Source organism: Mustela lutreola, chromosome 1, assembly GCF_030435805.1.
Source record: "Mustela lutreola isolate mMusLut2 chromosome 1, mMusLut2.pri, whole genome shotgun sequence".
Classification (NCBI taxonomy): Eukaryota; Metazoa; Chordata; class Mammalia; order Carnivora; family Mustelidae; genus Mustela; species Mustela lutreola.
Window position 1 is genome coordinate 151,519,372 of NC_081290.1, and position 121,761 is coordinate 151,641,132.

A 121,761-nucleotide genomic window follows, 5' to 3' on the forward strand; every position below is an offset into this window, starting at 1 on the left:
GAGGGAGAGATATGAGAAAGAAAAGAAAAAGAGAAAAAGAAACGAAAAGGGAAAAAGAAAGAGAGGGAGGAAGAACAGGAGGGAGGGAGAAAGAAAGAAATGGGCCTGTGTTCTGAGTTGCCCCTCTTGAGGCAGACTGCCTCCCAAGAATGTGAGAAGGGCCATTGTAGGTTTGACTCTGCCTAAGCAGCTGCAAATTCTGGCCCAGACAATAGCTTCTAGGGGAGTGCCACTCAAGGCACTTGGTTTTCTGTAAGAGCCAATTATGACTGTCATCTCCACATTTATCTTAATCTTTGAAATTACTTTGTCAGGCACTACCACCTCTTGGGATAATGGTTCCATAAGCTTCTTCCCTATGAAACTCTTCCAGAACTGGAAAACAAATGCATATTCAATTGATCTACCACTCCTACCATTTCAGAACTTAAAATCACATTCACTCTTTTTTTTTTAATTAAATTAATTTATTTATTTTCAGAAACACAGTATTCATTATTTTTTTTTACCACACCCAGTGCTCCATGCAATCTGTGCCCTCTATAATACCCACCACCTGGTCCCCCAACCTCCCACCCCCCTCCCCCCGCCACTTCAGACCCCTCAGTTGTTTTTCAGAGTCCATAGTCTCTCAGGATTCACCTCCCCTTCCAATTCACATTCACTCTTAAGCTTCACCTTTGCAAGTTAAAGAGTCTAGAATCTCTCATCACATCCCCTACTGGCAAAACAATTTGGCACCTGAAACATTCAAGGCCTGTGGAGTCCGTGCAAATTCCCAAAGAAATGGGGTATAACTTAGAAATGGATTTGTTAGTATGTGTATGGTTTTAAATGGCTTTGAAGACAGCATGTGGGTTTTTACTTTATTGAAAAGAATGAAATACAGGGACGTCTGGGTGGCTCAGTCATTAAGCCTTCAGCTCAGGTCATGATCCCAGGTGCTGGGATTGAGCCCCGCAACAGGCTCTGCTACCCACTCAATGGGGAGTCTGCTTTTCTGTCTCCCACTCTCCCTCCTACTCCCCCTGCTTGTGTTCCCTCTCTTGCTAACTCTCTGCCAAATAAATAAATAAAATCTTAAAAAAAAAAAAAGAATGAAACACATATTGAAGGACTAGAAAATAAATACATAATTCTCTGAACTCAATATTAAGATTCTTAGGTGCAATTTTTATTACATGTCAAAAACTAATTTTGTTCCTTGGGAATACAGCTTCACAATTATAATAGAAAGCACCCAGGGAGTGTTTGCACGCCATCATGCCACCCCTGCTCAAAACCTTTTGGAATTACTGTGTCATGACTTATAGGATAGAGCCCACATTACTCAAGTGGCTGGTAGCCATCATCAGCCCCCTATTTTCTAACAAAACGTCAGTTGTGATAAATCCGATCTACTCACCAACTCCCATTATGCAGCACTGTGTTGCCTTTCCCTGTTGTGTTTCCTAGTCCTGACCCACACAGCTGGAAATCCCCTTTCGTGTTTTTCTGAATTCTAACTATTTATGAGGATTGGTACTTTATGACTGCCTTCTTTCCTAGAGGTCTTCCAAAGATTAAAAATGGGATTTACATATTTTTTAATTACACAAAACTTATTCTAGCTTGCAATTACCATATGAAGTGTTTTATCCAAGAGCAATGTGTGTCAGATCAAATGTGGGATCTTAATGATCTTATTTTTTCCTGTATTTTTGAACACATTACTATTCCATTACCTGGAATTATTGTTACTCATCATCCCTCATCATTACTCATAACTGTTCCCAACTATACTAAAAATAATCATAATTTTTACATGGGCAAATGATGGAATTGTCAAGAAAGATGAACCAGTAGTGAGGAAATCACCATCCTTCAGTTTTTCTTACTGCTAAAAGAAATGTATTATCTTTCAAAGGGCATAAAAGTAGGCAGTACATACCATCTTTGTAGTCTGCATTGAGCCTTCACTGAAAACAAATGACAATTCAAATTTTTTCATTTTCTACTCTTAAAGGCAAAGAAAAGAAAATGCACAGGGGAAGACACTTCAAATAGACAACCAGAAGATGAAATGAAAAGAGACAGCAGCACTCTAGACTCTAATAATGATAGTAAAATTTATCCTTTAAGTGAAATCTCAGACAGCGAGTCCTCAGATGGCAGTATTCTAATTCTAATGATCTTTCTCAAATTTAAGAATCAACATATGAAAATGTATTTTTTTTAAGATTTCTTTATTTGAGATAGAAAGTGAGTGGAGGGAGGGGCAGAGGGGAGAGAAAGAATTTCCAGCAGATTCCCTGCTGAGCACAGAACCCAACATGCGTCTCCATCCTAGACCCCAAGATCATGACCCGAGCCAAAATCAAGAGTCCAATGCTTAACCAACTGAGCCACCCAGGTACCCCTGAATGATGTATTTTTAAAGACATGATGGGAATACAGTATTTTCATCCAATTAGTCAATCATAGGAAGGACTTCTTCATGCAATAATTTGTGACAAGAATCTGGCCTATCCCATTTTGCTAAAAGGATATGTAATAGCATTGTTTCATTTTCAATGACGTTTGTGCCTCAAAATTTACTTGCTATGAAGAGGTTTACCATGTTTTGATTCTTTTTAAAAATCTAATAAAGCTGTTTCTCACTATCCCTTTATTGTCACTTCTGTATTCACAGAATGACTTAAAAGATAAATAAGCCATCGAGCCTTCTTGATGATGACTATTTTTCCTTGTGTCTTGAGAGTTCAGGTCCTGCTAGAGCTCCACCTACCTTCTGAAACCTTCCCTTCTGTTCCAGCCCACCCTGAACTTTCCCTCTCCAGAATTAATGTTCCAAGAAGCTCCTCCATTGATCGAAGGAGAGTGCAGTGAAAAAAAGTCATAGCTTCAGGGTGCAACAGAATTGGATTTGAATTCTTGCTCTCACTACTTCCTATTTGTAGGAACTTAGGGAAGTTTCTTTGTGCCTCTGAACCTTGTTCTCTGAGTCTGAAAAGTAGAGGTTCTATTGCCTTCCTTAAATAGGTCTGCATTAGCTTGCTAGGGTTGCCGTAACAAAAATACCACAGACTGGCTACCTTAAAAAAGAGAAATTCATTGTCTCACAGTTCTGGAGGCTGAAAGTACAAGAGCAAGGTGGCAGCAAGGTTGGTTTCTCCTGAGGCCTCTCTCCTTGCCTTGTGTCTTCTCCCTGGGTCCTCACATGGCCTTTACTCCAAGGGCACGCAACTCCAATGTCTTTTCTTCTTCTTATGGGGACACCAGTCATGTTAGATCAAGGCTCCACCCTTACAACCTCATTTAACTTTAACTACCTCTTTAAAGGCCCTACCTCTAAATACGGTTACATTGTGGGTTAAGGTTTCGACATATAAACTCTGGAAAGATACACCCCATCCAGAGCAGGGTGCCATGAGAATTAGGGAATATGCCATATATTACATACCTGTTTGTAGTGTAAGCCCTGACCATTGGCTTTTCTTTTTTTGTAAGCTTTGACTTTGGAAGCATCTTCAGAAGATGGCTATCTCGAATAAACACATCACCAGCCGCATGAGTAGAGGAAGAGCCAGGCCACCTCCTGCAAATGAGGCTACTTTGTTTTAGATATCTAGGTTGCTTTCAATAACTGATCATTTAGGCCACTTGCTTTTTTCTCTTCTCTCACTTTAAATTCCCACTCATACTTTAAAATCACCAATAGACGTGAACCTGTAAAACCCTAGGCCCCCACCCTTTACCCCAATGAAAGCTGAACCCCAGGCCCCACTCTCTCTACCTATGACCTCATTTTGTGGCCCTGGGTATGCTATGAAATTTCCAGGTCCTATAAATAATAAACATCTGTTTTGGGTTTTTTTTTTTTTAATTTTCCTGATGGTTATTGCTAAAGGGCATCTTGCAATCATAATAAGAACCACAAGGGCTGGTCCAGCCACAACAGTGGTTATTGATAGGCTCAGATTAGCACACAACACTGGTACACAGAAGATGCTCGATTTAAAAGTATCTAAAAATAAATAAGTACGCAAATAAATAAATAAAGTATCTAATTTATATACAACATTTTCTTTACCCATTCTTCTAAGGATGGACATTTGGAGGGGTGTTATTTGCAATAGACAATATGGAAGTAACCTAAGTGTCCACCAATACATGAATGGGTTAAAAAAAAAAAGATGTTGTATATATAAAGCAGAATGTTACTTAGCCGTAAAAAAAAAAGAATGCCATTTGTGGCAATATGGAGGACCTATAAAGTATTAATCTAAGTGAAATAAGTCAAACAGAGAAAGACTAATACCATATGATTTCACTTATAAATGGGACCTTTAAAAAAAATCAAATGAATGAAAAAAACACAAACACACACACACAAAATTGAACAAACAACAAAAAATACAGAAAACAAATTGGAGGTTGTCGGAGAAATGATTGGGGGATGAGCAAAATAGATAAAGAGGGTTAAGAGGTATAAACTTTCACTTACAAAATAAGTAAGTCACAGAGATGAAAGATAGAGAAAGGAAATAGAGTCAATAATATTATAATAACATTGCATGGTGACTACACTTATCATGGTGAACAGTGAGTAGTATATAGAATTGCCAAACCAATATGGTGTGCACCTGAAGCTAGCATTACATGGTATGTTAATTATATTTCAATTAAAAAGAGGGGAGTATCTAATTATCATTAAAGTCTTCTGGCTCATAGGTCAATAAATTTTTTTCAAAATCTTCAAACAAGTTGAAGTTGTAATAACCATGGTTATTACAGAATCTATTTGTTAGACATTCTTGTGACACATTTTTCCCATTAACCTGCACTTGTTTCCTTATATGAATCTTTCCATGTTTGTCTCTCCTCACTCCCAGTGAGGAGAGTATAAAGTTCTGAATAGTGGGAATCATGCCTTCCACTCATTTGCTATATTAATGAATTTAACACTCTGCACACACTCAGTGCCTAATAAATGATATATCCTTGAACGTGCCTGATACATGGGTAAACACATAGTAGGTACTCAGAACATACTTGGTGATTGACTGTATCAGGGCATCAGGTTGTTTTCACATACAGGGTTCCAAGATACAGGAGACCCCCACATTTGGGGTCTGAAGAATGGGTTTAAGTCTGGACTTTGCTACTTACTAGCAAGTGACTTTAAGCATGTTACTTAACCTGACACTCCTTTGCTCACATGTAAAATGACAACAACAGTATGTATTTGGCATGGTTGCTTTCAAGTCTAAATGAGATAATGTCTATGAAATCACCCATCAAGGGATGCAGTGGGAGATCAGCAAATACTAGTCTAGTTTCTGAGAGCCTGTCTGAATGTGGATCCCTACGGAGGTGAGGGGCCCAAATAAATAAAACTATTGTGCTCCCATCAGCATTTTCAAACAGGTAAAACACAGTTCAGATGAAATTCAAAAATAGGTTTGACGTGGAAAGATGGGTTGGAGATGTCCCAAAAAGGTAACAAGAGGAACACTTGGGCTAGGCACTGGCCTCAATCTTGGTGTCCTGGAATGTTAAACCTTCAGATTTTTCCAGCACTCAAGGGTATCCCTATTCCCACCAGAGAGACCCACACACACCCATGCACACTTACATACACATACATATACACACTCAACACACTCATATACATATAGGCAGGAAGATTTGTTCTATGGGGCCCTTACTCCATTTCCCATGCCCTCCATAGCCACTGGGGCCAAAGATGAGGGGTAACAGATTCATGTAAAGTCATTTAGATTCTCTCTTTTGGTTGATTCCTGATCTGGGGCAAGGAACTGCAAATAGTTCTGGAACATTTTGTGCCAGACCACACAGTGTTCAAAGATTAACAGCATTGGCTCAGAACATGAAGGACTCTCACTGGCCAAATTTGGAAGCAATCTGAGTATCCAAAAAGAAAAATTAATGTGAGTGTTTACAATACTTTGAGGTTGGGTTTGTTTGTTTTTTTTAAGATATACATTCTAAAACACTCTTAAAGAAGAGGCGGGCGGTGTGTAAGAGAAGGAAAATAGCAGACAGCTCTTCAATAAGAATGCCATTTTAAAATAAAGAAGGAATGATAGACGGGCGCCTGGGTGGCTCAGTGGGTTAAGCCGCTGCCTTCGGCTCAGGTCATGATCTCAGAGTCCTGGGATCGAGTCCCACATCGGGCTCTCTGCTCAGTGGAGAGCCTGCTTCCCTCTCTCTCTCTCTCTGCCTGCCTCTCCATCTACTTGTGATTTCTCTCTGTCAAATAAATAAATAAATAAAAATCTTTTAAAAAAAAAAAAAGATTCTTTAAAAAAAAAAAAAAAGAAGGAATGATAGAAAATTATTATTTTGCAACCTCCAAAATAATAACTGATTCAGGCAAATATCATCAAAAAATATCTGCTAAAACTTGTAAGGACACAGTCTCAAAGTTATCACCCCACATATTTCTTATTGATTTGAAGGTCAAAATGTATCATTACAATGGAAAGGCTTCACCAAGCCTTATTACTTATATTACTTATTATTACTTAGTACTTATTACTTATATATTACTTATGTTACTTATTACTATATTAACCCTGTAATCAAACTTGGTATCACCAGAAGTTGCCTCCTGATGTGATAAAATAAGAAGTGCACAGTATCACCTAGATAGCTATTCTACCAAAAAAAATATGTTTAATCTGGATCTAATCATGAAGAAACACCAGTCAAAACCGGAATCCAGGATATTGTATATGACAACTGGACACAATGTTTCAAAGCAATCGATATCAAGAAACACAAGAAGGCAGGATGACTGTTCTAAATTTTTAAATGACCAAAATAAACAATATAAAAACTTTTATTGGATCCTTGATTTAAAAAAAAAAATTGTAGGGGCACCTGGATAGCTCAGTCAGTTAAGTATCCAACTCTCGATTTTGGCTCAGATCCTCATCTCAGGTCCTGGGATTGAGCCCCGTATCAGACTCTGTGCTTAGCATGGAGTCTGCTTCAGGATTCTCTCTACCTCTGCCCCTTCCCCTGCTCTCTCTTTCTCTATCTAAAATAAATAAATATTTTTTAAAATTACAAAGGAAAATGTTTGACTCTTGGGAAATTTTTAAATCTTTTTTTTTTTAATTTATTTATTTGACAGATAGATCACAAGTAGGCAGAGAGATAGGCAGAGAGAGGAAGGGAAGCAGGCTCCCTGCTGAACAGAGAGCCCAATGCGGGGCTCGATCCCAGGACGCCAGGACCATGACCCGAGCCGAAGGCAGAGGCCCCAACCCACTGAGCCACCCAGGCGCCCCGACTCTTGGGAAATTTTTAACATATGCCAGACTTCAAATGACGTTGTTTAATTACTGTTAATTTTCTTAGGTGCAATAAAGATATAGTTCAAAAGACCATCTCTCCCTTAGGAGATCATGCTGAAGGATTCAGGGGAGAAGTGTCATGGTATCTACAACATACTCTCAAATGGTTCAGCCAGCCACAGACCTCTCTGGCCAGACCACCTTGAATGTACCTGATTATAAATGTTTCACCCAAAAAGCAGTGTGTTTGTGTTTGGGGAAAGAGAAAGCACATGAACATGGAAAAATTCTAATAATTGATTAATTTGATAGAAGGCTTATTGTTCTGTTCTTTCCAATTTTCTATGGGTTTGAAATTTTTTTAAATAATAAACGAGATCAATAACCTCTTTCTTGGGTATTTGTAATTGGGATTTAGAAATGTTAAGTCATTCTAGGTTGGTCACTTAAACCTAAAAATTGAGTTGTTGTTGTTGTTGTTGTTGTTGTTTTTGTTTTTTTTTTTTTTAAAGATTTTATTTATTTATTTGACAGAGAGAGATCGCAAGCAGGCAGAGAGGCAGGCAGAGAGAGAGGAGGAAGCAGGCTCCCTGCTGAGCAGAGAGCCCGATGCGGGCCTCCATCTCAGGACCCTGAGATCATGACCTGAGCCGAAGGCAGCGGCTTAACCCACTGAGCCACCCAGGCGCCCTGTTGTTGTTGTTTTTAAGAAAAAAAAATTATAGGGGCAGCTGGGTGGCTCAGTGAGTAAAGCCTCTACCTTCATGGTCTCAGGGTACTGGGATTGAGCCCCGCATCAGGCTCTCTGCTCAGCTGGGAGCCTGCTTCTCCCTCTCTCTCTGCCTGCCTTTCTGCCTACTTGTGATCTCTCTCTCAAATAAATAAATAAAATCTTTTAAGAATAAAAAAAGAAAAAAGATTTAAAGGACAAGTCAACCCAGAAGCTGAGGGCAGCCACCTTCTACCACATGCTTGGAAAATCAGAGAAAACAAGCCACAATCAAAAGATGAAAGAAAGAGATACCCAGAATGATGCTGAAAAGAGAGAGACCATGTAATCCCAAATGTAGAAAAGACAAAGATCCCTAGAGAGTTGCTCCTTGTTTCTGAAGCTTTGGTTCTTGGTCTCTGTACCCTAGAAAGCTAGTGGCAGTCCTTCCATCAGGTTCTTGGAAGTGTTTCTGTATCCGAAGTCCTCCTCTTTGTTAAAACCAATTTGAGTGAGGTTTTCTGGCACTTGTAACCAAGGTGTGTGTGTGTGTGTGTGTGTGTGTGTGTGTGTGTGTGTGTGGTGGGGAGGATGTGGTACAGTTTTATTTTAATTGAACATATTTTTTTGTTGTGATGGTAAAATACACATAACATGAATTTTACCACATACATAGCCTCCCCCACTATCAACATCCCCTACCAGAGTGATACCTTTGGCATAATCAATGAACCTACTACTCTGACACATCATAATTGTCCAAATTCCACAGTTGACTTTGAAGTTCGCTCTTGGTGTTGTATATTCTATGGGGTTAGACACATGTAAATGCTGTGCATCTGTTATTTTAGTATCATACAGAGTATCTTCACTGTCCTGAAATCCTTTGTGCTCCACCTGTTCATGCCTCCTCCTCCATCCCAACCCCTAACAACCACTGATCTTTTCACAGTCCCCACAGTTTTGCCTTTTCCAAAATGTCTTGTAGTTGAACTCATAAAGTAAATAGCCTTTTCAGATTGGCTTCTTACACTTAGTATTAGGCATTTAAGCTTCCTCCGTATCTTTTCATGGCTTGAATGCTTTTTTATTTTTTTTTAAGCACTGAGTAATATTCTGTAATATTGTCTGGATATGCCACATCCATTCACCTACTGAAGGGCATCTTGGCTGCTTCAGGTTTTGGCAATTACAAATAAACTTGCTATAACCATCTGTATGCAGGTTTTTGTAAGGACAGGTGTTTCCTTTTTTTTTTTTTTTTAAGATTTTATTTATTTGACAGAGAGAGATCACAAGTAGGCAGAGGCAGGCAGAGAGAGAGGAAGTGAAGCAGGCTCCCCACCAAGGAGAGAGCCCGATGCGGGGCTCGATCCCAGGACTCTGGGATCATGACCTGAGCTGAAAGCAGAGGCTTTAACCCACTGAGCCACACAGGCGCCCCGGGACAGATGTTTTCAGTTGCTTTGGAGAAATACCAAAGAACACGACTGTTGCATCATATGGTAAAAGTATATCTAGTTTTGTAAGAAACCGCCAACCTGTCTTCCAAATTGGCTGTATCATTTTGCATTCCCACCAGCAATGAATGAGAGTTCCTGTTGCTCCATGTCCTCACCAGCATTTGGTGATGTCAGTGTTCTGGATTTTGACCATTCCAGGAAGAATGTAGTGGCATCTCATTGTTGTTTTAGTCTGCATTTCATTGATGACATATGGTGTGGAACATCTTTTCATGTGCTTGTTTGCCATCTATATATCTTGGTGAGGTATCTATTGAAGTCTTTGGCTCATATTGTAATCAGGTTGTTTGTTACCTTATTGTTGAGTTTTAAGAGTTCTTCGTATGTTACAGGTAGTAGTCCTTTATCAAATGTGTCTTTTGCAAATATTTTCTTCCAGTCTGTTGCTTTTTTTCTCATTCTTGACATTGTCTTTTGCAGAAAAGAAACTTTTAGTTGTAATGAAGTCCAGCTTGCCAGTTCTTTCTTTCATGGACTGTTCCTTTGTACCATAGCTAAAATGTCATCTACATATTGAAGGTCATCAAAGTTTTCTCCTTTGTTATTTTCTTGGAGTTTTATGGCTTTGTGTTTTACATTTAGGTCTACGATGGATTTTGAGTTAATTTTTGTGATGGGTGTAAGGTCTATGTCTGCATTTATTTTTTGCGTGCAAATGTCAAGTTATTCCAACACCGTTTGTTGAAAAGACTATCTTTGTTCCATTGTATTGCCTTTGCTTCCTTGTCAAAGATCAGTTGACTTATATCTATGTGGGTTTCCGGATGTATTTTTACTTTTGTTTTTATGCTTTTTTGGGGTATAGTCTATTTTTTTAGCATACTTTCCTTATGGAGTCAGAAAAATGACAGTGTTCATTTTGGGGGAAAATACCACTTTCTATTCCATAAGTTGTCTTTCCATCTCTGGAAATGATTGAGATAATTGTTTGTGTGATGAAACATTCATTTAGCAAATATTTCAGTATGAGAGGATACTATGTTGCTTGCAAAGACTCTGGATAGATCTTGAAGGTCTTCTCACCTAACCTTAAGTATTTTCTTCCCATTTTACTATGTAAATGTTACTGTAGCAGCATGAAACAAAATTGTAAAAGGAAGGAAAAATTACTATATCAATGATTTCCTTCTTCTTTCCTCCAATCGGTAACTATATCATTTATCCAGTTGTAATCATCTGGCCTTCCTTTGACTTCTCTCCTCAGAATATTGTTTATTAAGTTAAAACCCTCTGCAATCTATGAATATTTGGCACATATACTGCTTTGCATTAATCCTAAATGCCTTTTTCAAGCTTCAAGGGATCCTGCAGCCAGGATCCCATCTCAGTCTCCTCAGTGCCCAGCTCCTAGCATAGCGCCTGCCCCTGAGTCCATGCTTGTTGAATGAATGAACCAGAATATGTACAGTTATGTTGGCAGGGAGGGAATGGTCCATGTATGTTTAAACTGTGCATACACACAAAGCTATGGGATGCAAATAAGCATGTTTCCACCCCAACCCTGAGCCCTGACTCAGAGCCCTCTGGTGCCTTTTGTCTCCAAGCAGCAAGGAATCCAAGCAGAAAATTCACTATTAATGCCTCAATAAAACATTCAGGTCCTGGATGCAGCCCCATGGAGGCCGTGTGGCAGCCTGGAATACAGATGTGCTACCTCAGGGGGGAGTCCCATTCTCATTTAGTCTTATCTGTCATTAGGATAGGAGCCTGAACTCCTGGGGCCTTGGCCTGGATAACTCTCACATTGGTGGGCAACGTGACAAAAGAAGGCAGAGTCAAGGTTTGGCAAGCACCAGTTAGCTTCTGAAAAATTTCCTCTCCTGGCGATCTGCTCTCAGTTATGTTATTATGTGACACAAGAGGTTAATCACCTACCTTTCCCTCAGAGAAACAATTTCATTATCCTAAGCGACCAAGGGGCTTTGGATTTTTTTTAGGCACTGTGCTCTTGTGATTCAACAAGATATAATTTGCAAGCAATTCTAATGGCACCCGCTCATGTGAATGCTGGCAAAAGCTCTTTGATTGTAATGATGGCAGACAGAGATGGAAGTACCAGCTGTGTGTGTGTGTGTGAGTGTGTGGCCAGCAGAGACCCTGGGTGGGCAGAGGGCATGCAGGAGGGAGAGGTTACAACAAGGTTCTTAGGAAATGTCTTTTAACTGATGCAGAAAAATTGGACTTGGAGATCCATTATTTTATTTTACAAAGGACTAAAATAATTTTCTTTCTCAAAAAAAAAAAAAATCTATTTTGTGTTTTCCCCTTCCAGAGCCATGTAATGGCTTTGGAAAGATAGTCATCTTGCCTGAACAACAACACAATTTCATGAAATGGCATTCTACAATCCTTAAGCCAGGAACTGTTTGGAGAGAGGGAGGAAGAACGGGCCCTTCTCCAGTAGGCACAGGCTCAGACTGTGCCTGACTCTTAGGGCTCTGATAGTGGTGGTGAAGAGAGAGGTAAGTTGGTCTAGAAACTGGAAATGTCAAGAGATTAGGAGATTTTCATGTGGCATTATTTGCTTAAAAAAAAATAGAAAGCTTTCAGTGTGATTGCTTGACTATTTCAATGGGGATTCTGAGGCTGCAGTCATCCACACAGAACCAGCCACATGGAGATGGACGAACACCTACTCAGAAAGACATTCTCCTGCTTTCTCCGATCACAAAGTATTTAGTGCCAGCCCTAGCTTCATACTCCCAAAAGACTGCCCTGAGCATATCACCCCTTGTGCAAAAATCTTCAATCTTTTCTGATTGTCAAGGTACCAGTTATTGAGGCCACCATTCAAGGCCTTCTGCTGTCTCTCCCAGTCTGCATGTGCAGCCCCTTCCCCTGCTTCTACAAAGACTCCCCGGCTCAGTCCCCCCAGCCTGCCCACCGTCTCCTATATTCCCCCGTCTTCACCTATCCGGATGTCAGCCATCTTTCAAGGCGCAGCTCAAATCTTCCCTGGTGGCCAGAGCTCTTGTGCCATTCCAGCCAGCGGGGTGTTCATCACCCTTCAATGCCCACGTGGCTTTTGCCGACACTGTTACAGCCTTATACAGTTCACCCTGGAACAATACAGATTTGAACTGTTCAGGTCCACTCATACATAGGTCCACTTATATGCAGGGTTTTTTTTTACAGTACAGTACCATAAGTATATTTCTCTCTTCTTTATGATTTTCTTAAAAATAGTTCCTTTTCCTATAGCTTACTCTATTGAAAGGAATACCATATGTAATCCATATCACCCATAAAATATGAGCTGTTTATGCTATTAGTAAGGCTTCTGGTCAACAGGAGGCGATCAGTAGTTTTGAGAGAGTTGGAAGTTACACGTGGATTTTCAATTCCATGAAGGGGGACAGTTGGCATCCCCACCCCCCATGTTGTTCAACGGTCAACTCTATATCCTTTTTAGTTCTTGCAGCTCATCTTCCAAGCTGGACTGTGAGCTCTCTGAGTGCTGGGATTTTTACTCTCTGTCATTCAGTCTCTTGTCTAAGACCCTGTGCCTTGTGTGTATCAACAAGGAACTGGTGCTCAACCAATGGTGTGTGGGACGGGTTGAGCTCAGAGTGCTTGGCACTGTGCTCAATCGGAGAGAAATAGAAGAGAATATAACTTGCTTCCCTTGGGTGGTTTACAGTCCTCCTGGACAGGCAAGATGTGACCCACCACCCCCAACCCTCCAACCTCACCTCACCAGAGAACTGTGGTGGCAGGGGGAGTCACAACACAAACAGCAAATCTGAATATAAGCAACTGTCCAGAAAAACGTCATGGAAGTGAAGTTCAGGAAAGGAAAAGGCCAATTTTTTTTAAGATTTTATTTATTTATTTGACAGAGAGAGATCACAAGTAGGCAGAGAGGCAGGCAGAGAGAGAGGAGGAGGCAGGCTCCCTGCTGAGCAGAGAGCCCGATGCCAGGCTCCATCCCAGGACCCTGGGATCATGACCTGAGCCAAAGGCAGAGGCTTTAACCCACTGAGCCACCCAGGTGTCCCAAAAAGGCCAATTTTTAACTAGTTATAAAAGCTAGTGGTATTTGAGGGGTGCCTGGGTGGCTCATTGGTTGAGTGTCCAGTGGCTGGCTCTTGGTTTTGGCTCAGGTCACGAACTCAGTGTCCTAGGATTGAACTGGAGTTGGGGGGTTTGGCTCTGCACTCAGTGGGGACTCGGTTTGAGGATTCTCTCTCTGCTCCCTTCCCTGCTCACACACACCCTCTCTCTCTCTCTCTCTCAGATAAATTAACAAAACTTTTTTTTAAAAAAGAGGTAGTTGTACTTGAGACAGTCTGGAGGGGTAATCATTATATTTTGTATTTGTGAGGTAACTTAGAGTTTTCAAAGTCTCTTCATTTCAATTAACTGTATAAATTTCACAGCACTGTTGTTAGGTATCACTATGCCCATTTTAAACATCCCCCACCACCACCGTTAGAGGTTGAATCAGGCTCTCCCCACAAAAAAAAAAAAAAAAAAAAAAAAAAAAAAAAAAAAAAAATCATATGTTGAAATCCTAACCCCCAGTATTCAGAATGTGACCGTATTTGGAGATCAGGTTTTTCTAGGGGTGATTAAAGTTAAAGTCGCTAGGATGGGCCCTGATCCAATAGGGTTAGTGCCCTTGTAAGAAGAGGACATTAGGACACAGACACACACAGAGGGAAGACCATGGGGGACACAGGGAGAAAACAGCCACCTGCAAGCTGAAGAGAGAGGCCTCAGGAGGAACCAACCCTGCGGACACCTTGATTTTAGATTTCCAGCTTCCAGAACTGTGAAAAAATAAATGCCCCCACCCCCACTCCAGTCCGTAGCACTTTGCAGTGACAGCTCTAGGGACAGCTCTCCCCCCTAATGCTCATACTCAGTCTTATTGAAGCCCTGCTGTCACTTTCCTGCCCACTCAGATCCTACTAGGAACCCTTGACATCTTAATTAACATTTCCTTCAAAACAGAAGATAAACAACACGGGCATCTTCTCCTTTTCACTGAGCGTCTATTTAACTTCCAATCTAATCTACAATTAGTACCGTATTGTGTGCTTTCTAATTCCTAAATTGTCTGGATTACAATCGTAGATGCTGTCCAGGCCACCATTCATTAGCCTGTCTTGTCCTCCAGGACGCCTCTCCAGGGCAAGGACATCCAGGCCCTTCCCTCACTCTCACCTCACCTAGCACAGCACTCGGCTGGACATTCTGAGTAGTTCAACCTATGCCAGTGAAGTATAATTGGTTGTTTGCCTTGAAATTATATTTGATTAACTCTTCATTTAAAACTTATTTCTTACTGATCACTAAAATTCAACTTTCCCTCAATAGCTCAAAAGCCCATTCATGATTGGAAGCAAAGTTGTGGAGAAATAGGAGTGCTTCTTCATTTTAAAAATCCATTTGTCGGGCGCCTGGGTGGCTCAGTTGGTTGGACGACTGCCTTCGGCTCAGGTCATGATCCTGGAGTCCCGGGATCGAGTCCCACATCAGGCTCCCAGCTCCATGGGGAGTCTGCTTCTCCCTCTGACCTTCTCCTCGCTCATGTTCTCTCTCACTGTCTCTCTCTCAAATAAATAAATAAAATCTTTAAATAAATAAATAAATAAATAAAAATAAATAAAAATCCATTTGTCCAGGGGTACCTGGACACCTGGTGCAGTCGGTGAAGCATCCAACTCTGGTTTTGGCTCAGGTTGTGACCTCAGGGTCGTGAGACTGAGCCCCGTGTTGGGCTCCATGCTCAGCACGGAGTCTGCTTGAGTTTCTCTCTCCCTCTCCTTCTACTCCTCCCACCCCTCTCTCAAATAAATAAATTTTAAAAATCCATTTGTCCATTATGGACATTGGGGAGGGTATGTGCTATGAAGTGTGTAAACCTGGCGATTCAGAGACCTGTACCCCTGAGGCTAAAAATACATTATATGTTTATAAAAAATATATATATATTAATGAATCAAATCCAACTATGTATAAAATGCCCACTATGTATTAAATAAATACATAAACAAACAAAATCCATTTGTCCATAGCAACATTTTTCTAGATATGTCTCCAAAGAGAAAAGAAACAAAAGCAAATATAAACCACCCCCAAAAAATACACCAAAATACAAAGCTTTTGCACAACAGAGGAAATCATCAACAAATGAAAAGGCAACCTATTGAATGAATTGCTCAAGTATATTCAATAAGGGGTTAGTATCCAAAGTATATAAAGAACTTACACAACTCAACGCCAATAATAATAATAATAACAATCCAATTAAAAATAGAGAACCTGAATAGACAGTTTCCAAAGAAGGCTGATGGCCAACAGACACATGAAAAGACGCTCACTATCACTAATCATCAGGGAAATGCATTCAAAATCACAATGAGATAATACCTTACACTTATGAGAGTGTAAAAAGAGAATCAAAAAGAGAAATAACAAGGGTTAGTGAGGATGTGAAGAAAAAGGAACCCACATTGTTGGGAATGTAAACTGGTGTAGCCACTATGGAGAAGAGTACAGAGTTTCCTCAGAAAATTAAAGATAGAGTTACCCTATGATCCAGTAATTCCAGTACTGGGTATTTTACCCAAAAAAAAAACCAAAAACACTAATTAAAAATACATATACACCCTATGTTTGTTGCAGCATTATTTGCCATAGCCAAGATATGGAAGCAACCCAAGTGTCCATCCACAGATGAATGATTAAAGAAGATGTGGGATTTATATACAATAGAATATTACCCAGCCACAAAAAAACGATGAGATCTTGCCATTTGCAACAACGTGGCTGGAACTAGAGGGCATTATGCTAAGTGAAATAAGCCAGACAAAGACAAATACTATATGATTTCACTTATAAGTGGAATCTAAAAAAAACAAAGGAATAGACTTTAAAAAAGCAGAAACCTACCTATAAATACAGGGAACAAACTGGTGGTTGCCAGAGGGGTGTGGGGTTTATGGGGGATTGGCAAAATGGGTGAAGGGGAGTGGGAGGCACAAGCTTCCAGTTACACTATTGACTATTGTCAATGGTGTTGTAATAGCGCGGTGCGGTGACAGATGCCAGCGACACTTGTGAGCACAGCGTAACCTACAGAGCTGTCCAACCACATGTTGTACAGGTGAAACTAATGTAACATTGTGTGTCCACTGTCCTTTAGAAAAAAGAAAATGTAAATACTTGAAAGTTCTCTGTAGCAATGGGGACACTGTTTTTCTCTTTAGAAAAAAGTAATTAATTAACTAAAAGTCTGTTTGTGTTCAGATTGGCGGGGTTTTAAAATGTGAAGAGGGAAATAAGATGCCGGTTTCCCAGCTGGGACCCTGCTTGCGTGGTTACTAAGAAGACCAACTGGCTACAGGTACTATAATTAATCAGGGGATTCTGAACAGCCAAACACCTGATGGTGAGAGGCTCTTTACTTTGAGAGGGGAGACTTGCTGGGTGGGTGGAGGTTCCAGGAGTTCAGCTTGGGAGCCTAGCTACGACCGCCGTCTTGCCCTTATACTCCCTCTACTGAAATTTTCAGGTGGCTGTTTTAAAAGCCCCTAAAGCAGCCTCAAAACTTACCCATCTGAATGGAATGGAGTCTAATTCTTGCAGCCACCTTAGCTTGGGTGTCTCTCCTGCAAGAGGACAGCAAGCCAGCATGAGCAGAAGGGAATGACCGTGGCCTCCTGATCACTAGAGATAGGCTTACATCACCTTTCCTCTCCAACAATTTTAATGCATGTATACTGTCAGAAGAATAGAGGGCAGCTTGCTTCTCTAGGACCAGTTATCACACCCGAGGGAAGCCCATGGACGTGGAGGGGCCATGATCCGGGGGCAAAGTGCCCAGGCGAAAACCTTTACCTGACTGTGAGGACCATGTGGTTTGCACCCTTTCTACTTTGCTCTGGCTTTTCTGAGAGGCAAGGTTCTTATGCCCCCCACACAGCAATGGTTGTAAAGTCTCTTCCTAGACTCGTCCCTGCCCTTCCCCTGCATGCCTTATACAAGACAGCCTATCAGAATATGTGGCTTCATTTAACCCAAAGAGAACTCCCAAGTCATTTGGCAAATGACGAAAGAAAAGTTCAGAGAAGTGGTGGCTTTTAGCCCTTACTTTTCCTTTTCCTTAGCTGCACGGGGGAGAAAAGCACTTGGCTACCAAAACTGTGGGAATGACGAGGTGCTCAAAGGCAGGTATGTCATTTAAGATGATTTCCTTACTGGATGTAACAAAAAATCAAAATCAGTGGCTTAAACAAAAACATGGTAGATTAAAGATCAATGGCTCAGGGGCACCTGGGTGGCTCAATCATTTAAGCATCTGCCTGGCTCAGGTCTTGACCCCAGGGTCCTGGGATGGAGCCCCCGTGTCAGGCTCCCTGCTCAGCAGAGAGTCTGCTTCTCCCTCTCCCTCTGCCCCTCCCCCCAGCTCATGCCCGCTCTCTCTCACTCTCTCTCTCAAATAAATAAAATCTTGAAAACAATAGGAAAGTTATCAATTGCTCCAGCGAACAGCCCCTGTGTAGCCACCCCCTCGGTTCTGTAACTCTGTAGTCTCCACCCAGTTTGGGTCTGGACTGTCCTTGGGACCACCTTGAGCCAGTAAATGCAGCAAAAGCAATGGGGCGCCAGCTCTGAGCTTGAGTCTTAAGGGATACTACCTTGTCTCCTTGCCTGATTGTGCTTGCTTTGGTTTGCACCTCGGCCTGGCTATGAGACCATGCCAGACCAGCCTGTTGAAGAGATACGAGAGACACCTGAAGGTGAAGGATAAGACACATGGAGATCAAAGTGCCCCCAGCTGACTGCAGGTTCTCGGGGAAGCCAAATGGAGCCAAAAGAATCAGCCTGCTGACCCCGGCCTAAATTGCCAGTTTGCAATGTCACGAGCCAAATAAAGGATTTGCTGTTCAAGCCCCTGGCTTTGGTGTGACTTGTTAGGAAGCAAAGGTAACTGAACTCTGGCTGATATTTGAAATAGATACCTGAAGTTTCTCTCTTTAAAAAAAAAAAAAAGTTGGAGGTCAGAAATCCAGGGTTGGCGTGGCATCTGCAGACTTATGAGGGACCCAGAATCACCCTGTCTTTACTCTTCATCATCTTTCGTTCATGGCTTTCATCCTCAAAGTTGTCTCATGACCAAGAGAGCTACTAGAGCTCCAGCCATCACATTCTTAATCTCAGCAGGCAGGTCGGAGGACAAAGAAGGGGCCCCTTCTAATGGAATTGGCCCCCTTTAGAAGAGCTTTCCTGGAAGCCCCACCCAATGACTAGCAGCTTGATTCTCACTGGCTACCTTGAGCTGGGAGGAAGGCTGAGACATGGAGCCTTTTAGCAGAACACGTTGCCCCCTAGAATAAAATCAAGGGTGCTGTTTAGTAAGGAAGGATGGAGGAATGAGTACCAGGAAGGCAACCAGTAATATCTGCCCCAGTATGCGTGAAATCAAGCTCCAAGCCTCAGATCCCCCCCACCCATACACCAGGATGTAAAACTGACTACAAGTCATGCTAATTTCTGAGTTCATAGTGATGGCTTTGACCTGTAATAATAAAGTGTAAGCTTCAGGCAATCAAGGTCTAAGTGGAAAATCACGGGTGTGTTGGTCTCCCGGACCCTTTTGCTGTGAATCCAGATGGCAGAGAAATGTTATTCTTAGAACTTGTTGCTCTTCCCTTGAAGCAGGTGCTTTCTTACTTGCTTACTTTCTATTTTTTTCTTTTTTTTTGATCGAGATGTAATTTACATAGCATTAAATTCACTATTTTAAAGGCCATAATTCAGTAGTTTTTAGTACATCCCCTACATTGTGCAACTCTCAGCACTATCTAATTCCAGAGCATTTCCACCACCCCCCTCCTAGAAAAACAACAACAACAACAAAAATCAACCCAATTTTGGGTTAGCAGTCAAGCAGTCAAAGCAGATGAATTCTTTCATCCTTCCCCGCTGATCTCAGGTCCATGAAAGAGCCAGACTTGCGCCACAAGAGGGTACCTGAGCTCCTTGTACAACATGGGCTCAAATCTTGGGATTCTGTAATATTTTTGCATCTTTTTGGGAGGGCCGAGGAGAAAGTCATGTTGCAATTTTCCTGGGACAAAGAGAAGCACAGCATAACCTGGGGACGCTGGGGACCTAAGCATCGCCTTCCTGGGCTGACCGTGATCTACCTCCCCACGGGGAAGGGAAGGGGGATTGGTCCTGAGAGGTGCGGGCATCTTCAACAGCATCTGAGACTCCAAGGGAGATGACAGCAGCTTTTAAAGTACTCTGTTGTGACACTAGATGTTGACAGGGGATTTTTAGATTTGGTGGGTATTATTTAATGTGAAAAGGGTGAAGGGGGTGCAGAACTCATTTATTAAAGGTCTCATATGTTCCAAATACTAATAGAATCTCATTTTTCTCCCCACAATGGTCCTGGGAGGTATCACACCCATTTTACAGAAGGAGGACCCGAGGTTCCCCAAGAGAAGTAACTTGTTCTGACAGTAGAGACAGAATTTCAGACACTTCCTTCTGAGTGTAAAGGCTCAGAGTTTTACATTGTGTCATGCTGTGAGCACCTGTGAAAGTGCCTCCTGGCATGACCCATGGCAGGTAAGATCCTCTCCCCTGAGTGGCCTAGTTGCTGCCGCCTGGGTAGGGACAGTGGAAGGGGCTTGGCTTAGCTCAGTTCTGGGCTTCCCTGTGCCGGGGGGAGCTTGGCGTGAGATTCCTCTCCTTCTGCCCTGTCCCTCTTCTTTACTCCTCAGTCTAAAAGGTTGTTCAAGGAGACTCCAGGATTGGGGTCCACCTCGTCACTTTCACCAGGAGCCTTTTTTTCTGACTGACTTGCCAGAGCTCCCCATCAGTCCTCACCGTGCCTCTGGAAGCAAAGGGAAAGCAGCTGGGGGATCCTGGCAGAAGAGAGTCCAGGTAAAGCAGGCTTGAGAATGGATGGGGGGGGGGGGTCACAGGTCTGAGCACAGAGCCAGGGTTGGGGTGGGGGGAGCAGGGAGCAGCCAGGAAGGATTGTAGGTTCTGCTGCTCGCTTGATTAAGGGGGTCAGCGTGTGTATGTGTCATCGAGGTGGGCAGGGAAGGGGAGGGCTGTGCGTGGGGTGGGGGGAGGATATATATACGCTGGTGTGGCTGATACGGCAGAAACGAGCCTCCCAGCCGAAGGAGCCAGGCTACCCACAGCTCTCAGGTAGGCAGCTGCATGCGAACCCCAGCCCCAAGACAAACAGCTGGGAGCCCCGGGAAGGAGCACAGCAGCCAGGGGCTCTTTCCTCACCCTCTCTCCTTTGTCCAGGGTGGATGCTGCTGGCCTCCTGGAAAATTATTTCTCCATTCCTCTTACTTTCAGTGCTCAGCCAAGGGGTGGGAGGGGGTACGGCTGAGGTTTTTATCCTGAAGAGAGAGATGCAGAAGAGCTGAACTTGGAGATGAGAAAAAGTTTTGATTCCCCGGTTGTGGCCCTGACTATGTCGTTGTTATCTGCTGGGAAAAGGTGGATGCAGGAGTGAGATGAGGGGAGGAGCAGGCACTGGGGCAGGGGGCTTGTGCGTGATTCCTGTGCGTGGCTGACTTCCTTTCTTCCCTTGCCTCGGAGTGCAGAGTGCGTTCAGGCTGGTTTTCAGCATACCCCTGAACTTGATTTGGAATGGGATTTTTCCGTCCTGCGGGAACCCTTCTCCCTTACGCACTGAATAGAAATTGCTGGTAATGCTGTGGGGAAAGTGGGACCCGGGGCGTCACGCTCGACCGGTACAGCGCGGAACGCAGCCACTGTGTGTGAGACCCACGTAGATTTCCGCAGGGATGACCTTGGACGTCCAGACCCTGAATTATGTGGTGGTTTCTTCTTTTTCTTTGCATGTTTCTCCTCCTGCCCATCTCTCCCACTTAAAGGTCTCTGCTGAGTCCTGCTGAATATGACGTTCAGAAGTCATCCAAACTCTTGCTCTTTCTCAGCCTTCTTTTCTGTCTCCTTTGTGCGTCTCTCTCCCTCTCTCTCTCTCATACACACACACACACACACACAAATACTCTCTCACTCTCTCTCTCTATCTCTCTGCATATCTTGCTTCCCCTCCCTTCATTACCCATGCTTTCTTCCCCACATTTCACTCTGAACACGGGTAAGTTCTGGGGGAATTTCAAGTGAAGCAGGATGATTCGGGAGATGGACTATTTAAAGCAAGCTGCTTTGGACTTGAATACCCTGATCCTAGGCTTAAACATCTGTGTTTCGCTTCCTCGAGCAGCCCATAATTGCCCCAATTATAACCAATAACATTGTTCGGCAGACTAACAAAAGATGAGCTTTGCATGGCATTCGCCAGCAAGCCTAAACCGGAGTTTTCAACATAGATGGGGGGGGGGGGGGGGTAACTGCCTGGCTTCTTATCAAAACCTCCCAAAGAAATTGCTGCTCTTTCTCACTGCCTGTGGGTAGCTGCCGCACGCACACTCCTTTTTCCCATTTATAAAGTGAGGCAGGGAAATAGTCAATACACTTCCACTGATGCTGTGATACCTTGAACAGAAAGGATCAGTGTTCCTCTGGGCTTGCTGAGTCCTCTGCAGGCGAGGGTGCCTGGAGAGACCGTCCTCAACCACCATCTCAGTAAAAGGAGCAGCTTCCACCCGCCCATGTGTGCTGCCCCGTCGAGGGTCCTATGCTGCAGCCTGGGGTCTAGGGGTGCAGTTCTGTTCTCCGTGCCCCTGCTTCAGCAGCTGAAGGCTGAAGGTACTCAGGGATTCAGAGAATGCGGGAGATCTTGCATTGTCAATGAAGGGAGTCATTGCAGGATTAGGCTCAAACCTGTGCTCTCTGGAGCCGATGACAGGAGCTGTCACAAAGCCATTCTGCATTCAATCAATCCATTATTTATCATCCACACTCCACCAGGCAGGAGAGGCGGGTGGGGGGGGGGGGTGTTCTGGTGGATTCAACAGAGGTGATGATAACAACCCTTTATGCTCATGCAACGATTTACGTCTTCGCGCTTTTGCACCCATTATCCCTAGCAAACAGCCCGGTGAGCTGGTGTCATTGTCTCCGCGTTGCAGGTGGTGAAACTGAAGCTGAGAGCTCGGCTCCGCACCGTGTCTGGGAGTCTGAGCCCTGGGAGGACTGAGTCCAGCCTTCCTGGCTTCTGCACACCACCCCCTCTGGGCCAAGGGTGCTCACCAGTTAATGGGGGCGAGGGTCAGACAACACAAACACAGTGAAACAATTAGAGGACAACGCAAGGTTGGGTGTAATTAAGTCCTAAATTGCATGGTCCAGACAGCGAGTGCTGGGGGAATTTGGAAGAAGGGGCACTTGCTCCCGGATTCCGGAGATTCGAACTGGGCAGGCAAGGAGGGTTGAGGGCTTTGGGGAGGGAGGTGGCAGCCAGGACAAAGCCACAAAAGGAGGGCAAGGGAATCAGCCTTGATTGAAACCTACTGTGTGCCAGGAAGGGAACTAAACTTGTCCACATGTTTATTTTATGCTAACACCCCCTCCCCAATGCACACACATCCAGGCATGGTAGAGGTGTGAAGGTTACGGTGAGTGTTCTATGCTTTTATCAACAGGGTTCAATGAGCTCCACTCCATAGCCCCACGGCTCCTGAAGCCCAGGACAGAAATTTTGCAACTGCATCTGGGGGGAGCTACTCATCAGACATTGTAGGAAGGGAATGGGCCCTTCTCAGGAAACAGGAGTCCTTCCGACAGCATCTTGGAGCGGTTTCAATGGCTGAGAACTCATTAAGCAAATTGGATTTTCTCGACGCTTTTATTTCAATGCGCATAGGTGCTCCCACTCTCTATTCTGAGGGTTTCTTACTAACCACAGACCTTGAGATCTGGGGCACACCCATTTTGGGGGCAAGCCGATTTTCTGGGCATCTCCCTAGATAGGCTCCAATCACGTTTGGTCTTGACAGTCTGTGATCTTGTGGTTTTTCAACTGTTAGCTGCTCCCTCAGCATTGCAGAAACGAGGCCTGCCCAGCTCTGAAGGGCCTGATGTGGCAGATGAAGTGAAAGGTTTGCTCCCCAGGAGTCTAAGTCTGGGTGAAAATGTCAGTGAATCATAGAGCCAAGGCTCAGAGCCAAGCTCCGCTCTTCCCACACTCATCCTGTGCTTCCTCCTCACCCCCATCCTCATTCATCATTTCATTCGTTCAGCCAAGAAGCACATGTGATACTCATGATAGGAGGCTTGTAGTGCTAAGTGTCAGAATGTCCTCAGCTTCGTAGGAACTCACATCCCTGCAGCTGAGCGCTAACTGAACGAGTTTAGGCCCACGGTCTCCCAAAGGGGTGTGGATGCCCCCCGTGATCCACTGGGCTTTGGGAAACGGAAGCCTTGTTTTCTGTTATCTTTCCTAATTGGCACTTTAGTGGGTTTTAGAATGTATATAACTTACGAGTCAGTTGGGAATGTGTGCTCACAACTGTTTGATTGCTGGGGGCAGAAGGCTAAAGAAGTCTGGAGAGTGCTGTTCTGGATTCATGGCTCTTTGGCTTATGGGTATTTTCTAATCTTTATGAAAGAACATTCAGTGATTTTAATATAAAAGTAAATGAAAGCTTTTAAACATCCATTTAAATTATTTTGACCGGGGGCACCTGGGTGGCTCAGTGGGTTAAGCCGCTGCCTTCAGTTCAGGTCATGATCCCAGGGTCCTGGGATCGAGCCTCACATCGGGCTCTCTGCTCAGCAGGGAGCCTGTCTCCTCCTCCTCTCTCTCTCTGCCTGCCTCTCTGCCTATTTCTGATCTGTCTGTCAAATAAGTAAAAATCTTTAAAAAAAAAAGTTATTTTGACCGCCTATGTGGAACCATGGGCCAGAATCAGGAAGATCAAAGTTCAGAGGGACCCCTTTCCAGCTTTGAGGCAGCCCTGACAAGAAATATGTCTGTGGTGCCTCTCCAGGTCCTCACCGGAGCCCGGGCTGCTGCCCTGAGGCCACTTCCTCAGGAAACCCTCATCTTCCCTTCCTCTTCCCTCCCCCCTTCTTGCTTCCCCTTCCCAGGACAGCACACATATCCGGCCACTTAACAAATTAAAAATACTAACCATCTCACCCAACTGCCCCTTTCTGGAGAAGGGGAAGCTGAGGCCCGGAGAAAGAAAGGGCCTTGCTCCAGATCCCACAGGGAAACAGAGAGCAGAGGCTGGAGCCCAGGACTCTCTCGTTTCTAAGCCCAGGGCTCTGGCTCATTCATTGCTCACCAGCACCAACCCTATTTGGTCTGTTGTAGGGGGTGCAGGACACGCTTTGCCCTCCACCTCCTCTATGCTCGCTCCCTCTTTGCAGGTGGAAATTCAGAGCAGAAGGAGGACCTTTTTGAATGTAAGTGAAAGGAGAAAAGGCCACTAAAGAGGCCTCCCTCAGTAACAGCTGGTGAACTAGCAAAATCCCATGTAGGACTCCTGTCTAAGATGAGTCAAAGAAATGAGGCGTGTGGAAGACAACCCCTGTGCCTATGGGCAATAAGAAACTCCTTTGGGAAGGACAGGCAATAATAAGGACGTTGCAATAGGTGAGAGGGAGCCCAGAGCTCAGGATAAAGGGGGATCGTTAGGATGAACTCGCCTACCCAGAAACAGACAGCAGCAGAGATCCTGAGTGGCCTAGTGAGAGCAGGAGCTCGGGGATCAGATGGGCTTGAGGCTCCCCTCTGCCACTCTGAGTCATTACTCCTCTGTCTTCTCAACTGTAAAATGGGGATAATAGCACTTACCCCACAGGATGGAGCTTACAAAGCAATTAGCCCAGCACTGGCTCGTCATACTCTAAATATGAGAGTAAGGTGATGACGGTTGAAGACAGAGACTGGCCCAGGGAGATCCCTCCAGAACTGGCCAACCGTTCTGAAGCAGAAGCAGTATGTAGAGTTTATGGTTTTCCAGAACACGCCGTTTGACGTCAGCACGTCAGAGTTTGAGTTCTGGCTCTGCTATTTATAAGCTAGATGGTCTTAGCCCAGTTGCTTAACCCCTATGAACTTACGTTCCTCTCAAAAAGAAGTATGGTCTTAACCCTTGGTTCGAGGATTGTAGAAGAATATAAAAATCTTTTGTGACTTGTAAAGAATAATATCTACACACAAGGTTGCTGAAAAGAACAGAGACCACGTACATGCCTCTAGAAGGAAGGCTGTCCCTCCCCGCTTCTCCACTAAAAGCACCAAACTTAAACAGGCTTTCTCAGAGGCCATAAGATGAAACTCAATTAACTTCCAGCTTCATACGTAATCCTCCAAACAGATAAGCAACTAATTATATTGCCCTGGGAAGCAAGATTACATGCAAATAGATTAAGGCTAAAACACAGTGGTATTTTATCTCCATAAGCAACAAGGCACAATTAAATTTATGAGGTGTCGTTACCAAAATAAGAGGTAATTAAACATTTCTTTATTCAATAAGAGATGTCCAGATTATAGCAGCACCACATGAAAGTGTTAGCTGAGTGTATTTCGCTTGGTTCACCAAGTGAAATACAAGCCAGGTGAAATTCATACATATTCTGGGCAGTTCTATTTACTGATGGTCGTTTTCTTGCAATAAACCACCTCCACCGCCTGTCCTGATCCCCATTTTGCAGTTGAGAAGACAAACACTTGCAGGTAAAATAACTCACCCAGAATCACACCGAGGGTAAAGATTAAATGTATATTTATTTATATTTATGAATATATTAATCATGAATCAATATATTAATCATGAATCAATTAGCTACCCACCCCTCACCTTACTTGGCATTAACTGATACACAGAGCTACAAGAAAAAGCACATCGATTTCGTGGAGATTTCTTAAAAATGAAAAACTTCTACTGAGCTTCCAGAATTCAACCATTGTGTTCTAGGTACACAATGGTACTCGGTGTTGTGAGGAGTACCAAAAAAACAAAATACAGTCCGCTCTGTGAGGATAATTAGATTTATTTTGAGCTTTCACTTATATTGGCCTCACCAAAATATGACAGCCTTGGAGATAGACCTTGGAGATAGTCCCATTTTAAGGATTCTTGGAATTGCTGAGAATAAAGAGCTTTGTGTATGAATGGGTTTTAAACAAGAGATGGAGTCACTTGTTCAGAGTGAGGGGTGGGGGGACAGAGAGGGTAGGGAGGTTGGAGCCTGAAAGAGAGGTGTCCCATGAACCCGCCGGGAAGGCCAAACTAATGCCAAGTAGATTCAAGAAGGTTTGCCAAGTGCCAGACCAAGGACAGCTCATGTTTTATATGCGGGAAAGCTACCAGACGCATTTTACATGCTAAATGTCCCAGGAGCTCATCTTCTTTCTTCACCTCACCCTAAAAACCCATTTACCCAGAATATGAGATAACAAACATCAGTCAGTCCACTGGGCATTTCCTGAATGTGCAAGTAGCCGCGGTTAATGAGGTTCATGAAAAACCTCAACCGGAGAGCATTTCATTAACAGCTGTCACAACTTATCAGCTCAGCCTATGCAAACATTATGTATTGCAATTGTGTATGAGGAAGAAACCCGTCCCTCTTCTAGCCTTCCCTTTCCTCTGCGACATGCAGACACTGCCACCATGTGCCCAGAGAGGGCACAGCCATGCCATTCTGGACAAACGTTACAAAAATGTCTCCCAAAGAGAAGGATTGAAATTTAGTAGGATAAGAAATGGTAAGGCAAGTCTCAAATTAAACAAAAGACATAGGCAGTCCTCTGTTTAAGACTCGTGTTTATATGGCGGCTGTTTGAAATTCAAGACACATTTTCTCTTCAAAAGGACCTGTGTGATGAGGTTCTATAGCTTGTGTACCGACACCTATTTGACCTGCAAACTTCACATAGGACACTACTCCAACCATGCCTCACAGCCCTCTGTAACCAGGCTTCTGCTGGAGCGTGCGTGGGGCTCAGGATGAGAATGGCATCTTGCCTCACTCTGGAAGACCCTGTTCCCACCCCAACCCCCTCAAACTCAACACTCACCTAAGAGACATGCTGTCAGCCCCACAGATCCTGAAGCCCCACAGATCCTGTGCCATTAGATTCCTGGGCCCTGTGAGGCCGAGGCTCCTGGACACTCCTCAACTCTCCGTGAGCTAGGGAGAAAAAGAATGCTCCTGAGATACTTAGCAAACATTCTGAGCACATCTTAAGTGCCAGAAATACATGGAACTATAGAACATGGTCTCTGCCCTTCAGAAGTCACCATCCAGTGGGACAGACAGACACAGAAGTCCAAGCTTACAGTACAATGTCACAAGTGCCATGCAAGGGACGATGACAATATCATACAGTGAAGGCTATGCTTTGAGCTCTTCCTTTTATAACTTTTTATTCAGGACTGGTTATGTGCCAAGGGCTGGCACAAACAGCCTATAAACACCAACTGCCTACAAACACCAACACGTTCATGACCGTGTGAGACAAGTACTGTGATTGTGCAAGTTTTACGGATGAGAAGCTGAGGGGTTGAGTTACGATATGGGATCTGGACCCAGTCGGTCTGTAGTGAGGAGCAGATGAGAAAATGCGAATCACAGCTCAGGGACACAGGTCTGTTGTGCCTGGTTGACAGGTCCCTGAGGCTTTCTTCCTTCCCACTGTGATGTGTTGCTTCCCCATGCCTTGAAGCAGAGGAAATTCATTCAACTCCATCCAGGGGTCGGAGCTGGCTTCCCAGAGGGGATAATTCTTGAGGTGTGTACCAATATGAGTGGGAGACAGGTATTCTGGGCAGAAGGAAGAACATGTGCCAAGGTCCAAAGGCATTAAAAACAGGATAGAAATGGGAACTCTCCATGTTTCACTAGGACCAGAGGGGATGCCAGTGTGAACAACAGGAGACAAAGTTAGAAAATTGGGGCAGGAGCAGTACGCAGTCCCAGTGGGGTTTCAGTATGAAGTGACATCATCAGATCTGGAGATGTCTTGGTGGGAGGCCAGATCATTAGCTGGACTAATTAGAAGGTCATCACAATAACCAAGATAGGAAGTCTCAACTAAGGCACTGGCCCTTGGAATAGAGAAGAAAATGCATATGAGAGGTTTATTTGTATCAGGGTTTGTCTTCATTGTTCATTAGCCCTGGAGCCCCATTATCTGGAGGGTAGAGTCCAAATCCTTTGGATGGCAAACAAGGGCCAGTTCCATCTGAGCGAAACTTCTCTTTCCACAAGGAGCTTCCCTTAGGCCGTGAAGGCAGGTGGCCCTGGGACACCAGCGCACTCACCACCCCCTCACAGGCTGTGGTCCTAACACAGCCTTTCCAAAGGCTGTTTCCTGGTCCTCTCACATGCCCTCTTCTTTCTCCTCTTGGCAAACTGTTACTCATTCAAAACCCATCTCAAATGGCCCCTCATGGACTTAACAAACACGACTGAGTATCTTTTCAGTCGACAACCTCTTGTTATGAGCTACTTGGATGACACAGAACAAGGCCAGTGGTGAATTCAACTGCAAGACCCCCTTCCTTCTCTTGACATGCTCCATTCCACGCCCATCTTCCACCGGGGATTCTCAGACTTTAGCATGTATCTGGATGTCCTGAGGATCCTGCTAAAAAAGCAGCTCCAACTTTTCAGGAGTTAGGTCCAGGGTTAGGTTGAGGGTTAGGACCCTACATTCTGGTCCCTTGTGATGCTAAAGCTGGTCTGTAGGCTGCATTTAACAAACAAGGCTTATTTCTCAGTAGAGTCTGATGAAAAAGCAATAAGACAATAATTTTTATTTTTCTAGGCCGGGCTCTTTGTTGGAGGTCAAATTTATGCACAGTGAAATGCACAGGATTTAAATGTACAATTCCATGGGATTCAGCAAATGTACAGACCCCTGTGACCCATACCTCAGTCAAGAACATTCGCAACGTTCCCAGAAAGTTCCCTTGCTCCCCTTTCCACTTAATCCTCCAAGTAAAGCTGTTTCTACAGGGACACAAACCGATGCAGTCCAAGGAAATAGCTTTCTGATTCAGGAGGCTTGATCACAGAGTAAATTTAAAGAGAAGCAGGAAAAACTGTACATCTCTCAGGCAATCCCACATAAAGAATGTCAATGACTGATCTAACTAATGATGGTTGGAGCTATTATCTTCATGTCTTGGTTCATTTTTCAATAAAGAACCACACATACCCAGACCTGTGTTTTGCATGGACGAGTGTGGTGAGCACAGAGTCCCTGGGATCAGGAAGCTAGCTCACACCTCGCCCAGGAAACAGACAAAGGGCCCAGAGTGGGGAGGCTTCTGGGAAGAGCAAATTCTGGCACGCCGGTCATCCCTGGCTGAGACAGAAGGCTGGTGGGGGGAGAGACAAACAAAGTACACAAGTCATTCATAAATCTCACTCTCGCACGGCACTTTGCAAACCTTCCCTTACGGATCTCATGTCTTTGCAACCGCCCTGTGCCAAGACAGGTACCGCCATTCCCCTTTCATAGGTATGAAAACTGAAGCTTGGAGAGACCATCTAAGGTCCCACATTGGTAAGTGGCAAAGTGAGGCCTTTAGCTCCCTGGAAACGCTTACGCAGGTTGAAGCCAGCTATGTGGCAAGGATCACAAGGGTGCTCTCCTTAGGGGCCCAGACACTAGCCTCTGCCCCAAGGGGCAGGCTCCCTGTATCCTCCATGACCCATATCCTTCTGGGAGGGGAAACTTGGGCTCTGGTGCTATCTCCTCTGGTGCGTCCCCCCATGTGAGGCCCCCACAGAATAGCTCTTCTAATGGCCGCCCACCCTCCCTTGTGTTTTGGCATTTTAGCCCCCGGCTTCCTGCTCCTGCACCATGAAAATCCTGCTTTGTGACCTCCTGCTGCTCAGCCTCATCTCCAGTGTGTCCAGCAGCTGCCAGAAGGACTGTCTGACCTGCCGAGAGAAGCTCCGCCCGGCTCTCGACAGCTTCAGCCTTGAGGTAGGCCCTGGAGCATCCCCCTCTTCTCCTCTCTCCTTCCTCCAGACCCAGAATGAGAAGTTCCGGCCTTGCCCAGAGGTCACGTGACTCGCCTGGTGTCACGTGGTCAGCAGGCCCCAGAAGCCGGGCCTCCGCATCTTCTAAGTGCACACCCTGACATCTTTCCACTTCTCCACATTCAAATAAAGGCCTGCGTGTGCTGCTATTTTGTTCCCATTATTAAAATAATGCACACTCATGTTGGAGGTTTTGGCAAATTCAGAGAAGCCTATAAGAAAGAGAATTACCTTTAATCCCACCTGTCAGAGAAAGAACCCTAGTTTTTTCACTTGCTATATTATACCAGCATAATTTCCCCCACGTTATTTTACTTTAAGTTCTTTCTTACTATGAATACGGCTTAGTTTGTTTAACTCTTCCTCTCCCGTTGAACATGTACATTGACCTTCATTTTTGGTATTATAGGTAATTCTACAATGAATCCTAAATGTTTCCTCATACTTTAAGGTTTGAATTTGAGATGCTAATCTGGCATTAGATTTCTTTTCACTAAATAAATTGCTTTCTCAATGCTTTCATGTCAGTCTAAATAGTTATTCCTCTATGACATTCAGTATAACTCAATTATTTTTTTCTTGGTAGTCAGACTTCTTTTTTTTTTTTTTAAAGATTTTTTATTTGTTTATTTGACAGACAGAGATTACAAGTAGACAGAGAAGCAGGCAGAGAGAGAGAGAGGGAAGCAGGCTCCCTGCTGAGCAGAGAGCCCGATGCGGGACTCGATCCCAGGACCCTGGGATCATGACCTGAGCCGAAGGCAGCAGCTTAACCCACTGAGCCACCCAGGCACCCCAAGTCAGACTTCTTTCAAAAGATGTTGTATTTGGGGGCGCCTAGGTGGCTGAGTCTTTAAGCATCTGCGTTTGGCTCAGGTCATGATCCCAAGGTCCTGAGATCGAGCCCCGCATCAGGGTCCCTGGTCAGCGGGGTAGCCTGCTTCTCCCTCTCCCTCTCCCCTGCTTGTGTTCCCTCTCTTACTGTTTCTCTGTCAAATAAATAAATAAAATCTTTTTTAAAAAAGATGTCATATTTCAAACGTTTCAATCTTTTTTTACTTTGATTTCTTTATTCATTACTTTTTTAAATTTCTTTTTTATTTATTTTCAGCATAACAGTATTCATTATTTTTGCATCACACCCAGTGCTCCATGCAATCCGTGCCCTCTATAATACCCACCACCTGGTACCCCGACCTCCCACCCCCTGCCCCTTCAAAACCCTCAGATTGTTTTTCAGAGTTCATAGTCTCTCATGGTTCACCTCCCCTTCCAATTTCCCCCAACTCCCTTCTCCTCTCTATCTCCCCATGTCCTCCATGCTATTTGTTATGCTCCACAAATAAGTGAAACCATATGATAATTGACTCTCTCTGCTTGACTTATTTCACTCAGCATAATCTCTACCAGTCCCGTCCATGTTGCTACAAAAGTTGGGTATTCGTCCTTTCTGATGGAGGCATAATACTCCATAGTGTATATGGACCACATCTTCCTTATCCATTCGTCCGTTGAAGGGCATCTTGGTTCTTTCCACAGTTTGGCGACCGTAGCCATTGCTGCTATAAACATTGGGGTACAGATGGCCCTTCTTTTCACTACATCTGTATCTTTGGGGTAAATATCCAGTAGTGCAATTGCAGGATCATAGGGTAGCTCTATTTTTAATTTCTTAAGGAACCTACACACTGTTTTCCAAACTGGCTGCACCAACTTGCATTCCCACCAGCAGTGTAAGAGGGCTCCCCTATCTCCACATCCTCTCCAACACTTGCTCATTTTGGCCATTCTAACTGGTATAAGGTGGTATCTCAATGTGGTTTTAATTTGAATCTCCCTGAGGGCTAGTGATGATGAACATTTTTTCATGTGTCTGATAGCCATTTGTATGTCTTCATTGGAGAAATGTCTGTTCATATCTTCTGCCCATTTTTTGATATGATTGTCTGTTTTGTGTGTGTTGAGTTTGAGGAATTCTTTATAGATCCTGGATATCAACCTTTTGTCTGTACTGTCATTTGCAAATATCTTCTCTCATTCCGTGGGTTGCCTCTTTGTTTTCTTGACTGTTTGTTTTTTTTTTGTTTTTTTTTTTTTTTTGCTGTGCAGAAACTTTTGATTTTGATGAAGTCCCGAAAGTTAATCTTCACTTTTGTTTCCTTTGCCTTTGGAGACATATCTTGAAAGAAGTTGCTGTGGCTGATATCGAAGAGATTACTGCCTATGTTCTCCTCTAGGATTCTGATGGATTCCTATCTCACATTGAGGTCTTTTATCCATTTTGAGTTTATCTTTGTGTACAGTGTAAGAGAATGGTCGAGTTTCATTCTTCTACATATAGCTGCCCAGTTTTCCCAGCACCATTTATTGAAGAGACTGTCTTTTTTCCACTGTATATTTTTTCCTGTTTGGTCGAAGATTATTTGACCATAGAGTTGAGGGACCATTATCTGGGCTCTCTACTCTGTTCCACTGGTCTATGTGTCTGTTTTTATGCCAGTACCATGCTGTCTTGGTGATCACAGCTTTGTAGTAAAACTTGAAATCAGGTAACGTGATGCCCCCCATTTTATTTTTGTTTTTCAACATTTCCTTAGCGATTCAGGGTCTCTTCTGATTCCATACAAATTTTTGGATTCTTTGCTCCAGCTCTTTGAAGAATACCGGTGGAATTTTGATCGGAATGGCATTAAAAGTATAGATTGCTCTAGGCAGTATAGACATTTTAACAATGTTTATTCTTCCGATCCAAGAGCATGGAATGGTCTTCCAACTTTTTGTGTCTTCTTCAATTTCTTTCATGAGTGTTCTGTAGTTCCTCGAGTACAGATCCTTTACCTCTTTGGTTAGGTTTATTCCCAGGTATCTTATGGTTCTTGGTGCTATAGTAAATAGAATCAATTCTCTAATTTCCCTTTCTGTATTTTCATTATTAGTGTATAAGAAAGCCATTGATTTCTGTACATTGACTTTGTATCCTGTCACATTGCTGAATTGTATCTATGAAAGACCCACAGCAAATATCATCCTCAATGGGAAAAAACTTGCAGCCTTCCCATTGAGATCAGGAACACGACAAGGATGCCCACTCTCACCACTCTTGTTCAACATAGTATTAGAAGTCCTAGCAACAGCAATCAGACAACAAAGAGAAATAAAAGGTATCCAAATTGGTAATGAAGAAGTCAAACTCTCTCTCTTCACAGGTGACATAATTCTTTATATGGAAAACCCAAAAGACTCCACCCCCAAACTACTAGAACTCATACAACAATCTTTATTTTTTTAAGATTTATTTTTTAAAAGATGTTTTTATTTATTCATTTGAGAGGGAGAGCATGAGTGCAAGCAGGTAGAAGGTCAGAGGGAAAAGCAGAAGCAGACTCCCAGCTGAGCTGGGAGCCCCAGTGCACGGTTCAATCCCAGGACCCCGGGATCAACACCTGAGCCCAAGGCAGCCACTTAACTGATTGAGCCACCGAGGCGTCCCTCAAACTCCTCAGCCTTTAAAAACAACCAAAAGTAATGACAGTCCCTTAAGGCAAGTGTGCAAACATAGACCATACCTTCACATGGGCTAGCTCACCAACAATGAGCAGATGCAGCCCCTACAGACCCAAACACCAAGCTCTTCCCACACCTGCTCTGTGGTTTTTGAGCCTATTTTCTGAACAGTAATAACTACCATGTCATGAAGAGCATCCCCAGATAACCCATCCAAAGTTTATACCTCCTTCTCATTCATCTATTGTGGTTTTTCTGAGCATTTACTGTATGCCGAGACCAGAGCCAGGCCAAGGGATCCAAAGGTAAGCAGATGGGTGGAGTTTGCAAGCGGTGGGAAAGAAGATCCCACAATCCCTCCAAGAGGGATTAATTATTGGGTGCAGGGGAAGCACAGAGCAGTAGCCCCCATCCTAGACTTTTGGAACTTTTAGAGGAACAGACATGTCTAAGGAGACCTAAGGAGTGGGAGCAAAGAGGCAGGGGGAGTGCTCCAGGGGGAGGAGGGAGGCAGGGAGCACCCAAGCAAATGCATGCATAGCCCGGAAGCAAGTGGCATGTAAGGAACTGAGAAAACAGTTTGGGGGAACACAGAAGACCCACAGGCCTTTGCTTTGCAGCTCAGAGAGGTTTAAAAGTGCATCTACAAACCACTTTTCTCTGGTCTTAGTAAACAGAGCAGACAATTTACTTCACGTGTAAACCAGTGACCAGTTGATAATCTGATAATCACCACCCTGCTCAATTCTCAATTTGCCATCTAGACGAGACAGGAAGCTATGCACAATTCTGAGTCCTCTTTTTCTACTTCCTGTTGGGCTCCTGTTCTTCTCCCCACTCCGTAAACACAAGTGACCCCCAAGATTCTCTCTCTCCTCCCTCATCCAATACTCCTACTTCAAAACTCAGATTAAACTTCACTTGTGAGAATACTGTGCTGATTCTCCACCTGCCCCCAATACTGCCAGCCCCTTGCTCCTTTGAACCCTCACAGACACCTGTGTCTGCTAGTCTCTCACCAAAAGGTATGAACGTCCTTTTCTGATTGTGCTGGGGATCCACAGTGCGCGGCACAGAGCCTGACACAGAGCCATGGAAATTGTAAGACTACCAGACCCTTAGTCTCCTAATGGGTCAATACCTTGCAGACGCAAGAGAACCTGGAGTGTGTTTCCATCCTCCCTACCATCTTAAATCTCTGGGGTCCTGACAACACTGATAGATACTTCTTTGAAACAGGCCAGATAATGGCCAGTTAGAGCCTCACGGTGAGGGATAAATCCTTCAAAGTGCCTGCTGACCCTCAGAGGACCTGACTGCCTGATTGTTTTGTTTCTAGTTTGTATTCGCTTTTAACCTACTTTTAAAAGTTTGGTGAGATGCCTAGAATGTTGGCAACCACATCTCATTTCCAAATCTTGCAAGCCTTTTCCAACTCTGTGAATTATGGGGGCTGGGGGAACTTAGATGTTTCAGCAAGGATCACCTTCCCAATCCCTCCACTAAATTATGTAATACTGAGTGATTCCCAGGACCCCTGACATCCTTGGCTTTATCAAGAAGTTCCATGTTTCTCACTCCAGATCAATGGTCCAAGTATGGCTGGCTTTTTGTTAGACTATCATTCTGGTCAGTAAATGACTCATACACCCAAACCCATTGCAATGTCTTGGGCATCCTTCCTCCTCATTATAAATGGTGCTTACGCCATCAGCTTATGTTGAAACAATTAGACTCGGAGTTGTTTTAGAGACAAATGAGAAGGTAACCCTCAAGGTCTGGGAAATTAATTTACAACTTCCTGAAACTTGATTAATAGCAAAAGAAACAAACTTCTAGTGCTTTCTATCCTTCAATACCTGAAAACTCTTACTAGTTGATTTGCAGTGGGAGTTCATAATATGTTTTTCTCTTGCACTATTCATCTGCTTGCCTGCTAGTGTTAGCCCTCAGACATTTTAGCAGAACCTCCTACAGCAAGTGGCTCGCAAATATCTCTTGGTCAGAAGTGATTTGATTCTTTAGGGGCAGAAATTTGGCAATCTCGATGAGCCCCTTCTTTTCCTTCCAATGGGCTCACGTGCCTCTGTTTCCCTAATGTTCGATCCCAGACATCCAATGGCCCTTTGCTCAGTTTCCTCACAAACCCAGCTTTACAGATCAATTTGGCACCAATCTGAGACTTTCCAGATGCTCATCCACGCTCTGGCTTAATATAGCAATGTCATCCATGTGGGCTGGGAAATGTGTCCAGCTCACTTACTAGATCATTAACCAATCTTTGAAAAGAGGCTTGTGGGTCCCTTAGACCGGAGGGTTAGGCATTAAGCTCATTTGTCCATCTGCTGCTACAAATGCTGTTGTGAATTTGGCTTCCTCGCATTTGCCCAAAACCTTCTCCTAAATCAAGAGTTGAGATGATTTTGTTCGCATCTAATTCTTCTAACAGTATGTTGAGTCTCTGTATAGCCCATGCATCTGGTTTGATCATAGATTTGCATTTTCTCTGATTGACACCTAATCTAATTACCATCTGGGCTTAGCAACCCAGGGGCTCACAGAAGATCTAATAGCCTCTAGGCTTAGCAACCTCCAACTGTTCTTGTAAATGGACGGAGCAGAATCATTCCACAAGCATTTGGGGCTCCTATTTTGTGGGCAGTGGACCAAGTCTGCTCAAAGTCCATGTGAGCTCCAAAGTTTTACCCTTCTGCCGGCTTTCCCTGTGCTCCCCGTGCCTTCCTGCTCTCCCCTTGACCCTGTGGAGTAGGACTCCTCCCACTCACCACTGCGGACACTTTAGGCTGTGTAATTACAGGGGGCTGACCCGCACAGTGTAGACTGTTTGCCAGCATCCCCGGCCTCTGCTCGTTGGCTAACAGTAGCATATCCCTTCCCCCACCCACCGTATAACAACCATAAATGTCTCCAGACATTGCCAAATGTCCCCTGGGGACAAAATTGCCCCCACTAGACACCCAGGGCTTTAGAGTAATCAGTCAGTAGGACGATGATCTGAAAGCGTACAAGTTGGTTCTACCTGCTTTTCTTCAAAGTATTTCAGGAGCAAGCTAAATACAGACCCAAGCAACCCTCCCTCTGAAGGAGACTCCGACCACTGTATTGCGGGATGACCCCTTCCTCCTCAGGGCAAGTTCCAAAGTAGGATTTCTCAAAGTACAGTCCAGCCTCAGACTCACCTGGGTGTTTGCTAAAAATGCAGATTCCTGGGCCCCACCCTGGACTTACTAGATGAGCATCTCCAGGAGTATAGGTTAAGGATCTGCGATCTAACAAACCAGCAGCAAGTCTTGAAGAACCCCCAGGTTTGTAGCTACCTTTGTGTTCAGGTCTGCCCTCCCCACCTACGGAAGCTGCTTCCCATTCATTCTTTCGTACCCAGTGACACTGTGGGTGTGAAAAAGGGATTTCTCTACATAACTCTGCTGAGTTGGCACTGATACTAGTTCTGTCAGCACCTCTGAGGAAAGTCGAAATGGAAAAGGCATGCTCACGACTTGTGTCTCAGCAGAGACCACTGTCACTACCTCTGGCTAGCCGGGGGCGCTCCACAGGGCTGCACCTTAGAAATCTTATTGGAGAAGAAGAGTGGCACTCCCACTGGCTTCTCTTTCTCCTCTCTGGTCTGGCAGAAAACGAGCATTTTTCCCATCAGAGCTTTATGTTTTAGTCTCGCAAAAACGTTACTCTTATACTCATGTGCACTGATTTGCCTTGCAAGGGCACAGAGCTCATGGAATAGGAGGTGTCCTGGGTTGGAACTCAAGACATTTGGGTTCTTGTTCAGGTAATATCTTGTCTAACAGTGTAGTTTGGGACACATTACTGAACCTCATCATAACATGAGAACATGGACTATGTCAGTGGTTTCCAAACCTACACAGATAGCCCAGAATTACCTGAGCTTTGTAAAAATAAGTTTTAAACCCTTGTTCTAATTCCTCAGGAATTTAACTGGCTCTTGAATTGTCTTTTTTTTTTTTTAATTAACACATAATGCATTATTTGCTTCAGGGATACAGGTCTTTGAATCATCCGTCTTACACAATTCTCAGCACTCTCCCTAGCACATACTCTCCCCAACGTCCAAAACTCTGAGGGGCACCCTGGTGGCTCAGTTTGTTAAGCATCTGACTCTTGATTTCAGCTCAGGTCATGATCTCAGGGTCATGGGATCAAGCCCCACCTGACATCAGGCTCCACGCTCAGCAGGGAGTCTGCTAGTCTCCCTCTCCTTCTGCCCACCACCACTCCCACTCTCTCTCTCACTCTCAAATAAATAAATTCTGAGAGAATTTGAATTCACACCCAGACCAAGCAGAAGAGCAGACTTAAGGGGGAGACTGTATATCACATAATTAAATTTACCTGCTAGTAAGAAGGACCTAAAGTAACAGTGGCTTAAATAAGACGGAGATTTGGTTCCCCGTGAGGAAGTTGGGAGGTAGACAATTCAGGGCCAGTATGACAGCTCTGCCAAAATGTCCAGGTTCCTTCTCTTTCTACTTTACTTTATATGGGTGCCCCTGTCACAGGGCTTCCATCCCCTGAGTCACTTCATGACATCAAAACAGCCAATTGAGCACCAGCCAAAATGCCCACATTCTAAGCAGGAGCCTGGAGGAAGGGAAAAAAGAAGGAGAAAAGGATGCTCTCCCCAGGTAAGTCAGCCTTCTGCTTTCCCGGAAGCCATGCCTGGTCACTTCCAGGTATATGTCAGCGGTCGCCTCTGGCTACAAAGGTGTTTGAGAAACTTATGTGTGGTCTTCAGGAAGAAAGCAAGCATTCTGTTAAGAAGGAAGAGGGGAGATGGGTATGGAACAGACAACTGGCAGTCTCTGCCCCAGAAGGGAATTTTTTTAAATTTTTTATTTATTTATTTGACAGACAGAGATCACAAGTAGGCAGATAGGCAAGCAGAGAGAATAGGAAACAGGCTCCCCGCTGAACAGAGAGCCCAATTCGGGGCTCGATTCCAGGGATCTGGGATCATGACCTGAGCCGAAGGCAGAGGCTTAACCCACTGAGCCACTCAGGTGCCCCCAGAAGGGAATTCTTAACAAATTGCATTTAAAGTGCTAATCAGACACTTTGGTGGACGTACCAGACAGGGATCAGGGAAGTGTCTGGAGTTCAATAGATGTCAGGTGGGCACCTGGGTGGCTCCGTGGGTTAAGCCGTAGCCTTCGGCTCAGGTCATGATCTCAGGGTCCTGGGATCGAGTCCCACATTGGGCTCTCTGCTCAGCAGGGAGCCTGCTTCCCTCTCTCTCTCTGCCTGCCTCTCAGTCTACTTGTGATCTCTCTCTGTAAAATGAATAAATAGATGTCAGGTGCTGGACGTACAGACCTGGGATCCCCTGAAAGAAATGACCAAAATCACAGCAATGAACAGTCACCAAGGGGCAGATTGTAAAGAGAGATGAAAAGGATCTTAAAGATAGAGTCTTAGGAATACAGGAAGAAAGAGCACAAACAGTCTGAGAGGTGAATGCAGTGCAGAGAAATTTCAGCAGGGTATGGTCTGCATTGCCAAAGGCAGCACAGTCTGAGAATGAGGGCTAATTTTATCTGGTGACTGAATTCACTGGTGGTCTTGGAGAAGGAGGTTAGTGGAAGATGAGGGCGGGAGCAGATTGCAAGGAGATGAGGCAAAATGGAAGATGCTGAGAGGGAGGCATGAGTGCAGACCACATCTTGGAGAAGCTTGGCAGGGATGAAAGAGGGTCAGGGTCAGGGGCGGTAAAGAGTTGCAGGAGAAGTAGGACTGGAGGAGCCATTTTGAGGGGTTTGGTGGGACAGTTGTAAGGTGTATGATTTTGCTGCAGGCACATTGCACTCCTTGGTTAGGGATCAGGTTGGAAACTTGGCCCACATTGGCATCTATGCCACTCTGAACACCAGGGTTAGGGTTTCGCTCCCCAGATAGGGGGTACCAGCCACACACACCAGTCTCCTGATGTCCCACAGCTATCCAGACAGAGCAGTAACTCTTGATGCCCTGTAAGCCAGGTAAGAGCTCCAAGATTTGATGAAGAGCTCCATGGCTGTCCATGACAGCAAGGTCAAGTTGAAGTGGGATTTTTCATCTGGCTGAGAACAGAAACACAGAGAAGCATTTGGGGTGAAGCCAAAACAGCAATATTAAAAGAACTTGGAGGTTAGATGCTTCCAAAAGACCTAATCAGAGATAGGAATACGGGAGGCAGGGCCAAGGTCAAGACCATTCAGGAGGGGCATGGAAACATCATGGTCAGCCCCTTGGTCTAGACTAGAAGTGGGAGACACTTGCAGAGACAGAGCAGCACTAGAAGTTGCCAGGGGCCAGGCAGGTCCACTTAATAGCATCTGTTGGCCCCCCCTCCCCAGCTAAACCTTAATGCCAACCTGCCTACCTTCCAAAGTGTCTTGAGCCTCGTTTTCCATAACTGAAACCCAGGTAATGATAACTAGTGTATGTGGGCTGAAAAGTGAACAACACAGGGTTCACCTTAACGTGGTGATCTTAAAATAGCCATGCAGATTTAAGTACATGCTTTGACATCCGCACCTTCTTAAATCAACTGGCCTCTCTCAAGCCTGATAAGAGAACAAAATAAAATCCTTTTTTATGGGTGACCCTTGTGAGTTGTGCTTGGCTCCAAAAACTTAGCTAGGGCTCTAACTGGTGTAGCTGGGGGCACTCATTCTGCATTGACTTTCTGTGTCACCTGGGTAAATTAATCTCACCTCTCTGAGCCCTGAGTTTCTTCATTTGTGAAATGACAGAGCTGAGGCAGATAGTTTTCTGTATCTCTGCAACTCTGAAATTCTATGAACCTAAGTAACGCCATGTGAACGCGCTACACAGTCCTTAATAAAGAGATGCTTCAGAATCACTTGCATTGGTACTGGTGCGGATTTTGTACCCAAAGGAAGGGCTTTATCTCATTGCCTTGGACTAAGAGACATTCCCAATCCTTCTTTCTCCCACCTCTGTCTTTGCAGGTGTGCATCCTTGAGTGTGAAGGGAAGGTCTTCAGAAGCCCTCTCTGGACTCCATGCACCAAGGTCATGGCCAAGGGCTCTTGGCAGCTCAGCCCTGCTGACCCAGAGCACGTGGCAGCTGCCCTTTACCAGCCAAGCGCCTCCGAGATGGAGCTGAAGCGTATGCCTCGCATTAGGAGCCTCATCCCAGCCCAGAAAGAGACAGAGCCCGGCATGGATGAGGCTGGAGACATGGAGCAGAAGCAGCTGCAGAAGAGGTTTGGGGGTTTCACCGGGGCCCGGAAGTCGGCCCGGAAGTTGGCCAACCAGAAGCGGTTCAGTGAGTTTATGAGGCAGTACCTGGTCCTGAGCATGCAGTCCAGCCAGCGCCGGCGCACCCTGAATCAGAATGGTCATGTGTAGCCGGAAGGGGAGCCCCTCCCAGCTGCACCGCGTCCCCTTCAACCCATGAGTGAGTTGGGTGTGAATGAGCTGGGGGTAAAAAGAAACCTTATATACCCAACTGTCTTAGCCTTCCTCCCATGCCTGGAAGCAAGTTAGCCCCCAAATACGTACACACACTGCATACTGCCTCAAGGTGTTCGGCTCCTGGGAGGCGGGGGAGGTTTATATTCACCTCCCTCCCCACCCTCCCACCCGCCTCCTACCCACCCCTTCTCTAGGGAGTAAAGATTTCCTTAGCATTGTTCCTTAAGGCTGACCACTGCCATTTAGAGATTGGTTACCATGGGGATAATAGTAGCATGTTAAGATAACTAATTCCTCTATAGCTCTCCAGGAGCTCAGTTACTATGGGGACAGTTAAGTGGACTAATCTGCCTATCCAGTTGCCATAGCAACCATTCAGTTCACCTTTCTTCAGAGACCATCTCTAAGAACCTATCGCTGGACCTACCCCCAGCCATTTGTGGTCTGATTTCTGTGGCCGTGATGTTGCTATTTCACCTTCGAAGACAGATTAGCTTTCTTCTACCCTACCCCCTGTATCTCAAGGGGGCTGGATTCCACGGAAACCACTGCCCTTTCCCACTTTGCACCTGGAAAGGAGTTCTCGTTAGGACGAGGAGTTACACCTTCAGCTTTTCTCTCTTCCACTCCTCATTTGTCCATCCTGCCACCTTGCCAGTGTCCCTGAGGTCAGTGACAACATCACTGAGCAAGGTGTAGAGAATGTGGCCCACCTGACCAAGTAGTTTTAGAACAGAGACTAGGAGATCGTCATCTTTCTTCACTTCACTTCTTCCCCAGGGGCCATTTGTGTTTATTTTTGTTTGCTTCCTGGCTTGCTTTTACTCTTCTCTCCCTCCTGTCCTTCCCCCACCCCACCCCCGCCCCACACCATGGGAATGCTCATACACGCCCTGTATTACAAATCAGATAAAAAACATCAAAACTCCTAATTTATTGCCCAGTCTTACAAACTCCACTTTCCCCAGCCCATCAACCTGTACAGAATGTCAAGTGGCATAGGAAACTAGCTCAGTAGAATTTTCTGAAAAATCTAAGAAAATCCCACCCATCAAACATGTGTGCTTAATTCATATATGGGAATCTGATTATCTACAGAGCCTCATACCTCTTCTTTAACTGTCTAGAAATTACCCTAATGGAAAAAACTAATCAGTTGGCCAAACACATTCCCCAAACATTACCCAAGAGGGACTTTTCCCTGACTCCGGGCATTAAAAAAAATAAAAAAGCCTACATATGCTGTTTTATTTTGCTTCCCATATGTCAAAGGTAGCCAGATCAATAATACTCTTTAAAGCGTATTAATAAAAATGTTAATCTTTGGCACCCACAATTCAGCATAGGGACAGCCAACATAGCTCTTTGCAGGTAAGTTGGTTTGCAGAAGGCCCATTGCCAAATACAGACATCGGTATTAAGTTGTGAGGAGAAGGCGGCCATGTGTATTTTAGCAGAATGACTAATCTCCAAAGGCCCTGAATTAATCCGCACCGTTTTTGAAGTCATACTCTTGGATCCTTAACAAGCATCCTCTTTCTTCCTAAGCCATATTTGCACAGTACCTAACACAGTATATCCTTCAGAAGGGGCATGGATTGAATTCTATCAAAGCTAAGACATTCTTTCTTCTTAAAGTGGCTCTTAAGGAACACTGAGGCTCTTGTCTAATTCCGAACCACAATTATTTTCTTTACCTAAAGACAGTTTAAAACCAGTCACATTAACAGGAATCAATTTTTTTAAAAAGAGAGAGAGAGAGATTTCAGCTCCTATTCAGACAATTGATTTTGCTAGTTTTCTATTAAACTTACAGCTGAGAGGCAGTGAAACGTAACTGGTAACTAGCTTTTGTCTGCTGCTTTGCTAAAGATACAAAGTTCTTGACGGAACCATTGGAAACGTTAACCAGCTCGTCTGGGTCTATCATTGATTTCTCTCCTTCTTCTTTCTGCAACCGTCTCTCTGTTTCCTTTTTTTGCACACATTCATGGTGGCTGAGTTCCAATAGGAATATGTACTTACGAGTCCACACCAGGCAGCTTAAATCCTGTTTTCATTCACCTACACACACACCCCAACCAGCCCTACACATGCCCAAGATCACGCACACCCCAACCAGCCCTACACATGACCAAGATGTCTCCTTCGTGGGGGATCCTGATGCTGGGCTATTCTGGACTTCTGAGATAACCCAACACCAATCTATACTTGGAAGGCTGCAGGAAGTGGGGCCTCCTAACACCGAAATGGGATAAAGAACCCTACTCAGAGGGTGTAATGATGTGTTAGGAAGAAGGGACATTGACATGCAGGTCCAGTCCTAGACAGAACTGTGCAAGGGGGTGTCTAGTTCCTGTCCCTTTTCTACTCTATCCTCTGCCCCACACCGTGGCCCTTCCCGACAGTGGAAAGTGAGCAAATTCATTCACAGTGAGGAACTGGTGAAATCTGGTTTACAGAGACAGGTAAGAGCTATAAATGAGTACACTATTTAGCCTCAAGAAATGAAATTACTGCACATGGATTCCAAAAACCAGGGATCAGAGAGCTGTTTCTGGACATAGGGCCTCTGCTATGCCTTTCAAGTCCCAGCTCACAGAGCTTCTTTGTGAGTCCTGACTGTACACTTGAGGCCAGAAAAATCAGGTATATAGAGGAAGTTAGGGAACCCTACTTGCTGCTTTGAAAGCTCTTTATTTGGTTGATAAGCTTTTCATTGCCTCCTTGCTATTGCTCAGGCAAATAGTATTGAAAGGTCAGAGAAACTACTGGGTTTGTCATTTTAATCATTTCTGTCTCCCCAGGTGTCCAAGTGATCCCCAAAACAGCATGTCTCCAGCCCCAGACCTGCCAGTTGGGAATCAGGACTCCTTTCCCAAGGCACTGAGGCAGGCTTTGCCTCCTGGTCCCCATTCCCGCCCCCAGGGCGGAGAACCTCCACATCCAACCCCCTACTCCCCCGCCCCCGCCCATGGCATGTTTCATGACAACCTTGTTGTTACATCAGAGTGTATTTTTGTAATTCCTCCAGCTAACATATAAATGACCCCATCTTTCCTTCTCACTCCCCTTTCTTCTTCTAGGGGTGGGTCAAAGGAATAGGAAATCAAGCCTGGGGTTTTGACTTGTCACTGCCATAACTTGTTTGTAAAAGAGTTGTTCTTTTGGACGGTTTGTTTTAAACAGATATTTCTCCATTAAACTTCTACTGAGCAAATGGTTAATAAACTGGCTGGCTGTTTTTAAGTGAGGTAACTGAGAAGCCCAGACTCCAAACACGCCATCAGAGCTGCCTCTCTTGGGAAAGAGAGGCAAAAAGTACATGGCCCTGCTTGATATAAAGCATGATGGGGCAAGAACACAGGAGCCTAAACGCCCTGACTGCTCTGCGTCTCGGGATCCAAGTGCGGGATTGGCACCACTGATGGGGCAGCACCCCATTTCTGACTCAGGAGGGATTTGCATTTTTAACAAGTACCAGGTGATGCAGATCTTGCTGGTTTAGGGCCACTGGGTGGAGACACAAGGAAAGAGGCAGAGCTTAGAAGAGCTTGCTGGTATCATTTTTATCTCCCAACATGTTAAGGTATTGTCAGGCGAAGAAACACACACAGACAGGGTAAGCAAGGAGAGTCAAACGTCTACAGTGTAGACCAAGCGATGGGAAACCAGTAAGGGAGAGTAAGGAGCTCTTCCAGGAAGCTGGGGAGTCCTGATAAGGGGGGTTACTACTGGAACCGAGGGAGAACAGTAGCTCCATCCCCCCACACCGGGCCCTGTGGCCATTCAGACACTGTGTGCTGCAGGAATGGCCTGGAGATGCAATACCCCAACTTCTCTCTCCCCTGGCCCTTCAAACTCCAGTCTGGTCTCACCTGTTGGTCAAACCCAACTGGAAGCTGGCAAGTTTAGAGTGAGTGCATGCAGCCATCAAGGTGAGCCTGGGAGGTGCCAATGCAGCATGTGCAGCCGGAAGTCACCACCAATGTACAGGGGCTTGGGCAAACTGCAGCTCAGTAATGGATTCTACTGGGACTTTTCTGGGCAGTGGTAGGGCAAGGAAAAGGGGGCAGAAAGAAGCCCTCTGCTCTACCACAAGGTAAGGGGGAAAAGGCCAGAAGAGCACCCCCATACCAGGTTTACCAGCTGCTGGGGCTTGAGTGACATAATCCAGCGCTAGGGTCCGGGGGCACATCACTCTCACCGTCAGGCCCTGTTAAGGGTCCCTAGGTCCCACTCCCAGAAACGCTTGGGTCCTGGAAGCTACATACAGCCGTCCCCGTACAGCAAGAATGGGATGTTACTTTCTGCTTCCCACCCAGACCAGCTTTATTTAGCCCTTTGGGCCATCACTGGACACGGGATCGATGAACTTAGGGAGTGCCCCGTGTTGCTCCCTGTGGTTAGAACCCATCCCATAAGCAGAATATGACTTTTTCCAAAGTCATCAACAAGCTCAGGAACACAACACAGCCAAGAACATATTCTCCACTGTCCTGTAGTACAAGCAGTACAGAAAAAGGACTACTGCCTGAGCTTCCAATCTTAGTGCCTTTATTTCCCAGTCTATGACCTTGGGTAAGTTCTTTAGCCTCTGTGCCTTCCTCTTCTCATCTGTAAAATGGAAATAATGGAAGCACCTCTTTCATTGGGCTATTCAGGTAAGCACTTGGTTATTCACACAAGCACTTGGCCTGGTCCCCTCCCTGGTAATGGTCCCTGTTATTGTGAGCTAATGAATGTGTACGCTTGGTCCAAATGCCATCATTTGTTTAACACCAACAGAATTCTTATCCTTTATAGAGGGAGGGGGCAGAGGGACAGGCACACATTAAATCAGACAATGTACCATTTTATTCCTTATAAAATATATTTCATATTGTTGCTGTAAAAACATTACATTTCACATTTTTTAAAAAAATTTTTTTAACAGTAAAAATAATACTTGGAAGACAGCTGGGGGAAAAGGCGCCAATAAGACAAATTCACAGATGGGATTTATCTCCCTCTTCTTTTTTTTTTTCTCTTTTGGCCCCTGGTAAGGTCAGAACCTGGGAGGACCCGAAGGTAACAGGACAGATTTCTTCAAACAAATGAAAGTTTTCCAAATCGAAATTAATAATGTCCTCCAAGGCGTCACGCTACAGGCCTACTACCACAATGTGGATATAGCACAAGAACGCACTCTGAAATTACAAAACTGCTTTCACAGCCAGCTTAAAAGCCACGTAATTAAATCCAAGCTATTTTCCTCACCAGTCAGGCCATGAGCTTTGCCCCTGTGATCTTCACTGGACCACAGACATCGTCCACGGGACTCAGCACTGAATGAGTACAGTGCAGCTTCCGTATCATTAAGGCTGTCCAAAGCAGGCACCACAGACTCCAAAAGTAATTCCAAGAAATACTCGGAAGAGGGGTAACATCCCTGGAATAAATGGTTTCCCCAAATCACTTCTTTGGAAATCAGTCCTGTCAGTTCCAACTGCACATCTGTGGAACCTTCCCTCCTGTCAGAGTCTGCGGCCCCCAGGTGGGCTGGGAAGTAGGGAGAAACACAGAGATGAAGAAAACAGGCATAGTCGCTGATCGGCTCACAAGCCACCCCCAACCTCTGGGAAGAAACAGCTGGGGCAACCCCAAGGACAGACCCCATGCCAAGGACCAACACCACAGCCACAAGATGGAGGAGTGGGAGGACAGAGGCTGGAGGCGGCCACCACCACCGAAAAGGAGAGAGGAGATGACAGGGACAGGAAAGGCTACACCAAAAGAAAACGTTAAAACACAAATATCAAACAAACAAAAAACCCTCAGTTTTTAAACTGTTTCATCCATTTTTTTTCTTTCTCTCTTCCTTTGCTGCCTCGGGTACCCACGTCAGGAGAAGCCTACCTTACTTAGAGGAAATCTTTACATCCAGTTATAGCTCCACGATCCAAACTGAGGGGGAAAAGGAAAACAGCTTTTCTAAAGACTCAGCAAGAGCTGTGATGAAGGACGGGAGGGGGGGGGGGGGCGGGGAGACTGCTCCGGCAGAGTCCTCGAGTGTCAAACGCTCCCTCCCCTCACTGGTAAGATCTGAAGATGGACACCGAGGGGAGGGAATGGAAGCGAGGGGTCAGGACAAGCAACAACCTGCTGTCAGCTTTTAATTCTCAGGGAGGTGGAAAGGACAGGAAGGAGAACCCTGGGCCACCTCTTGCTGGCCTGGTCTCGGGCTTTAGGGATAGATTCCACATACCTTTTTTTTTTTTTTTAAACTAAATTATAAAAACATACCCCATCACCACCAAAGACATCCCATAGATGTCTTTCCCTCCATCACCAAAGCCGGGCCACTCTCACTCATCACACCATCCTGCCTCTAAAGGTTGGCGTGTTTGCTAACACTCAGGGTGTCACAGATTGTCAAGTGCCCGCACAATTCCCAAGGAGCCTCGAAAGCCAGGGAGTTGCACCTGGGAGAAGAGGACAGCCTCATGACACCCAGGGGATGGACGCTGCTGCCGAGCCACGGGACAGGGGCCTTGGTGGGATTCCTGAGCCCCTCACCTCTGGGATGCAGGAGCAGCGCTGATGCCCCGGGGCAGGTGGCACCAGGTGGCCTGCTCTTGCAGGCCTGAGGAACTCCCAAACAAATCTTCAAAGAAAGTGGAACTCCCAAACAAAACGTACCCTCCCCTGAAGGCTAAGCATGTCTGATCTCAATTAAGCACAGGTGGGAGGGCACTGAACTCCTCACCTACATCTCCCTTCACATCAACCAGAATAGCTTTGCTAATTTGCAAACCCCAATGCAGGCTCCTCTCAGTCCCTCAGGGCTCCAGAAACCGCAAGTGCTAAAGCCCAGAAGCTGCTAATCTGACCCCATCTCACCAGAGTTCCTCAGGGCTCCTTCCCTCTCCCCAGTGCAGGCAAGAAATGGTGCTCAGCAGATAACCGGAGGTGGTTACTCGGGATCAAACCTACCTTCCCATCATCACAGGTATTAGAAGGACATAGATAAAAATCCAGAAGCTGCGGTCACTGATGGGAGAGATGTCCTTCCTACTTGTCACTTCACGAGGGAAACTGGATTCTCCTGGAAGAATGATCTGGAACCTGCCAACTCCCTCTCCATCTCTGGGATAAGCCGCCGCCTACCTTTCTAGCTCTTCTGGTCTCTTCCCTCTCCCCCCACACCACCCCTAACCACAGCCTTGGGAGGAAACAGGACAATCCCTGGGAAAACCAGACAGAGGAACCTGTGCAGGGCATGCCAAAGGGGGCCTCCTCCCCCAGCGGAAGGGAACTTTAATCAGATAAAAGGCTCTGAATGCACGGGGCAAAGAACACAAAGTGTTTCAGAGGTGTCATGTCCATAACTGGAGGCAGGAACGTCAAGAGGGAGTTCATTTACTCAGGTAACAGCAGAGGGCATTCACAGATCCTGCAACTCTCCAGCTCTTCCTCAAGGAAAGAGGGGGAAATGGTCAAGGTAGTTAGTGTTTAACTGCCACATTTTCGAAAAGTGAATTCATATAGCCTTTTGGCTCAGCTATCTGGGGACAGTCTTTAAAAACCTACTAGTCTGGGCTTTGAGAAGAAGCCATACAGTATCTGTTGGGAAACAACCCAACAGCTGAGGGACCCCAGGTTCAAATCGTTGTCATCAAGAAAGGGTTTTCCTTTTACTTCCATGGAAGCCACTCGGTGAGAACAGGCTCTCCCTTCTCCCAGATTTGGGGGGAGAAGAGGGGCCGGCTGCACCTTAAAAAGTGCACAGATTCCCCCCCACCCCCATTCTCCCCACCCTACCCATGACAGGTCCTGCTCTTGGACTCATCAGCCAGAACTTTTTTTTAAGACAAGTAAATCCATCTTGCTCACAGTCCCTTCAGGAAGAGTTGAGAAAGCAGAGACTTCACCAACTCAGCAGGAAATGGAATGAGCTGTTCTGTCTTTTGAGACATGCAAACTAATCCCCTAGAGAGAGACGTGGAAAGAAAGGGTAATTAATTCTTTGGTCTCTGGTTCACTGCAGAATACCCTTGGTCAGTTTTGGCTCTCTCCTATTTTGGCGTGGGGGTTATTTTCCTTTCTTCTTTTAAAAACGAAAATGTTCCCAAAAAGGGTGAGGGGGGTGGGAAATGTTTTAACAACTGAACCTTAACCAACAGAGCCCAAACTCCCAATGTCCACTCTTCATCTTTTAGGTTTCCGCCGAGGGCTTGTGACGCAGCTGTCTTTTGTCATCTGGCTGCCATTTGGGGCAGGGCACGAAGAGGACAGGCCGGTGGGACAGGTTCAGTCCAGGAAGCGCTGGCAGGCCTTCTTCCAGCGGCAGGCCGTGCACCACTGGTCCCGGTGCTCGATGCCATACACTTTCCGGCACTTCTTAGCCTCCCCGCGGGCTTTCCTGTCACAAAAGAGTCAGGAGGGTATAGACACGCCCTCCTGGTTAAGACCTGGGGCACAGCTGGAGGAGCAAAAGCCTCACCCCACCCAAGTGCGTCCCTGGGCCACCTCCCCCACTGCAGGGAATAAACCCCGAACCTCAAAGACTCAGGCGGTGGGCTTGCAGCAGGCAGGGTGGGGACGGATGCCAGGAGGGTGGCCTCGGGAGCCAACGGGCTCACTCACCTGGCACTGCTCGGGGCCCGGGGTGGAGAAGTAACAATCAGGTGAGATTTCACTGCCGGTGGTGGCTGCTGGGGCTCGCTGAAGCTTAGCGACCGGCTCCGGACCTGGGCGCAGAAGAGAGAGGCCGTCAGCACAGGCCGGGACAGGAGGGCAGGACTGAAAGGGGAGAGAACCATGCCACTGGGCCATCCGTCACACCTGCCGAGCCCTTCTTGAATGCCTTCTCTGGTAAGATACTCTAGGTGGAGGTGGACAGGGGCCTGGCAGGGAGGAGTGCAGGCAGAGTGAGGGGTGGGCCTTCAAGCCACGCTTTCCACACAGCAGGTGCCTTGGACAGGCAAGTCCCCTGACCTGGCCACCCGGCGGGCTGCTCCTGAGCTGACTTCCATGGAGTCACATGTGGAGAACAAAGGAGGGCCCAGAATGCCTCAAGGGTGGACCTTCAGGCACTCAGGTTCCACAGTGTCTCCTCGGAGACACTGTAGACTACGACCCACCAGGGGTGGCTCAGAAGGACTTCGGGTTGATTTTAATTCAGCAACCTAAGGCCATGGCCCACCGCATGCAGGGCCCCAACGAGCTCCCATCTTCTGTCTTGCCTACCCTCATCCTCTCCAGCTTCTCCACATTCTCTACCTCCTTCTCCTCTGCCCACTAAAACCTTAACACGCACCCACAGATTCCCAAGGTTCAGCAGGGCACTGACCCCAGACTGCTTAATCTGGGTTCTCTGCACACACCCGCCTTGCGCCTCCTAAGAGGGGCTGTGAGCCACTGGGGAGTGCAAAGCAAGGGGAGAGTGCATGAAGGCCTTCAAGAAGTTTGGGTGCTGGAGGCTCATGGTGGAGGGAATGGCCTCAGGCTTGCTCTGGGGTCCCCAGGGGGTGCCCATGGGCTCAGAGACAAGCATACTCACCGGAGAGAGGGAGGAGGCCGTGGAGGGAGCGGCAGCCCAGCTAATACTGGTGTAGATGTGTGGCGACACAGGGATCTGGAAGGACGGCAGGGCCTATTGGAGACAAGAACGGGTCAGGCTTGGGCCACCTGGGCAGAGCTCGAGTCCACCTGCACTCCCTGTAACCTCCCGGGCCACAGCAGAGCATGGGCCTCCAAGCGGACAATACCAGGATGCACCTTGAACCCTCTGCCCAAGAAACAGGGAGAGCGCGCGCGCAACAAGCCCAAGTCTGCGAGCTATTCTCCTTAGTCCCAGGCTCCAAGTGTTTTGTTGGACTTGTTCTCTCAGAGTGGGTCTTTGTCCAGCCTCGGATTGAATCATCAGCGTGAACTAGCGTCTCCGCCTGCTCACCTCTCAAGAACATGGTACAGGCAGGCGCCCAGAAGAAGTCCGCACGCCTCCTGACTCCATGTGGTAGTGCCACACTAAGCTTATGGTGTCCCTGGGCAGCCACTGGAAGGAGCAACACGCTGCCAGGCGCCCAGGTTTAGGTCTGCTCGTAAAAGCCCCAGCCACCCTCTCAAGGTCCCAGCTCGACGGTCAGCCAGCTGTGCAAAGGGCCCCCTGACCTTGGCCACATGTGAACTAGCCCAGCAGCCACTCGTTCTAATGAGGAGAGCTGGCCCATCGTGTAAAGGCTTTCTGATTGAAAGCATGGCTTTTTAACTACTAACTTGTAAGTCAGCCTAGAGTCTGATAAAACCAAGCTGTAGGCAGAAAAGAATTTTTTTAGTGGCACAAAGCAAGCTGTGCATTCACCTAGTACCAGCTATGTGTTGTAAAGGTCACCATACGTGTCACCTCTCTGTGACAACGTGCCCACCCACATAGGCACAACAGCTTGGTTCTTCCTGAACCCAGGAATCTCTCCTGCCTCTCATAAGGTACTCTATTTATTATAATTAATTAGACTTATAATTTCTCTCTCCCGCTAAACCATGCACTTCACAAGGTCTGGGACAATGTTATTCTTTTTGAAAAACTAAGCCCAATGCTTGACACACAGCAGGTATTCAAAAAAAAAAAAAAATGGAATCCAGACCGTTTGTTAACATCATGCCATTTTAGGAGCTAGGGATTTACTACGGGAAGTCCAACTACATGACTCCATCCCCTTGTATAACTAGTGATATAACAACTCCCCAATTCAAGTCCATCGACCTGGCTACTCAGGCATTCAGCCAGATTTCGGGTCATAGTCACGAGAGCCACCAATGGAGAGCTCTGGAATTCCCACATTTACTGAGTGTGAAGTCATTTTCCTTTGCTTCTTTGTAGTAGCTAGAGATTGGCCATTTAGACAAAGGCCTCTGCCTTCGACCCTGGTGGTCAGTGTTCTGTGATCAGACTGGCCAGTGACAGGTCAGACACAGAACAGCTTCCCAGCCACGAGGCCGAGCTCCCCGTGTGCCCCAGCCCCACACCTGGTACGCATGGTCAGCCTGAATGTGCCAGAAGGAGCCAGGAGCTGACTTGCTGAGAGCACCAGAGGGCAGGTAAGACTCCAGGCCTGGGTGTTCTGGGCCTGAGGACTGGGTTTTTACAGGAGGTGGTGGAAGGAGTGCGAGGGGTGGGCTGGTCATGCCAGGGGTGGGAGCTGGCTCGGCTGTGGTGGCACCAGCAGCAGCAGCTTCCTCCTTCATCTGCACCTCTGTGTAGTAGAAATCTTCCTCCCGCTTGAACTGGTCTGAGTCCACGGTGTCTCTGTGAGGGAGGGAGACATGGGGATGGTCACTTCAGACACAGCAGCCCAAGAGGGAGGAATGCCTGCTCAGGCAGACCCAACCAAGTCAGGGAAGGAGCCCCACTGCTGATGGGGCATCCCAGAGGAGTGCGTCCTGTTCTTCCTGACACATAAGGCTCCCCCTCTTGCAGAACACGTAGACACCTCTCGTCCTGCAACAGTCAGTCATCTGGCTCTGCCAGGGGCCTCTCTGGGCCCCTGGCCCCTGCATGTGGTCACACTCTGTCCTCAAAGGAAGGGCTATGGGTCTGCTTCCACTGCTATGAGCAGGCCAGGCTTCTGAAAGTCAGAGCTAAGGGAACCCCGGCTCCCTGGCGGGAAGCAGTTGTGGAGCCCACAGTGAAGTCTCACCAAATTACCCAATCTCTACCCAGACCTAAAACTGCCTGCTTCCTAAGGTGAGGCAGGAAGACACGTCCACGAGATGGACAGAGCTCCCTCCCCAGAAGAGCATCACCATTCACTGTGAGAGGAGGGCCTTTCCTTCCCGGCCAAGATCTCTTTCCATCAGGCTATTCTGCCAGACAGAAGGGCGAGGTACAGGCACCAGGTGCTGTTCTCAGCAATGGTCTTGGAACTGTTATTGGCTGTGGGTCATGGGGAACTGGAAAGGCAGAGGAATCCCTGAGTGCGTCCCCAAGCAAGCAGGCCAACACCTACCCCAGGTGGAGGGCCTTGACATGTCGTTTGATGCCCACGATCGAGCGCAGAACTTTGCCACAGTTTGGCCATAGGCACTTGTACATCACCTTCACGGAGTTCTAGGAGAAAGGGAGATGGGAGCGTCGGGAGAGGCCCCTCATCCTCAGCCTGTGGGGATGTCGGCCGCCCTCAAACAGAACCCAGCAAAAGGCTTTAGGGAAGGGATTCTCTGGTACCAGAGACCGGACAGGCAGAGGCAGACAGCCAGGAGGCAGTAGATGGTCCTGGGGTCAGCAGCAGCACTGAGTCTGGGGGGTTGGGGGGTAGGTAGTGACAGTAAGACCCCCACTAGTGACCCGGCACACAAGTCCTGTAGGAGGGCCACGTACAAGGCAGGGATCACAGCAGGGGTGAGAAGGGGTAGGTGTGAAATAGGAGGAGTGTGGCCCTGCGGGCATCACAAGGGAACACAGGAGCAAAGGGAAATGAAAAGGGGCCTGCGCCTGAGACCGGAGGACCTGTGGGGCCCCGCCCCTCCACAGCCAGCCCCCAGCTGCGGTCTGCCCCACGCCCCACCACATACCTTTCTTTTGCGTGGAGCCGGTTCATCCAACAGGAAAGCATCCGGGTCAGTCTCAAACCCATTATCAGTCTGGGGAGAACCAAAGGCATCCCCCAAATACTTGGGGCTGGCCTGGGGGTGGGGAGGCGAGGGAGTAGAAATGCCACTGCCAGCGCTCCAGTGCCCACTGGTGGTGCTGCTGCCGCTGTCAGACACATCGCCACTCTCCTTCCACGGGTCACCGGCAGCTCGCGCAGCTGACCAGAGAGAAGACAGACGGCGGTCACTCGTGATGCCCGGGCCGGGCCTCTGGCCCAGTTCTGTCTATGCCAGATTCCAACCAACAGCCCGTGTCGGAGACCATGAAATTCGAGTCTGGAGTCTGGGTTCCTGAATCCAATTCCAGGCTCTGGCTCTGCCACTCCATGGGGGACAGAGGGGATCCCCCAAAACCTCTCTTTTCTGAGCTTCCATGAAGTTGCCCTGTTCTGTTGCTAGTGTCCATTTCCTACCCAAGCCACACTGGTAATCATTAACCAACAGACACACAGCAACTTTGTTTTACAGATTATTAATAGAAAGATCTAATTAAAATGTCTCACTTTGTATGTGTAAAAAAAAAAAAGAAAGAAAGAAAAACAAGCAGGGGAGGAGCAGGAGCTGGGGTGTGGGGAGGGAAATGCCCTCCTGCACTAGGGCCTAGAAGGGTAGGTGACAACTTGCACAGACAAGTGTCCCTCGTCTCCCTGGGGACCCTTTCCCAGCAGCAGAGTCAGATGGAAAGGCCGACTTGAGGGCTCCTTGGCCAGGCTTTCTGGAAAAGCACCTTTTGATTATGAAAATCCAGGCAAGGACATCAAAACCTGCATGTGGAAGACAATCCTGCCAGCTCTTAGAACCACAGAAGTTCGACATTTACCAAAGGTGGCCACAGCCCTGGGACTCCCCTGCTCACCGGTAAATCCCACAGCTGGAGAAGGGAAAACCAACTCTGAGAGTAACTCAGAATGATCACCAACTCACAGGGAGGCCCTTCCAGCCCACACAACCCCTGCATCTGCCGACCTGCTCCCAGCACTGAGTCTGCCTAGGGACACAGGCGAAATTCTCAGCCTCTACATGGCCTGGAAATCACAAGAGAAGCAGGGGAAAGGCTGGAAAGGCTGTGACATGTGTAGGTACACAGGCCACGTCCCCCAAAGCCCCAGCTGCCAACACAGGCAGGTGTCCTACGGAGCTGCCCAACCTTGGGCTCTGAGATCAACTACCACACCTCCTGGGGCCAGGTCAAAAATCCTACTGCTCTTCGCTCATCCTGCTCCAGATTCTCAAAGGCTTGTAGGCTCATCCAGACATCTGAAATAGACTCTCAGCATTATGTGTTTCCAATACAGGCTCTCCTCCATGTAAGAAGAATCCCACCCAAACAGAATGGGAGGAGGAACTCTTCCTTCCCTAAGTATTGCTGTTAAATCGCAAAGCTAGGACTTCTTAACCCCGGTTTCAACACATACACGTAAGGGCTTAGCACAGAGTAGACCTTCAGGGCGCCTGGGTGGCAATCCATTAAGTGTCTGACTCTCGGTTTCGGCTTAGGTCATGATCTCAGGTTTCAGGGATCAAGCCCCACATCGGGCTTCAGGCTCAACAGGGAGTCTGCCTGAGATTCTCTGTCTCCCTCTTCCTTAGCCCCTCCCCACCCCCAAGCTCACTCTCTTTCTCGCTCTGTAAAATAAGTAAATCATAAGGCAAAGAAAAAAAACAGGGTAGCCCTCTGGGGAAGAACTCAGGAGCCACCATCAGGCCAATGGGTCCAGGGCCCACACATATCTACTCAGGAAACCTACGAAGGAAAGAAGGGTCAGGGAGTGGAACACTACGTTAGGTGAGATCAGAGCTCTAGCGAGAAAGGGTAGGTCCAACAGCCGCCAGCCACACAATACAGCTGCCTTCCCCAGAGGAATCATTCCAATGGCTCAAATGCTGAAAACTGGCCAACTGACTTACAAGGGAAGAAAAATAAAAAACAAAACATTTAATATCATAAATTGATCTATAAGTTGTAAGACAAACAGAAATGACTCTTCTATCGATCAGTAAGATCTTCTAGGGCAAGGTTAACAGAATATTCTATCCCATAAAAACAAAGTGCTCTGCCGCAAATACACAGTGATGAGGGTTTACAGTGAGTTTCTAAGAGAGAGTTGTCATTTCCTTGGTTCTTCACACACACACACACACACAGACAGCTCTAATACAGACAACAGAGAAAATAATACAGACAACAGAGAAAACAGGTGGTTTCTGTGCAAACAGTACCCGTGACCCCAGCAAGGTACAGACCTCACCTTGCAGAAGACAGCAGTATCATTAGCTGCCAAGAAAGCCTTACTTTTCTCCACTAACTTCAACCACAGGATCCAAAATATACTGTCATGGGGAAAAATCTTTAACAGACAATTAAAAATGCTGGTCGAACAGGGACCTAAGAAATGAGGATCAGGTGTATCATCAGTCAGGGGTGCATATGTTGGTGCACCACACACCTTGATGGGACCTGGAGTCACTGATTTTCTTTCCCTTTATGACACTTTCTGACCTTCCTGCAGTTGACAAACCTCCTGGATCTCCTAAGCTTGTACATGTCCTGAACATGTAAAATTGACTCCTTTCCTCCCCATTCTGCTTGTGCAGCAACCAAGCACTAACAGAGCAAGTGTGCAAAGCTGATTTGCGCCACTCGTGCTGGCTGACGGCCACGACTCACTCCGGCAGCCTCAGCACTGACCACAGGCTCCAGATGAAGAATAAGCCAGCCTCGTTGCTCCTTTAAATTTACCTTCATCCAGGGCATTTCCTTATGAGGAACACCTGCAAAGCCCACTTTCCTCCTGGCATGTGCTCCGAGCAAACACGTATGTTCCCCTAAGCTTCTAAGCAGCTCACAATTCAGTTAGATGTCCCCAATGGAGACAAAGTTATTCCCTGGGAGTAAGTTAGGCCAGCCCTATAATGAATTTCGAAAAGAACTTCAGGTTCACTACCGGTCTTGTCAAACGACTAGCATTCAGCAACCCTTCTTCCTCCCGTGTTACCGATAGTGTATTTTAGGCATCAAGGCAGAAGGTTTTCTTTTAATTGAAAAATTTTTTGCTGTGAAGTCATACTATTGCTTTGCATTAAGCAATTCGATTAGTTCGACTTCAGCTCGTGCATTCCGGGTCCTTGGCCTATAGGCCCGCACTGATTTACAAGGCTGAAGTAGGCACTTGGAACAGGGGCGTGAATCTTCTGAGGCCACTAGGGGACCATTTGGTAAGCTTCCCCTTCGTGAACTAAATATTCCTCGACTGGCCTTGTTCAGGCCCCCACCAAAGTGCCTTGCTCACTTACTCCCATAGAAGAACTTACTCGAGCGGCCAGTGTGGCTCAGCCTCGGGCTCAATCATCTTCACAATGCACCAGGAAACTCCTCCCCAGCTGAGGAAGCTGAAGAAAAAGAATGGAAGCAGCTAACTCAATATCACTCAGCCAGTCTGAGGAGCCAGTGAGGAGACACCCTGGCAATCCTACTGCCAGGCAATGGGCTGGTCCAAGCAGAGGCAGCGAGGGGTGGGCTTGCGCCACACCCAGTAGCCGCCAGGGGGCCCCCTTCCTCACCTGAGAAGTTGGCCTCAGCCCCAGGAGGGCTCTGCACGACGGGGCTGCAGGACAGGGACGTCAGCACCATGGCCGCCATCATCTCATCCATTTCCACCGCGTCTGACTTCCTGGATTCAAGTGGGTGAGTGCCAAAGGTTACTTCCTGACACAGCAGGGTGCGTGATGGGTTCACACTTCTGGACTGTCCCCTCCATGCCCCCACTCCAATCAGTCAGTGTGCATGCTAAATAAAGCATGAAGGTCTCTCCTCATTCTTCATGAAAAATACCCATGCAGAATTGCATATCTACTGTCAGTCAACCCCGGTGCAAGCAAGTCGGTCCCAGGCCACTGTGGACACTGGGAGGCGTCTGCATTCTCCCCTAAATTCATGTCAGACCTCTCAATGGGACTTAAAGTCGGGAACTTTATTTGGGAGAAAAAAGAGCGGACATCATAAAATCAACCACGGGCGTAAAAGATGCCTGCTGGAATTCAAAAGCACCAAAACTACCTTCCTTTCCCCATCTTCTATTTAAATTAAAGAGGGAGCGATTATACTAACCAGTTCCTTTCCCCCCCCTGAGAAAAATGATGACATTTCTGACAGCTTCTGAACCTAGTACACAAGCCAATGAGCAAGGACACCGGAAACACTAAAATAAATCTCCTGGTGCAAATCTCAATGCTTTTGCCAGTGGAGTTCTGTAAAATTCTACGTACAATTTCTTAAAAACCCATATAAAGTTACATTATGTGGAAGTAAACTCAAGAGTTGTCTATAGATTACTGCTGAAGTATGAAAAGTTACTCTGAAATAAATTTCTAGGTGGCTCAACTATTTCAAAGGTTTGTATGAATTCCTTCTTCACTGTTCAGATCCACAGAAATATGTGACTGGGTCTGAAGCAGTTAAACCAGGACTAGTAATAGATTAAACAAATTAGTGTCCCCTTTTTGTGCGATCTCTGAATATTTATTTCCAAAGAAGAAGAGCAAAACAATTTCTTTGTCAACTGAATTCACAATCCACAACTACTGCTCTGGTCTGGTCTGAGGACCCAGATGTATGGTATCAGTGGTAGCCACAAACACAGAAGGAGGGGTGGAACCGGACCTAACTGCTTGCACAACCTCTAGAGAAGGCAATCTCCACTGGCAGATTTTCCTTCTTGGTCTTAGAAGATCAAATGTGCACTTGAGTTCCTAATACAGAAATTAGAAGCTATACATATAGTCTCAGGGAGAACTGTATCATACAATTCTAAAGCAATACATTCTTCACCCATCAATGGTTTTGAGTATCTAAGCCAGGGGTCAGCAATCAGTGGGCTGTGGGCCAAATGCTCCACTGCCTGTTTTTACGTGGCTCGCAAGCAAAGAATGGCACAATTTTTATATAGCTTCAAAAAATCAAAAGAATTCTCTTGATATGTGACACATGGAAATTACATAAAATGACACTCTGAGTGTCCATAAGTGACGCTTTATTGGGGCATGACCATGCCTCATGTTTACGTATCATCTATGGCCACACTGACACGGCCACAGCAGAGCTGAGCAGGTGGGACCAAGACTATTTAGCTCATTAAGCAACATGATTTTCTGCCTGGCCCACTCAGAACAAGTCTGCAGACTCCTGACCAAAACCATTTTTTCTTGTCTTTCATCATGAAAAACTACTAATTTTAATTTAAGGATGAAAAGGGGCCATAATAGCCCTTAGCCACAACTGAAGATGTACCACCCATACTCGAGTTACAGAAGGAAAAATGCTGTTCTGGAGTTGCTGTTGTTTTTTCAAGGATGCCCCCCTCTCTGTATCCCATTTGTCCCATATCTTGACAACTAGACACCCAAAACTTTCACATTCCTTCTCCATCACAAGCAAGCCCACAACCCCAAACCCCACCACCCACAAAACTTTCAGAGCCCAGAGCCCAGGTGCTCCCACACAAACCTCTTTGGGACATCAATGTTTCTGGAGACAGGCCTATAGGCTGGTACTGGGGTTCCTGGCTCCAGAGGAGGTGCCTGGGGCACAGAGCCCTGGGCCTCGGCCAGCCACACCTCCTCCGCCTTACAGCAGATTTGTAGCTTCTGATCCGAAAGCCAGACCGTCACCTTATCCTCTGCCCAACTATGCTGCTCCACCAGTCCTGTGCACTCTTGCCCCCCATACCACACATAAACCTGCAGGGAAGAAAAAGAGCAACGGGTGGTCAGTATGCAGTGGTTCTGCCACCACTCACCCCCAGTGCTAAGAGCCAGGATCCACCTGCTACAGACTGCATCTCTGACTCATTTTTAATGCAAGCAGCTGTTCCCAGGTAGTTGCTTCCCACCTGAGCACTCAAATGGGCCACAGTGATCAGTTTCTCCCCAAACGGATCCTTATACAAACTCTCTAGAGAGAGCAAATGTGCCAGTTTCTGGACTTTTCTCTGATCTTGGAATATGTTTACAATTAAAGTTAAGATATGAACATCTTGGGATGCCTGGGTGGCTCAGTTGGTTAAGCAGCTGCCTTCGGCTCAGGTCATGATCCCAGGGCGCTGGGAGGAGTCCCATATCGGGCTCCTTGCTCGGCAGGGAGCCTGCTTCTCCCTCTGCCTCTGCCTGCCTCTCTGTCTGCCTGTGCTCACTCGCTCTCTCTCCCTCTATCTCTGACAAATACATAAATAAAATCTTTAAAAAAAAAAAAAAAGATATTAACATCTTAAAATAGACTCTTACAATCATAACATGTTTTCTGTAAGTTCCATGGTAACCAGAGAGAAAAAACCTCTAGTAGATACACAAAAGAGATAGAGAAAAGAATCAAAGCATAGACTACAAAAAAAACAAAATCAACAACTCACAAGGGAAGACAGCAAGAAAGGACGAAAGAACAATGGAACTAGAAAACAATCAGAGAACAAATAACAAAAGAGGAAGTCCTTACCTATCAAAAATTACTTTAAATGTAAATGGATTAAACTCTTAACCAAATGAACTTTTGGAATATGTATCCATCCTTCTGATGACTTGCTCTGTCTTGCCCTCAAAGTCCTATGGATCTGCTGCCTGTATGTATCCCCAACCATGACCTTGAACTGATCAACCCTGCATTTTTCCCTTCAAAGAATTCTAAGTCTACCTGGGGACAAGTTGGTAGGGATGGAGAAGTGGGCCAACCACTCTCAAGGGATGCCTAGCAGTTGGCAGGTCACCTTCTATCATGGGAAGAGAGCCCTGGACAACACAAGCACCAGCAGGAGAGAGAAGGTAGAGTCTCTATTTCTGGGCCCTTGAGAAGGCAATGCACTCAGACCTAGTGATCACATCAGGTACAGGGGATGACTGGGCCCTGCCACAAGGTGAGGGACCACCAGAAAAAGAAACACAAACACCGTTCTGACTAAACACATTTGCCTCCTGAAAATGTCTAAAGGGAATTCAAAGATGCAGTATTATCTGTCTCTTACAAGCCTAAGATTCTTGTTTTGTCAAGCTGGAAATGGAGGGAGACTGAGAAACAGAGCCCTTGCTGTGCTCTGAATTGAGGCTTTGAGTAGGCCTGACTCCAAAACAACAAATGCCAGACAGCACTGTCATGGAGGAGCCCTGGGTCTACTAATGATGGCTCATTCTGGGGCACCTGGGTGGCTCAGTGGGTTAAAGCCTCTGCCTTCGGCTCAGGTCATGATCCCAAGATCCTGGAATTGAGCCCCACATCAGGCTCATTGCTCAGCAGGGTGCCTGCTTCCTCTCTCCTCTCTCTCCTCTCTCTCTCTCTCTCTCTCTCTCTGCCGGCCTCTCTGCTTACTTGTGGTCTCTGCCTGTCAAATAAATAAATAAAATCTTTAAAAAAAAAAAAAAAATGATGGCTCATTCTCTAGGGAAGCCTACTGCCCAGGGGCCCACAGGGCTGCAAGTAAAATGTCTGTGCACGAACTGGTGCCTGGGAGTTTCTGGTCTGCCACTCAGGGCACTACTGGCAGCCCAAGGAGATCACACACCTGGTCCACCTGGGGGTTCAACCTACCTTCTGCCCAGGCTGAAAGGCCACTTGCTGGAGGCCTGAGGTGCCGGGACCCTTGAGGATTTCCTTGGGCTGCTCCTGGCAGGAAGTGTCCTTGGAGGCCAGGAAGGACTGGGGAGCCGCCCCTTCCAGCAGCTCGGTCTGAGGCTCTGAGGGTGGGGCAGTCCCGGGGGGCCCCAACACGCGGGCTCCCAGGAGGGACCGCTTCCCAAGGCGCCGGGACAGCACACTGGCCATTCTGCTGCCTTTCCTGAGGAGGCAAAGGAGACAGAGGGTCCTTTATTCATTATCTGGAGGAATCAGGAAGCTCTCCGTACAACCCCTTGCATGCAGCAGGCATCTGCAAGCATCTGTTAAAGTAGATGAAACAGTTTAAAGCAGCTTCTCCAGTTCCTTTTCTTTTTACACAAGTAACAGCCATTCCCAGTGGGACATTTAGAAAATACTAATAAGCACAAAGAAAAAGAAATTACTCAAGATGCCGCCTCCCAGAGATCCCCGATCTTCCTACAGAACGTTCCACGCCTTCTTCAATATATACATTTACATTCTTCTATTTCTACAAAAAGGAGATAATCGTTAGGTAAACTGAATTCTCACTAAAAAGCTTCTGTAGGTTTTACCCTATCACTGAACATTATTCAATAAAAACAACAAAAACAAAACCACACTATATTTTCTTAAGCAGGTGCATCACTGCTAACTTAACAAACCCTTTATTGTCCCTGAGGCCTGAGTCCTCTATGCTGCTGTCTCATCTGCTCTGCCTGCAGGAGCATCGTCTGAGCTCAACCTCCGCAGACACACACCAACGATGCTTCCTTAGGTCAGGTTCCTATATACGGCATCGCTAAGTCAGAGCACAAGCACATCTGTCAGAGACTTGCAGACTCTCCAGCTTAGCTGGCTTCAAAGTTGCAAAGAGCCACAGAAATGAGATGCTAACTCTCCTCCTTTTACACTTGAAGAAACTAACACCGAGAGCTTAAGAGACTTGTTCACAGTAAGAAAAGTGGATGGTACTACAGCCTGAAGGAGATCTGGTTTCCTGACTACAATCTGGCTCTCCTCACTGATACAGAGTGGCCTGAAGACTCTCTCCAACAGCACCTGGCGTCAGGCTACTAATGCACTAAGGGGTGACAGAATTGCAGGACCACAGCCCAGATCCAGACCAAGGAAGACTATTCCAGGCCTTGGTGGGTTCATCCCACCATAAACAGGAGCTGTTGTGAAAACCAGCACGTGTCATTTCAGGATACTCTGAGGCATCCCTGTACCCCCAATTATCAAACTGTAGAAAGCCGGGAACTGAGTAGCACTTGCCTTCCACACACTAGAGAGGGAAAAGCTAGGAAGGAGATTGAAACGATATTTCATTAGCCAACACCCTCCTGCCTGAGAGGAGGGGTTCTAAACACCCAGGCACTCAGTCAGCCCCAGGGCTGGGTGGGACCCTCAGGGGTTCTTAGTGCTGGCCACTCCTTCACCTTGATCCATCTACACCACTCCAAAAAACAAGAACTCTAGCTTCCAGATCCCTCAGTGATCTGTATCAGTCAACAGGCTGACTCGGGAAATCCTTCCCCTGACCTGCAGCCTCCCTGCTAAGGGAGGGAAAACACAGAGCTGCCCTCAGGCCACCTGGGCAGGACCCACTCGGAGCCTGTGGGTCCTCACCTACAAGTCACAACACTAATGTTCCCCTCACCAGCACCTTGGAGGAGCACATGAGAACACCGCTGTATAAGATCTTTACAACCTGCCAAGTGGGACAGAAATTCAAAGTCATGTTATTAGAACGAAGTCCACTCTAGTTCCAGATTCAGGGAAATGAACATTTAGTTTTTGTTTTTTAAAGATTTTATTTATTTGATAGAGAGAGATCACAAGTAGGTAGAGAGGCAGGTGGGGTGGGGGGGAAGCAGGCTCCGCGATGAACAGAGAGCCCAACGTGGGGCTCCATCCCAGGACCCTGAGACTGTGACCCGAGCCACCCAGGCGCCCCGAAATGAACATTTTGGACACAGACTTCCACATAATTCTGTAAGAGACTTAACTTTCATATTCTTAAAAAGATGACAAATGGTCCCTTTTTTTCCCACTGGGGGTAACAAGTCCTAACTCCCAGGTCATCTGGACAGCTCATCTCTGAACACCTCTTGTACATAAGACATTACTTTCACACCTAATGGGGACAGGCAGTTCCAGCTTTGCACTGAGCACAGGGTCTGCTTCGATTCTCTCCCTTCCTCTATCCCTTCCCCTACTCATGCTCTAAATAAATAAATAAATCTTTAATGTAAATATTGAGGGAAAATGTTTGGCTCATTTTTAGAAATATATTTTACAAACTTCAGAGAGCATGGTATCAGAATCAGATGGAATCAGATAGCATGGTATCATCGCCATGATTTCCCTAGAAAGCAAAAAACAAGAAAAGGTTACAGTCACCAGCATCCTATAGAGTTCCTGTTTAGTTGTCTGGTGACTTCACATCCAGGAACACTACTGAGAAGCTTTAACACACAAAAGAAGAAAAATTTAAGGAGAAAATTCTTTACCATTTAAAAAAAAAAAAATGATATATCCAAGCTCACACAGTTTCAGAGAGCAGTCACCCACCTTCATCCTTGGAGCCTCAAGCCAGAAACAAGAACCTGTCACTTTCAGGTTAATTTCAGAGGGCTCCTAAAAGCTAGAGGCGAAACCGCAATGCCACTTGGAGACATCAGATGGCAGCAGCCATCCGGGGAAAGAAAAAAAAAATACCCAACCCTTTCCTTAACCAAAAAAAAAATACAGTGGCCACCCCCACTTTCCACAGCAGGAAGTTTGAGGTTTCTACCACTGAAAATGAAGAAAGGATAGTATTTCCAAAATTCCTGGGCTTCCAGTCTTCAGATGGGGCCTGAAATATTTGGCTAACAGACTCTGACAATGTTTTTCTAAGCCTTTTTCTTTTTAAATTTAAAGAATACTTTTCCCTTGGTTTGTGAACGCTTTGCTGGATCTGTGCAAACTGGTGAACTTGTCCACTCCCAGCTCATCCTCACGTGATTTTGCTTGCATTCTCTGGCCTTTCTCCTTTAACTGGCCCAATTCCACTGAAATGCATTTTATTATCTGATTTATTTATAGGATGCCCACATCTTAATTTTTAAAAGCAGAAGAGAAAAACGGAAGGGAAACTGCCTTTTTAAAGTACCAAGTAGGCACTAGCTTTCACAGACTGTACTTAATTAAATGCTCAGAAATGACTTGAGAGCAACAAAAGTCTTCTATTTCTGATGAGGAAACTGAGCGCCAGAGAGGTTAGCTTGGGGAGGCTACACAAACAGGAACCCGTGCTCCGGGTGGGGTATTTCTAGTACGTGTGGGATCTCTTAAAATACAAGTCAATTACACTGCTTTTTACCTACACGGTATTTTTTTTCCTATGTCAATGAACCTCAACAGAAAAAAAAAACTAGCTCTCATTCCTACAAGTCTCTCTTTTCCATTCGTTGTGCACTTTCTTTCCTTGAAAATCTCTTCTCCACTTAGCCTCCGACCTACAAAATAAAGGTCAATGCTTTAGTGTGACCCTGTTAAACAGTCCAAGCCACTGTTAATCATTTAGTGTTTCAGAAGACCTTTACACATATACTGCCTCTCGGAGAGCAAAAAGAGATAACATGACAATCCCAAATGTTAAGGAACATTTTACCTGAGTTTATACTGGGGATGGATAGCATGGACGTGAAGAATACAAATCGAGACTAAATACAGACCGGGCAGCATCACCTGGGGTGAATCGATGCCTCTCTTGGGTTCATCATTATTCTCATTATTTTATGGACATGGCATTTTATGCATACTATAATCAACATAATCCCTCAGGGATTCAGAAATGACCTGAAGCACCTACAGGGGTTTGTCACACAGGTGAGTCAGGGGACCAGGGTAGCTCTGGATCTACACTGACCTGCCAGGATCACCTGTGAATTTCCATCTCCAGGGAAATGGGTCCCACCTTACCTCCCAGTACACTTCTATTCATCTAACTACAGCCTCCTTCAAACCCCTCTCTCCTCATCTCTACTTCTATTCACTCCCTTTGGTTTTTTCCTAGGGAGCAATCAGTCCATATAAACAGCCATGCTATATACTATTTGCTATAGTATTCTAATGTAGCAAAAAGAAACCACTACTTCAGGGTAACAGTAACAGTGTTTCAACACACACCCCAATCCCATTTTATGAAGTTAGTGAAGGAATTCCTTGATGGAAGCACAAACCTATGCTAAAAACGCCTTCCCAGCTGATGGACAGTTTTAAAGGGATCCTGAGCCTTTCTGTGCTTCTCATCCCTGCTGCTTTCATTAATACATGGGGGGCTGCCCTTGTATTTTGGTCAATGTCCAAAAGGGGTTAACCTCAGCAAACACTTCTGATGTACTAATAGCCCTTAATGAGGACATCTGCCATCAGTTAAATGACTGCAACAGACAATAGGAAAACTACCCCTTTCTGTGGTTCTGAGTTGCAAATTGCTATCTGACATGTGACTGTTGCTGGACAACCACCTGTCTCAGCACGTGTGTGTGTGTGTGTGTGTGTGTGTACACACACGTGCTCATGCACAATGGCTGCTCTCTCCTCCCACCCAAAGACACTGCAGCAAGCCAGGCAGTCCACTTCCTGGCCTCACAGTCCACTCCTAGCCATACTTCCAGGAGGCAGGTCGTAAGTCAACACGATTCAACACACACCTAATGACGTTTCTTGGGGTGTGCTGTTGTTGCTGAAGGAGAAGGAAGCTTGGAATAAGACTCCCATTTGTTAAATCTCAGGTGCTTGCTGCCTGTCTAATAAACGTGGGGAGGGACACCAACCCTCTGCCAGGAGTTTCGGATTCCCTACTAAACCTCAGCTTTCCATTTTATGATCTTCACTGGTAACTACTACACAGAACAACAGTTTGAGTTTTTCATTCTTTGGCTAATATTTTGTGTATCCTTCTTATTATCTTATCAGAAAGCTAATTTTTTTTTCCTTTAAAGCTATAAAGGTTTTTTTTATTTTTTGTTTTTCTTTTTTAATCAGAAAGTGAGCACAAGCAGGGAAGCAGCAGGCAGAGGGAGAAGCAGGATCCAGGCTAAGGAGCCTGATGTGGGATTCAATCCCAGGACCTCAGGATCATGACCTGAGCGAAGGCAGCCGCCCAACTGGCTGAGCCACCCAGGAGTCCCGTAAATCAAGTCAAGTTTTAACTTGAAAATTTTCTTCAAGTGACTATCTAAGCTCATCCAAAGGTCAAAATATTGTAGCAAACCACAGCTATCATTTTACAACAGAACTTATCAGGATATAGGATTCCCAAACAACTCATTTTTCAGCAATGCTTAGCCAGGGATGACCCCTGCTGAGAGATGCCATGTGCATTTACAACATGTTTATGATTATATGCAAATACGTCTATGATCCTCTCAGTCTTCTGGTCACCTTCAGCCCTATCAAAAGTAAGTTGCCATACCCCTATGTTATCACCATCCAAATGGTGCCTGGTGGTTCTCAGGCTTAATTCCCCACCCCACCCACCACCCACCCCACCCCCCCAATGCCTACTCCAGAAAAAGGAAAAAAATACTCACTTCACTGGGCATATACTGACCTTTCTTTCCAGAAGCTTCTATACAGCCTGGCTTTTCACAGAAACCCCTTTGAGAATAGCCAAGGGCCTCAGTTAAAACTTTTAGACCCCTCAAGTTATGTTATTACACCATTCCAAAATTTTCAATTTTTTACAATACAAGTTTAAGATATAACACACTGAGTATGTTAGTGACTGACTCAATACCAACATTTCTAAATCAACTGTTTGAAAAATGACTCTTTGGATTCTCAGGGCATTCTAATCATCATCTTTTACTGTAGGTTTTTAAAAGCTAGATTACACTCCATTTGTGTATGATGGTTTAGACCATCAGCAAAATTAAAAATTACAGACCAGCAAGGCTGACAGGGACCTTAAAGGTTGCCCAACTCCCATTCAGGGCTGGAATCCTCCCCACAGCATCCCCTCTAAGTGAGCACCCAGCCTTCCATTATTGTTAGTAATAGATGTAATAGAATAATGGAAAGAAAAAGTAAAAGTCCCAAATAGCAGTGCTATTTTCATATTCCAGCAGATGGGCCATAGAAATAGGTCATCTGATCTGGTTACACCGAATTTTCCCTAGCAAATGCTAAATGACCATGATCAGCAAACACTTTTGTTGGTCTGACTGCACAACCATCATTCAGTCCAAGTCAAGGAGATCTCATTCAGTCCAAGTCAAGGAGATCATTCTGTTTGCACAGCCAGCAGGGAACAAAAGCTGTTCTCACAGTCCTACCCAGGAACAAGTGCACTTCCCCTTCTTTCACACCTAGCTCCCCATTTGCTTTCAAAACCACTGAGGTGCCTTTCATGCACTGCTGTCTCCTGCATACACTGCTGGGTAGTAAAACATTCTTGGGCCAGTGCCCAGCACATGGGTGCTGGTCATCAGGAATCTGTAAGAATGTCTACTAGTGCCAGGAGGACTGCATCTCCCTTAGACTGTAAGCCCTTTGAGGACACAGACAAAAAAATCCCATCAGATTTAGGATTTTTTTCTTTCTTTTTTTTTAGGTTTAGGGTTTTAAGTGGATGATATCCCTATGGGTAGGGAAAGCCCCAGATTCCAAAAATAATGTTCCCTAAGAAATATACCTGCTGCTTGCCCTAAAATGACGACAGAGTATCAAAAGCAAAGGAGGAGGTTTACTGTTAGAACTCAGTTCTGACACTGTTGTGTTTTCTTGAAAACAGGCAGAGAATTCTATGTAAGGAAGAAGGCACCGGTAAAAACATGCTTGCGAATATGCCGTGTGAGGCAGAGAGTTTGTGTAGCACTGTTTTTGTACATGCATGGGGGGAGGGAGAGCACACATGTGTACGTGTGTGCGTGCACTGTGGTTAAACCTGATCTGAACTGTGCTAAAACTATGTGAGCGTTCCAGAAGGAGGCGGGGAGAGGAGTGATTGCTGACTCGGCATTTTACCCAGAGCCCAGTGGGAGGAAGAAAACCAGGAGCTGAGTATCTCCTAGAGAACTAACCATTCTCTCCAGCAGTTTTTAAAGGAAGCATACAAGAGACCTGCTCATTAACTCAAACCACCAGGTGCTGTCTGAATGGCACTTGGGTTTACACTCCCTTTAACACATACATTTGCAGACTTCCTTTGCCTCCTGACCTCCCGGAAACTCAAGAAAATACAGAGGGACGATACAATCCCCATTTTACAGCTCAAAAAACTGAGATTCCTCAAGGTCATGTTATTTGTCCAAGCTAACAAGCTGTGGCATCTGCAGCTTTCCTGGATCCTCTCTGAAGTAGTTCTGTTTTTTCCATAAGTGGAGACCCAGCAGCAGGACGGGGTCTCAGGATGGAAGGCTCTGGAGTTCACAGCTCCCATACCTTCCCATGGCTTTGCCTGATCCTCCTAAGACTGTGAAGAGGAAAGTGTGAGTTTCATTGGGAAGAAAGGACCTATTAGAACCATTTATGGTAACAAAAAGCACAAGCTGGCAACAAAACAACCACCCCCAAAAATATGAAACATGGAGGTGAGAATTTAAAAAGCCTAACAATCCATTAGCATAAGGCCCTGAGTAGCACACATGCCAGAAAGGGAAGTCTTGCAGTAATGATGCCCAAGGTGCCAATCCCAAGACCAAAAAAATAAAAAATAAAAAATAAAAGCCTTTCTGATGTTCTCCTTTAGAAAGGCAGAGAAATATACTCTCTATGTATTTCTTTTTTCATTTAAGTGGTTGAAGTAGAAACTATTTGGATTTCAATAGTCATTTGAATGAATAATCACATTCTCTAGGGACAACAGACAGAAGAGGGAAAAAAGAATATTTGCAAACCATATACCTGATATGGGGTTAATATCCAAAACATTATCCGAAACATATAAAGAACTCATATAACTGAACAGTGAGCAAACAAACAAAATCCTCAAATCACCTAATCAAAAATGACTAAAGCGGGATGCCTGGGTGGCTCAGTGGGTTAAAGCCTCTGCCTTCGGCTCAGGTCATGATCTCAGGGTCCTGGGATCGAGCCCCACATCGGGCTCTCTGCTCAGCAGGGAGCCTGCATCCTCTTCTCTCTCTCTGCATGCTTGTGCTCTCTCTCTCTCAAATAAATGAATAAATAAAAATCTTTAAAAAAAAAAAAAATGAGTAAAGGACCCAAACAGACATTTCTCCAAAGAAGATATATGGAGGTGGGGCGCCTGGGTGGCTCAGCGGGTTAAGCCTCTGCCTTTGGCTCAGGTCATGGTCATAGGGTCCTAGGATCGAGCCCCGCATCGGGCTCTGTGCTCGACAGGGAGCCTGCTACCCCCTCTCTCTCTGCCTGCCTCTCTGCCTACTTGTGATCTCTGTTGTCAAATAAATAAATAAAATCTTTAAAAAAAAAAAAAAGAAGACGACATATGGAAGGCCATGAAAAGATGGAAAGATGGTCAACGTTGCTCATCATCAGAAAAACACAAAGTAAAACCACAATGAGATACCACCTCACACCTGTCTGAAGAATCATCTTCCAAAAGACTAGAGGTAACCAACGCTGGCAAGGATGGGGAGAAAAGGGAGCCCTGTGCACTGCTGGTGGGAATGTAAACTTGTACAGCCACTGGGGAAGACAGTATGGAGGTTCCCCCAAATTAAAAACAGACCTACCCTATGATCCAGGAATTCCACTGTTAGGAATTTATCCAAAGGTTAAAAAAAAAAATTAACCCTTGTGTTCATAGCAGCATTATCTTATAGTAGCTAAGACATGGAAACAACCTAAATGTCCACTGACAGATGAATAAAGAAGATGTATATTATCTACTGTGGGCTATTATTCAGCCATGAAAAATGAGGAAATCCCACCATTTGCAATAACACGGACAGACCCTGAAGGCATTGTGTTAAGTGAAATAAGTCAGAGAAAGACATATAAGGTATGATCTCACTTCCACGTGGAATCTAAAATAAAAACAAGAGCAATACAAGCAAACAAGAACTCAGAGAAAAAGAGATCAGACCCGTGGTTATCAGAGGTAGGGGGATGGTGGGGCGGGGCATCAGAGGAAGGTAGCCAAGAGACACAAGGTCCCAGTGATAAGATAAATAAGTATGGGGGATGTGACGTCCACGCAAAGCCTAGAGCCACCACTGCTGGGTGATCTACAGCAAAGGTGCTAAGAGAGTAGTGTCTGAGAGTACTCATCACACGAACACTTTTCTCCCTTTCTTCTTTCTTTTCACTGAATCAGCATTAAGACAAATGTTAGCTGAATCCCTTGTGATAATTGTTTCACAAAATATGTAAAGCAACCCATCACTCTGTACTTCTGCAGTGATGTATCTCAGCTGATCCTCAATAAAACTGGAAAAAATACTAGTCACGACAGTGGGGCCTGTAAGGAGGGTGACAGCCACCTACTGACTTGCCTCGCTGGAACCAGCATCTTAATAAAAGGACAGCAACCCTTTCCTGTGAGGGCTGATCAGAGCACACAGGGCTTCGGGTGCCACCTGGTCTGGGGAGTGCACCACCAGTGTGAGACCCCAAATTAAAGATAAGAAACCATGCACATGCAGACAAGATTGGTCAACTCAGAGACACCTAACCAAGAAAGGTTAATAGGTAAGGAAAGGGACCGGGAATACCTACCCAAATACCTCTCAGGAACCCAAAGGTCATCTGGGAGGCACCAGTCTAAAATGTAAGCTAATGGGAAGTAAACTGTAATCTCAGAAATTATAAATCACAAGAAACATGTAATATTGGCACAACAGAATATTGTAGTAGCTGGAAGCACTTAAATCCTGAAATAGGAGCTAACACCAGAATTTGTTCTAAGACCAGAATGGCTGACTGGCCAATGGCTACAGAGCTGTCTGATCAGTAGGGGGAGTGCCAGGCTTCTACAGACCAACTTTTAATCCAACTTTTCCTTTATTCCCACTCCCCCATGAACTATCAGGTTTTCTGTTTCCAGACTGGGGGGCGGGGGGGGGGGGGGCAGCCCCTCACCCTGTTGCTCTATTATCTTCTCCTGGGAGACTCTGCTCTGCTCTGAGAGGGGAGCACCCTCCAAAACCAGCAGGAACGCTCCCTATCCCCGAGTTGCCATGGCGGAGGGGGAAAGGCTGTAGGATGCTGAGGGGCTGAACACGCCTCACCAAAATGGACAGCCAGCCCGCAGAGGAGCATTCGCTGCAGAGGCACTTCTCCAGGGAGAGAAGAGACGGTAGACAGGATTATGAGAGCCAGTCACCTCCACCTGTGTGACCTGCGACACTCAGCCACCACTCTGGAGCCTCGTTTCCTGCCTCACCTGTAGATAATGAGAAACGTATCCAGAATCTGGAAGTACCCAGCACCCAACAGATGTGTTCCCTTGCCCTATTCCCTTACTCTAGACAGTGTTAGATTAGCTACGTTCATTACGCAGTAGACGGCTCAGAAGGCTCAGTGGTCACTGTCGCACTGGCATCTGGGAATCGCACTCAGCAAAGGACCGTAATACCAGAACCGTAATACAACTACTGACTCCAAAGGAAATCCAAAAGCAAACTACGGGTGAGCCACTGACTAATGGAAATCACAACAAAACTGATTTCAGCAGGATGAGGGGAACCCAGAAGTCCAACAGATTCCATCTGGAGGCCTGCTGGCTCCAGTCAACCACCCCAGGGATCAGGGCTTAGAGTTCAACACCCAGCCAGACAGCTCTGCCACTGCAGTTCCAAGTCAGGACCCGGGCCACTGCCCCTCGCCCACGTGACCTGCCCCTGCCCCCACCCGCTCACACACAGGCCCAAATCCCGCTCCACTCCCCAGAGCCAAAATCTCTCTTGGTGCCCTGCCCAGGGTGAATCAGGGCCTGCTGCCAAAGCTCCGGGAGGCGGAACCCAACCGGCCTCCCCGAGCACCCTCCAGCGGCAGCCTCCCCAATCTGTACCCCACCCACAGACACTTCAGTCTCGGATTCCAGCTGTCCAAGACCCAGACTCTGCCCACACCAGGGCAGACCCATATGGGAAACAACTCAGCACCAACTCCCCAGAGACCCAGGGAGAGGGGCACCCCAGAACACAAACAACGTTTATAAAAATATGCTGATGCTCCACACAGGTGCCAAACTCTTAACTGACGAACTGCCCAGAATGACGAAGAAGCCCAAGGGTCAGCCCCTGCCTTTAGAGAATGTTGGGCAAACGGAGCTCCCACCTGGACCACACCTCTGCATGTGGATGGTTCCAGAGCAAGTTCCTATCTTTGTGCGGTATAATTAGATGAATGCATCAGAATTTGCTTATTTCAGGAAAAGGCAAAAAACATCCAGCACTCTGACATGGAAGTCTGATTTAAAAAAAAAAAATGGTTTTCAGGATGAAGCTCAAAAAGTTAAATGAATGTGCATGTTAAAATTTTAAGTGTTTGACATAAGTTAATTAAGCCGAAAGAAAGTATGCTATGAATATTTAAAAAAAAAAAAATAGTCTGCTGGGTGACTGGAGGGTGAGGGAGACGGACACACTCCTCCAGAAAAAAGAAAGTCAGTATAAGTGAAGCAAGTAGAGACACCGTCAAGAAGACTGTTTAAATACATGGTGAAAAATGAACACCATCGGGGAGGGGCTTGCCCAGAGCACAACCACTCAGGGAGTACCCTTCTCCAGAGAAGGCTGTTTCGGGAGTCTTCATGCCCCAAAAATTACGTGGCTGAGGCTGGGTTCAAAGACAAAACAGAGACGGAGAAACTGGCTGAATGCTGCTTCACCCCGGTCTTGGCTCAGGACACCGGGGTGTCCACTTGTGAATGTCTTCCCTGAAACGGACAGGTTAATGGCATCAGGCAGAGTGCTCACTGGTGAGGATGGTCTAAGCCAAAGTGACAAAATAAATGTGGATCAATCACAGAGACCAGATGGCTCACACTCATGAGTTTTGAGAGAAGTGAAGGATGAAATCAGCACTCAGTAGGCCAAGACACACAAGCCGTGGTTACATGGCGCTGGTGAGCTCCTGCCTGCTTCAAGGACAATCAAGGAGGCCGCCCACATAGCGGGTAGTTGGGGGGCCACCAGAGGACTAGAGCCTTTGAGGAAAAAGGCACTTCCATGTACACAAGAAACAAAACTGCGTCTAACTACATCATTAGAACTGTTACAGAATAAACCGGAAAGAGAAAAACAGGGGCTCTTCTCTATAACAAACAGCCTTTTGAAGACTGATGCTCCTTCTGGAAGGTTCCAATAGCCATTATTTGCCAAAGGCTTATGTGCCAGTCACTTGCTGAGCATTTCATGTACTGCATCACATTTCACCCTTTGAATAATCCCAAAGAGAAAGACTACTGTCTTCTCCATTTTACAGGTAAGGATACTGAGGTTCACACACGTTGAGTCATGTGCCCAAGGCCACAGAGCACGACGTGACTGAACCAAGACAGGAGCTCAGATATGTCTGGTTCAGATTCTGCTCTTTCTACTCTATTATACGGGAGATCTATGCATCGAGGAAGAGGAGGAAGAGGCTAGACTACATTACCTCTTACAGGCTCCTTGTTAGGAAAAACTTGAGTCACCGAGAGGTTCATGTGGTGGTGGTGGTTCAGTCCGCAGAAGAGGAAATGAAATGGGCATTGTGAGAGCAAAGTGTCAAGCATGGGGCTCACTCAGGGTCAGGACTAAAATTATTATCTAACACTTATTATAAATTTGCCCAAGAGAATGCAGAGCGAAAGAGTCAGGGTTGCAAACAAACTCGAACTTCCCAATGTGTGACCTTGGGCAAATCACCTGCCTCTCTTTGTCTGTTTCCTCACTATAAAAGGAGGAAAACACTGGCTCCTACTCCAAAGATAATTTGGGGCTTTGGAGAAGCAATGCAGCTTTGTTTTCAACAGTCTCTTGGTTTTAAAGGGTCCCCAAGCTCCTCTTTCTGGAAATTCTGATTCACTGGGTCTGACAAAGCAGCCTAGGAAAAAAAGTGAAAAAATGCACCTCAGGTACTAAGCACCATCCCTTCCTTGCAGAGTACGTGATACATGATAGGCAGAAAAAAAAGAGAAGAAAAAAAACACTAAACTCTGAGTAGTGCTAAGCCAAACTTATGGGAAGATTACAAGGGAAACTTTGAACAAATAAGAGGAAAAGCAGCCAGTAAATTATAACAATGACAAGGGAAATGTAATACATATAAGGAAAAAACACTCAAGGCCATGTCAAAGCTCTAGGGCAATCATCAGAACCTCATAAAAGAACCTCAATGTCACTGTAGATCAAACTGTCATACTACTGTGATCACCAAGGCCAAAAGACAGAAAGACAAACCATTTTGTCCACCACCACGGCAAGAATACTAAAAACAAACGTACTACCCACCTACCTCTTCCCCATAAAATTAGAGACTCATCCATACTGAGCACACTGGCTGCTGCCCGCCAAAAAAGACAACCTATAAGACCAGAGGAGAGTCACCTAAATGGGTTGTGTGATGGGGCAGACTTGCTAAGGAGGCCAGAAAGACCAAGGCCAGGAGGGCCCTGAGATAAGGCAGGGTGCCAACTTTGTCAACAAATCCTGAAATGACAGAAGAGGTACCGTCTGCTGATGCTCAAGAGAGACTAGAGGAGCGTATGCCTCAACGCCCCAAAAGAAGACTATGTAAATGCATCACTGGGTTTGGACAGGAGTTTTAACGCAACAGGGGAGGGTCCCCCTGGAATCAGAACCAGAACCATTTGCATTAACGTCTGCATGAAGGATCTGAAGACAAATCCCCGTCTAATACTTATAGCTGCAAAGGGCCCTGCCTCTCATCAGTGAGGTGACCAGCAGCACCAGCATGCAGGTGCCTTCAAGAGAGAGACAGCCAAGTCCTCCCTCGACACACTGCCTCCTACAGGCATGGATTTGGCCTGACATGATGAATTTTCATGATTTCTAGGGAGTTCTCGGAAATCCAGAGATCATGGCAAGAAGTGTAAATACAGAGAGACACACATCATCCTTCTCCAAATAAAATGAAACTGTTAATAAAAGTAATATGACAGCGTTCTAGATTTTTTTTTAAGAACGCTAAAATGCTTCCAAATGTGCCTCGCCCTTGGCTTGAGCATTTAAGTCACACTTGGAATTCTAAAGATGTCACCGAGAAGAATTACAGATGCACTGAAGGTCTCCAGTTTGGAAATGAACTGGACTGAGAATTTGCCATCCAGAGTCCTAATGTGCTACGCATCCAACCTGTGATTCCTCTCCACGCAACCACGACCAATATGCAGACCAAAGTCCTCAGGGAGACCAGAAAGAATGAATGATGGGGCTCAGACGGGCTCTTCCCAACACCACCTGTTGTAGCCAAGCAGCCTTGACCTACAGCCGGCGGGGGCGGAGGGGTGGCCAGGGAGCCACACACGTAGCACAACTTAAACCCGGCCCTAGTCTTAGGAAACAACTGTTTCATACTAGCCGTAGCAATCAGACATGGGGCGGGGGGGGGGGGGGGGCACCCATATTGGTGAGAAGAAGTAAACTGTGACTTTGCAGATGACATAATACTATACGCAGAAAACCCTAGAACTCTATCAAAACTATTAGAAATTACGAATGAGTTCAATGTTGCAGGATACAAAATTAATACCCAGAAATCAGGTGTATTTCTACACACTAAGAATAAAGTAGCACAGAGAAAAATTAAGAAAACAATTCCGTTTATGTCCACATTAAAAAAGAGTAAAATACCTAGGTAGAAATTCAACCAAGGAAGTGAAAGACCTGCACACTGAAAACTATTAAGATGACACAAACAAATGGAAAGATATTTCATGCTCATGGATGGGAAGAATTAATACTGTTAAAATGCCCATATGCAAACCCCATCAAAACACCAACAGGGGGCGCCTGGGTGGCTCAGTGGGTTAAGCCGCTGCCTTCGGCTCAGGTCATGATCTCAGGGTCCTGGGATTGAGTCCCGCATCCGGCTCTCTGCTCAGCGGGGAGCCTGCTTCTCTCTCTCTCTCTCTCTCTCTCTCTCTCTGCCTGCCTCTCCATCTACTTGTGATTTCTCTCTGTCAAATAAATAAATAAAATCTTTTAAAAAAAACACCAAGAGCATTTTTCACAGACCTAAAACAAACAATACTAAAATTTGTATGGAAACATAAAAGGCTGTGAACACCAAAGCAATCTTGAGAAAGAACAAAGCTGGATGTATCATAATCCCAGATTTCAAGATATGCTACAAAGCTGCAATAAACAAAATAGTATGGTACTGACATAGAAATGGACACATAGATCAATAGAACAGAAGATAGGCCAGAAGCAAACCCAGGCTTGTATGGTCAATTCATCTATGACAAAGGAGGCAAGAATACACAATAGGGTGGACACTGAGAAGAAATTTAAAAAATAAATAAAAATTAAAAAAATAATAATACACAATAGGGAAAAGAGAGCTCTTCAATAAATGGTGCTGGGAGGAAGGTACAGCTACCTGTAAAAGAATGACCACTGGCTTACACCAAACACAGACACTCGAAATGCATTCAAGACCTTAATGTGAGACCTGAAGCCATAAAAATCCTAGAAGAGAACATGGGCAGTAATTTATTTGACACTGGCCTCAGCAATATTCTTCTAGATTTGCCTCCTGAGGCAAAGGAAACAAAAGCAAAAACAAACTACTGGGACAACATCAAAATAAATGTTTCTGCACAATGATGGAAACCAATAAAATCTCTACTGAATGGGAGAAGATATTTGCAAATGACATAACCAATTAGGGGTTAGTATCCAAAATACACGAAGAATTTATACAACTCAACACCCCCAAAATAAATAATCTGATTAAAATTGGGCAGAGAAACTGAATAGACATTTCTCCAAGAAGACATACAGCTGACCAACAGATACATGAAAAGATGCTCTGTATCACTCATCATCAGGGAAATGCAAATCAAAACCATCATGAACTATCACCTCACATCTGTCAGAATGGCTAAAATCAGAAAGAAATTTTTAAAAAATTTTTAAAGTATCAAGTAATAGATCACAAGCGTTGGTGAGGACGTAGAGAAAAAGGAACTCTCATGCACTGTTGGCAGGAATGCAAACTGGTGCAGCCGCTGTGAACAGTATGGAGTTTCCTCAAAAAATTAAAAATAGAAATACCATCTGATTCTGCTACTGGGTATTTACCCAAAGAAAATGAAAACACTAATTCGAAAATATATATGCACCCCACGTTTACTGCAGCATTATTTACAGTAGTCAACATATGGACACAGCCCACGTGTCTACAGAAGGATAAAGAAGATGCAGGGTACATATACAGGAGTATTACTCAGCCATTAAAAAAAAAAAAAAAAAAGAGGGATACCTCAGTGTCTCAGTTGGCCAAGTGGCTGCCTTTGGCTCAGGTCATGATCCCAGGGTCCACAGATCGAGTCCCACATCTGAGCTTCTCTGTCTGCCCCTCTGCCTGCCGTCCCCCCTGCTTGAGCTCTCTCTCTAATAAATAAACAGCTTAAAAAAAAAGAGAGAGAGAGAGATCTTGCCATTTGCGACAACAGAGATAGATCTAAATGGTATTATGCTATGTGAGACAAATACCATATGATTTCACTCCTCCATGGAATCTAAGAAACAAAGCAAATAAACAAAAAGCAGAATCAGATTCATAAAAACATAGAACTGATGGGTGCCGGGGGCCAGGGGCAAGGGGACAGGCAAAATGAGTGAAGGGGAATGAGAGATACAGTCTTCCAGCAATGGAACAAGTCAGGGGATGAAAGGTATGGCAAAGGAAATGAAGTCGATGTATTGTAATGGCATTGTGTGGTGACAGACAGTAGCTACAGTTGCAGTACAGGGTTGTTGAATCACTACGTTATATACCTGAAACTAATACAACGTTGCATGTCAACAGGAAGGGAAGAGGAGAGCAGGAGTGAGCGAGGGAGGGAGGAACAATCGCTTCATGTCCGAATGCACTTCAAGTATGCTCTGGCCTATAATCAGGTCTAAGCTAGGAACTGACCTTGCAATGTATCTTCCTTAAGATTTCAAATCAGAGCACTCTATTACCCAACAACTGCTTTCTCTTAGTATCTACCCTAGATGAACAAAGAGAGGCATGTGCAGCCAAGTTTACTGTAACAGCTTTATAATACGAAAGAGTTTGGAAATAACTTAAATGCCCATCAACTAGGGAAAGGTTCTCAAGACTGCGAGGTAGGAGTTAGACAAAATCAGGAAGTCCTAGATGGGCGGACAGGAAGCAATCACCAAGATGTCCTGCAGTGGGGGACAGGGGAGCCAACATGCTGAACTTGTTTTAACACAAGTACATAAAGCATCTAGTTACCAACAAACTCCTCTAACAGAGGTTAACCTCTGGAGAAGGCCTGCGATTAGGAGTGGTTGTCAAGAAGATTCTGTTTCCTCTGGGAAGTCAGCATTTGTTTTTGTTTTGTTTTGTTTTGTTTTCTACAGAGAATGTATTCATGCATTCTCTGTGATGAAAACTGCATTTAACTGTTTAAGTTTTTTTTTAAGGGGGGGAGGGAGGAAGAAACTGACCCTTTTCAATACATTTCAGTAAAGTGTTGAGAGCAATTTGTATCTGAATCTGACACATGCTTTCCAGGAGGCTGAGAGCTCAGCAGTGCAGGGAGTGGGCTTTGCAACACAGACCTTGTACACTATTACAAGCCCAACACTATAACTCCTTGGATCATTAAATTTATATGCTAGTTCAAGGAAGAGGCAGGGAAAGAGAGAAAGCATGTCAGGGGGGCTTCTGGAAACCCAAGGGGATGTCCTAGGAGCAACTGCAGTTCTAGCTGAGCATTCTGCCTCTCCAACACAGGCAACTAACACACACTAGCCAATAATGGCAGCCTCTGCCCAACCGCATACATTCCACCCTAGGCCTGGTTGTGTGTGCCTCAGACTCTTATCAGAATTCCTACCATTAATCTGGATCCTGTGGACTAATGAGGAGGACGAATCTGTATGCATGAGCACACGAGTGCCAAAAATTATTTACTTACCAGGGCCACCTAACCATATAAACTACTGATTTTAAAACACACTCTTCGGCCTCTTCAAAGCCCTACTCAAAAAGCCAACATTTTAATATTAAGAACCTAGGAGGCAAAACTAACCAGGGTGACTGAGATCAGAGCTATGGTACTTCTGGGGGGGGTGGCGGCGGTAATCTGGAAATGGTCACAGGGAACACGTCTGCGGTGATAGAAATGTTCTGTCTCAAAACGCATTTGTCAAAACTGATTAAACAGCATACTTAAGATCTAAGCATTCCAGTGTATGCAAATTATACCTCAATTAAAAAAAAAAAAAAGCTCCTCCGACACTGTTTCTCTGCTGGCTGCAGCAGAACTTTGAGCTGTCCTATCAGACATCTGAAATCTCTGTTGTGCTATGTAAAGAGCTCGAGTACCATGGCGACAGTCACCATAAAAATAGATAACAAGATTAAAATGGATAGAGGACACATGAATTTAAGAACGGCACACCAAGAGCAATTCATTTCCAGCAGAAGAAAAATAGAAAGAGGAGAGGGAGTTTTTCATTCCTCAAGCACCAAAAAAAAAAAAAAAAACAGCCACTGAAAGTGGTTGTTTTTACTAAAAGAGTTTTATGGCTTCCCTACACTCAAAGGACAAAAAAGGCTGTGAACGGTTATTTCTTATCATACTTTGCTTTAAAAAAAAAAAAAAAGAAAAGCATACGATAGTCTAAGTGTTTCCCATACCTCCAGTAAGCAGCCCAAGGAAGAAGTTCTGAGCGATTCAACAAACCCAGCCGATGGTCCATACTCTGTGAGGCCCCAAAGATACTGAGATAAAGCAGACCTTTATCATTAAGGGCAAAACATTTCCAACTTCAGTTCTAAAAAACCACGTCCTGCCTGTATTTTTTACATATACCCAAAGCTGTCATCTCCTACTTCCTGCACCCCCAAATTGCTTCACTCCATGGAAAGAGAGCACTTTCTTGCCAAATACTGATTTTTCAAGTGCCAAAATGTGAGGCTGGATCACGGGGACATAGAAATCATCTTGTGATATTCTCCAAATTTGAGATAAGCCTCCATTCTCTCTGCAGAGCTGTCTAAGAAATTTCGTTATGGGATTTACCCCTAGCACTGCCCCCCCCAACAAAAAGTAACCCAAAAATATCAGGAAGAGAACCTAAAATTTTTAAATCATCATAGCAGATTCTAAATATGCCCTCTATTTAAGTAAAATTTAGGCAAAATTAAACTAAGTCAAATTTTATAGAAACGAACATTGTATTTTCTATGTGTAAGCTATTAATAAACTGAAAAAGTACGTTTTTTAACTCGAACCACAAACATTATTGTCTGATATAAACCAAAAATGTGCATTCCTGGAAAACCTCACTCCAGATTTAAATATGTCCCTTTGTTCTCTTTGTCCCTAAACCTAGAGAGCCATCATGGGGCTCAGCCTGATCCCTGGGGTCAGAACAGTTTTTAATGCGCTACAGCTGGTGACAGAAATCTGCAGTGTGGGAGACGAAACAGGAAGGAGATGATCAAGGGCACTCCCAGGTCCACCACAGCCAGGTGGACAAGCCATCATTCAGTTAAAGGGCCCCATCTTCATTCATTCAGTATACTGAATAAAACTGCCCAATCAACACACTGGTCTTCAACACCATCATCTATTTTATCATTCACCACTTCCAGCCCACCCTCACTCTATGTTTCTGAAAGACCAAATTCAGTTTTCAGCAGTCACAACCCCGACCAACTGTGAAATGGTTCTCCTCATCCTCTCTAGAATGACCCCAGAAGGGTCTCCCAAAAGTGTGGGGACTCACTTATAAATATTTTTTAAAAGAGCTTACGTTCACTCAAATACTATGCAAGCAGAGGTGTATCCCCCTATTCCACATTATCTTTCAGCATTGACAAGTCACATAATAACCCTACGAACTGGAAAGGATTTCAGAGGTCAGCCGAATTCCTGTCCTCCTCTTCTACTGCATCCCTAATCAACAGCCCAAATTGAATACCTCTGACGAATGGGAAGTTCACTACTCCATGGGCAGACACTTCCCTTGTTGGACAGCTCTGCCAGCTACCAAACCTACTTTCATAGTGAACGAAGATGGTTCTCCCCTTATTTAGGGTTAAGTACTTCAGAGTAATCATTGCACAGATAAGGAAGCCTGTAATGTATAATCATTCCAGAGATGAGAAATCAGAAACTGGAGAAAATAAAGTAATTGTTCTATCCACTGGTCATATTCCAACACCAGAAGCAAAATTGAGTAAATCTACTCTTTCCTACACCTGATAACCATCAAAGTACATGAAAGCACTATTGTGTACCCACCCCTGAGGGTCCTCACTCCAGTCATTCCTGACCCTACGTCATCCTAGGGTCCCTCCTGAGGATAAAGTCTTGCTTGCTCATGTTTCCTTCAAATCATGCCTCCCCAAACCCATCATGGCCCAAAGGTCAAATGACCATTGAAGTCATTAAAAACAGATCCTGTGATCAATGAATTTCCAATCCAGTTATTAACTAGATTCAATTTTCTAAAAGCCTCACCCCACTCAGGGCTCACATCAAGCCATGAACAATAGAACAATCTCAAAACTTTCTTCCCCCCACATGATCTGCCCCTCTTCTGCATGTCTGGAGTACCAAGAGAGCTACAGTATGCTTGTCTACTCATCTGTTCATCTCCCTCTTTCAATTAGATCACCAGCTTCAGGTCAGGGGCTGAGTCTTACTTTGTGACTCCAGTGCCTAAACCAGGGCCTGACATACAGTAGGGAGGTACTCAAGATCAGTCACTGAATAAACCATCTACCTTTACCCGATCCTGTCCTTGAACAATAACATGTTTTGTTTTAATAGCAGCGATCAAGAGAATGAAAAGATAAATGGGGGGGGGGGGGGGGTAGTTGCAAAAGACGTCTGCTAAGGACTATTATCCATAATATACAACTCCTAAAACTCAACAATAAGAGAACCAACAATTCGATTAACAAATGGGCCAAGGAGCTTAACAGACACCTCACTAAAGAAGATACACAGATGGCAAAAAAGCACATGAAAAGACGTCGTCACAGTCATTAGGTAAATGCAAATTAAAACGAGATACCACCATACACCTATGAGAATGCCCAAAATCCAGAGCCATGATGCTACCAAACGCTGGTGAGGGTGTGGAGCAATAGGAACTCTCATTCATTGCCGGGGGAAATGCAAAATGGTACAGCCACTTTAGAGGGCAGTTTGGAAGTTCCTTACAAAACTAAACACGCCCTTATCATATGATCTGGCAATCACACTCCTTGGTATTTACCCAAAGAAGCTCAAAACATACATCCCCATGAAAACCTACAGCAGTTGCAGACGTATATAGCAGCTTTGTTCATAAGAAGCGCCAAAACTTGGAAGCAACCAAGATGCTCTTCAGGAGGTCAACAGATACACAGTAACTGTGGCCCATCCAGACAATGGATTCTTCAGTGCCATAAAGAAATGAGCTATCAAACCATTCAAAGACATGGAGGAAGTTTAAGTGCACGTTACTAAGCAAAACTAGCCTGTCTGAAAAGACTATATGCTATATGATTCCAACTATATGACCTCTCGGTAAAAGAGAAACTGTCCACAGTAAGAAGTAAATGTGGTTGCCAAGGGTTGGGGGGGAGGAAGATAAATGGGCAAAGCACAGAGGATTTTAGGGCATAAAAGTACTCTATATGATACTCAGTTGTAGATACATGTCTTTAATATATTTGTGTAAACTCACAGAATGTACAACAGTAAACCCTAATGTAAACTATGGTCCTTGGGTGATTAGACATGTCAATATGAGCTCATTAATTTCAACAATGTACCACTCTGGTGGGATGTCCATAGTGGGGGAGGTTATGCATGGTTGGGGAGGCAGGGGGTAAATGGGAAATCTCTATACCTTCTCAACTTTGCTATAAACCCAAACCTGCTCTAAAAAATACATTAAAAATATATAGCAGTGTTTTCTCCCCACTGTGCTATTAAATACACATTATAGAAAATACAAATGTAAATTTAAAAATGCAAAAAAAGTCACTCAGCTCCATCTACCCTTCCAGTATTGGTAATTTGCTATTAGAATTAGTATATTTACTTCCAGCCATTTTCTATGTACTTTGTTTCTTTAAGATTTGAAATCATATTGTAGAGGCACCTTAACTTTTAGCAGAAACATTTGCCCATATTATTTTAAAGGTATTCCTAAACATTGTTTTTTTGAAAATTTATTTATTTTATTTTTTTTTTTTAAAGATTTTATTTATTTATTTGACAGAGAGAGATCACAAGTAGGCAGAGAGGCAGGCAGAGAGAGAGAGAGAGAGGAGGAAGCAGGCTCCCCACTGAGCAGAGAGCCCGATGCGGGACTCGATCCCAGGACCCTGAGATCATGACCTGAGCCGAAGGCAGCGGCCTAACCCACTGAGCCACCCAGGCGCCCGAAAATTTATTTATTTTAGAAAGAGCATGTGAGTGGGAGGGGCAGAAGGAGAGGGAGAGAGTCTCTCAAGAAGACTCTGGACCTTGAGCTCCATCTCATGACCTGACGCCAAAACCAAAAATCACTCACTTAACCAACTGAGCCACCCGCCACCCAAGCATCCCCTTAACATCACTTTTAATGGCTTCATCATATTCTATTATAAAGACATATCCATCAGAATCATTTATAGGTTACTTCCAGTCCAGTCACACCATTGGACATTTAGGCTGTTTCTAATTTTCCCTAGAGTTAAAAAAAAAAAAAAAGAAAGAAACAAAAAACAAAAAAACAAGACTGTGAATAATCCCTGTGCATAAACATCATCCACATTTTGGATCTAGTCTTCACTGTGCTTCCAGAAGTAGAATTAACTTACCAGAACATATCAACAATTCAAATTTTAAAAACTACATCACACTTTATATTTATCCCCTACTCAATTTCTTTTTTAATTTGGAACTTCATTCTGGATTCCTATGAACCTTGATCTACCTCCTAAATAAGCAATCCGTCCTACCTCTGCGCCGTCAAAAAGCTGACAAACACAACTTCTGTATTCCCATCCACGACACTGGAAAAAAATGTTGAATAGCTCAAGGCCAAGAATAGAACCCTGTGACGATCCTCTTCAGACCCCCTTCCAGGCTGACTCAGTGCCACTAATTAACAGTTTTTGCATATGACTGTCAAATTAATAACACCATCCAGCCCACATTCCACAGCTTATTTAATATGGACCATCATATCTTAAGAAACTGTTAAATACTTTACTAAAGCCAGAGTGCGCCAGAGCTAGTCCCTCATTTCTGTCCTAGCAGCAAACCACCGTGTAAAACAAGAAACGGGTTCAATTTGTTTGATACCATTAGGCTGACTTCTGGTTACCCTGACATCCGACAGCCACACATTTTTAAGCAAAGAGCACGTCACCTTTGGCTTCTGTTAATGTCACAACAGCGACATTTTAAGTAATCAGATTGTGCAAGCTGCATAAAGCAGGGCGAACACTGTTCCGTCCCTCTCACCTGGGGAAATGCTCCGGAATCACTGGTGGTTATGGACTTCCAGGGTGCACCAACTATCCCCAAACCACAGAGACCTGAATTTACTCAACTTCAGCTAGTCTCCAAAAAGCTTAGTTTTCCAAGGGTCATCTGCACTAACATCTGGGTTTGAAACAATAATTCCGTGGTCATTTTGAATCCTGGATTATGAATCTCTGGACCACAGAGGCCTGCCCCCAGAGGTATCCTAGGAATAGGGAAATAAGAAATGACACAGCCCCTCTCTTTACTGTTCCTTTATTACTGACTCATATAACCAAAGATCCTGAGAATCTAATGTCATACGGCATTTGACAGTGGTGACTCACATCTCACCAAATTATTACCCCAACATCATTCTTGGAAGATAAGTGCCAGGAGCCACCATCTACCCATGCCAGCCAGAAGCAGAAAGTGGAGGGCTTGAGAGATCTTGGGGTCACTAGAAATTGGCCTCACAATACACAATATAGCCTAAAGCCCTAATTAGTGCCATTCCAATCATCATAAAAATATTTTAAAGTCCTAGCCAGCAGCAACTCGGCAAGTGCCGCTGATTTGCCTAAAACAAATCACTCGCACACAAATATCTCAGATTTCATCATGTCACACTCCTACCCAAATCCCCCACTGGCCACCCAGAACCAGGACAGCCATCCCAAATTCCCTAGGTTGGCATTTAAGTCTCTTGAAAGATCAGATCACAAACCTAAAGGCCTACAGACTAAATAGGGAATGTAAAGAGACTGCACTCATGCAGAAGTGGGTGCTGGGAATATGATAATGGGGAACCACCATGCCTGTCTCCTGTCCACAGGAGGCCACCACTACTCACTGCCTGATCTTTTTTTTTTTTTTAAGATTTTATTTATTTATTTGACAGAGAGAAATCACAAGTAGATGGAGAGGCAGGCAGAGAGAGAGAGGGAAGCAGGCTCCCTGCTGAGCAGAGAACCCGATTCGGGACTCGATCCCAGGACCCTGAGATTATGACCTGAGCTGAAGGCAGTGGCTTAACCCACTGAGCTACCCAGGCGCCCCTAATTCTTTAAGAGAGTCCCCAGTCGAGGTTTTCTGCATCGTCCCAATTTTTTAAAACCTTTATGTACTCCAAATTATAACCCTTCTGGGCAGAACACATTCTCTGGGTCACTGGTTTATAACCCCTACACGTTGATCCTAACCCACCGTTTCAGACCGGCATCTCCCCACCCTCTAATAAGAACCCTCTTTTATTCACTCTTACACACACTGTGCACATCCTAACTCCAAGCCTTTGTCCATGTTACAGAGCCCCCAAACTGTGCAGCATCATGTGACACACCAAGAGTTCATCCCAGACTTCCTTCCCGATCCCCAAAAGTGTTACCAAGCCACTCCAGCCCAAGCTGCTTGCCCCCTCCTATGAACCCTCCAGGGACTTATTTTTCACTTTGGCATTTAATCATCTTGCCTTGCTCCTTAATCATAGGTATACCTTCTCTCTCCAACTAGCCTGTAAATGTTCGATCTCTTCCTCGTGCTTCCCTCCACTTGCACTACGAACAGGAGCACTGCACACAAGCAGCTTAATAAACACTTACTAGATGTGAAAGTTCTCTATAACTGTGTTTTCCAAACTGGGTTACATCCATGACAGAGTGGGTAAGTCAACTGAGTGGGAGACAGCAAGCATTTTTCAATGAAAAAGAAAAGAATGGGGGCACCTGGGTGGCTCAGTGGGTTAAAGCCTCGGGTCATGATCCCAGAGTCCTGGGATCAAGCCCCACAACAGGCTCTCTACTCAGCAGGGAGCCTGCTTCTCCCTCTCTCTCTGCCTGCCTCTGCCTACTTGTGATCTCTGCCTGTCAAATAAATAAATAAAAATCTTTAAATAAAAGAATGGAAAATAAAAGTACCAAAGGAGATGGCACCAGACAAAAGAAAGGAGTACTTCAGGAACTTAAATTAGATTTTTATATACATGATTTACTGTGCCTAGATCATGATGTAAATTTTATTTCTTAATGTAGGTCACAGATAAAACAGTGAAAAAAAAAAAAAAAACCACTATTTTTTAAAGAGTAAATTAGCTCAACCACTGCTCCATGAAATCCTTTTTGACAGTCATATACTCCCAATAAAGAAAAATATCTGATGGACGCCTCTGCCCACACAAGGCAGTTTCCCCTGCTAGCTCACTGATCCTGCATCTCAGAAAAACGAGGCAGCTCAGGAACTCTGAAGTACATTCTCCGCTCCATTCTGCAACTTTTTGCAATCATCCTCTAAATTCGCCAGCCCTCAGATGTTGCAAGTTGAGGCTTGGGGAATTTGCTCGGCAAATCACCCTAAGCCACCCTTGCAACAAGAAAGCGGAATTCAGAGCTCAAGAAAAAACCGGTGCCAGCTCCTCACTGCAGGTTCCTGGGAACCAGCAATGGCAGAGGTTAGAACAGACCTGGCCCTGGGAGACGCAGTCTCCCCAGGCCCCAGATTCCCTCCTTGCTCCTTGCTGATCACCTTGCTGCTCCCCCATCTTATGGCTTCCCCCCCACACACCCACCTACGAAGGGACACCAGGACTAGCCCGAAGGTCTCGGCAGAGAGCATTATTCAACTTGTTTCAAAGCCCGACAATTTCTGTGTTTAGCAAATTCCATTCTTCCCTCCCATCTCCAATCCCAAGCTGCTCTGCCAGCTTCAGGTTCAGGACCTGGCAATGTCATCTGAATGGCAATACAGAACAGAGTATTCCAATTCACTCACAAGCATCCTCCACTAGTAGGACCTACCACCTCTGACCAAGACAACATCCCACTCAGAGTGCCTTCCCTCTCCCAGCTTTGGCAGCGTGGTTTCCCACCAATCTCAGAGCTTCGGTTGCTTGCAGGACATCTGTGTTTGGACGTCTTGGCAAATACGAGAAACCTCTGCAGCCTGTCAATTGCTTCTCTCCAAAACACACATTTCCGATTTCTCCAGTTACCAACGACAGCAGTTCCAAGGTCCTGGCATGTAATCAATTTCCACAAAGAATTAATTTCCATTCATCTCCTTCCTTCACCCTGCCCCTATCAACAGATTATTTCAACAGTAATGCTTTTCTAAAATCCACCCTCTTTTCCATCTCCAGTTATCCCAGTCCAAACTCTGAGCACTCCACAACTGTAACAGTCTACTGATTCGTCTCTGAACACTATTTTAAAAACCTTTCCAAACACCCTTTCATTACGTCACTCTCTGGCTCAAAAACCTTTCACGTCTCCCCAGTACACACAAGGTAAAGTGCAATTCCCCAGTCTGGCTTTCTAGGACTTTCCTCTCCATCTTTATCTCCTGCTCAGGAAACGTTCCCTTGCCTGGCCAAGCCCATCTCCTGTCTCTCAGGAAAGCCATGTTCAATCGCACCTCATGACTACCTCAAGGGTCTCGTCCTCCAGGAGTACAGTGCTGGTGATTCCTGACCACAGCCCTCTTCTCTGAGCTCCAACAGCATCTCTTCCACACTTCACATTTTGACAGCTAATTGTGTCTTATCTTAAGGTCTTATTTCACATGCTCAAGGGTTTCTGTCTCCTCCTCAAGATCATAAACTCTGGGAAGGAATCATCTCATCTATCTTTTGTATCCTCCCTCACGGAGATAAACTGTTTGAACCTACTCTCTTCTGGCACCTGTTACCTCTCCCTCTCCTGCCTTTGGGCCTTGGCCAGTCAGTTATCCTCCAACTGCCCAACTTATTTCATAACTCAGTACCCTTAATCCAGTCCCCCAACTCTAACCTGTTCTTTGAAACTCCTCCTCCCCCCAGCATTTATAATAATTTAGGCAGCCATAGCCCATTAATTTGAACTTTAGTTCTGAAATCACTTCCACCTGGTCAGCAGGATTTCTGAGGCCTTAGATTTCTTGTGTGCCTCTTATCATCTCTCCCTGAGAGACTGGCACGGTGCTGAGAACACAGCAGCCCCTCAAAAGTACCTGTGGAGTTGAACTTAATTGCTGTTTCCCTGTGTTTCAAGTTCCTTGAGACCCAGAACCTCTGTTTACACAACACCTCAGGAGGGTGTCAAAAAAGCCTTCAATACCTGTTGATCACTCACTTTCAGGCAAACTGCAGCAGGGACACTTTTCTAGAATAAGAAGTGTAAAGAAGATAGTGGCGGCCTGACATCAAGGAAACGCCTGCCTGAGGGAAACGTTCGAAAGCCACAGAGGACTGCCCAGGACTGCTTGAACTCAAGGAGGCAGTGCCACTCCACCGGAGTGGCAGGTGGGCTTCTTTAGATTTCTGAGTCAATGCTAAAGTGAAGGAGCTGAGCCCTGAACTCCCAGACGGGGTTAGAAAATTCTCTTTGGAATTGTTTGCATATGACAAACTCCCGGGCCAGGCCCCCACCCGAGCACCCCACATGCCCACAGTGCCCCTTCCAAGGGGCGCCAGGGGCCACCGGTGAGGAAAGGCAATGTTAAACCGCCTGGAAGGAAGTGGGGGTGGACAAAAGGGGACAGAAAGGGTGGGGGGCAGCCCCGGAGCTGGAGGGTGTGTCGCGCCGCGCGTCCCGGAGCCCGGCACTCGCTCGCTCGCTCGCTCCGTGGAGTGGGCAGGAACGCGCGGGGCGTCGGGAGGGCTGGGCTGGCGGCCCAGCCGGAAAGGGTCAGGGAGGGGGCAGGACCGTCTCCGTCGGAGCGGCGACTCCGGACAAGCGCTCAAAGTTGGGGAGGGGGCTCCTCTGTGAGCGCCCGCGGCGGGCTAGAAAAACAAGGCGGCGCACGGGAGGGCGGGCGGCCACCCCCCACCCAGCCTGCGCGGGCACTTGCACTGCCGCAGCGCCCCCGCGTCCCGACCGGCCACTAACCCTGCGGCGCCCGCCTCCGTGCCCTCAGGCCGCCGACCCGGCCCCCGCGGGCGTGCAGAGCGTGGGAAGTTCCCGGGCCACCCCCGTCCCCGGGCTGCAGCGCCGCGAGGTCCCCGCGCAGCTCACCTCGCCCCGCCACGAGCAGCACCGCGGGCCGGGCAGTTCCCGTTCGGACAGCTCGGCTCGGCTCGGGGTTGCAGCTGCAGCTGCCCCCGCCCGCCCACCCGGAGCGGCCCACAGCCCCGCTCCGCTCCGGCCGCCCGCCCGCCGAGGCTCCGTTCGCGCCCACCTGGCCGGCCTGCCCTCCCTCTCCGGGACACTGCGCTCACGTACGCGGCCGCGGCCACAACCCGGCCCGGATTCCCCGCCCGGGAAGGGAGCGGAGAAGCGCGCCAGCCAGCTAGCGAACGAGCGAGCCTCGGGGACACACCCCCCCCGCCCGCCCCCTTCCCCAGCCACAGGCGCCGCGCGCGCACGCGGCCTGCGCGCCCCCGCCCGCCACGCGCGCACGCGGTCTCGCCACACACCCACCGCGCGCCGGGAATACACACTCCCGGCCACCCGTAGACAGTGGGCGCTCAATAAGTGCCCGAGCGACCCCTTACGCACATGCGCACTTGAACCTGACCGACTTGTGACACACCCCCACCCCCACTCCCACCCCAAAATCGGAACCGGCGGCTACAGCCCCAAACCAAACTTGAATGTTTGCCTTTTTTCAGTGAACCGCAAAACAAGCCAAAGTTTTTTTTGCTGTTGTTTTTCCAGGTCTGGCTCTGGGATGGGCTTCTCCGAGAGAGGCCGAGCTCGGCCCCAGGGCGGGAAAGGAAACCAGAGAGCTCTGGGCGCCAAGGACGGGAGTTTGGCGAGGGCGACAGAGACCCAGGCCGCGCAGCCGGCAACCGCTCCCAGCGCAAGCGAAAGCGCGAGAGGGAGGGAGCTAGCCTTTCCATTTTCTTTCGGGGTTAATGGTTTCCTCTCCATTTTATGACATTTTATTCGATTTTTACCCGTTCGTAGTTGTAAAGTGAGGTGTTATTTACTCTTTCTGGAATTAAATGAAAAAAGTTAACTATTAGCTTTCAGCCCTTATGTAAACGATACCAGTTGCTTTTGGCACCGTTAGGCTCTGGCTTTTGTATAATTTGTAACGAGGAGAATTGAAGCTGTTCCATTGTGTTGCTCTATGTTTTTGAGAGATAAGACCACAGCATTACAACGGTAGTGAGGGGCCCCAAAGTCTATAGGTACGAATAATATACATTTATATTCAAGTAAATGTAAACAATAGAAGAAATAATTCCCCTCCCCCAAAAAGTTTTAAATAGTTTTGGACATACTTGCTGCAATTCTTCAACTTGAGGTATGCCGTTTTTCTTGCAGAGAGGCAATGGGGTGTGTACTAGAAACGACTAAACTTTGCAGTCAGACAAGCCTGGTTTGCAATCCTGATTTTACTGCCTTATCTTTATGATAGCAGATTTTTATCTCTCTGAACCTCAGAGGCTTCTTTATCTGTAAGTTGAAATAGAAAGCTTAGGTATAGTGCCTAGGTCATACCCAATAAGCAATAAATATTGTTTCCTTTCCCCCTTCTCCCACCAATTACATAGGAAAAAATATCTAAGTAGAATCAAATTCTTATAGGACATACATTTCCAACTGCCGGCGATTGTGCCCCCAGGACACATTAGCAAGGTCTGGATACAATTGGGCTGGGGGAGGAGCGCTACTTGATAGGTACAAACCAACTGTGCGGCTAAGTACCCTGAACACAGGAGAGCCCCCACACAACAAAGAATTACCTGGTCTAAGATGTCAGGAGTACCACTGTTGAGAAATCCTGCTGTAGGAGAGTTCTGCTCTCAAACAGTTCGCCAAAGACTGATTCTACCTTTCAACTCTCATCCTCAAGGAGACATTCTTGTTTTGCATTTAAAAGAACAACAATGGGGGCACCTGGGTGGCTCAGTTGGTTAAGCAGCTACCTTCCGCTCTGGTCATGATCCCAGCGTCCTGGGATCGAGTCCCACATCGGGCTCCTTGCTAGGCAGGGAGCCTGCTTCTCCCTCTGTCTCTGCCTACCACTCTGTCTGCCTGTGCTCGCTCTCCGTCTCTCTCTCTGACAAATAAAAATAAAATCTTTAAAAAAATAAAAAATAAAAGAACAACAATGAAGCCACCGTGGGGATCACAGCAATTCCATTAAGGCTCTGAAAACCTTTCCTTAACATGAAAATGCAGATTCAAATTTTACATTTAATTATTAAAAGAGTAGTTTAGTTAATTAACAAGAATGTATACTCCCTTATTCTTAAGGTATTTTATGTATTAGGTATTACTGTGGTTTATAAATAGTTTAATGTTCTTTTTTCCCTTTTCCCTCCAACAGTGGGTGTTCGCTCACTGTATATTCACCTCTCTGCTAAGTTCCTCGCCTACCCTGACGTTTGTAATATAGTCCCTGCCCTCAAGGAACACATAGCCTGGTTGAAAGTGGATTCAGGCACATGAAACAATTAAGGAACAATACAAGATAGCACATAATTAAGCTTTAATTGCAGGACCCAGACTCAGGTGGTTCAGATGAAAGGTTAGTGAGGTCAGCAGCAACAGCCCAACACTGCCTACATGGCTGAGGTGTTCTGTGAACGTTTATTGAATAATAGGAAATAGTGAAAGCTTTTTACGCTAGGTAGGACTTCAGCTAGCATATAAACTCCATGACAGTGCTTAAACTGCTAGCTTCTGTAAAGAGATGTTGATGCTGGGCTGAGTTTATTTTTCTTAAAACATCGAGTTCAAACTTGTAACCAAACCTCTGTTATTTCCCCAGATGACTGAGCTTTAATAAAACGGAAACAATCATTTATTTGACAAATATGTGAGTTCCTGCTGTGTGCAAAGTGAACCAAAAGAATCTCTTAAGTTTGAACAGAACCCATTGCTTATGCTGTTTGAGATGAGCTTGTGAACCCAGGCCAGCAGAAGGCATGAGCCCTCTCACAGCGTGAACTGCACGCATACTCCTTGCCACTGCAGGTACATACTTGCACAGTATGCATTCCAGAGTTTCTCACATTAACGCAGACTCAGAGTGAATCTCCCATCACAAACAGCCATTACCAAACACACACCCAGCACTCAGCACCCTCACAAAGAATCCAGGCCTTTTGTCTAAAGACACCCTGAATAGCACACATATTACACAAAGCAAACTGTGGGTTTGCTGCCTTGGCTCCCCTATGACTACAGCCTGCCCTTTCTGGAGGCTTTTTCATCCTAGAACTGCCCTTCACCTTGCTTCCTCCCATACTCTAGCCTCCTATTACAATGCAGGCATCTTGTACCTCTTTCCCATTAAATCATTAGCTTCTTGGAAAGCATCTCCCATTAGCTGAGGTTAAGCAAAGCAGACCCAGACTCTGCCTCTTACTATATGGACATGTTTATAAGTGATTTTTAGGGCAGTTTGAGTCTGAGATTGCCACTATCCCCAATCCCCTGATGGAACTGCTCCCAGTCTGGCTGCCACCTCCCCCCACCCTCCCACCCCAACCCCCCCACCCCCTCCCCCCCCCCACCCCCCAACCCCATTCATTCTTTATTGTGGCCTCTTTCCTCTGCTTGAAACTCTTCAAAGGCTTCCCATAGCTTTTATAATAAAGTCCCGGCAATTCTCATTCAGATCCTTCATGATGAGCCTCCTTATTAATTGTCCACCCACTACCTGCCCCCATGTTTCTGCCCTGTTCACTCTGCACTCCGAACATGCCACACAGAACTTTGGTCCTCTGCCTGAACAGACTTTTTCTTTACTTGATACAAACTCTTTTCTCTGCCTAGACCACTCTCCGCCCCCCTCTCACCTCTTTACCTATCCCTACTCATTCTTCAGGAATCAACTTAGATACCCCTTTCTCGAGCCTCCAAGACAGAAACAGTTGTCTCCCTTTTGTGTCCAACAGCACCCTATACTTTCCCCCATTGCACTCTACTGAGATCTCCTTTCTCTTGTCCTAATACCCTATCAGACTCAACATTCTATGAGGCCAAAGACCAAGTCTTGTTCTCCATTGAATACCCAACATTTGGCACAGTGCCTGGCTTGTAGTAGGCACTTGCTAAACATTGATTAATAGTGAATTGCTAGTTGGACTGGGGGACTGACATGATCTATTCCATCCATGGTCTGGGCAATTCCTGGTTCAAAGCATGCCCCGGATGCTTGTAGATTCCAGGGCTGGTGAACACTTTGTAACCATTTATTTAGAACAGGATGGAGGCCTAAGGAATGAACTGAGTCCTCAGGTGCCACTCCCACCAGAGCCTAATTTTATAAATAACTTGGCCTCCTGAGCTCCAGACTCTTGTCACCAATTAATTACCTACATGACATCTCCCATTTGGGTGTCTACTCGTATCTCAAATGTACCATGTCCAAAACCAGACTTCTGATTTCCCTCCAAAATCTCCTTCTCCCCATCTCAGTAAATGCCAATTCCATTTTTGTCCGTCGCTCAGGAAACAAACACACAAAAACTTGGAGTCATCCTTAACTCCTTACTTTTTCTCATGTTTCACATCTAATCCACCAGAAAATCCTATTGGTTCTGTCTATGAAATATACCCAGAATCTGGTTCTGTCCCCCCATATCCACACTACTCCCCCAGCCAGACCACTACCTCCCTGATCTGGTCTTCCACAAGAGGCTCCTATCTGGTCTCCCTGCCTTTTCTCTCGTCTCTTTATTCAACACCATGGCAGCTAGAGTGATCCTTTTAAGACCTAAGTCAGATTGTATCACTGTTCTGTGCAAAATCTTCAGTGGCTCCCCACCTCCTTCACTATAAGGTCCTAAGGTCCTACCTAGTCTTGCCCCCAGTCAACCATCTGGCCCCACTGCCTACCACTCTTCCCTGGCTCACTTGGTGCCAGCTACATTGGCTCTTGCTGTTCTTAGACCCACTTCCAAATCAACCTTTCCAAGGCTATTCCTTTGGGTTGGAATGGATCTTCCTCCAAATCCCCATACAACCTGCTTCATCACTTGATTCAGGTCCCTGCTCAAATGCACCCATCTGAGAAAGACAGTCTCCGGCTAACCTATCTAAAATAGCACCACCCACCCATCCCTTCCACCTGCTTTAGTTTTCTTCCTAGCACTTGTCATCACCTGACAGCCTGTCTCTATCCACTCAGCTATAGGTTTAAGGGCAGCAGAGACTATTTTTTGTTTCCTGCTGTATCCCCCAGCTTCTAGAACAGTGTCTAGCATATAATCAACATTCAGGAAATAGCCATGAAGAACTTTTTAAAAATTTTAAAAATTAAAAAAAAAAAAAAGGAATCATGAATTCAGTGTGGTTAGACTACCAAAAAGTTACCCCTGAACCAGGTCCCTGTCCACTGTGTTAGTCCCAATCTACGTTAGTCCCAATGAATCCCTCCAGAATTTAGCTGTCCTACAGCAGGGCATCAGGATCCCAATTGCCCAACTTACACTAGGGACTTCTAGTACCTCTACCATACAGGGTTCTAGATCCCCACTGCTTCTCATCCACTTACACTAGAGACTTTAGTACATTTACGATACAGGGTTCTTTTGTTTATTTATTTATTTATTTTTAAGATTTTATTTATTTATTTGACGGAGATTACAAGTTGGCAGAGAGGCAAGCAGAGAGAGAGGAGGAAGCAGGCTTCCCGCAGAGCAGAGAGCCCGGTGCAGGGCTAGATCCCAGGACCCTGGGATCATGACCCAAGCCGAAGGCAGAAGCTTAACCCACTGAGCCACCCAGGCACCCCTACGATTCAGGGTTCTAAGCACAGCTTGCGTATCACAACCTCAGACCAGGCTATGGGTTCAAATGAAAAGGATAATACTGCTAATTCTGCATTTGTAACAAACTTTATGCATTTCTTTTAAATGAGAAAAAGCATAACACATCCCAGTGGGTAAAAACAGGCCCAGCACCTATTTTTAAAATTTTCATTCAAAAAGGCACAAGCTCAGAAGCTCCAAAGAGAAAGTAGCTTTTGGGTGTGCCTGAGGCAAGTAGTGTCTTCTCTCTGATCTACTCATCAGTAAGGCTTTCCTGGAGAAGGTGGGCTTTGCATTTCATTAAAGAGAGAGGATTGATAGGTTGCAAAGAGGTTGTTCAAAGCTTAAGGGCATCCCAGGAGGAGTTTGCTCAGATTTGCATAGCCACACTTTCCCTGCGAACTGGTCCTCACACGTGTGAAGATACCCCTGCAGATACACCCGCAGCATAAACACCCAGATCCATGCCTACTTCCCCCCAGCTCTAAAACTCTGTGAATAGGAGCAAGAGTACATAATCAGAAGGGGGAAAAATGAGCTAGCTTTGGGAATAGGGACCATAAAGCCCTATGACTCTGGGTATGAAAGAATGTGTAAGCCCAGGCCAGCTCTCTGTGCACATCTGGTTTTTCCTTTTATGCTTCTGTGATTTCTATGACACAGGAAATCCATTCTGGAACAACCCTGTCTGCTTTCTAGTGAGTGCATTAAAAATGGGGATTAAAAGTATGTTTATCTCACTGTTCAGAGCAGGAAGATAAAATCCAGAACAGCACCATTTCGAGGGTGGACCAACTCCAGCTTCGTTCTCCACTGCGTCCCTGGGGAGGTGCTAGCAACTGAGACCAGAGGCAGGCAAGTCCAAGGATAAAAGTTTCTGAACAGGCTTAAGACTATCTAGACATGGCTCTCACTGTGAAGCATACCAGGTATAGGAAAATACCACCCGGTGAAAACACCCATTCCATTCAACTCAACGAATACTATTATACACTAAGTCCAGACAGAGTCCTTCTCTGCCAGGCTTCCACACTATAACCTCTGTAATAAGAGCCTTTTCAGAGAAAGTCCTTAAAATGGGCTGAAGCAGCCAGCTTTTCCCACCCATAGGAGAGATATCAGAGGTATTTAAGAGATAAACAACATTAGATAAGGTGGGAAAGGACAGGAGACCTTAGACTGTGAAAGTCAAGAGGACCAGGTTATACCTTGGGGTTGAGGGAGACTGAAGTCACCTCAACCCCTAGATTACAAATGTTACTAGAAAAACAGATTGGGGACAGTTGAAAGAGAGAGGGGACAGACAGATCAACCAAAGGCAAGACCACCAGTCAGAAACAAAGAACTACAGAAAAAGTATACACTGTGAAGGCCCACCTATGCCATCCTCTATTTCATTTTCTTGGGTTCCAATCAACAACAATAATTACTTTCCTGCCCCAGGGAAGTAATTGTCATGTAACTTTGCCCTTAAGGCTTCTATTCTTAGCCACCCTGTCATGGCAGTAGAAGGGGCTGCTGGCCTTTTCTCTAGTGAACTTACCAGAGTTTCATTTTAGTCAAGCTGTTAAAACTTCATCCCCTCAAATATAGTCCATTTTGTTCACTAGCCTCACATAAGGATTCTGCCATCCTTCCTTATTTCTCTATAGGACCAAACTCCCACCCAAGGCAGATGTGCCTGCCACAATCCAGACCAGCTAGACCATCAAGAATGGCTCAGAGCCTGTTTAAATTCCCACATGGAGGAGTGACCATGCATGAGTACCATAGTGCTTTATTTTTTTTTAAGATTTTATTTATTTATTGGACAGAGAGAGACACAGCAAGAGAGGGAACACAAGCACAGGGAGAGAGAGAAGCAGGCTCCCCGCGGAGCAGGGAGCCCCATGCAGGGCTCAATCCCAGGACCCTGAGAGCATGACCTGAGCTGAAGGCAGACACTTAACGACCCAGTACCCCCAGGCGCCCCAGGCATACCATAGTTCTTGACAAGTGAAACACAGTGGGTTTGATTTGTACCCACTCTATATACCATGCAACAGTAGCACCATAAACCCTGGGAAATACCAACAATTTCTACAGGGCCACACTACTGATGAGCTAACTAACCACTTCCCAGGATCTGGGGTTATCAACTGAAGGACTCTCTTTTTAAAAAGATTTTATTTATTTATTTGATAGTGTGAGAGAGCACAAGCAGGAGTAACATCAGAGGGAGAGGGAGAAGCAGACTCTGCCCTGAGCAGAGAGCCCAATGCGAGGCTCAATCCCAGGACCCTGAGATCATGATCTGAACCAAAGGCAGATGCTTCACTGACAGAACCACCCAGGTACCCCCGAAATGACTTTTTGATTAAAAAAAATACATTTTTTTAAAACTCCATAAACCGGGGCACCTGGGTGGCTCAGTGGGTTAAAGCCTCTGCCTTCAGCTTGGGTCATGGTCCCAGGGTCTTGGGATTGAGCCCCGCATCCGCCTCTCTGCTCGGTGGGGAGCCTGCTTCCTCCTCTCTCTTTGCCTGCCTCTGTGCCTACTTGTGATCTCTGTTTGTCAAATAAATAAATAAATAAATAAAATCTTAAAAAAAAAAAATCAACTCCAGAAACCCACAAGCCAATCAGACAAAAGCCCCAAAAGCCTGTTTCTAAAGGCATTTTAAAGGCTGCTGATTACGTTATGACAATTTCTGGCTCTTCTGAATTGAACATCAGGCACTCTTCCCTGTTTGTACCAAACACCTCCTTGTATTTGCAGTCATCACAATTTCTTAGATTTTTCATAGGTTGGCCTCCATCAACATCCAGTGGGAAATTCAATTTCACAAGACCAGTTTCTAAGACACTAGAAGCAAAGAGGGATTGATACCTATCATTGGATTCCCTCTTGTGTTTTAGTGTAGATAGCAAGGTCTAAAACTTAAGAGTTTCCTTAAACTTTAATTTTTCCAAGTTTAGATCATTTACTGATGAAATTTTCTCTTTCGATAGACCAGCCTAAATTAATTTAGATGAAAAGAATGGGGCTTCCTGATCTTTGGTTTTCTGGAGAAAATCAACCAACCACTTACTCATAATCTTACTTTGATCATGCACCCAGTTCCACCCAGATTTTCTTAAACTACCATTCAGCTAGCTTTAGGCCACATCCTGCGTTAATAATCCGTATTAATACATTGGAGTAGAAATCATGTGGATTAATAAAACCCTGTTCAATTACCTTTTTGCATTATCCACCTGGTAACATGCCAGTTTTCTCATCCTTGTTTTATTCTCTTTAAAGTAGTTCATTCATTGGGGCGCCTGAGTGGCTCAGTGGGTTAAAGCCTCTGCCTTCGGCTCAGTTCATGGTCCCAGGGTCCTGGGATCGAGCCCCGCATCGGGCTCTCCGCTCAGTGGGGAGCCTGCTTCCCTTCCTCTCTCTCTGCCTGCCTCTGCCTACTTGTGATCTCTGGCAAATAAAATAATAATATTAATAATAATTCACTTATTCATTCATTTATTTATTTATTTGAGAGACAGAGCGGGGGAGGGGCAGAGGGAGAGGGAATCTCAAGCTGACTCTGCACTGAGTACAGAGCCTGGTGCAGGGCTCAATCCCATCATCCAGAGATCACAGCCTCAGCCGAAACCATGAGTGGGACACTCAACTGACCAAGCCACCAGGCTTTTAAATGGGACTAGTCTAATAATCCTCTCATAAACTATTGAATCACCAAATCTCTAACTTCTCCTTCTGACAGTATAACTGATTGCATCTCTGATGACCCCAGCAATCTTACAATGATTCCTGAGGGCAAGACAGTTTTCAGTCACTTACCAACTGGGTTTTCAGTCATTTGGTACCCAAACAGGCAGGTAAAATCTACCATATGTAAAAACCAGATTTCTAACCACGCCCAGACCGTTCTGGGTTGTTATTTCGTGGATATTTCTAAACCTCCCCCCCCTTTATGGCTTATCTTCTGGTCTACACTAATCAAGATAATCTCTGAAATAACACTAGCCAGTAATTTGCCAGGCTTCTCTGACATGACTACTGAGAGCCCAAAAATGGCTGGAACTCATTACCATCATGCTCTTTAGCAACCACTGGCACCACTGCCAGGACGCTAACACACAGCCTGATAAATGGAAGTTATTACTGTCACTCTGTTTTCTTCTGTGTCTCAGGAGAAGGAGGTGAGATGCTCTAGCACCTTCAGGTGGCTGGAGGAGTCATGAAATGCTGATGGCAGACCTGTGAAATGGGGTGACAGACCCAGGAGAAAAATAAACTCAATTCAAAAATGCCTTGAAAATAATGCAAGTCTTCCTCGAGCTTCTCTTGAGGCAGAATCCAAAGAAGAATGTCAACTCACCTCACATAACAAAGCTTCGAGAAATCTCTTCTCGAATTTCTGTCCCCTGCCTCCCACCAACAGCTGTTTCTCTTCCCTTCTCTTCCTCTCTTCTCACCTAGTTCTCTTTGCTACCACTTCCACTCTCTCTCTCCTCCCTCCTCAAGTGGAGAAATCAGCCTGCTCCTGACTTCTGTGTCTTAACTTTGTCAAAGACCTAGCAGCTGACTGAGCCAGCCAAGAGACCTTCCCCTGGAAGTCAAGGAATGGCAAGTGATCGGTATAATACACGTTTAAATTTTAATTTTTTTCCTTTTTCTTTTTTTTTTCTCATGACAGCAGTATTGGACCAGATCCAGTCTCCCTGCTGAGTTCCCAAGGAACACACACAGGGCCTCTACAGTTTTATCCCAGACCGTTAGAATAGCTGACAAAGGATGGAAGGACCATTCTTTCTGGTGTCTCCTTGGACCGACTGACTAGCTTTTGCTCGGTGACCTAGCTAGCTATCCACCACCAGAAATGTTCGAGAGGAAGAAGAACCATCTGTCAGGGACTCCTTCTGTCTCCAAGATTCTGTGATTCTAAATGCCCCGGCTCCTAGCAGTTCAACGTCCTGTCCTCATTACCTCTTCAAAACTGACTGCTCACCTACCTATCCTTCACTTTAACCAACCAAGGACAGTTGACACTTGAACAACACAGGTTGGAATTGCACGGGTCTACTCATGAGCAGATTTCCCTCCATAAATATATGCATTTTCTCTTCCTTATGATTTTCTTAATAACATTTTCTCTTCTCTGACTTGATTGTCAGAATATACTCTATAATACATATAACATACAAAATATGTGTTAATCAACTGTTTATGTTATCGGTAAGGCTTCCTAGGCCATTAGTTTTCAGGAATTCAAAAGTTATACACGGATTTTTAATTTTGAGGGGTACCAGGTGGGGGTGGGGAGGGAGGCCGGCACCCTTAACCCTCATGTTATTCCGAGTCAACTGTAGTTGTTATTGGTCCCTTTTTATTTGCCATTTCACTAAAAGCCTTGTAATAATCTCATCTCAAAAATCTGTCTTATCCTCTTCATGACCCGGACTGTCCCAGTATCCGAAAGTTAAATGTTATCTGTCCAACATCTAATTTGGGTTTGTTGAATTGTGTCCTGTTTATCATACAATAATATTTAGGAAGAATTCTATTTTCTTCTGTCTACCCACATCCATGGGACTCACACTTGGTATGACTCATGGGAACTAGAATACTTAAGAAGTGATAGTTGTGGCAAGCACCCAACTTCCATTATTTTCTGAGGAATAAATAAATAATACTGTGCCAAACTTATTAGACAGGCCTCTCTTTGGAGACAAGTGACAGGAACTCAATTCATGCTAGCTTAAGCAAAAAAATGAATTTGTTGGCTCACTTAACTGGGAAATCCAGGAGTTTGTACTGGCCACAGTCACAGCTAGGCCCCAAATTGAAACGACATTGTTAGGGTTTGCGCTCTAAACCTCTCATTTCTGCTTGCCCCTTCTTATTGGTCCCAGTCTTTCCTATTTCAAAAGAGCTCCCCACAGCATCCACTCTCCCCCCAAAAAGAGCTTCTTTCATAGGCTTGGGAAGATGGTTGCCGGCAGCTCCAACTATGACATCTCAATTTAGCAACAGCAGCAAAGGCAAAATTTCTCCCTTGGTATTCACATACTAGTTCCAGGGAAAGACTAATTGATTCTTAGTTAAAATGCCCACCCTTTGGACCCTGTTGCCAGAGGAATAGGATACTACGGTTTTTAGCCTAAATAAAACCACAGGAAATAGAGGACTTATGTCCCCAAGGAATGAATGCTGGACTGAGAAAAAAGACATCTGTCCACTACGGGAATGGAGAGGGAAGGACACCATTCGGGAGTCAAAGGATTTGTGTTCTTGTGCTCTTTTTTACTAGTCGTGTGATTGCTGACAAACCACTTTGTCTTTTTAAGCCTCAATTCCTCACGTATAAAATGGCTCCATGGCACTTTTCCGTACAATATTAAATTACATGTTACAGTGTCTGATACCGGTACCAACTAAATTTCCAGATAATGAAAAACTGAGTGAGTGGAAAAAGGCATTGCAAGGGGGCCCCCTCTCCTCTATTTTTATGCGGGTACATTTATGGAGCGCTTTACATTTTACGAAAAGCTCTTTCATCTACCACACAAATTGGTAGGAGCCCAAGAAGCTGGAATGCTTAAAATACAGACTAAAATTAACTTATTTGTGTAACTCTAGCCACACGCAGACACGCAAAATGTATGACGATACTGCAACTGAATCATTTCCTGGATTAAGAAAAGTATCCGAGACTCACTCAGGGACAACGCGCGCGCAGGCATGCACCTCATGAGGCCGGGCTCCCTGCGAGCACGTACGCACAGCCCTCTCCTCTGGGCAGCCCACTCAAGGGTTAAGGCATTTCAGGGCCAAAGGACTGCAGGCGAGCTCCCTTTCCAACATGTGTGTGCGAGAGACAGAGACAGAGAAGGGTGGAGGCGGAAGGTGGGAAGAGGAGGGAGCACTGAGCAGGCTAGGAAATTTCAAAAACACACCAAAATACAAGCAAAAACCGTCCAGCGCCTCTGCAGCTGGACCCTTCCAGGAACGCAGTGGCCTCGGCACCTTCTCGGCGGTTCCCTCCTTCCGCCCACTCCTACTCCAGCCGCTCGAAAATCCGGCTCCGGGTTTTCCCTCTCTCCCTCCCGCCCTTCGGGTTAAAGCTCCCCCGCCAGGAGTAAACAAGCAGCCCAAACAGGCAGCCGGTAGGACCGGCCCCTTCTACCCGTTTCCTGCGCCAGACCCAGCAACAGGCCCCGCCCTTCACGACAGGCCCCGCCCCCGAGCCTCCCGCCTTCCCCTTCGCCGCGGCCGCCGGCCCCGGCCGGGTCCCGGCTCTGGGCCGACGCTTGGGCCGGGTGCCCAGCCCCCGGGCCCGCCCCCGGAGCTTCCTCCCTGGGGACCCCGCGGGCCTGCCTGCCTGCCCGCCCGCGCGCCCCCGGCCCGCGCCGAGGGAGGGTGCGTGGCGCACACGTGATTGGTGTTGTGGGCGGAGCCTGCGCGGGCCGAGCCGCCGGCTGCCGCCCGGGAGAGGGCGGGCGCGGGCCTCGGCTCGCTCCCTCCCCGGAGCCCGCGCAGGCCCTGGGCCCGCCAGCCCCGTCCCTCCTCCGGCCCGGCTGGGGCCCACGTCTGGCCCCTCGCCCGGAGAGCGCTGCGCTAGGCCTCCCGTCGTTTTTGCCGCGGTTGCGGCTCCTCCTCACGCACCCGCCACGCGCAGCCCGGCTTCAGGGCTTGCTCTCAACTCCTCTCCCCCACGGCCCCTGCCGGCCGAGCCTCTTGGCTGAACTTTCAGGCCTCGGTCCGCAGACCCTGCAGATTCACACCCACACCCTCCCACACACACAGCCTCCCGGCTGCATAAACACACCCCCTTCCTGCCTCCTCCCACGGTGGCATCCTTCTGCGCACACAGACCTCTCTGTTGTACGCTCTTCCACCCCTCTCCATTCCACGCCCCAGCCGAACGGCGCGGGGACCCGGGAGCTCACCTGGCGCCACTCCCTTCCCTGCCTCTCACTTTTCAAGTTGGGAAACGTGAGGGTTCAGAAAGGTGGAAATGTCTCCATCAGAACCAAGACCAGAACTCGACCTCCTTTTGCCGGGGCCTTCTCTGTAGCCTGATCCTTTCCTGCAATTCAGGGGCCGACCGACGACCCTGAAGCCGGTAACCCCAGTCTTGGTTGTTCAGTTTACACCTTCCAGATCTCCCACCACCCACCAGGGAAAATGCACCGACTTGTTACGACTCCGTCCAACTCAGGGTAGCTCCAGGAAATAAACACAGCTGACAGAAAAGAAAACCTTTCCCGAGGACTGCAGGAGAGGCGAAGTTGGGAGAGCAGCGGGCTAGGTGAGCCAGGCAGCCTCCATTTCAGCCCGAGCTTCTCCACCTACTAGCTATCTGGGCAGTTACTTGCCTTTCTTCTGCCTTGGGTTCCTCATCTGTAAATCGAAGATAATGATAGTAACTACCTTACAGAAATGTTGTGAGGATTGAATGAGTTAATATAAGTAAAGTGTTGAGGACAGCGCTTGGCATGTTAACAATATCATCCAAGAAATCACTCCGGGCTGCCCAGCTTGCTAGGTTTCTTAAATGTTCTTCCTGGTGCCCGATGTGCTTCCTCGGCCCTGCAGTCTCCCACTCTGTGTTGCAGCCAGATTAATCAGGTCAGACCCAGCTTTTTAGAGGACTGCCTTCCGATTCCAGCAGATAGTTATGGAAGGGCAGAGGGCAGGTTAGCCGTGTTGACTGGGAGCATCCCCAAGTGGAAGGCAGCACAGCGGACGTGGAAGCCAAGGGGAGCAGGATGGGTGGCACAGTGAGGACAGAAGTAGGGTGCTTCTGAAAGCTGCTTCTGTAAGGTGAGCATGGTGGGGTGCTGAATGGGAAGAGACATGGGATTCAGAGAATGAGATCAGCCAGGGAGGCAAACAGTGGAGAGGGCGGGCAGAGGCAACTACCAGGCATAGTGTCAGACAGATGATCAACCAGTTCCTGACCTTTTAGCTCCTGACCCTCACTCAGTAAATTCCTCAAGTGACTATGTGCATCTAGTCCTCCCTTGTAAGTTCCTTGAGAGCTAACCCTTTATTGTTCACTTCCTATTCATCCTTTAGCCAGTGCTTTGGGAATAAGTGATCAACAAATGTTCTAGTGTTTTTTGAATGAAATTATATATTCATGTCACTGAGCTGGGCCCTGTGGAGAGGGTCCTAATTTTAGAAAAGGAATCTTAGAGTTTCCCTATCCAACCCCCTTACTTCTGAGTTAGAGGAAGCTGTTTGCCTGGGGTTTGTACAGTGAGTTAGAAACAGAAGCCAAGTCTCTGTTTCAATCTGATGTTATTTCCATGACACTGCATTGAACTTACAGTGTAAATTGGAAGGAAAAACAAATTCCCTAAAAGCTGTAGAACAGAATCAGGCAGTGTGCAGTTAAGATCTGAATACACGGCACAAATGGGAGGAGCCATAAGAGATGTTGGGTCTGGAATTCCTAAGGGCTGGGACCTGTCAGAAATTACTGCAAGAGACAGAATTGGTCCTGAAGGATGGGTACGATTCAGGACTGTGGAAGGGAAAGAATTCCTGGTAGGGGAAGTGGCTTGCTGCTGAGGCCATGGTGGATCTTGAAGGGTCACTGGGGAAGCCAGTTGGGTTAGAAGAGGGGTTTGGGTTGGATCATAGTGGGAGAAAATGTTAGATAAAGTTGAGGCCAGACTTTGGAAATTTTCAGACACCAGAATAAGGAGATTTGACCTTAGTCTTTGGATAACAGGGAACCCCTGAAAGTAGACACTGAGCTAGGCACTGAACCAGGACAAGACACCAGGCAAGTATCTGCCAACTTGGTCTGATTTGCATCTTTTGTAGACAGTCACTTGCCATATATGTGCATTTACTTAATTTACCCACACATGAAGGAAATTCTGCCATTTAGCTTGTGTATATTTATTTTGTCTCCAAATACATATGATATCTGTGTGGGAGCAGAGGAAGGAGTGGGAGATTAACAGAGTTTGTGTGCCTGCTGTAGCCACTTTCATTTGTGATAGCTCATTTAATCCTCACAATCTGGTCGGGTGTGGGTACTGCTGCTCCAGTAACACCCAGAGATGGTAAGTAACCTTCCCAGATCACAGAGCTTGGAAGACATAGGGCCAGAGTTCAAACTCAGCTTTGACACCAAAGCCCTTTCCAATCCCCTGTCACAACTGTCCAATGAGAAGATACAGGAATTGAGTTCCCACTCTCAGCTTCCTTCTTGGGAAGAAGGGGCTGTCAAGGGTGGAGATAACCCAGCTAAGCTTACGTTTCTAGGAGTATTTTCACATCCCTGGTTTTCTATTCTTATCTTGAGGGAAAGAAAATTCCTATTTTGTGTCTTTAGAGGCAGATAAAGTGGAGTTTGAATTCCATTTCCACCACTTCCCAGCTGGCGGCCAAGTGGACTGGCTGTGAAGCCAACAAACCTTAAGCTTTAGGACTCTTCACTTGCATAGTTCCCCAGCAAGCTCTCTACCCAAATTTGGAATGAATTGTGCATGATTGTTCTTAAAGAGGACAAGTGTAAAGCTCCAACAATTGTATAAATTTCAGGCCCATAAAGCCTGGATCTGGGGGCTCCTGGCTGGCTCAGTTGGTGAACGGGATTACTCCTGATTTTGGCTTGGGTGGCTTGGATGGCTTCGGTTGTGGTGTCAGGGTCCTGAGATCAAGCTCTGAAGCAATGCAGAGAACTCTGGGAGCTGTGCAGGGTGTCTGCTTGAGATTCTTCCCTTGTCCCTTTGCCCCTCCCCCTGCTCATGCACTGGCTTTCTCTCTCTCTCAAATAAATAAATCTTCATCTGCCCTACCTGATATTCTCCATCAATTTACTTTCTGAGACTTAGTTACCTCATCTGAGTAAAATCATCCTAAACTCTGGGTCTACCAGCTGGCCATCCAGTTGGCACACAATACTAAAGAAGTTAACTTAAAGAAGTTGATATCACCCAGCCTTACACCTAAGGCAAAGGTCCATTGAGACTCTAGGCCAATGGAAATACCTACCTAATGGGTCTATTTATCCAGTAGTTGGTCCAAACAATTTAGTGGTTGTTTGCAAAAATTATACACCTAAATGAAAAGAAGTAGATATTTTTATTTTATTCTTAAATAACTACAATTACTGGGGCACCTGCGTGGCTCAGTGGGTTAAGTAAGCCTCTGCCTTTGGCTCAGGTCATGATCTCAGGTTCCTGGGATCAAGTCCCCCATTGGGCTCTCTGCTCAGCAGGGAGCCTGCTTCCCCCTCTGCCTCTGCCTCTCTTTGTATGCCAAATAAATAAATAAAATCTTTAAAAAAAATAACTACAATTACTTTCTAAGGAAATTCATACATCTGCAGAGCGCTATATCACTTCTCAAACCCTGGAATCGGGTTGCATGCAACCATCCCCATTTCCTTTTCCCCCACAATTTTCTTTTTAACACAGCATCCACCAAAACAAAAACAAAAAAACAAAAACCTCCATAAAGGTAGGATGTCGTGCAAAAAAAATGTATGCAGTCTAATGTTGAAACTGTGGGCTTCCTCTAAGTAATAGTTTATGCAGTTTGTGACAGATGTCAGGTATCACCCTGTTTTCTTCAAAAATGTAAAATATATCGAGGCATCCCTGTGGATTTTCTGAGTCACCTGGGGATGCCTCGGCTCACAATTTGAGTGGTGTGGGATTCAGGACCCTGTTAGCCACCAGGGGGCAGCAGAGTCCTCTCTGGTAAAGTGAAAGAGGGGGACCCATGCTGTGGGCCACAGTGTTATTACTCAGTTCTCCACAGGAAATCTTCCCAGAGTATCTCTTCTGGGTACCTCTCTACTCTCAGCGGTGGCTATTTACATAATATTAACAAGGCAAGAAAAGATGTGGGGAGGCCTCGACTCCAGTTCCTGATTTTTCCCTTGAGAGGCCTGGACCAGAACCCCCTCTTTCCAAAGACTCTTGAAGCTTTATGTATGAATCTATGAATCCACCCTCAAGTTTTCTCCTATGAGGCCAGAGTTCTTTTTTTTTTTTTTTTAAGATTTTATTTATTTATTTGATAGACAGAAATCACAGGTAGGCAGAGAGGCCGGCGGGGGGCGGTGGGGGAGCAGGCTCACTGCTGAGCAGAGAGCCGATGTGGGACTGGATCCCATGACCCTGAGATCATGACCTGAGCTGAAGGCAGAGGCCTAATCCACTGAACCACCCAGGCTTCCCAATGCCAGAGTTCTTAATGAACTTGACTTCAAGCTGGCCTCCTAAGAGTAGGAAGGAAAGAAAGATTTCTTCTTTTGTACACATTCTCCAGGCTAGGAAGCTGGGAAACGTGCCATCTTTAAATCAAATAAAAATCAATTTGCACATCAGGCAAATTTCTGAAAGGAGAAGAGAAAGAACAATGAAAACTCTATACAGGAGGGCTTCTGGGATGACAGGAATGTTGTTTTTTGATCTGAATGCAAGTAACAGTGTGCTCAGTTTGGGAAAATTCGTTACTTTTGATATCTGCCTCTCTCTGTATGCGTACAAAGAGGGAGGAGAGCAAATTACAGAATTGAAACAACATATCAATTACATAACAATACAACACCAACAGTACTATTTTAAAAATCTGACAATGAATTGTAAAGGTGTGCATATACTGCATGTTTGTGGCAATGTTTTCAAATAAACTTTATATCATTTGAAAAACAAAATAAAGCTCTGTCTTGCTTTAAGGAAGCTTTAGGAGTTGGGCCAGGAGGAGGGAACAAGATCTGTAGGATATAGCACGATTTTTGAAAGGTTTTTTTTATACCTGCTCTTCTGCCTGTTACACTACTGAGGGTCAGAAGCTTAGCTGAGGAAGACCCAGAAAAAACAGTTTATCAGGAAGTTTTGCAGAGTTAACATCGGCAAAATCCACATTGCTCAATAACTCAGGATTGGCTAAGCAACCAGGCTGAGTAGCCAAGAGACAGAGGTCTCTGTTCTACCTAAGGGCACGGGTGGGTTGCCTGCTCTTATCTGTAATGCTGGAAACAGCCAGTGACCCGACACTGCAGGAAAGAGCACTGGGCACCTGTGATCTGAGCACCTCCTCTGTAAAATGATAACTAGACAATGGAGAAAGTCCCTTCTAGATGGAAAATTCAACCATTTTGCAATTTAGTGATAGTAGGAGAATGGTTAATAGTCTTCAGGAAAGCTGAAAGTAGAAGTAAACAACACGCCCACCCTAGAAAGAAGCCTAAAAGCCATCTTCGAGAATATCACAAGGCCAGCGGCCCAGATGGGACATGCCAGGCAAACACATGAACAGTACTGACTTCAAAGATAAGGGTAAAACAGGAGGCTCTGGGTGCAATCCCTGAGCAAGCTGAATTTATGGGGCTGGGGAAGCAGGCCAGCTTAATGGATAGAATATAGTAAAACCATGTGATGATAAATTTGCAGCCAAATAGAAGTAAACATGAAAAGTGGTTGCTGCTGCTATATTTTGATCCCATCAGGGCTGTGCTATGATTGTGTGGGCATACTGTACAAGGGTTTAAAATATAAGCATAGGTCTTATTCAGGTTATGTGCTCTCTCTGCAGGTGCAAAGGTGGTGGAGGGAGGAGTGCGGGGAGGGCAAGAAACAACATGCGTTATAACATGTGCTATTAATTACAGGGTATCAAGGAATCAGACAAACCACTCTGAGCCACTGTTTCCTCATCTATAAAAAGAGCCACCGTCCCTCACTGGGTGGCCATGACCTGTTAGAACACTCAGAGTAAGCTAGGGCTCAACAGAGTGGTTATTATTATTCATTCTTCTAATGCAATACCAAAGCTCCAGAAAGCTTCACAGTCCCTTTGGCCAACTAATTTGGGGAATAAATCTTCCTGGATCATGATTTGCCAAAGCATCCTGAGCAAGAAGGCAGTCAGGTTTCGAGGGGATCCCTCCCCCTTCCCCCTTAGCATTTTGCATTTACCTTTTTTTTTTTAAAAAAGATTTTACCTATTTATTTGATAGACAGAGATCACAAGTAGGCCGAGAGGCAGGCAGAGAGAGAGAGAGGAGGAAGCAGGCTCCCTGCTGAGCAGAGAGCCCGATGCGGGACTCGATCCTGGGACCCCGAGATCATGACCTGAGCCAAAGGCAGCGGCCTAAACCACTGAGCCACCCAGGCGCCCTGCATTTACCTTTATTACAGCACTTGCCCATTTAAATTTTATTTTATTTAAATGAGGTCATTTGTATGCAGAATATTTCTTATTTATTCTCCAGTTTATTTTATTCTCTAAGGTCCAAGCTATATGGGACCTTTTTGTGTATTGAAATATATTTGACATATAACGTTGTGTAAGTTTAAAGTATACATGTTGATTTGATACATCTGTATATTATAAGGATTACTATCGTAGAATTTTCTAGCCCCTCTATCATGCCACCAAATGATCATTTCTTTTTTGTGGTAGGAATCATTAAGATCTAGTTTCTTAGCAAGTTTGATGTCTATAATATAGTATTATTGTCTATAATCACTATGTTGAGCATTAGATCTCTTGGACTTATGTATCCACTAGTTTGTACTCTCTCTCTCTCTTTTTTTTTTTTTAAGATTTTATTTATTTATTTGACAGACAGAGATCACAGGTAGGCAGAGAGGCAGGCAGAGAGAAAGGAGGAAGCAGGCTCCCTGCGGAGCAGAGAGCCCTATGTGGGGCTCCATCCCAGGACCCTGGGATCACGACACAAGCCGAAGGCAGAGGCTTTAACCCACTGAGCCACCCAGGCGCTCCTGTACTCTCTCTTTTTTTTTTTAAGATTTATTTATTTATTTGAGAGAGACTGCAAGTTTGTGGGTTGGGGATGGAGTAACTTAGAGGGAGAAAGAGAGAGAGTCCCAAGCCGACTTCACACCGAGCCTGAAGCCTGACGCAGGGCTCAATCCCATGACCCAGACTTCACAACCTGAAGAGACCAAGCGTCTCTCAACCACTGCACCACCCAGGCATCCCTCCTCTAGTTTGTACTCCTAAACAACATCTGTCCTTACTCCTCTAGCCCCATCGCAGCCCTTGGCAAATGCCATTTCACTCCCCGCCCCCCTCTTTTTATGAGTTTGGCTTTTATTAAATTCACATGTAAGTAATACATATAATATTTGTCTTTCTCTGTCCAACTTACCTCACTTAATTTAATGTTCTCAAGGTCCATCCATTGTTGCCAATAGCAGGATTTCCTTCTTTCTCATGGCCAAATAATATTCCGTGTGTGTGTATACACATATACCACATCTACTTTCCCCATTTATCCTTGATGGACAGTTAGGTTGTTTCTCCAGGGAATTCTTATCTTTTTTCCTTTTCTTTTATTTTCTTTTCAGAGAGAAAAAGAGAGAAAGAGGCAGAGGGAGAGGGAGAGAGAATCTTAAGCAGGCTCCATGCCCCGCACAGAGCCTGATGCAGAACTCGATCTCATTACCCTGAGATTATGACCTGAACTGAAATCAAGAGTCAGAAGCTTAACTGATGAGCCACCTGGGGACCCCTCCAGGGGATTCTTAATAGAAATAATTACTTAACACCTAAGCTTTGGCTTATTGACCTGACCTCATGGGAGCCACTACATCTATTAGCCGATTGAAACTCCTGAGGAAACATACGGAAGGAAGGAGCTTCACCTGGATGCGGGGGGTGGGGGCTGGGGGACTGGGGTTCTAGAAGAGAGAATTCTGATTCCTCTTCCATTGCTAAGACACTGAGTGCATGGTATTATTCATAAGCTTTAGGGGAATAGAAAATGATGGGGAAACTGAAAAACAACAACTGGCCAAAGTCTGCAGTAGTTTGCATGTCTGAATCCCAAAGGCTCTGAATTCTTCTTTTATTTTTTTTAATGGAAGGCAGAAGTTAGAGCAGAGATTTCATGCCCAGAAGGAGAGATGGGATATCTATTCAAGGCCTGGTGTCTTTCTGATTGGTATTCATAGGTATAGTAAGACTGGCCATTCCTTCAGTGAGACGGGAAACATAAATTAGTACAGACATTGTGGAGGAATATTTAATATGAAGAATCAAGAATTTAAAAAAGTATTTGTATCCTTTGGACCTTTAAAAACTGAAAATGGGGGGCGTCTGGCTGCTTCAGTGGGTTAAAGCCTCTGCCTTTGTCTCAGGTAATAATCTCGGGGTCCTGGGATCCAGCCCCGCATCAGACTCTGCTCAGTGGAGTGCCTGCTTCCTCCTCTTTCTCTGCCTACTTGTGATCTCTGTCAAGTAAATAAATAAATCTTAAATTAAAAAAAAAAAAAACAGAAAATGGTTACATTTTGGTACAGCTATACAATGTTAATAGAAGCATTAAAAAAAAGGATTTGCTCAAGCAAGAAATGTTTGTATTAAGCATAAGAAAGAAGATACCAAGTAACTTGCACAGAATTAGCAGTCATGTAACAATGTATCTACACAGCAACATGCGAAGAACTATTCCAATTTGTACAGTGTTTGCTTGTGGGCAGTGGAATTGTGGGTGTTTTGGTTTGGGGTTTTTGTTTTTTGGTTTGGGTTTTTTGTTTTTGTTTTTGTTTTTTTTTACTAATTATTTACACTTTTCTGTATTTGCCACAGTTTGGACAGGAAGCACATACTACTTCGATTCTACGGTGGCAGACGGAGGTTGAAACCGACTTCAAATCTCCTCAGTTTCCTTCCCAATTTTTTGAATCAGGTTTATTTCCTCCAACCCCCTCTTAAAAGTTCTGAAGGCTACGCAGGGCCCCCGGGGGAGCGGAGGAGCGCGGGGCTGCCTGCAGGAAGATTCGAGAGGCCGAGGCCGAAGGGGCTGGGGAGGGTCTCGTCTGGCTCGGGCGGGTTTCCGCGAGCCCCCACACCCACCGCCGAGCAGACGGGCTGCTCCGACCCCTCCACCCGCCCAGGAGCCGAGCACCGGGCACCTCCCGGCCTCACTGGGCGCTTCATGGAGAGGCTGCGTGGGGGCTCCGCGCCCTCCACCCCGCGCGCGCTCCGCCCGGCACTGCCCGGGAGCCGAGGCCACGCGCGCCCACAGCGCCGTCCTCTCCGCGGGGCCCAGCGCCCTCACCCTGGCTGCAGCCGGCGGAAGCCGGGGAGCGAGAGCGAGGCCCCTCCCCGCCAACTCAGCCTGCCGGGGCGCGAGGCCCGGAGGGCGGCGGCGCGGACGTGCCCAGGCCCACGGAGGCCTCCCGGCGCCAGCCCCCGGCGCGCGGCCTGCGGACGGGGAGGGCGGTGGGCCCACTTATGCCGGCCCCAGCCCAGGGCTGGGGGAGGAGCAGCAGGAGGGGGAGGCCGGGCCCGGCCCGCCGCCCTGATGCACGGTCTTGGCTGCTCGTCCAGCCGCGGAGTGGTGTTGGGCTCGCGTTTGCGAATCGCGCCCCGAGCCGCACGCGCACCTTAGCGCTGGTGCGGACTGGCCCGGGAGGCTGCCCCGCCGCTCCCCGCGCGCCCTGCGGTCGAGCGGTGCAGGCTCGCCAGCAGTACCCGCCGAGGTTCCGCGTTGGCGCCTGGCTTGTGCTCTGCTTGCTGGCGCACCTTCCTCGCCTGGGCCGTCGTTCTACCACTTAGTTTCCCTCCAGTTCCGCTGCCTTTCCAAGGCTGGTCTGTCGCACCAAGGGCTTGGAACCTATTTTTCTCCTCTTCTGTAAATCCACCTTCCCTCACCGGGTGGGTCGTCTTACTACCATCCACTACCCTCTCCATCCTCTGCCCTCTGGCAACACGCACGCCCAAGGCTAAATGAAATTTTTACCTCTGCTCTGTCATGGAGGGGCAAGATACTGCCCTCTCACTGTCATCAGCAAATACTCCCAAAGGAAAAAGTAGTTTACGCTTGCTGCCTCACCCAGGACCAGCTCTGAGATTTGCAGAGGCTGGGGCAAAATGAGAATGCAGGACTTCTTGCTCCAATATTAAGAACTTCAAGAGCATTAAACCAAGCCTGGCACGGTTCTTGATGCCTGATAGTACACCCAGGAAGCCGGCCTTGCCACCACCATTTCTATCCTCAAGCCTATGCCCTAACCTAGAGTCACCAAGTCCGTCACGAAAAGGACAAATGAATAATCTCTTCATCGTGGCTAGGTACTAGAACCGGGGATCTTTTCTCTTGGTCAGTCGTCTCCTTTAACTTCTTCACAGCACTGGCATGGCTGACTACTCTTTTCCTTATAAACTGCCCCCTCCCCTTTCCTTTGGTTTCTGTAACTCGGCACTATGCCTTTTCCTCACTCTCCAGTGCATTCCTCCAAGTCCTTTGCTGGCTTCCCTTTCTCTGGGTCTGCCTCTGTGTGTGTTCCCAAACACACATTTTCATTCTAATGCCCTTGGAGAGATTGCCCTCGTGGTAGTCACCCCCTTTGTGTTCGCAAAGCTCCAGGCATTATCTCCCACCCAGATTTCCCTCCCAAGCCCCAGTCTGGCTTTTCAGGGGTCCAGGCAACTCCAATGGGACAAGGAACAAGTCAAAATTTGAAAGTATGCTTGTTTGCTCTTTCCTTCCTTCCTTCTCTTTGGGAACTGAGCAAAAAATAACCCAAGCCTGGGACCCTTCTAAGTGCAGGACCCAGTGCAACTGTGCAGGTGGTACCCCATGAAGCCATCCTGGTCACCACCTCACAAAATATCTTAGCAATCAGATAGGGAGGTAGTGAGTAACTTGACCACAGAGAAAATTGTCAGGTACCATCTTAATCAAGTCATGGAAGTTAACACCACAAGTCATGAGGTAAATCTGTACAGCTTGATGACGCAACGAGCTCTTGGTCACTTCTGTGGTATTTCCAGTTGAAGATGCACAATCTGGTCTAATTATGAGGAAACACTGGACAAACCCAAACTGAGGGACAGCCTACAAAATGGGCTGTAATATTCAAAAATATCAGGCCATGAAAGGAAAGGGAAGTCAAGGAACTTCTCTAAAATGAAGGAGGTTTGAAAGACAGGACGATTCTGTGTTGGATCCTTCTGCTATAAAGGATGTTATTGAGATGACAGACAAAAGCTGAATGAGTCTCTGAGCAAAGGGAATATAATACTTATTTTGTACTATTCCTTTAGTATAACTTTTCTCAAAGTTTGAAATTATTTTGGGGCACCTGGCTGGCTCAGTCGGGGCTTAAATTCCATGTTGGATATAGAGATTACTTACATAATTACCTTTTTTCTAAAGTCTGAAATTATTTCAAAAGAAAAAGGAAAAACTCCCCTCCCCTCCAAATTAGCTTTTCCTCTAGGTTTCTATTAATAACATTCTCCCCACTTGTCCAAGCTCAAAATCTTTGGGATCATCTTTGATTCCTGTCACCCCCTACCCCCCAACTCCTTTCCCATCACTCTACCATTCACTAAGTCCTGCCAATCATTTTTTAAAGATCTCTCCCATAGACACCTTTTAAATGAAACTTCCAGGTTGTTTTATTTTTGTTTTGTTTTGTTTTTAAATGATACTTCCTACCTCACCTAATCATTTTAAGGAGTGTTTGTGAAAAGAATTTGTATAACAAAATACCATGTAAACTTAAAGTCCTATCACTCCCATCTCAAGCCTGGATTACTGCTGCTTGCTGCTAGAATTTTCTAGCCGGTCTTCCTGTATTTGGTTGTTCCCTTCAACAACCCATCCCATATACAGTTACCAGAGTAATCTGCGTAAAAGCACACATTCATCCTTTCGGAGGCCTTGCTTCCCACGGTGCACAGTGGGGCCTAATCCATACTTCCTGGGAAGATTGATGTTGTGAGCTGCACCAAGGTGGTCTGACCTCATATCAAATAACCATGACCTTTGCCCAATTCAGAGGGAAAAGGAAATTTAATGGCTAGAATGTCTTCAACATGTGAGGTTTTTTACCCCTATATATTTTTTTCCATAGGTGTAAGGATCCCAGTTTTTCATCTGCTAGCATTAAGAGATGACAAGCTGAATGAAAGCAGCAAGTAAATAATAACACAGATTTGGCATCAACAGATCACATTTACTTCAACAGCTTGGTTTTCTCACGGTCACGTGTGTTGTTAGCTGTGAATTTTATAATGTATGTCAGTTGTATAGTCATTTCTTAAAAACTGTGTTGTATTTTTTATGACAAAATGAAATATACTAAAAACTTCATCATAAGTAAGTTAGAGAAAACACTGCACTCCCAAATAAATACCTTGACCTATATCACTAGTAATCCCTTTCATGAATTCTTGACTTCAAAGTTGTATCTCTGTTCACCTTTGCTTTTATTTTTTGCTTTTGCTGTGCACAAATCATTACATCTCCCTGGGACTCTGTCCTGGCTCACGCCTGTCCAAAGAAACCTTCTAAAGCCTTAGAGCATCAAATCAACTCTCTACTTGGTGAAAACTTCTAAAATCACGATGATCTCTCCTTCTAACTCACTATGTTATGTGGAAAATGCATGGGAAAGAACACAGTGATGTGTGTCAGTGTTCTTCAAACACCAAAAGTCATTAGAAACACCTGGCAATGTTTTTAAAATGCAAAGGTTTTGGTGTGTTCCCACGAGAACATTTTAAGTTCCATTCTCTTAGCAGATTTCTATTATACAATAGTGTTCTCAACTATAATCCAATGGTTTATAATAGATTCTCAGAACTTTTTCATCTTACAGCTGAAAGTTTGCATCTTTTTACCAACCTGCCGGTATTTTCCCTACCCCGCAGCCCTTGGCAACCACTTTTCTAGGAGTTGGGAAAAGGGAGGGGCTGAGGGAGAAGCCAACTCCCCACTGAGCTGGGAGTTGTTTGTTAGACCTTGGTTGTTGGTTGTTTGTTGTTTGTTTTTAAGAGCCCACATATAAAGTGATACGATGCAGCATTTGTCTGTCTTTGTTTTCCTTATTTCACTTAGCATAATGCTTTCAAGTTCCATCCATGTACTCGTACTCACAAATGTCAGGATTTCTTTCTTTCTTATGACTCGATAATATCTTCTTTATCTGTTCTAATATCTGTTGATGGACACTTAGTTTGTATCCAACATCTTGGCTATTGGGAATAATGCTGCAACCAACATGGGAGTGCAGATGTCTCTTCTGTATCCTGTTTCATTTTCTTTCAATGTGGGATTCCTGGATTATAGGGTGGTTTTATTTTTAATTTTCTGCGGGAGCTCCATACTGTTTTCCACAGGGGCTGCGCCAGTGTGCATTCCCACCAACAGTGCACAAGGGCGCCCTTTTCTCCACATATTGCCAGCATTTGTTACTGCTTGTCTTTTTGAGGATAGCTGAGTGTAAGGTGGTATCTCATTGTGGTTTTGATTTGCATTTCCCTGATGATCATGATGTTGAGTACCTTTTCATGGACCTATTGGCCATGGAGGAAGAATGGAAGAATGTCTCTTCAGTTCTTCTACCCAATTAATTCAGACTGCTTTTTTGCTTTTGAGTTGTAGTTCTTTATCTAGTTTGGATTCTAATCCTTTATCAGACAGATGACTTATAAATATTTTCTCTATTCTGGAAGTTGCTTTTTCATTTTGTTGATGGTTTTCTTTGCTGAGCAGAAGCTTTTTAGCTTGGCATAGTCCCAGTTGTTTATTTTTGCTTTTGTTACCTTTGTTTTTGGTGTCAAATCTAAAACATCGTTCTCAAGACCCAAGGCCAAGGGACCCTACATTTTCTTTTAGGGGTTTTATGGCTTCAGGTCTTACATTCAAGCTTTTAATCCACTTTGAGGTGGTTTTTGTGCATGATAGAACACAAAGGTCCAGTTTCATTTGCTTGCATCTGGCTGTCTGGTTTTCCCAACACCATTTATTGAAGAGACTATCCTTTTTCCATTGTATATTTTTAGCTCCTCTGTCATAAATTAATTGACCGCATATGCATGGGTTTATGTTTGGATTCTATTCTACTTCATGAATATCTTTGTTTTATGCCAATACCATACTGTTTTCATTACTATAGCTTTATAATATAGTTTGAAATCAGAAAGCATAATGTCCCCATCTTTGTTCTTTCTCAGGATTGCTTCAGCTATTTGGGGTCTTGTGTGGTTCTATGGAAATTTTAGGATTGGGGTCCCTGGATGGCTCAGTCAGTTAAGCATCTGCCTTCAGCTCAGGTCATGATCCCAGGGTGCTGGGGTCGAGCCCTGCATTGGGCTCCCTGCTCAGTGGGGAGTTGGCTTCTCCCTCTGCCCCTCCCCCCAACTTGTGTGCATGCATGCACTCTTTCTCTCTCTCTCACTGTTTGATATACATAAATTTAAAAAAATCTTTTTTAAAAAAGAAATTTTAGGATTGTTTGTTCTTTCTCTGTCAAAAGTGCTGTTGGAATTTTGATAGGGATTGCACTGAATCTGTAGATTGCTTTGGGTATTATGGACATTTCAGCAAGATTAATTCTTCCTACCCATGAGCACAGAGTACCTTCCCATTTGTTTGTGTCTCCTTTAATTTCTTTCATTAGTGTCCTGTAGTTTTCAGTGTACAGACCTTTCGCCTCCTTATTCCTAGGTATTTTATTCTTTTTGACGTGATTGTTAATGGGATTTTCTTTACTTTCTCTTCCTGATGGTTTATGAGTTTATAGAAACACAGCAGATTTTTGTAGGTTGTTTTTTCTATCCTCATCTTTTACTGATTTCATTTATTATTTCTAATGATTTTTTGGTGGGGTTTTTAAGGTTTTCTATATGTAATATCATGTCATCTGCAAAGAGAGATGGCTTTACTTTCTTTTCTGATTTGGATGCCTTTTATTTCCTTTTCGTGTCCCGTTGCGCTGGCCAGGACCTCCGATACTGTATTGAGTGAAAGTGGCAAGAGTGGGTCATTCTTCTCTTCCTTCTGGTCTTGGCGAAAAGTTTTCAGCTTTTCACCACCGAATGTGATGTTATCTGAGGGCTCAGCATATATAGCCTCTATTGTGACAAGGTACATCCCCTCTGTACCTAGTTGAGTTTTTTATCATGAATGAATTTTCTTAAAAATTATCGTGAATGAATTAAATTTTGTTAAATGGCTTTTCTTCACCTACTGACACGATCATATGATTTTTCATTTTGTTAATGCGGTGTATCATGTTGATTGATCTTTGGATACTGAGAAAGTCCTATCATTTTAATCTGCTCATTTCTTTTCATTATTATTTTTTAAAGATTTTATTTATTTGACAGAGAGAGAGAGAGATCACAAGCAGGCAGAGAGAGGGGGGAAGCAGGATCCCCTGCTCAGCAGAGAGCCCAATGTGGGGCTCAATCCCAGGACCCCGAGATCATGACCTGAGCTGAAGGCAGAGGCTTAACCCACTGAGCCATCCAGGTGCTCTATCTATTTCTTTTAATCCTTAGGGTCGCTCTCCTTACTACGAACTTCATCATCTCACATCTGAAGTTTTGCTGTGGGGGTCAACTCACCCACCTATTGTCTTTTACTTCTCAAATCTATCTGCTTTCTCACCAATCTTCTTTTTTTTTTTTAAAGATTTTATTTATCATTTGACAGAGATCACAAGTAGGCAGAGAGGCAGGCAGAGAGAGAGGAGAAAGCAGGCTCTCAGCTGAGCAGAGAGCCCGATGTGGGGCTCGATCCCAGGACCCTGAGATCATGACCTGAGCCGAAGGCAGAGGCTCAACCCGTTGAGCCACCCAGGTGTCCCTCTCACCAATCTTCTGCAAATGGTTTCATCATATTATTTCTCTATGCAACAACCCACAAAACTCCTTACTACCTCCTGCTCTGACATTGCCTGCCCTTAGCCTTGCCCTTTTCACCCGCCCTTCTTGCTCAGCCCTCACAGGACACAGGACAAAACTCGACTCCTCCCTTAGCAGCAAACTCTGCCCTACACTGTCTTCTCACTCCTCCTGTTACCTCCCTGTCTCGTCTCAGTCTCGCCAAGCCTCACCCTTCCTCCAGGGCTTGGGTCACCTTCACAACTGCTTTTCCAATCACCCTCACCTCCGCCAACTTTGCTCTTTGCACTGTAACCACGCTCAACATCTTTAGAATGCAACTGTTTCTTGTCTGTAAGACACACCTTCTGCAGTTTCCATGATGGCCAGGATTGTATCTTGGCTTCAGAATCTTGTAAGGGGCCTAGAAAAGAAACAACTGTTTCTTTGAGAACAAAGGATGGTATCTTTGGTAAATAAGCTGATTACCAAGTAGATGCGGGCTCAGTTACTTAGTTTTAATGATATTAACGAGGGAATTTTTACTGACACAAGAAGTATTTACTGATTCCGGCTTTTTTGTAAGATTGCCTCATCACAGAACTGTGATTCTCAGTGCAGCTCTCTTGAGTATGTACTCCCCCAGCATCACCAGCACAGAGAGCTACTAGTATTAATTACTAATTACTAATAGGAGAGTCCTTTCCCTCAGGTGTACTGGGGTTGAGAGTCCACCAAGAGAGAAAACTGAAACTGTCGGTGGTATTTATTAAACTAAGATTATTTCGGGGCACCTGGCTGTCTCAGTAAAGCATGTGACTCATGATCTCAGGGTCATGAGCTGGAGACCCACATTGGGCATGGAGCCTCCTTAAAGTAAAAATTTCACCTTTCTATCACAGTGGGTCAGAATTGGACCTTTCTTAGAGCATGTGTCAGTTCTTAGTTCTTTGAGCATTAATGAGTAAGAGAGTCTGCTTGACCAAGTAGGGTAGGATATGCCATGTGCGAGAATTACATGCATTTCTGCTGGGGGTTGGTGGTGGTGGGCCAGACTGAGGACTCCTCTACCTGCCAGAATCTCCAAGGATTACCTTTAGTTCCACTTGTTGGGGATGGTACACCGTGAAGAGGCAGCAGTCACGACATGGGGACAGACTTCTCAAAAGAAAAGAATACCCATGTACATCAATGCTACAGAGGTCCCAGAGGACAAAGAGGGAGAAATGGCCATCTGATTTGGCAATTAGAAGGGTCCTGGAAACCTGTGTGCTGTGCTATGAATGTTTGTGTCCCCCTAAAATTCATATGTTGAAATCCTAACCCCCAAGCTGATGATATTACAAGGTGGGGACCTTAGGAGATTAGGTCATGAGGATGGAGGCCCCCATTAATGGGATTAGTGTCCTTGTAAGAGAAACCCCCGGAGCACTCCTGTACGACTTCTGTTCTGTGAAGACACAGGGACAGTGATGCGGCCTATAAACCAGAGAGCGGGGCCCTTGCCGGACACCAAATGTGTCAGCACTTTGATCTCGGACTTCCCAGTCTCCAGAACTGTGAGAAATGAATTTCTGTTGTTTATAAGCCACCGGATCTATGATATTTTGTTTTAGCAGTGCAAACAGACTAAGACACTGTGAGAAGGCAATTGCCAGGAGGTTAAGGCTGAGACCAGATTTCCTGATGCAAGGAGAGTAGATATTGAACTGAGGAAAATATATGTGTAACTTGCTAAAGAGTGTTTAATGAAATGTAGGAAAGCAACAAGGCTGGGTCAGATCATTACTTTTTTTTTTTTATATAAAGGATTTTATTTATTAGAATGCAAGCAGGGGCCAGGGGTGGAGGAGAAGCAGACTCCCCACTGAGCAGGGACCCTCCCCCGCCCCCCACGATCATGACCTCAGCTGAAGGCAGGCACCCCAAGGTGATTTATTTCTGATACAAGTAGAAAGCAGGAAGAAGTTGGGATATTTATCAGCTGGGATGCTAAGAGTGGTGAGGGTATGAGACCCGAGGAGAGGGAATGAAGCCTACTGATTGGAAAGCCATAGGAAGAAAAGCCAAGATCAGGGTGGGGCTGCTGATAGTAGTTGACTCCAGTGTGGATGAAGTTAATAGGGGA

General features: G+C 45.7%; 2 protein-coding genes across 6 annotated transcripts; one reads left to right on the plus strand and one right to left on the minus strand.

Annotated features, from left to right (window-relative positions):
* The first annotated feature begins 20,246 nt into the window (after positions 1–20,246).
* PNOC (prepronociceptin) lies at positions 20,247–44,665 on the plus strand. Of its 2 annotated transcripts, none has more exons than XM_059176704.1 (4): positions 20,247–20,447; positions 30,268–30,417; positions 40,985–41,435; positions 44,260–44,665. In XM_059176704.1, exons 2-3 carry the CDS (start codon positions 30,292–30,294, stop codon positions 41,384–41,386), a joined length of 528 nt encoding a protein of 175 aa, XP_059032687.1. In that variant the 5' UTR covers positions 20,247–20,447; positions 30,268–30,291; the 3' UTR covers positions 41,387–41,435; positions 44,260–44,665. The 2 variants fall into 2 exon arrangements, with proteins under 2 accessions (XP_059032687.1, XP_059032698.1); XM_059176715.1 differs by lacking the exon at positions 20,247–20,447 and adding an exon at positions 20,639–20,720.
* A 1,626-nt stretch (positions 44,666–46,291) lies between these two features.
* On the minus strand, positions 46,292–90,749 carry ZNF395 (zinc finger protein 395). 4 transcript variants are annotated; one of them, XM_059176690.1, is made up of 10 exons: positions 90,729–90,749; positions 61,656–61,902; positions 59,589–59,821; positions 57,647–57,756; positions 54,008–54,243; positions 53,443–53,543; positions 52,463–52,742; positions 50,997–51,089; positions 50,081–50,184; positions 46,292–49,856 (listed from the first exon to the last, which is right to left on the minus strand). In XM_059176690.1, exons 2-10 carry the CDS (start codon positions 61,887–61,889, stop codon positions 49,745–49,747), a joined length of 1,503 nt encoding a protein of 500 aa, XP_059032673.1. In that variant the 5' UTR covers positions 61,890–61,902; positions 90,729–90,749; the 3' UTR covers positions 46,292–49,744. The 4 variants fall into 4 exon arrangements, with proteins under 4 accessions (XP_059032673.1, XP_059032658.1, XP_059032650.1 ...); XM_059176675.1 differs by lacking the exon at positions 90,729–90,749 and adding an exon at positions 90,487–90,596; XM_059176667.1 differs by lacking the exon at positions 90,729–90,749 and adding an exon at positions 90,324–90,476.
* Positions 90,750–121,761: the final 31,012 nt, after the last annotated feature.

Excerpts from the sequence above, each read along its gene's own strand:
- PNOC (XM_059176704.1), top strand. The coding sequence starts at position 30,292 with ATGAAAATCCTGCTTTGTGACCTCCTGCTGCTCAGCCTCATCTCCAGT. Across the intron at positions 30,418-40,984 it reads TCGACAGCTTCAGCCTTGAG|GTGTGCATCCTTGAGTGTGA; the intron begins GTAGGCCCTGGA and ends CTGTCTTTGCAG.
- ZNF395 (XM_059176690.1), bottom strand. The coding sequence starts at position 61,889 with ATGGCCAGTGTGCTGTCCCGGCGCCTTGGGAAGCGGTCCCTCCTGGGA. Across the intron at positions 51,090-52,462 it reads AGGCTGACCATGCGTACCAG|GCCCTGCCGTCCTTCCAGAT; the intron begins GTGTGGGGCTGG and ends TGTCTCCAATAG. Across the intron at positions 49,857-50,080 it reads CGGGCCCCGAGCAGTGCCAG|GAAAGCCCGCGGGGAGGCTA; the intron begins GTGAGTGAGCCC and ends CTTTTGTGACAG.